Source organism: Blennius ocellaris, assembly GCF_963422515.1.
Source record: "Blennius ocellaris genome assembly, chromosome: 9".
Taxonomy (NCBI): domain Eukaryota; kingdom Metazoa; phylum Chordata; class Actinopteri; order Blenniiformes; family Blenniidae; genus Blennius; species Blennius ocellaris.
In genome coordinates, this window is record NC_137658.1 from 24142132 (window position 1) to 24282077 (window position 139946).

The 139946-nt window shown below is 43.0% G+C and overlaps 4 protein-coding genes across 7 annotated transcripts in view; 2 read left to right on the forward strand and 2 right to left on the reverse strand.

Moving 5' to 3' along the window:
* Nucleotides 1–4368, reverse strand: part of grxcr1a (glutaredoxin and cysteine rich domain containing 1 a) — a gene marked incomplete at both ends in the record, with an annotated part of 5008 nt that extends 640 nt beyond the window's left edge. Inside the window, 3 exons of the mRNA XM_080501788.1 lie at nt 1488–1553; nt 1627–1866; nt 3970–4368. Of these exons, the coding sequence (XP_080357914.1) occupies nt 1488–1553; nt 1627–1866; nt 3970–4368 (705 nt within the window). The remainder of the gene's footprint in view (nt 1–1487; nt 1554–1626; nt 1867–3969) is intronic.
* Nucleotides 4369–14124: 9756 nt separating this feature from the next.
* On the forward strand, nt 14125–121250 carry atp8a1 (ATPase phospholipid transporting 8A1). 4 transcript variants are annotated; one of them, XM_080502544.1, is made up of 37 exons: nt 14125–14446; nt 34264–34378; nt 41989–42088; nt 43475–43573; nt 46554–46599; nt 47105–47145; nt 51071–51144; nt 52459–52528; nt 52633–52760; nt 53352–53463; nt 54117–54288; nt 57290–57417; nt 58453–58530; nt 58639–58727; nt 62802–62846; nt 66891–66963; nt 71677–71782; nt 74044–74126; nt 75738–75787; nt 76117–76186; nt 77647–77731; nt 78821–78960; nt 80432–80570; nt 83689–83753; nt 88873–89045; nt 90139–90322; nt 92176–92286; nt 98178–98252; nt 99511–99633; nt 103949–104027; nt 105562–105623; nt 105864–105920; nt 106180–106287; nt 115854–115942; nt 116253–116345; nt 117626–117717; nt 121079–121250. In XM_080502544.1, the coding sequence occupies exons 1-37, from the start codon at nt 14398–14400 to the stop codon at nt 121174–121176; spliced, it is 3501 nt and encodes a 1166-aa protein (XP_080358670.1). In that variant the 5' UTR covers nt 14125–14397; the 3' UTR covers nt 121177–121250. The 4 variants fall into 4 exon arrangements, with proteins under 4 accessions (XP_080358670.1, XP_080358671.1, XP_080358672.1 ...); XM_080502545.1 differs by having other exon boundaries at nt 54117–54282; XM_080502546.1 differs by lacking the exon at nt 62802–62846.
* A 3914-nt stretch (nt 121251–125164) lies between these two features.
* shisa3 (shisa family member 3) lies at nt 125165–128093 on the reverse strand. The gene is made up of 2 exons (XM_080502693.1): nt 127499–128093; nt 125165–126104 (listed from the first exon to the last, which is right to left on the reverse strand). The coding sequence occupies exons 1-2, from the start codon at nt 127767–127769 to the stop codon at nt 125527–125529; spliced, it is 849 nt and encodes a 282-aa protein (XP_080358819.1). The 5' UTR covers nt 127770–128093; the 3' UTR covers nt 125165–125526.
* A 1411-nt stretch (nt 128094–129504) lies between these two features.
* Nucleotides 129505–138556, forward strand: bend4 (BEN domain containing 4; the record flags this gene model as incomplete). Its single annotated transcript, XM_080501993.1, has 6 exons — nt 129505–129994; nt 134075–134665; nt 136442–136533; nt 136731–136757; nt 136877–137117; nt 138324–138556. Exons 1-6 carry the CDS (start codon nt 129532–129534, stop codon nt 138554–138556), a joined length of 1647 nt encoding a protein of 548 aa, XP_080358119.1. The 5' UTR covers nt 129505–129531.
* Between the last annotated feature and the right edge of the window lie 1390 nt (nt 138557–139946).

A 139946-nucleotide genomic window follows, 5' to 3' on the forward strand; every position in this document is an offset into this window, starting at 1 on the left:
GTACAGAACATAAATAAATGAAGTTATCTGCAATTGTTTTAGAATAAATACATATTAATGAACTGCTCACTCAGAGACACATATGGAGCTTTACCGTTCCGTCTCAGCCCGACTCCACTCACCCTGCTTTTGACGCTTTTCCACGACGTGTTAGTACCAGGTACCAGGTACTTTCCTGGTACATGGTACTTTCTTGGTACCTGGTACCAGACACTTTCCATTTGTTTGTCTTATTTTGACATCAGCTGCTACTAACAACTGGTGGCAGGAGTCACGAGTTAACAGGGGCACCAGTGAAACCGAAACACCGGGCAGCGAAGCACGATTGTAACAATCCACATTTTGTAATAGTTTTAATATATAAATAATATATGCTATTTCATTTATTATTTGAGCTGATGTCCAGTGCATGTTCGCTCTGCATCAGAAGATACAGAATCTGTCGGGGTGACGGGGAAAAGCTCATCCCGCGGTAGTCCTATTGCAATGGAAAACCAACGAAACCGAGCCGAGTCGAGCTGGGCTGAGTAGATACTAGTGGAAAAGCGCTATTTGGGTCATTCTATAACCTTACTTAACAGGCAAGTCGTTACATTGTGGCAAGAACCCGTGTCTCTATTTTCTGAACGCGTATATTTCCTGGTTTTAGTTGTATACTCTGCACATAAGCATGCTACGCTATGAATCAGTCTTGATAATAAGTCTGTTCACCTTTTCCTTTTTCAGAAGAACTTCCACTAACTGTTCTTAGGTCTGAAAGCAATCGTGAATATATACTTGACTGATGCCGGTGGCGAGTGGTGGACTGATTAGTGTATGCATGACCTTTGAGCACGACGCACTTCTTTTTTAATAGCCGGCAGTGGCTTGCATGCATCACTTAAATGTCATCGGACTGTTTTGTATTCACATGTAAGGGTTTTGCCAGCGTGTGTGTGTTGGTGGTGGGAGTGGGGGGTGGGGGGGCTTCTGGACCACAGATTTCAGCCAACGCCTGGGAAAAGGCCAGCACTGGTGTGAGTGACGATACCAGAGTGACTCAGTGTGAAGCAGAAAGAGTTTCTGCAGATTTAGTTTGAGACACGAAGCCTCATGTTGGTGTAGGAATGTGTTTGCAGTAGGCTCCATAGCAAGTCCTTCATTATTGATGCTTGCTTATCGACGTACATGCATTTTTTACATTGCAGTTTGCTCATGTTTTATAGATAACGTCACTAGGGAGGCCACTAAACTGTGCCTGTTTGCATTGTGTTCCTCTGAGCGGCTTGGTGTGAACACAATCTGCTCATTTGTTGCGGTTCCAATCATAGTGTGCTTTAATACTCGATGTGCTTTAACACATCATGTTTTCCAGCAAATCCAAGAGAAGAACCTCTGAATAATTCAACATGTGCATGGGTTGAATGAAGCAGCTGGCTCAACACGGGAAAAATCCTCATTTTGACCGACATCAATTAATCATAATGGGATTTCTGCAGCAGACCAACCTCGATTTTCGTCAGAAGATCTTGCAGCTCTCCGGACTCGTTCATGCCCAGTATTTTCTCAGCACCCTGTAAGACAAGTTCAGCGATGAGCCAAGAGCGCATTACGAAGCCGTTGGCCTCACGGTCATCGAGAACTGACCCCGAGGTAGTGTCCGTCGATGAACACGACGGGCAGCGAAGGAGGCTCCCCGAGGCGTTTGCACCGCTCCTCCAGCTCCTTGCCGTACTCGCTGTCCAGCGCCACGTTCTTCTCCACGAACCTCACCCTGTGGTTCTGGAAGATCTTCCTGACCAGCTCGCAGCGCTCGAAGGTCGTCCGCACCACGCGGAAGCTCGTGGTGTAAATCACAATCCGACCAAACTCCAGGGACAGCTCCGTCTGTGAGGGTGTTTGATGAAGGTTTTTAATACATTCATTGTGGATTACAGTTTGGAGAGAGTAACTGTATAGATGTTGGTTATAGAGCAAAGCCTTTGGTCAGACTCAGTGTCTTCCGTCAGTCTTTTCCTATGAGTCATTTATAGTTTTTCCAATAATAATAGTAATAATAAAAAGACCATTGACTTTGCATTGGCTGCTTTATTATTAAACTGCACTCAACATCAGTACAGTATTACTTTCATCACATGTCAAACCCATTATACAGCTGAGTCATCAGTAAAATACAAGTCAAGGAATGAAGGGTTATTATCTTACTATGAAACACACCTTTCATGTTTTGGTCTCTTCTTCTAACTGTATTCGAAAAAACAACAACAAATAAATTGAAGGTGTCACATTTCACTTTGTTCATTTCTGTTTTCATTGCAGTGCTGTGATTTTTTAACACTTATCTCTGAAACGAAGCAGATTTTTTCAAGTGAGGATCGAACAAGCGACGTTACTGGAGCTGTTTGTGAACAGACTCACTATATAATGATAATAACATATTAGAAAATGCTAACGTGTGTTGTAAGTAATACATGTCAGTAATGCAGGTCATTAATTACTTCTTAACATGTTCAATATGGGTTTTGATACTTTAAATTATGTTCACCATGCGTCCCAGGTGGCCATTCTGAAATAGTGACTGGAACAAAGTTGGGAAATCAGTTTGATTCCGAGAGACTTGATGATGACTTTAGCTGATGACCAGCCTTTTCAATCACAGATGCATGTTACACTTTTTCCTTTTTGGCACGTCAGTGCAAAAACACACCCGCGGCGTCGTAAAATAACACTTTAAGATGTGTTTCATCATAAATCATCCTGAAATGTTGGATTTTCCCCCTGACTTGGATCCGATCCGACTGCTTCACCTTGAGAAGAGTTCACACTGCACCTTAAACAAAAGATTATCTCACATAATCGCGATGAGAGGCTTTATCTCGTCTTCGCCTGATGCCACTTTGCAGTGAGCACTTTCTTAGATATGACCTTCTGGATCACTTTTTGCAGCAGGCTGGGAGTTACCTCAGCATAACAAACAGCGCTTTGTGTGGACATACTAGAAAGCGAAGTGCCGAGAATTCATTAACCTGATTAGTTTCTCCTGAAACACTTAACGAAGTGCATCATTAATCTTTAATTGGTCTGTGACCTTGTCCTCTATTGTCAGCTTTTATCCAAACCACACAGCTACAGTGTACAGGCAGCCTTCTTCCTGTAAGTAGACTTGACATTGATGGCAACCGGTGTTAAAACCATCCAGGTAATGATGGGAAGTGATGCAGCGGCTTGTTAGAAATCAAGGAGGAGTCAATGAGTAACATACTGCATCTGGAGCAGTTTTACATTAATCAACAAAGAAAAATCTGTGAATTGTGAATTTCCTTGGTTCACATTTATTTTACATATTAATTGTAGTTATTTATTATTATTATTATTATTATTATTATTATTATTATTATTATACATGCATGTAAAATGTGGCAAATAGCAAATGCATGCAAGAAGGACTTCAATTCATTCCTTTTTTATGTTTTAAATTGAAATAAAAATCTGCACGATTTGATTGTTTTTATGTGTTTGTTAGTTATACTGATATTATGTTTAGTGTGTATGATTTGATGGAGTTAATTAGTTACCATATCCATATTATTTATACCATATTTTATTTATGTAAAATGTTTGGTCCTGACTTTTGCTTTTGGAAGTGATGGTGACTGAATGTATTTACACCCACATTAACACAATTCAGGTTTTTCTGTATACTGTTTGCATATTTGTACATTTTGTATACATAGCCAGAGATATACTGTTGTTTGTTTCCCCCCTGGTGGTGCATCCCACTAATCCATGACCTTGAGAGGAACCTGGGTTTGAGTCCAGAAATAAAGAGTGCATGGAAAGTTCACAGTGCTACCAAACAGATATTTAATTGATAATGTAATTGAAATATTGACGTAATCTGCACTGTTGAGAGAGTTTTGAACAGTTTTTTTGTTGTTGTTGTTTTTAACTAGTGATTGAGTGAATGGTTTGGCCAGTTGGCTCACTTACACTGTTGGTGGTCGAAATGTTTTCGAAGAGCGTCTGCCCGGCGCTGACTTTGTGTTTGACCCCCCTCACGGTGCCGTTCTTGCTCAGGATGTTGACCCTCTTGGTGGTGAAGGTCCAGTCCTTGGTGGCCCCGGCGTACAGCAGCAGCTCGTCGGGCTCGCTCCCGCTGTCGTCCAGCTCGGAGCCCAGGTACCCGAGCAGGTGCCCGCCGTGCGCGTCCCCGCTGGTGGACGGGGTGCTGGCCCGGTCCGCGTCCGAGCTGCTGGTGCAGTCCGAGTCCAGGGAGTCCGCCGGACCCTCATCTTTGAACATCTCCTTCAGCACGCGGCCGCTGTTGCCCGAGGCCACGCGGAACCTCACGCGCTTCGGCGGCGGCTTGTCGTGCGTCGTGCCCTCCATGGCGCGCGCCGGCCTGCTCCTCGCCTCTCATTCGGGGGTAAAGACGCGGCTCAGACGCGCGGCTCCGGTGTGTTGCACCGTGGATTACTGCCACGATTAACCCCGCGGGTTCTAAAAATGACCGGCGGTCCTGTAAGCCGCGGCCCCGCAGCAGGACGCACGCGGTGAATTATACATGCGTCCCCGCCATGGCAACACAACAAACTCATCACAAAGTAAAAGGATAGTTGTCATTGAATTATTCATCACAACTTTACACAGTTCTCACCAAAAGCTTTGACAGAAGACTTTTAATGGCCTGACCTCATATGCTTTAATCAAACCAACAGGGTTGTCCTCCTCCTGGGATAAGATGACGCTCAGGGAAGTTATGTCACAGCTCCAAACCAACATTCATTATTAAATCTATGGGAATAAAGCTGCTTCACCGCCGCACCATGCAAAACACACAAAAATGTATTATTTTAAAGTGTAAGGCAAGAGCTGTGACTTCAGCCTACTCCAAAACTTAAACTGTAATATCAGAAATGGATTTTAAAGCCCCTGCCTTCAATTATGATGGATTATCATGAATAAATCATGACATCCTTTATGTTGACAGCCTTGACTGGAGTCTGAAAAGGAAATTCAACTTGAAGTGATGTGACCAGGAAGTGCAGATCTCAAGTTATTATGCCCGTTGAGGACATTTGTGTTTGTTTTTCAATGTGAATAAAGGGAAACATTTTGCATTGTGTGTTGACTGGCAATGCTATTCTAGTGTTGTTCTTGTTTTGAAGACTCAATACATTTACAAAGGCTGTTGATTTCCCTTTTCCACTGAGTGAAACTCCATCACATATGAAGGTAAAGAAATTCAAACCACCATTTTAGACCATTTAAACCAGGGATGTCAAACATGCGGCCCGGGGGCCAGAACCGGCCCGCCAGAGCATCTAATCCGGCCCGTCATTTTTTTTTTTTTTTTTTTTTTTTTTTTTTAAGTATAAATATGAAAACTGACAGAGGCTGATCTAAAAACACTAGATCAGCAAAAATGACGTTCAAAACCGCCCTTGGTCAGAATTAATTAATGTAGTCTGTGGAGGTCACATGACACAACACCTTTCACAATAAAGGTGTCCAATTTATGTGAAATGATACTTTAGACACGTAAACTCAAAACAATTTCCAGATGATGACAAATTGTTTTAATCCTGAATAAAAATATGATATCCAGATAGAGGTGACTGAGGGTTCTTTTTTATTTAATAATATCTGATTTCCTTTAATATGTAAATTTCAGAATAGACTGGCAAATTCTTACAGTTACAAAAGGATCAAAAGAAGGAAAGACTTTAACATTTGTCCATATCTGCAGTTTAATATGTTACGTTTGACTTGTTGGGCCTCCAGAGGTCAGGTTAGGGTGGATGTGGCCCCTCAACTAAAATGAGTTTGACACCCCTGATTTAAACCTTGTATTAGTCTATATTTTCTCCCTTTTTGCAGTCGCAATCACACTGTTCTATTGACAGTTGCCATATAAAGTGATCAACCTCGATTGGGAGCGAGTCAGGGTTCAATATCTTCCATAAACACACTCTGATGTGAATGTTTTTTTTTTTTTTTTTTGGGGGGGGGGGTTAATGCAATTGATCCTCCATACACGATTTTGTTTGTATAAAAGATATAGAAGACAAAAAAAAGTAGTAAAGTGAAATTTGTGACTTCCTGACAGTGTCTGGGAGTGCAGGTGTTCATGGGGACCAGACTGTATAATGTGTCACCGTTGTACAATACAGCATCGGGCCCCGGAGACGTCTCACACACACTTTATTTCTGTGTCACAGGTGATGAAGCAGCTCCTCTGTGATGTGACACGTCAGCTGACTGCAGCGACAGCACCACTCTGTCTGAGTGCTACAGTGTGGCCCCTGAGGTAACACACACACACACACACACACACACACACACACACACACACACACACACACACACACACACACACACACACACACACACACACACACACACACACACACACACACACACACACACACAGCATGCCACCACCTGTTCACGTCACCTCATGCTGATCATTAGAGAAAATCCGTCAGGGCAGTGTGAAACTAAGATCTAGTGACGTGTTGAAGCTGCAGTGCTGCCACGAGTGTGACTGTGGTTGCAGGTCATATTGATCCAAAGTGACCCCCACATCTCTTGAAACCACCTCCTATACCCGGAGGACAGCGTGGCGGCTGTGACTGTGTCGGACATTAATGCTGCTCATAAATCCCGCATTCAAGTTACCAGCTGATGACGAGTTAAGTGAGAACTGCCCATTAATGGTTCTCTGTGGAGCTTTTCTTTCTTTGAAAAAAAAAAAAAAAAAAAAGATCATGCTTGGAAAAGGCACCATTTGCCCCCGAAATCTTTCCTGCGCTATACGCTCTGGAAAAACTAGGTCAATTTATAGTGCAGATATTATTCCTCAGCTCATCTTATTGACAAGATTTCTTCCAACATTCAGATTTTTATGACAGCAGTCATTAATGATTAAGCACAAAGAGCTCCAACATCTTAATGATCCCCAAACCATGAATATTGTCAAGGGTGAGTAGTTCAAGATTTGTTGTTTCAGCTTTGCAGTGTCACACAGGGAAATAAAAACTGCTTTCCATAAAATTGATCAAATATGTGTAATATTATATTATATTATATTATATTATATTATATTATATTATATTCTAATATATTATATTATATTATATTATATTATATTATATTATATTATATTATATTATATTATATTATATTATATTATATTATATTATATTATATTATATTATATTATATTATATTATATTATATTATATTATATTATAGCCTCGGTCATGTATGGATTAGAGACTTTGCACTTCACAATTGGCAGTCAGCACATGGATAAAGCTGCTTATGTTTCTCTGCCTGCCAGTTGAAGACACTCTCCCTATAAATGGAAGAAATCGGTCATGGTCTTTACATATTATTTTCATTTTAATTAGTTTTTTCTTATGTTAAAGTGGAGCAGTTTGTCAATCAACACCTTCCCCACATATTTCAGCTGAAAACCTCTTCAGTTGGTGTCGACAACAGCAGAAGCACGACATCAGATGAATTAAGATAAAACAAACATGAAAACATGCTGGCCGTGTTGTTGAGCCTCCTGTAAAGACAGGAAAGGAGGGGACGCGCTTATCTTGAGTTCCGTGAAATGTTCCCACGCCATGTTGAGTCAAGCAGTCATTTTATCTCACTTTAGCACATTTAGACAAGAGAACAGTGTGAGGGTGATCGTCTTTTCAACCTGAAGAGCTTATCTTCGTCTGCTCTGCTCATCAGGAGCACTAATGCAGCAGCCACCTCAACTGCTATAAAAAAAAAAAAGCTATTCGAAAAGATAAATACTTTTTCCGCTCTTTAATTTCTCTGCTGATTGTGGGCTCTGCTATGATTGAACCCCAAGAAGCCCAACGGTGCAGGGTGATAAATGATTTTAATTTTGTGCTGCTTGAATAAACTGATGTGTTCATAGATTGCCTGCATGATTGATGTTTTATTCTTTCATGTAACTGATATGCAGAACATGCTGGAGCTGTTGTGATAGAGCTAATTCTGACTGACACAGAGCTTTACATGAAAATACATAAGAGGACATAAAAAATTTTATCACATTTTTGTTCAAATTTTTATTTATATATCCTTTATCTTCCCTAAAAAAAACAACGTTTTTTTCAAGCGTTTCCTGGCCAAGACAAGCAGCAGCATTAAAGTTCCAGACAAGCCAAGCCCATAAACACATAAAACATATATGAAAAATGTCAATACATTAAAAACATGAAAAAAAATAAAATAAGAGTCTATGTTTCTGTGACTGATGTAGGTCAGAATGTAGGATGGGAGCAGACCTAAAATACACTAATAAGTAAAAACATTCCAGTGATTGAGTCTCTAAACAAATAAAGAAGACCATCCAACAATGTTGTGTCCAACATTTAAAATTGGCGATGCACCTCACAGCTCTTACTAGTAACTTTTATCAGTAACAGACAATTTAACGTGTCTTTACACGGGTTTTACAGAACGAGCTGCTGATGAGCTGTCATGAACATTTGGTCAAATGACTCAGTCTTGACTTGGTGATAAGTTGGCCAAAGAAGCGTCTCACCCTTCCCACTGTCTCCAGATCAGCATCCACAAGGGGGCAGAATGCAATTCAATTACAGCCTAATGTCACTCCGTTCAATTATTCCCTCAAGACCTGTGGGCAAGGAATGAAGAGTGCAGCAGCAGGTCTGAGGGCGACAACCTGCTGCTTGTTTTGAGCCGACAATTGGATGGCAAAACAGTGTGCAGATGTAATGTTAACGTAAACAAAGTTTATATTTAATTTACAAGCTTGTTGTCGCTACAGCTGCGTGTGCACCAAAACCATAGTTTGGCATGAAAGCATTATAAAAGACCAATGATTTCAACTCGAGTTTGTGTAGAACACAGTACATTGACTGAATCAAACCATTTAAATATAGAAACGCTGGTGTCCCATTAAAAACGTTAAGCACTGAAGAATCAAGAGTTTCACAATAGCAGCAAAGGTATCAGTGGATGATATAGCCGATGCTTAATCCTCCATAGTCAATGAGATGCCTTTTTAAAAGCATCTGGGATGGAATCCAGTAAAGCCGTTGCAGGGTTTAAGCTGCATTACTTCTTCCCTCAGTATTTTCCTCCCAGCTGCAAAGTGGCTCAAAGTATTTTCCTGCTGAAGCAAAAAGCCCCCGAGGCAAGAGCTTTCTCACACCAACGTTTATAAGCTGGTTATTAAACCTGGTTCTTGTTCATTATCTCTGAAGGACACTGAAAATTCATCATGGTTTGATGTGACAGGGCTGCTTTTAAAGAAGGTGGATGAGGCATTTCAGGTTTCAAGGGTGAGGCTCGATATTGGCAAATCTCATTCAGGGGTAATCATTTCATATATCAAGGACGAGAATTTTTTTAGAATGTGAAACAAGGATTTAAACTCAGTCACACTTTATTAGCAGACCACCTTTTGTGCAGTTAAATAGGACTCAAATTCCTTTACAGATGATCGGAAAGTGGAAAAAGGGAGAAGAAGACCACAAATTGAAAAACAAAAATGAAAGAGGATGCATTGACTGCTAAGTTAGTAACAGCAAAGAACAAACAACCTTAAAAAGACAAATAACTAAAGCAAAACAATACTTTGATATCGCTTCAATGTTTTTGCTCTCAGATTCTCAGGCAGCCTGCTGCAGCAGCTTGCACCTGAAAAAAAGGTCTCAGTGGTGAGGAGCTGCATCCCACTCATTGTTTCTGTGTTTGTCATCAAACGTGTCTGTGAACTGAGCAAATATCTCACAATTAGTACTTCAATTATTGAACTTTCCCCGGGAGAGATGTCCATTTCTATGTCACTTGTCTCTTGAACATCTTCATCTTGGATTAACCAGTGAACCCTGAGCAAAAAGGAATAGAATAGAATAGAATAGAATAGAATAGAATAGAATAGAATAGAATAGAATAGAATAGAACAGAACAGAATAGAATAGAATAGAATAGAATAGAATAGAACAGAGCAGAATAGAATAGAATAGAATAGAATAGAATAGAATAGAATAGAATAGAATAGAATAGAATAGAATAGAATAGATAGAAATACTTTTTTGATCCCAGAGCAAAATTCTTGATGGTGTTTCTCGGCACATAGAGTAGTAATTTACTATATATATAGAATCAAGTCAGCCGGTTCTAATAGAAATGTACAGCTGGTTGATTCGACCTGGTGGTGCAGTGCTGAGTCGCCTTTCCTCAAAGTGAGAATACTCCTTTTCCATTATGGGCCAGGGACTTTCTGTGTGGATTTCTTTGTGGATCCTTTGGCTCCTCCCCATTTAAAAGACAAGCAAATTAAGCTGATCAGTGATTTTAAAACACCTGTGTGTGTGTGTGTGTGTGTGTGTGTGTGTGTGTGTGTGTGTGTGTGTGTGTGTGTGTGTGTGTGTGTGTGTGTGTGTGTGTGTGTGTGTGTGTGTGTGTGTGTGTGTGTGTGTGTGTGTGCCTCGTGTCTCTTTGTGTTAGCTATGTGATGGACTTGCGACTTGATGGCCGGGGAGATGGATGGATGATAGCAACATTTTCCATTCACACTTTCTCTATAACAGCTGTACTAATTTAGGGTCACGGGGGCTCAAGCTGATTGCAGCTGACACCGAGTGAAAGATGGGCAGGTCGTCAGTCCATCACTTGGCAAGCACAGAGAGACAATCACAAATTCAAACCTACAGGCAATTTAAAGTCACTAATTAACCCAGCAAGCTTGACTTTGGACTCCATGTTCACACGTGAGCATCCAAACGACACACATGCAGCTCCTAGACCAAGAGCTGAACCAATCTCCCGCTGATTAATTCCCAATGTAAGTCATTGTAAGCATTTTAATGGCAGCCTGCCAAAGTGTGTTTACCCAGTGATAGGCTATCAAGGAACAAATGTATTTGAAAAAAATTTAAAAAAATCTTCTGACTGTAAATAAAGCAATTCAAATAGCCATACTGTTTGTAATTGACACAGATTTTGATGGTGGTCGAGATTTGGAGCGATTGGTAAATGAGTCATTGTTTGCACTGGATACGCTATAAAAACCAGTGCAACTCACACGTAATCGAAGAGGCAGGCTTCTTGTCACTGTTGCTTAGCAACCACTGGAGCTACGGAGCCAAATCCCTGTGGTGGCGAGCTGATGTTGAATTCGGAGGAGTGTGGGGGGGGGGGGGGGGGGGGGGGGGGGAGAAAGGAAATCTTTGGGAGAGATGAGACTCCATAGTGGGTGCAAGAGGAGACAAACCTGTTCAGGTGTTCAGTCTCTTATTTTTGGATGCAATGGATCTTGACCTCCTGTGTCTTTCTTGTTCTTGTCGTGTTTTTGTTTTTTTTATCCCCTGCCTTTTTGGGCGCCGAGAATAGGACTGAAAGATGTAAAGAAACAGGAAAACAACACCTTCTGCAGCACCGCTCCCTCACAAAGCCTACTGACTGTTTCCAGGAGCAGAAGCATAATCTCATTTTCCTCTAATCCCATCTGCAGTGAAAACATTTCAATTTTAAAGGGGACTGTGGGTAGAAATAGCAGGAGAGTCTGCTAAACCATCTCAGCCAAAGAGTGTCGGCTCACGTGAGATATGCAAGAGGTCTCTCAGCAGTAAATACACAATCTGTCAGTGGATACAAGCATGCAGGAGGTGAAAACACGCTGGAGAAACGTTCACATCAGACAGCTGTAGCGTGTCTGCAGTTCTCTCAAGCAACTGCAGTGGTGCTGCTGCTGTACAAATGCCGTCTCCAGCGTGATTTGCATTTCAACTGCAGTGGGAATGAGAACACACTTTGATTTACTGTGTGTACGGCAGACAGGCAGCAGCACAGATCACGTTGACGCTGGTTCTTTCTTCTGCGTGCGCGCGCGCGCGCACACACACACACACACACACACACACACACACACACACACACACACACACACACACACACACACACGCACACACACACGCACACACACACGCGCACGCACACGCGTCACAGTTTTTTTTTCATTTATTTATGTGTCCTACATTAGATTACCCTGTGAGAGCAGATTCATGACACACTGACGAGGGATATAAAGGAAACTGTGAGCTTGAGTCACCCCGGATTAGGTCTTCTGCTGAGCTGGTCTCGAGACAATAATCACATAATTGGACAGTGAGTGATAGTTGTGTCTGTTTACACCTGCTCCTGTTGTTGTTGTTGTTGTCATCATTGTGTGGGGGGCTATTGCTGCAAAACCTTTTGACACTTGTAGGTTTCTGCTGGATAGGCTGACCATATTGCAATAGTTTTCAACATAAACACGGTGTCCATTTGATCTATCAATGCATTGGTATTGATTTCCTTCATTTGTTGTTTTGCTTTGGGCAGAAAATCATGGTACAATGACTTAAAAGCCCACGACTCATCACAGGAGGTCATATTTGTGACGCTCAAGAGTCAAGATGCAAGGAAGAGTCTTCTGAAGCCATTGGCAGTTATTACCTGTGGATTTCTCTCTCTCTCAATGAAATTTGTATTATCGCTTCTCAGAAGTTGCTGTTCCTGGTTTGCAAAATGTTTAAATGAGATTTAAAAAAAAACCCACACACACAAGGATCCCACAAAATGAATGTAATATCCATTAATCTTCTTTATCAGTCTATCAAGTTAGGGTTGCAGCTAACATTGGACACAGGATTAACAAAGAGACAGTTAACTATGAAAACATCTACACCTACAGCCAGTTCGGTGTCACAGAAACAAATGAAACGTTCAAATATAATAAATTTAGGCTACAGTCGAGGTTTAATCCCCTTCAGCTGAGTCTCTAGAGTAAATAAAGGAAGATAAAGAAAGGCCACTCAACAAAGGCACATATATAAGCTGACAATGTTTAATTCATGAAGAGACTTAATTGAGTAACACATCACATTTAAAAAAAAAGACTGACTTTGACAGCTGCTATGCAATTGTTTCATCCCAGCGAAGCATGAAGTGGTATTAATAGATTATATTCCTTAGATTATTTACAACAAAAATAACATCTAATGTGGATTTGACATGTTTTCATTGTGTGAACCACTTACAGATAAACAACAACAAATAATAAACAAACAAACAAACAAATAAATAAATAGATATTTTTATTTCTGTCTGATTTTTAAATGACATTTTGGCAATGTAGTCTAAATAATGTATGTATTTATACTTTTATTGTTCCTGTTTTTTTAGACACTTTATAAGCCTAGTTTTTTTTAGCCTTGCGCGAAAAATGTGTACGCAACTATGGGTGTATGTATTAGATGACAATAAAGCATTATCTATCTATCTATCTATCTATCTATCTATCTATCTATCTATCTATCTATCTATCTATCTATCTATCTATCTATCTATCTATCTATCTATCTGTGCATCGATGCAATACAGTCCTAAATAATGCAATATTGCTTGTTCCTGCACTCTTATGATTTACATTAATAGGTAAAAATCGATGGTTATTCCTCCTGCTGTTTATATATGAACGAAACTAAATAAAGACTTGAAAAAAAAGCATAAACTGACGGTTATGAATCTTATCTATAGAGAAATAAATGTGCGTGTTTTGAAAAAACACATTTTTGGACATATTGCTTTCATAAAGAAACTGCGGTTGTATCGCAGTCATTTTAGGATACGGTTTTAGCTAGTTTAGGGATTGAGATCACAATAATAGTTTACAAATATATATTTTTTTACAGTTTATGCAAAAACACGATTAAATTGTAATAGGCCAACTCCCAACCTGTAAACAGCAGCAACCGCAGAGGGGGGAGGCGGGCACAGTCAACAACAATTTACTGGGAGTTTTGTCCGAAAATCAAAATTTTTAAAACGATATACAAAATGATAACAAAATACAACACTTTTCTATTTACACTGCGAATGAACAATATCATAACTGCGGCATCTTTCAGTAAAAAAATCGTGTTAAACATTAATCTATTTTGCTGCGCGGACCCACCCGCTGCGGCTGCAGGTGGTACGGTCCATAATGTGTAGCGGCATTGCCCCCCCCCCACTCTCTTCAGTTTATGGTAAGTCCGTATCAGCTCCTCCCGCCTCGCCGCGCGCGACTGTCGGCTCCGATCCGCCGCGTACCGGGGATGCTGGGGGGTTCCGCGAGGCGCCGGTGCTCATGAGCATGGTCCAGTCACCACCGGGACATGAAAGTTGGTCGCCCCTCGTCCTTGCCTGTCATTCGTAGCGAACGGGCGGCGGTACGGTCTGCGCGAGAGACGCTCCTCCGCTGAATTTCAGCCGTTTCGTGTGAATCGTGTGACGGCGGAGGAGAAGCGGCGGAAGCAGCGGCCACAGGGAGCACAGCCAACCAGCAGCGGCCGCTTGACAGGTGCCGTTGCCCGGCTCTGCAGTGGAGGGATGCCGCCCGTCCAGAGAACCATGTCAGACCTTCGTACCCGGTCGGAGGGTATGTACAATGATTGTTATCCCGTCTTAATGGTTTTTTTTGCAAAACCACACACGCACACACGTTTGTTCGTTAATGCAGGAAGGCCGACCGGCGGCTCTGGAAGTTGCTAGCTAAAGCCGTGTTGTCCGTCGCCCGGTCCGGCGGGACGTGACGGAGCCCCGGCGGCCTGCAAAGTTTTCTCAAGGAGTCTCCATTAAGATTTCCTTGTTTTGCAGTGGGAGTGAGCTTAAAAAACAAACAAAAAAAAAAAGCACGGGATCCGTCTGCTGTCATCTCCACACCTACAGTCAAACAAAAAAAAAAAAAAAAAAAAAAAGGGCTGTCAGTTTACAGAGGAACCCGACACGGGGTGCACCTCACCCGGCTACCCCTGCACCCATCACACCCCCCCCCCCCCCCCTCCTCCTTTTAAACATGCCATCATATCAGGGAGCAAGGCAAGTTCCAGCTTAGTGGCAGAAGCCATGACTGTTCAAGCAATGACGGCCAGTGTCAGGCTCCTGGCATCCATAACAGTGTGGGTCTAATAATACAGCCATTGTAACGTGTCCGGGACCCCCCTACCCCTTCACTGCACCAGTAACTTTCCACTGCCTCCCCGAACCAAGATGCAGACACGAATGCTTTGCATGATGTGAATGCTCATAAGGGAGTCTGTTTGCTTTCAGATTGAACTGTAGCTTTAATAAATGTCGTTTTTTTAAGGCGTGTTTGTTTGTCTGTGAGATTGTCTGCCACTTATTACATACAGATGAATATAGCAATGGCTGCATGTGCACACAGTCCTGCAGCGTGTCTTTGTGAAACACTCACTGCTTTGCCGCTATCACCCTGACCTCCGACCTCTTAGGCCCCCTGAGCAGATTTCATCTGCAGGGACCAATAAGACATCCCAATTATGTTTGGCATCTGCAGCGGTTCCTACCTTTTTGTCACAGTGAATGTAACAGTGCTGTTGTGGTATAATTTCAATGATGTCTAAGCTAATGTCCCCGTTGAGGTGTTGCGTTGAAGTACATAGTTTCCTGTTAAACTGAGGAGCCTGGTCTCTTAAATTTAACGAAATAAAACTTTGCATCATTGGTTCACACATCAGATTCAAGCTCATGCAAACCACAACCAAAAGTAATGCCTTCAGTTTGAACTATAACTGCTTTATAATTCCTGATCCATACAGGCCTTAATTACACAAATGTCCTTGACATACCACAGTATTCATTTGTTTTTGTTTTTTTTTAATTACAATGCAGCATATCTTTTATGTTTTCAATTGTGAATATATTTTCATTACTGAAATGTCTTTGTTTGTGACGAGTGGAGCAGCTGTCTTCATTTCATAAAAAACTTGAAGATTTACATTATATAGATGTTTCGACTGTGTACATCACATGTACACAGTCGAAAAGTTGTGATGCATGTTTTGGAAGTTATGGCATTTAAGCATCTTGACCATACTCTTACATGAGGCATCTCTGCAGTCCAAATGTTCAAGCTGCCTCAATATTAAAAAAACCCACTGTCCAGCCATTTTAGACCTGGATCTTTTAATATGAATTGTTGTTTGAGCGAACAATGTTTACATTGGAGCACTATAGCAGCTAAAAAAAACTAAACCCAAACATTTTAAATAAAGGCAGTGACCTTTACCTTTTCAAAGATAAGCTAACAATATTGATAATATGGGTGATTACTAGGGGTGGATCCGATCCAGGATGCAAACATAATTAAAGGGTAGGAAATGTCCAATCTAACCTGCAGAGATTTCCGATCTGCGAAGCCTCATCGGTGCTTTCCTGTTGCCGAAATGACGCCATAAGTGTTTCCCTGCCGGCTGCTCTGCTCGCTGGCTGGAAACACCACAAAGCAACACATCACTGTGGATGTTTGCAAAGCCCTCGTACAGCGAGGCGGACGCTCTGCAGCCAGATGTCCCCGTTTTGAAAACCCCAGCTCGCCGAGGAGAACAGCGCTGACCACAGCATCAAAACGATGAAAAGCAGCTCCTCTACGCTGTCGCATGCGATTCACACCTCCGTGAAGCTGCGTCCTACTCCACGCTAAACATTGCCGCTTGTACTGTGTACTGCTTCCTTTTCTGTCCTGATACTAACTGTCAGGATACTAACTGTCAGGATACTAACTGTCCTGATATTAACTGTCCTGATACTAACAGTCAGGATACTAACTGTCCTGATACTAACTTTTCTGTCCTGATACTAACCTCAAGTAGTCCTTTGAGAGAACACATGTACATTTGCACATTTCATACTGGCCTGTAGAGAGCAGTTTATTACAGTCTCATATAAAACCAACAATAATGATCATATTAAAGCAAACAGAACTTGCGTATTGGAATGGTATTGGCAGGTATCCACATTCAGGTATCGGGATCAGATCGGAAGTAAAAAACAAAAACATGGATCGCTCCATCCCTAGTGATTATTAAAGATTTTCCATAATTATGGAAGTGACATTCATACTGATTAACCCCCCCCTATTTTTCTTCTTTTTGCTGAGCAAGGTTTCTGTGAAGGTTCTGTCCCACCCAGATGTCTCTTTTGGTAATTGCTTGTTTGAAGGAATGATTGTGGTCCGCTGCAGATGTCGATGCTCTGGTTGAAAGGTGATCCGCATGTTGTAAATGCAAAGCTTTTTTTTGTCGCCCGGCACTCTGCAACAGATACTGCGCTGTTTTGTGCTTCATACTGGCGCATCCCTTAATAATTTAATACTAATATAGGTTCTTCATACAGTTGTTGATCAATGCGGCTGCTGCAGTCACAAGATTGAACGTATGAATTATGCAGTAGCTCCTGCTGTCACCCTCACACAACCTTTTTCAGCGACAGAGGGCAAACAGTTTAGGTTTTCACTTCTCTCAGCGCTGATACTGTAAGTGTGCACTTTTATCCCCGTGATTCGTGGAAAATGACAGTTCCATGCTTGCTTCTCGTACATCTTTGTTAAAGGTGGATTCACCTCCTGGGCTCCCACACCGTTGATGACCTATACTACTGTTCTGCTCCAGCCTCAACTACTTTCCTTTCTCCATGTCTTTAGTATTTTTTCCTCAATCATGCATCTGTTCTGCATGTTTCCTTTTGGCTGTTTACATGGGAGATTAAGCCCCCACCCTTCAGTTTTATATTTTAATCACCACAGTACATCAGGCAGGCTTCCATCTAGAAAGGGCAACCCTCTGCCAGGCTTACCACCTAATCCATCAGCGGCCTGTCCATCAGCTCTCCACGCTGCACACTCCCCAGACTTGGCCACCACGTGCCGCCCCACTCCTTGTCACACTCCTCCACCGTGCTGCGGAAACATCCCATCATCACTGGCAGGCCGGCGCTAAACGTGCTGCCAAAATCATCTTATCTGGGACACTTGGGACTCAGGTGACATCAGCGGCTATCGGCGCCGTGAATGTGCAATTCTGCGGTTGACAGGCATGCGCCTTTTTGACGTGAACTCTTCAGATTCTCACGATGCCGAGGTGACGTCAAATACATTCCAGACCGTCTCGATGGGAGCGTGATTGACCAGATGATCACACGCATTAAGGCCAGACTGATGGCTATAAGCATCCTGTTTGGCATTTTAGCTTGTTTGCTTATCTGCTGATAAGCTCAATCTCCCCTCACAATTGACTTTGAAAAAAGAGATGGGCAGGCAATTCTGTTCTGAAGAGACAAATCAAACTAAAGTCTTGCCTTTTCAGTCGTCTCATTCTCATGTTTTAAGCCCTGATTGTCTGTAAGCTAGTTTAAAGAGTCACAGAGTAGACTTTTAATATTGCTACCTTTCTGTTATTCTCAAGGTTTTTTTCCCTTCCCAGCCATAAGTGAGGAAGGCCGTTTCCCCTGTAGCATTTCAATAACACCAGCTAAACCAGCCTGAATAGCGGGATCAGCACAGACGGGGAGACTGGAGGGAGATAGACTGCTCCCTTCTGAAGAGATCGAGAGCTGCCCATGTGCCTGGCGGATCACTGCCTGATAATAATGTGGCACAAAAGCCCAACACATCACTAAATCCCCTGTCTAGGCCCGCTGGTGTGTCATATCAAGTCCCCTCGGGCCTCTATACTCTGTGCGCCGGCGTGGGACATCTCCACTCCACTATTTTCCACTTCATGTTCTCCCTTCATCACTAACCGGCAGCCAGTCTAATATGTGCTTCTTCAGATATTCAATTTGCCTCACCTCAACGATTCCCCCCCCCCCCCTGTCTGCAAGGCAAATTGGATGTGGCAGGTCAGTATGATGAGGGGAAATGTGAAAACGCTCGTGTGCACGTGTCCTCCGTAGAGACAGATGCGAAGGCGAAGCGGCTTCAGTTCAACGGCTGGAGATGCGCGTGCACGCACACACACAACACACACAACACACACACACACACGTTTATCTTGCATTATTTGTTAAACTGACCTCAGTATGTAGGTCCTAGGGCAGGGGTTGGCAATCTTCAACACTCAAAGAGCCATTTGGACCCGTTTCCCACTGAACAGAACACATTGGAGCTGCACCAACCCGCCCCTCCCCCCTCGCTGGTGAACAGACAGCTTGTCCAGGGGATTTCCGACAACTCGTCCACAACTATTTGTTTTTTTGTTGTTTTTTTTTTTTTTTTGCATTATTGATTTGAAGAATTGGATTTCAAAGTATATTTGACACATTTGGAAGGATTATTAATTGTATTTGACACAAAAAATATAAGATATGAAGTATTTTTTGGCAGCTGCCCAGAGCACAAACTCAGCAGGGGTGCACCGTACACCGGCTCAGATGCAATCTTCACAAATACAGTTTTCAGCTGCGAGGCTCATGCAGTAGCAACGTTGCATGATAAACCTGATTAAGATATGACTGATACAGTCATTAGCGAGCTGGAACATGCATGCGCAACACATGGCAGTGCCGAAGTTTTGGGTGGGCGGAGGGGGGGGTGCGCAAAGAAGACCCTTCATTGCGAGAAACAAAGCTATAGGATGCTATACTAAATATATATGGACATATACTCGGTCTATGAAACGTATATAAAATATCTATTGTACAGGATTTATCTTCTCCCAACAATTCTAAAATCTCATCCATGGACGAGTTGTCCTCTGAGGGTGCTGTCCATGGACGAGTTGTCCTCTGAGGGTGCTGTCCATGGACGAGTTGTCCTACAAATTCTGTCGCTATAAATCGGAGATCAGGGTTTTTAGAAACAGTGTGAGTGGTGCAGCTTTCAATGTCAATCAAGATTATTCATTGTTAAGTGAATAATTGCCGCTCTCTGTGGCAGTGAGCATGAATTGTCGTTCGTCCACTCGTCGCTCTCAATAAGTCCGCAATATTAAAATATCTCATCTGCAATAAGCACTCCCCTTATTGTTCACGTACGACGCTTTGCACACACTGGTTGTTTTGTTGACTGGTTTTATTGGAACACCGGCGCTCCACAGCACCACGGTCTTCTGACGAGGTTCAGACGCTCCTCTCAGTAACAGGAGAGGAGGAGGAGGAGGAGAGGAGGAGCAGATCCAGCGGGAGATGGATGCTGCAGTTCGGATTGAGAACGTTTTCCGCTATCAGAGATAAAGGAAGCTCACAGCTGCCGTGAGCTGTGGCTGCAACTTCCACGTTCACGTCGTTCACAACCCTGCCTGAATTTGACCGTGTTCTCCGTAGTTGGATCGCGCAACATAGTTGGTCTGGGTGCGCTTTGCCCTACTGTATCGCCGTGCTCAGGGATGTGCTGCAGTGGGAGCAAGGCACAAGGAGCCACTGCAGAGGGAGGAAAGAGCGGTGGGTTGTAGACCCCTGTTCTAGGGGGATAAAAAAAAGATATTTGTGGTAGGGGGCAGCTGTGGCTCAGGTGGTAGAGCTGGTCAACAAAGTTAAAGGTTTGGTCATTGACGTCGTTAGGCAAGACACTGACCTCAAATGGAGGGCGAGCGCATTGTTCTGGCATCTGTTTCCATTAATGTATGAAAACATACAAATGTGAGCGATCAAGTAAACAGAATTTGATCTAATGCTAAACTACTTGTACAGTAGTTTATCCAACTGCAAGATTACTCTTGTAGATGAAGAAGCTGACACATGTGGCTTATTGTGAGTGGTTGACCGAGCCCCTGAACTGTCCGTTGGAATTGATTAGATCCTCTGATCTTCAGGTTAGATAATGATCCTCAGCAGTGCTGAACTGACTGGATCTTATTTATGAATCTCTGATAGGCAGCACTACAAATTGGTCTTTGTAGGGAGATAAACCCTTCATACGCTTTAATTTAGAAATCAGATGGACACCAAGTCACTTCTTGCTTCCTCTGATTTATGTAACAAATATATATTAGGATGCTTCATAAGAAGTTGTGGCAGACGTGCCTGCCACCCGCTGGTTCACACACAGCTGCATGGAGTCTGATCGCCAGTTCACCATTCTTTTATTCTTGAATCACCCAAATCACCAAACACACAGTGCACGGCTGCACTGTCCTCTGCCTGTCAACCCTCGTGTCCGGACGGCTCCTCCTTTACAGCCAGAGAGGTAATTGGTACCTGCCTCACCTCTCTGCCACAGAAGTCTTCAACTTTTCATATTTCTTGATGATCAGTAATTTCATGCCGTGTTGTCTTTGTGTGCTGTGACGCACAACAATCTGGAAGAGCAGGAAAACGCATGTGACGGTGTCACAGCGGGGTGATGAGGTCAGACGGAGAGGTGTCGGCAGGCACGCCACAGGAATGATCACACCATCAATGATTGAGAAGAAGAAACTGCTGCTGTCCTTGACCCCCCCCCCCCCCCCCCAAGTGCTGGAGCATTTTATGACACAGATCCTGTCTCGGGAAAGTTTTTGTTCTACGAGGCCACGGTGCCACATCTACAGATCGTTGACCAGTTCTTCAAAGACGCATAATTTTATAAAATACACCAGATGCGTCCAAGTCAATGAAGTTGCAGTACATATTTTAGTTTAGTCGACATAGTAGTTGTGATCCTATAATGCTTGACGTATATTGGTCATTATCTGGTGATGGATGTGTTGACAAGACATGAAGTCCTCATTTTCAGGCCCTTGCAATAAAAGCAGTATGATAGCTGACATAAATAGATGGTCCAATTTGAAGACCGGGGCTGGAATCAATAACAGACGAGAATAGCTTCCACATTGTTGGTTCCTCTCCCAGGCTCGGGGGCATGCGTGTGTTTTTCACATGTGCCACTTACGATGTTTCCATGTATGACGCAGGTGGTGGTTTTTGACTGCTTTTACCGTTGCATCAAGTCTGATAACATCACTTAAACGCTGGCATGGATTAATTGTCATTGCGCAGTCATTTGGACACTGCAGCTATTTTTAGAGAACGTGGCAGAAATTGCTGACCCCCAGTGTTTTGCCCTCATTTTAAATCTCAGTCTTGAGCTTTATTATGGATTACTTGCTGTTTTAGTATGCGCAACAAAATCTCTTGAGCTCATGTGGTAAGACTGAATTATTTATTTATTTATTTATTTAGACCAAACAGAACATCTTCCAAATAAAAAAAACACTATTGCCACTAGTAGATTTTTAACATTTAATTTATTGTAAAGTGTTTGTTTAATTAATTTTACAATAGCATTCATATTTGACCACGCAATAACATGCTTCGTTCCTTTAAAGTTTACACATACTAATGCTGTTGTATTGTTTTGAATAAACATCCCTCAGAAGGAATCTTAGGCCACATCCCCACGAGGCAAAACCATCCGGAGGTTCTCCCAAAAATTTCTGTCCACATCTAAACATGGATCAACACGAGGCTTCAGGGCGTGTAGTACACATGCCAGGCCTTTAGGGGCGCTGGGACTTACCAACCACACCAAAAATGCAGAAGAAGACGGAGCACATAGACATTTAGAAGTAGATTCCTGCTAATAAACTTCTATATAACTCTGAGTTCTATACGTCTGTGGCCCGGCTCCTCCTGCTGCTAGCATCATGTAGCTTCTGCAGCTCCTCCGGAGCTTGTCGTCCCTGATTGTTGTGGTTATTTGGTGACATTGTGGACTGCGGTGGTGGGAGAGGGGGGAGATTTCGTTATCTTTTTTTTAATCACAGATGATCATCTTTGCATTCCAGACCTTGGGGTGTGAACGGCACGAGCCAGGGTTTTATAATTTCCCCATTCTGGGACCCGTATCAAAAAAAAAAAAAAAATGTTTTTGTGCTTCTAAAACACCACCTCGTGTGGATGACAGGCCAAAAACAGCTCGTTTTGGTTAACCGGCACGCTCGTGTGGACGGCCCCTTTCAAAACCTGCCAGACAAGAGACGACGTTGTCATTGTCACACAGCTGAAGTAGTCAACAATTTGCTAGATGCAATTGCATTTGCTTGTTCTTGCAGCTACAAAACTGAATTGACGTGCACCACGAAATGATGCCATTCTTTGAATGCGTTTTCTTGCAAAAAAGACAAATGACGCTTTGTTTTTTTTCATTTAAAAACACTTTTTAATGCAGTTTTCTCTCATTGTCCCACACTCACTGCACTGTAGTCATGGTGTTTTCTGCTGCCCTGTGTATAATGCTGAAACATTATCGTTTTATTGTCCAGAGATTGCAACACAAGTTGCCATATTGAGGAAGAAAGAGGGAAAAACAAACATTGGCATTCTCATGACATTTAGATTCAGGTCACATCTCTTTAAGATACATTTCAATGAAAGCATGTCCATCGCAGCTATATTTGCGGGTGACTGACATTCACAAGGTCTACTTCCTGTTTACAGACGATCGAATTGCACAACATATACCCTTCCTTCTTATCATTCATAAAGTTGCCCACAGTGGGAAGGTCTCTCTCTCCCAGGACGAATGTGGCTGAGCTAAGCTCCGTGATGTCACTGCGAGCCCCAGCTGCTGTGTTGTCCCTGGACTGTCTGTCCCACTGTAGTCCGCCTGAGCCTATGAGGAGCCAGACGGAGCCAAATGGGGTGGGGGGCGGGGGGGGGGATTAAATCTGCAGCTGCCCTGTTGTTGTTGTGAGTGCTGGTTACAGCATTGTGATCTGATAAGCGCCTTATAAATATTGCCGTTGCTTAGGTTGATGAGATATATATTTCCCTCCAGCCCTTCTTCCCATTCACAAATGGTCAGAGATGAGGAGGAGGCTTTCTGCTCTATGATGATGATTCCCATGAATAGTGGCTGCTCTGTCGACTGAAATATTCATCTAAAATATGAAAAAACCCATTTAGCAATCGTTCTTTGGTGGCCAAGAGCAGATAGAAATGTTCACTGGTTTCTGAGACCACAACATCAGGAAGTTAGGAATTGTAACTTCTTGAGGTGGACGGCTTCCTTTTTACTTGTTTACATGATTAGCTTTGCATGCAAACTGCCTCTAGAGCTCTTCTGTATTTTCTGTTCCGTGGAGCAAGTGGCTGCAGTTTTTCTTCACAAAGCTTCTGGACTGTGGTTTGGCAGCAATTCGTTTGCTCGTGTTAGATCAATGTCAGTAGCCCCGAGCTGCCTGCCCCCACCTATCCTGGCATCATTGACTAAATCGTGTGGGAGCAGGGATTTGGCCAGGTCACGTGCTGGCTCATCTACACTTTATTGACCAGCCTACAAGTCTCAGGCTCATTAGTGCCTGTGCTGTACCTCAAGAGTCAGACCGGATGCTGCTTGGACCTATTTCTGAAAGAACAAACGGCTTTTTACCTTTTGATTTACTAGATTTTTATTGGACGCTTGGGAATTGACTGATGGGGCCCTCTGAAGAATTAGTCATGGATCCACTTGAATCCTCTCTGTGCAATCAAAGTCACAGTAGGTGCTGACCAAAAGTAGTTTTAAGATAGAGACAGCATGTGACATGATTTCTTTTATGACTTGTGTTATGAAGCTTTATTTCAGGAAAAGCGTTGATGAGGTAGAATTACTTCTAATATACATTTGGACAATGGTGGTTATTTGTTAGGTTATTGCCAAAATATTCCATTGGGAATTTTTCTGTAACGTACTTCTAAATGCAATAAGCTCTGTATGGCCAGATGTTTTTTTGTGATGTTTAACCCTGTCGCTGAGATGTGGTGCTTGATAATGTGCTTGACTATCGGGTCATTAGCGCTCCTGTCATTGCACCCTAATAGATTAATTTAATTTTGCTGGCAGTGACGGTCATGGCTGCAATCATTTCTCACCCTGACCTGAGTGCCGACATTACCACCCAAGACATGATCAATCTGGGAGAAGTTGCATTCATCTTGAACCTGTTTGTGTACACTAGCATTGTTCCGACATGCAATCGTCCATCTGGAGAAAGGTTTTTATTTTATTTTTTTTGGGAGGGGGGGTCTCTTTGTTTCTCTCTTCCTGGACACAATTCTGAGGCCGACAGGGGAAGACTGGCATGTCTTGGCCATGCTTTTCCAAGGACCACTTTTTTCCCCCCCAGTGGGCACCATGTCTAAAATACATGGCTCCTTCTGGCTATTGTTCCACCCGTCTGTCTGTTGGCTGACACTAGCAATAATCCTGACATCTGGCCTGCTTCCAAACTCATTACGACACTTGGTGGCATTGATCCTTCCTCTTGAGGCTTCCCCTCCAGAGCTCCGTGCCACTGCTCTGCACTCCTACTGAGCTTTATTTGGCTTCTTGTCACTCTTTTTCCTCCTCTATTTCCACACCTCTTTGTATTGTTTTTGTATGGCTGACCTGTGTGGTGGTTCGATTAATAGATGAAAGGTGCTGGTATGAAGTCTAATGCAACGCAGATTAACGATTGCACCCACTGGTTGCAGCCGCCCAGTTTCCCATTCCAGCCATCTTTTATGATGCCAGGGTAGCTGAGCTGTGACATGTCTGTGGTTAATGAAATTAGTGCCGAGGAAATGCACATTGTCCACTTGGGATTATTAAGAGCAGTTCCCACTGAAACATCTGTGGCACAGTACATTATCTAGAGTGGCACAAACTAAGGAAATGAACTGGCTATACTGCGACCAATTGCAGGGCAAGCTGGAGAACAGTTATTTTAAAGATTTTCTCCACCTCTTACACTAAAAGCATTTTGAATTGTGGCATTGACCTGGTGGCCTCTTGGAATACTTACATTTTGCATCCAGTTACAGCAAGGTTGTGCAATGTGCATGAATGTTGAGCACGATTTAGTCGTTTTCTGATCCTAACTCACTGTGATGTTAAATTATGTCCATATGGAATAAAAGAGTTTGGAACAATGTTTCCCTTTCAAGTTCTCAAGCTCTGCTGACTACATTTTAGCTGTCGCACTACTTTGGTCCACAAATCCAATTAAAGTTTTTACATGTAGCCTTTAAGTAGATCAGGTGTGCAAGAATAGTAGCTGTAGGGAAAAAGCTGGCTGGCTTCTGAGGATTTGTGAAAGGCAACTCTTCACTGGCAAAGACTGTGTACTGATTGGTCCCCATCCACATTGGGACCTGCAGTCACAAATTTGGGGTCATGCCTGATCCACTGAAGTCCCGTCCACACGACCCAAAATTATCTTTCTTCTCTTCGGCGTTCTCCAAAAAAGAAATTCTGTCCAAACGTCACTGTGAACACGGCTCAGCACGATGCCTAAGGGCATGTAGTACTTATGCCAGGCCTTTAGGGGCGCTGTGACTCACCAAATACACCAACAATACAGAAAAACTCTAAGGTCTGTGCTTCTGCCCCTCCTGCGAGTATGAGTAGCTTCTGCAGCTCGACCTGGAGCATGTAGTCTACGGTTGTTGTGGTTATTATTGCGTATGGCGGGAGAGGGGGCGATGGCATCATTTTCCACAGTTGTGTGTCATCTTTGCCCACCACACCTCAGAGCAGAGCCGGCGTTTTAAAATGTATCCTCTCTGAAACCCATGTTTAAAAAACAAAAAGTAAACAAAGAAAATACAATGTTTTCGGGCTCCTAAAACGCCATGACATTCTCATCACAGATTCAAACATCACCTTTCAAGATCACTGCAAGACTTTCCATGCTTAAAGAAAACCGTGTGACAGGGCTGGTACTCGCTGACATTGAGTGGAGCTATCTGAATGATGATTAGTATGCCTCTGGGTCGACCCCCCCCCCCCCCCCCCCCCCATCGCAGTCCTAAAGGGTTTTGCCACAGGTGTATAAACAAATGTAGTTATACAATGCACAAGAGATTATAGCTCTTGTTTTAGAAATGGAAAAAAAAAAAAAAAGAATGTTGTGGAAGCTGTGAAAGAGTAAACGGACAGAGTTGTCGAGTCGGTTTTTCTTTATTGTGTCACGCAGCACGACAGTAGACCTGTTGAACATTTCACCCTGTTACATCACCACATATCCTCATTTAACCCCACCTGTCACCGACACACTCACTCCACTCTGAATGAGAGAACCTCCCTCAAGGTGCACCGCCATCTATTCTTTTGAGAGGCAAATGTGAAGACAAACACAAACCACTTTAAAAAAAAAAATATACACTTAACCTAAAATGGTGTATTGTTGAAATGCAGGGGCACTTTGCTGCCGCACACAGAATGGAAGTGGACAGTAGAAGGGTGGTGGTTTATGAGTCACACTGCCATTGGAGCAAACTTGGCCTTCCCACTGTTCGTCCAGCAGTCGGCGCGACACGGAGGTCGTCTGGATGGGAGCCACTGTAATGCAGGGAAGAGAATCTGCGCTTGTGGCTTTCCTGCAGGTCTGGTCATTCAGCAATAACGGGGATCCTGAAGGGCAGCCAAAGATTCTCGAGCAGATGTTACTGATCCTCTTGAACTGCTATTTAGTTTGAAGTGTGAGCGAGTGGCCGTATTTGGATGCCACGGTTCACATGTAAGCAGCCTGGGTTCCCCTGGATGAGCAGGAGGAAGAGCAGGGATGCCCGAGCTTCTTTACTCTCCTTATTGCCACACACCCCAGAGAGGGCGACGAGAGGATTGATGAACTGTGGTTATAAAACTGTGACACTCATTGTGGGGTTGCATTGATTAAATATTTTTAAACCTGCATAGTTATACAATGCACAACGTATCGTTTTCACATTGGTAGTAATACACTGTGCCTTGTTTACTGTATGATCACAGATCAGTCGTGCTATGCTTTATGTGGAGGGCACACTCAAATCCGAGAATGACAGAAGTGCATGCAGTTTGGTGGAAAAAGAAACATTCAAGGTGTCTGTTCTATTCCGGACTGTTTCAGCCCCAGTTTTTCTTTCAATCGACAGGGTGACTTTAGAAAGACATCACTGGATATGGCCATTGTTTGAAACCACAGCCGCATAAGATGCACAGGATGAGACAGATTATTTGTTGTCAGCGTTTATTTGAACTTTGCAAGCAGTCCCCTGTGTCAAAGCTACTAACAGCAGAGAGGAGGTACTGGACCGAGTTAAGCAGAAGCAGCACCAGCTGCAACTGGTGCATTGCAGCACCTGGCCCACCTCAGCGCACTGGCTCCTGCTGCGAAGCCTCATTCAGAGCACAGAGACACAGCATCAATCACAGCAGCTCAAGCCAGCCCTATGGCCTGCTATTTCACACCTTGTGCTGCAGTCCCCTGTTTCAATCTTGTGGTTGCACACATTAATTCCTTGATTGCCCAAGATACTTAAAGATTGAGCTTCTTGACTAACTAAGGATTTCTTCCTTGGTTTTGTCAGAGATCTCTGGCTTCTAAATGATTATCATTGACGTGTCATTATGCAGTCTCTGGGCCTTTGTATTTTGTAGGCTGCCCGCTTCAACCGGTACAACCACAGTCAAACCCTAGTGTGTGATTTCCTGTAATTATTGTTGAGGAAATGTCTTTTTTTTTTCTTTAGGGTGAGAAACTCAGCACTGAAAACATGGGAGTAACGTGCAAGAAGAAGTCAGTTGCCAGTGTGTAGTATTGTGATTCAGTTTATGCTTGTGTCTGACATTGATGCTGGGATTTCTAATATTACAGGTGTTTATAGAAACCCAACGTGCTTTGCTATGTGCAATCAATGTTCTTTCAACTGTAGGTCTTGTTTGTGCCGTTGTCCTGAAATCACCCAGCTAATAATGTGTTGTAGATGCAATATAGCAAAGCTTGCGATGATTTAGCACCGTTGCAGCGAGCGTCCCCATCCTCATCCACTCCGGTCTCAGTGAGGCAGCTTGCCTTGGAGTCAATCTCCTTTCCTTCACCTTTACCCAGTGCTGTTACTCATTGCTTACCACCTGTCGTCCCAGTGTTACCAGGTGAGCTCTTGGCTGCAAATTCACCTTTAATTTAGGATAGAAGAGTCCAAGCCAGGCTACTCTCATTTGCATGTCGGTAATAAAAGTGAACAAGATTGAGCCGCCTTTAATTTGATTTGATATGATGTTTATGTTGATTTGAAAGTGGTGGTGTTAAAAACAAATAGGCGAAAGTGCAATAACCCAGACTCAGCCCTAACTGAGCTTTTTCTAATTGTTTTTTTGTTTTGTTGTTGTTCTAATTTGATGTGCTGGTTAAAGCTGCTGCTTCAACTGCCTGTTAAAACAATTACATTCTCTCAACAAAGAGTCTTATTAAGTACTGTGCAAGAACGTTCATCTAATCACACATTATATAATAATAATAATGCATGGGTTTTATATTGCGATATTTTTCGAGGAGACTCAGAGATGCTTTACTTTGCATTATTCCTTCAATCATCCTGATGGTGGTAAACTACGTATGCTGCCAAACTGCGCCATCGGCCCCTCCGACCACCACCACCCAACTCACTGCCACACTGCATTCACACGGGTAGTTTTGGGTTCAGTGACTTGCCCAAGGACACTTCGGCATGTGGACAGGCAGAGCTGGCAATCGAACCTGCAACCTTCTGGCATATGCAATTCTGGCATGCCTTGTGTCATGAAGAAGGTTGCAGTGGTTGAGAGTACACTTTATTGTGTTTCCTCACCTGGTAGTACCATTCAGTGTGCACAGTGTGGCTACCAACCAGAAAAAGACAATTCTGAAAAACACTTAGAGAGAATTGACAATGGAGACAGAGGTACAACTTTATTAGTGTGAGTAGTCAAGATGTTTTACATTGAAGTGTGGCCGCATGTTGAGGAAAATACTTTCTTTTTTTTTGCTGTACCGACAATGGGATGGACGGCGGAAACCTGACGGTGTGGCATGGACTCTGGTGCAGTGGCTTTCATCCACTCTTGCACTGGACTGCTGTTATCATGTTCACATCCACTGTGCCGCACCCTCCTCAGTCCCAAACTCTACTAGGTCAACATTAAAGCGACATGTGTCTCGTGTACCAATATTCAAGCTTGTGATTCTGTTTTCTAAGTTGACACTTGAGATAATGCCTGTAAGGCTTTTTCATTTAATAGGTTTGTATTTAAGATGAATATTTTTTTGTGATACAAAGTTCTCCTTTACAACCTCCATAGAAAACAAGGACGTCAATTCTTTTCTTTGTATACAGGTATTACTCTTTAATCTCCTCTTATGATGTCTAGCTGCTGTTTTGCCGTCACACTAATCCAATAAGCCACTGATGGTGATCCGACGTCTTGCATAACAGCGTCAAGATAACCAACCCATGTTTCCCCCATTGACCAAAAGCCTAAAGAGGGTGGTTTATTTTTAGCCCGGGAGCACATGCTAAGACGAGAATCTATGAGGAGATGATGTTTGGCAGTCACTCCTCAGTAATTCTCTGCGCAAAGCCAAGTGGATCATTAAAATAACGAGAGCTGTAACTTAAGATTCGGGGTTGCTTTAACTGCAGCGAGAAAGTGCCGGGTGTAAGGTGAGAATAGGAAAGAAAACGAAGAACGGTGAAAGTGTGACTTTGAATACGACGTCAGCCTTGAACTTTGTTTCCTTCTGCCTTCTCGTGACAAGGAAGAAATACCACTGGCACTCGCGGTGTGGGTTGCAACTGGGGCATGTCCCGCAAGGGCTCTGGTGACAGGAGCTCATGACTCTGCGTTTTGTTGTTTTTTGTTGGTGCTACCAGCAGGCAGATCTCCTTCGCTCATGTCACTCTCCGTCTGTGCGTCAGAAAGACACGTCTTTCCATTTTCAAAATCAGCGTCTACTACATGCGTAGTCCTGGAAGCCAGGGCTGCTCGATTATGGAAAGAAATCAGTCACGATTATTTTGGGCAGTATTGAAATCATGATTATTTACACGATTATGTCTTTGAATTTGGAACGGCATTTATTGAACATGTTTAAAAAAAAAAGACTTGTGTTAAATAAATGGAAATATCTTGTAGTGTAGTAGTAAAAAATAAACTTGTACTGCACTCAATCTTCTGAAAACAAGAAATCAATCAAATACAATAAGAGATAGATATACTTCAATAAATAAGCCCAACATAAATACTTTGATAAATTGGTCCAAAATAAAATAAAATGGTGGTGTCGAGCCGATGAACGGGAGTCGGAGGCAAGGAACTCCAAACTTTATTTTCCATTCGAACAGACTTCTCAGAAACGCTTTTCTTTTCTCTCTTTTTTTTCCTCTCATCTCTCCAACGACAAAACTACTTTTGCTCGGAAACCCCGCCTCTCTACAAAATAAAGTTCCCCACAGTAACTGGGTGGATTATGACCTTAACTGGTCACCACAGTGGAGAACTCTATTTTGTAGGTTTCCGGTCGGCAGTATTTTGGTGCAACAGCGTGTGGCGCTGTGCTCTCATGTTGGAGAGAGAGAGAGAGAGAAAAGAAGAGGTACTGAGAAGTGTAGATTAACGGAGCATAAAGTTTGGAGTCCCTTGTGGAACACGCCACCTCCGACTCCCGTTCATCGGCTTTGGGACATAATCATTTTTCTTGAATTCTATGAATTTTGAGATCGTCTGGAGCCGTAATCGTAACCACGATTAAAATGCGATTAATAGCGCAGCCCTACTGGATGCTATACTCCGCTGGCCTTACTCCACAACCCCTAATGCTACTACCACTACACGGTGTGCAAGGCCATTCAGCACACACAGGATCACATGCATGCAACCTGAGACCTGAGGAATACTGTTGACATTGGAGTTTTACAGTGGCCCTCGCTTGGCAGCGTTAACAGCTTTATTCTAGATATATCAATCACAATGAGACGACAAGGAAATGTGAACCTTAGAAGCCCCATCGTTTTCAGGCAGGTTCCTGTTCTCATCTCATGAACAGAATGATCCTCGTCTCGTCCGCCTCTTCGGCAGTTTCAGACGCTGCTGTTTCGAATGGAGTTTTAGTTTGATGGAAGATTAGTTGATCTAATATATCAACTATTAATTGATCAAAGTGTCAGGTGTCTACTTAGCTTTCATGTTGTGCTCAAAGTAATGATTAAATATGTTCTGTAACTGGTGCGCGTGTGTGTGTGTGTGTGTGTGTGTGTGTGTGTGTGTGTGTGTGTGTGTGTGTGTGTGTGTGTGTGTGTGTGTGCTGTAGTCATGCGTCTGTGACATTTTCTACTCTGACTCACTAAAATAATTTGAAAAATGTAGACTGTCTCTAAATGTCTACATTTGGGTTTTGATTATTATACATACTGCAGTTCATGGTATATTAATCATTTTTCAAAATGTATTTACAAAGTCATTTAAAGTGGTGATTATAACCCTCAAAATGCTCTGAAAAGATAGTGTTTTGGTTTTTTTATTACTTGAAATCCAATTAAAGGTTATGATTTGCCATACATGTGTAAGAGAAGATGCACATCGTATTGTGGAAAGCTGAAATGACTGAAAGTCTGTGCAGCTGTTTATTTCTTTTAGTTAACTCCTAAAATATGGTTTTACTTTCACTTTCATGATGAGTGAGCTTGGAAACTGTAAACAGAGGTGGGTCCTTCTTCTATTTGTGGTCTTTTAAAGAAAAAACTTTTTTTTACTTTTCTAGAGCAAATGTTTTAGATATTCCAGCTTATCAAAATGAGAAATGTGTATAAAGCCCCTGCCTGATAACGTTTGTACATTCACTTGACCAACGTACATCTGCATACATTTTTCAAGTCAGTTGCTGTCAAGATGCCAGATGCTTTGTGTATTCACTTCTGCAGTAAGCAGATTTGGGATTCCACTGCAACGACCCCGGACAGCCTTTTTACATGATGCAGCAGCACGCAGGCTCCAGAAGCAAGAGCATGCACGCTTATGTTGGAGCTGAGCTGCAGCAACGCTGTCTGTGTTGAACTTGCATACACTGCTCGTGTGAAATCAACCTGTCTAGTGAGGAAGCAACACTGATCAATTTCATCTGTTGTTTAGCAAATGAAACAGACAGCATGTGGAAAAAAGGTTTGCTGTGTCTCCCAGCGTGGAGGAGATCCCAGGAGACAGGCCAGGACATGTGACTTGTCTTGTAGAACTTTCACTGACGTTGGATCAGCCTGCATTGTGATTCTCCACTTCTATTTTGAGTATGATTCCAAATCCAGACCTCCATGGAACAATCATTTTGATTAACATTGTTATTTTGTTCTCAATCCACTCGAGAATATCTTGAGTAAAGACTTTCTACTGTAGTATTTCATTAATTGAGATCTGGGATGTATTATTTTAGTATTTCCTTTATTTTGTTTGAGCAGTGTGCGTTGCCAGTAGCGGCAGAGCAGGAGGCCCTTTACAGCCAGGAAATAAAAGACAACAAAAAGGAGTTCCATGTATTCTCAACCCACATGCAGAACTGAGCAGGCCTCGGTAGAGTTGATTTAGCCAACACAGCTCCATCCCACTTGGTTGAACTTGGTGGGAGCAGAACCATGCCTCGCTTTTCCAGAAAAGAGATTCTATCCACCCGAGGCGAAGCAGTTCTGAACACAGAAAAGCAATGTATCTTGTTGTTTTATTCATGAGGTCAGAATAAAGTAGAATGAGTAATTGTGAAACAAATGGGTTTTCTACACCATTCTTATGTTAAGTTTAAGTATGAACTAAGGATTTTTTTTTTCTCCAGTTGTTGCTGTCCATCAATGCTTTGCAACAGAATAACATGTCGGAATAATTTACGTCATAAATCTGGTTTGATGAAGCTCTGGGATGGCTTGTATCTCTTGTATGTTGTAGTTATCTGACACCAGAGTGCTGCAGATACGTTCTGTGAGCTCCGGGCAGCAGGATGTCACTGTTGACAGGAAATGTTCCAGCCTTGAACTCTCATTTCCAGCAACAATATATCCTCAAAGTAGTTTGGACATTTTATGGGTGTGTTTTCATCTTCTGTGTTTGGACTACTCCCCGGTTGTGACATGGTTCAGTCTAATGTTGTACTAATATTGAACAAGTATTTCTCTCACTTGGCATCTTATTGTGGAGTAGTAGCAAAATATGTATTCTCAGTGACATGTCATTGGGCAAGCCCTCTTGTACTTTTGAAAGCACCCTCTCTCTGCACTAAGATACTAATTTGGGCATTGTGTTGCCATCAGACGATTGCTCAAGAGGCGATGCATTGTTTAGACTGAACTGATTGCAGCTCTACTTTCGACAGTTCAACTTAAATATCATGCAATTGATCAGAGATGCACTTAAATAAATGTAAATTAAACACACCTTGACTGACACGCTTTTGCAAAGGGAGGATTATTCCTCAGAAATCCTCAAACAAGCTATTCCAGTTGGATTTATGGCGTTTGTAAAAGTTGTATATGAACTGTATGTGTAAGTCATCCAAAGCATCAAGGTCAGCATCGAGTTACTAACTCACCTCTTCCTGACTTCTGTGGGGACTTCTCCTCTCACAGCACCTGAAACACTTCAAACAACCTTTTCATCTTACTTTTGTCTGTGCTCTCAAGGCAGATCAGTTTGTTTTTTTTTCATTTGAAACTTATACAATCTCTTTCCTCGTATGCTTACAGGTTATGAAAAGACAGAGGACACATCAGAAAAGACATCCTTGGCTGACCAAGAAGATGCCCGACTGATATACCTCAACCAGCCGCAGTTCACAAAGTTCTGCTGCAATCGAGTCAGGTAAGTCTTATTTACTGAATGTCATGCATGATGGGAAGTGAACGGATGAGAGGATTCAAGTACCACTTTGAGTGGAACAGGGAAAATCAAAGCAGTATGTCGTAAAGCCTTTGACAGGCTGCCAGTCACAGGACCAACACAAAGACAAGACGGTCACGCACAAGGGTTTTCCCCTCTCAATGAATCTTCTCTGTAATAAATGGAAATTTCATTTAAGACTAGTTGACGAAGCTAAAAGGAGTCGAAATTGTAGGTATTTCAAACATTGTCCTCAACATATTGTGTGTATTACAAACCATTTCAAGCCTCTAATTCAGGGTTGCCAGACACATTTTAATTCAGGGGGTCACAGACAGTACTATTTCATCTGAAGAGGGCCGAAACGGTAAGATAGTGCCAGAATAACCTTTGAATTTAAACTTTTAAGTTTTCCTTTGTTGTGACACAGAGGATATGTGATGAAAATGTCTATATTTTCATCAAAATCAAACGGTTGCTGTCATAAATTTCCACAATCTTAACATAAAGCCAGTTTTGATCAAACCTTCTGCTGCAATATACAGTGAAATGTCTCAAAAGTGTGTTTTTTTGTTGTTCGCTTTTTAAAAAAAAACTAATTTGTCTCGGCCATAGGGTTTTGAGACTAAATCCAGTTTGCTCGCAGTGAGGTAGCTGACTTTCATGGCAGCATCATCAATATCCAAGCTCAGTGTTGTGTCTACTCTTCAGAAATGAGTTTAAAAATTAAAGTCAAAGGCAAAATGTTACTTTGGGGACTGCAATGAATCAACTCATTGCCCTGCAGGTATCAGTATTAGTCCCAAAACAGAAAGATCCAATATATCGCAAAGTGTTGACTCTCCATCCAGTGTTTCCAAGGGCAAAGAAGCTTTTCTCATGCCATTTTTCAGAATGTGATGTTACCTCAGCTGCCACAACATTCACCTCAAGTTGTACTCACTGGAGAACTTTGCTTTTAGTCTTGATATTGTAAACTCGCATGTTTTCTGTGGTTTCTATTGAGACCCAGAACAGAACCTGCCTTGAACCCCGCGTCGACCCTCAGATTCACTGGAATCAAATGTGGAATATAGTCAAATGTGTGCCTGGGAAGATTTTACTAAAAGCAAAATCTGTTTTAAATTGGCATTATGCTGTGAAAAGCATGTGCCAACAATCAATCATGACGAGGGAAAATATGTAGTTGGCAAACTTTGCACTTTTTGGGAAAACACAGCAAAGGAGAAAGTAAATAAGAGGGCGATCTTAAATATAATCTCATATTCAGCTTTCCTAAAATGACTTCTGAAAAGATGCACCACAGTTGAAACCGTACACTGTGCCACTGCAGTGGAGAGAGCTCCAAACTTGCAGCTGTGACAATAACCCCAGACATACGATATTTGATAAATACCCACAAGATTTGGATTACTGCAATCGAGTACATGGCTAGTGCACATATTCCAGACTGGCTTCTTTATCCTGGAGCTCCTTGTGGAGGAGCGTGCTGCTTTTAGCATTAAAGGTCAAGATTGTTGGGTTAGGCCATCCTCTGTCAAGGAATATTACCATTACCATTGCTGCAGCATGAGCAGCCTGAGATATGAATGTGCTCACACACACACGGCCTCAAACTAAACAGGAATAGTAAATGGGGGGGAAACTATGAATTGAGTCTGTGGTGCTTGTTTCTTTCATGCTTTAACATTATAACATGACATATAACAGACAAAAGGTGTGACGAATCTTGCAGGTCTTTCTAAACACTATTTTAAAAGCAGGCTTTTTGAATTTAACCCCCTTTTTTAATTTAGCATTTAATTATCTGACTATTTTATGTACTTCTTATTCTTTTTTCTAAGATAGTTAATGTTTTACCTTAATCTTTTATTTCATTTATGAATTCATTTTATAAGCGCTTATTTATTTATTTTTATTGGTTGATTATTTTTACTTTTTACTTTCTTATCTTTTATTTTCATTTATTGATTCACGTTTTTAGCTCCTATTTCTTTTTCTCCAGCGTCTCCTCACGGGGGCGCTCTTCATCGGGAGTTGAGTCTGGTCTGCCTGCGGGGGGCGTCGTCCTGGGGATCGTTCTGGCCTTGGCGGTGGAGCTCAGCCTGGGGTTCACTGACCGTGGTGGGGGCTCCTGGCCGGCTGGGTGGGAACAGCCCCCCATAGCTGTAGGCTGTGGCTCCTCTGGGTGTGGACGGCCCCCTCGGGTGGTGTTTTCTCTCCTGGATCATCAGTGCCTGGTCATTCTTACATCATTCTTATATGTTTTGTTACGGGCAGTTGGGGTTGGGGTTGGTGGCGTGTGTGTGCGTTTACACATCCTGTAAACAAGAGTGCTTCTGCGAAACCTTAAACACTCAAACAGCCATTTGGACCCGTTTCCCACTGAACAGAACAAAGTGGGAGACCCCCCCCCCAGCCTTGGTCGCTATAATATTATTAAATCGGAGCATATATGCGGGACATGAGTTTTGACCCATGAGGGACAGGTGTGGCATGAAATGTCATCCAGTTGTTGTGTATTTGCACATTATTTAGCGGCCGTCATGTGGTCGTGAACATGAAGCATCGTTCCTCCACACGTAGTGAGGATCGTTGCTCTCAACAAGTCCACAATATTAAACTATCTCGTCTGCCACCAACCCTCCTGTTAACGCTCAAATGCGCCACTTTGCACACGCTGGTTGTTTTGTTGACTGGGTTTATTGGAACATCGGCGCTCCCCAGCACCGCGGCCTTCTGACGGGGTTCAGACGCTCCTCTCAGTAACCAGGGAGGAGGAGACCCAGCGGGAGATGAACGCTGCAGTTTGCATTGAGAAGGTTTTCCGCTGTGTCACAGATAAAGGAAGCTCACTGCAGCTGCTGCAACTTCCACGTTCTTCACACCACTTTTGTTGCATTATGACGTGACGCGTTATGACCCTGCGTCGTTCGCAACCTACATTTAACCACGCTCTGTAGTGGGACCACGCAACATAGTTAGTCTGGGTGCACATTGCTTTACCGTACCGTCACAGTCCGTCCCGCTCAGGGATGTACTGCAGGGGGATCAAAGCTCAGGGAGCAGCAGCAGAAGGATGAAAGAGACGCGGGTTGCAAACCCCAATGCTAAACAATTTCACAAATTGTCACATTTTAGTTGTTCTGGTCAAACTGTTCCACGCATTACAGTCGTAGTAAGGCAGTTGTTATTGGTGTATGGTTGGTTTTGGATCCTTCATATTCTTGCGACTCTTCACAATACTGTAGTTTTAGTGATTCAGGTGTTTATTACTTTGCTATCCACTTTTTGTTGCTGGTCATCTACATCAGCGGTCCCCAACTTTGTTTTGTGCCACGGACCAGTTTAATGTCAGACAATATTTTCATGGACCGGCCTTAAGATGTGGCAATAAATACAACAAAATAAAATTATATGACCAACACAAAAACTGTGATAATTTGTAAATATGATAATAGATAGTAATCCACTGTGTACTTGTATGTCTTTCTACTTACCTTTATGTTATTCTTCTGTCTCCTCACTGGGCCTTTTCCGCTTTGCAAAGAAACTTTCCAAAGACGTCTGTTTTTCATTAATTTTGCTGCTTGTGGGTTTAATATTAACGATAATGTATCACGTGACCGACACAAGCATGAGTCATAGACGGATGTAACAGAGAGAAGTCGGTCATTTTTGAAAATAAGATTGCTCAGACTCGGATAATAAATAAAATGGAAATAATGTAATTATGATGTTATTTATCCGGTACCAAATGACCCACGAACCGGTATTGGTCCGGGGCCCCGGGTTTGGGGACCGCACATCTACATAGCTTTCATAGCGAGATCTTGAGAAACAGCGGTTATCTTTCGAGAACTAATCGCACATCAACCTCTATAAGAAAAATCCATATTTTTCTAATGTGAAGGTAATATATCCACGTTGTGTCGTAGGATTATTGAAAGGACTACTGTGTTTTTCAAGTACACACTGTCAGTAATTTCCTTTTCTTTTGCGTATGTCTGTTATTGTCCTTGTCGTCGTTTTAGTTCCTACTCAGGCCAACCCTCTGCCTCAGACCCTGCAGGTGTCGGCTGTACGCTGCTGTAAAGATGCCATTTGTTCAACAGGATTGGTTGCCGTCTCAAAGTGACCTGTGGAGACTCTTACAGGAGCAGGTCCTGTGACAAATGGCGAATTCAATCTTACAAGCAGACAGAAAACACAGGCTACACTTCTTTTTTTTTCTTCTCCCCTTTGCTTTGACGTGATCTGATTTTCCTTCTGCACCACGGTTCACCATCACACTGTTGTACACACATATTACTTCAGCTGCACACGCGTCCTGTGGTTGTGCTGTTATATGTAAGGGTTGACATGGATTGTTTATTCAGCTGCATCGCTGGCTGACAGATCTGGCTGCAATGTAAAGGTGATTAATCGCTGAGTTGTTGACAGCTTATCCCGTGGCAAATAGGAGTGGCTGCGCAAACCCTTTTATTGCTGAGTGTCCATGAAATGCTGATGTCTCATGTGGAAAGCGAGGGCTGGGTGAGATGTGAATGGAAGCAGACAGACATGGGCTCGGACACGCATTGTCCCTACCTACACACACAAATGACTATAATTATCTTAATTAGTCTCACTCGCCCAACCACGCAACTGCTCTTTTCACTAAGTGGTATTTTTAAACATTCCCTCTTACAACTTCTTGTTGTAAGAGGATGCCGTTATTGAAAACGACAGTAAACTGCATGTGATCCTCGCCATGGAGACGAGGAGATACTGTACACACTGAGCTGCATCGACCATCTCATGCCGAGTAGCAGGAAGGCATTAAAGGCCGATGGTCCAACCAGTGTTCCAGGTTTCCTTGCTGCTGTGTTAACATAATGAACGTGTTGGACATGGGAAAAGACGTCCTTTAAATCTGGAGGCTTTTGATATACAGTATTTTTACAAACCAGAAGATTTCCATTTTTCAAGATGCAATAAAATGTTTCCCTATATATACAGTAAAACCTCTGACGTGGGCACACGCTAAAATCCAAGGCCAGGTGTCCCCTGAAGGCAGGTGTCCTCTCTTTGGACGGACGGGTCACGAGGACAAATTGTAGGACCAGTTGATATTGAACGGACCAAACATCAAATATGTTATGGTTATTTAAAAGTACATAACTGAATCAATACAAGATGTATACAATAGAAATACATATATACACATGTACTGTATATAAGATGTCTACAAGAAAATTATTAAGTAAATTTTAGTTTACTGCTTTCAGGTGGTAATGGTGAGTGCAGCTGGACACCCTTTAATTATGCATAACACTTAGACTGTTAAACCCTACGTGTGTCTGAATATAAGGAGTAAGGAAAGAATTGGGATTGGATATTAACGAGATTAAAGATACATTTATATGAAATTCTTGTTCTATTAGTAAGGATTTAGTAGACTGGTACTACATAAAGAATAAATAAATCTGTCAACAGCTGGATCACACTGTTTATTTATGTTTTCTTTAGTGTATGTGGTCCCTGGCAAACCCTCTGATTTGATATAAAAGTCGAAGACCAATGATAATCCGCAATCAACTGTTACCTTGCCGAGGCTTCGTGCGGGAAGTTATTAAGTGAAGGGATTGAAAGTGTTCTGCCTAAAAGTTCACCCTCCTGAGATCGGAATGACAAGTTGAGTCAGGAACATAAAATATGAGCAGGACCTCCTGGAAAAGATGACAGATGGCCTCTGGCTTTTAGACTAACCTGCATCACAGCTCCCCAGCCACTATATCTTTGCATCTCAAGGGAGCGACTGTGGCGATAACTACACATTAGCACTTAGGTGTTTAATACCCAGAGGGCTCACCCTGCTCTGAATGAGAAAGCACTCATGTTGTTGCTTTGAGTCATGGATGATGTATGGAAATGTATTTAGTAGAAGGCAGAGGTAGTCCATTATCTCCACTCGCAGAAATGAAAAGGAGAAGAGATCACACCGACCGTTGAGTTTTTCTTAAATAAGATATCTTAATGATTCACATCTTCTCCAGGTCAGACAAATATTGAGGACACTGCAAATGATGTGGCGCACAGAGGATTCTTCCTCTCGCTCACATGCTGTTGCTGTTCTACTTGATATTTGCATATCCTTCTTGGTTTTGTTCGGTGGCCTTTAACGATGGGAAACACGGAGCTATTGCTTGTGGGGATGACATGCCTCTGTATGTCCTGTACTGTTTTTTTTTTTGTTCTGCATAGAGAATTATTGGGGGGAAAACAACTGAGAAACCTCAGAAATCTTACTCGGGGCTAGTAAAAAAAACCTGACTATAAAATATGAATTGTTAAAAAAAACAGACCAATATCTATCTATCCCCTGGGTCATTCAGTCTCTTCATAACCATCTTAGTTATTACAAGTTAACCTGGCATTAGGGATTGTTTACTTCACAGAGAATGGAGGAATCAGACCTTTCCTTTCCTGACCCTTTTTCTTTTGCGGCTCTTCACGGAGCTCCAGTGTGAGGCTGCTATCACAGTGTACTGCTGTCAGAACAATGCCAGGCTCCTACTCACCAGCTATCACTCTGTCCCAGATAACTCCACTGTACCATTCAGCCATGATGACAGCTACTTTTTTTTTTTTTTCCTGTACTCAATTCAAGGCTGGTCCACTTTTTTTTTAATGACTTTACATTGTGTTCGAAAATGTGCCACCTATTTCATTGTAACTGGAGTAAAACAGTAGAATAGCTGATGTTGAGCTCCATATGCTCAGTCGCTTTTAAATGAGATGAAGTCCACAGTCAATATTTATAGTGTGTGTGTGTGTGTGTGTGTGTCTGTGTGTGTGTGTGTGTGTGTGTGTGTGTGTGTGTGTGTGTGTGTGTGTGTGTGTGTGTGTGTGTGTGTGTGTGTGTGTGTGTGTGTGTGTGTGTGTGTGTGTGTGTGTGTGTGTGTGTGTGTGTGTGTGTGTGTGTGTGTGTGTGTGTGTGTGTGTGTGTGTGTGTGTGTGTGTGTTAGCTTTTGTATACATGTGAGTAAGCAAAGCCTTGCCAGCAGCTTGGCTTACATCATGCCGTCGAGTATATCTTCTTCCAAAGTGGCTGTTCTGACCGGCCCTTTACTGCAGCCGTAAATCAGGCCGACGGAGGTCTGAGTGTGGGGCTGTTAGGAGCTCCACCCGTTTCAATATACCACCGTCAGCCCCGTCGCAGCACCAGCACCATCGCTCACGTCTGCCAGGAGGCCTTTATGCTCCCTGTGCCAGCTCCCTTCCTTCTCCTAATTGTTCTTTATGATCATTAGATCCACTGGCCTCGGCAGTTCAACACACACACACACACACACACACACACACACACACAAAGGAGAGTGGTTGAGCTGAGGAACAAGAAGGTGGCTCTTGATGAGCATTCTTCTCTTTTTCTTTTGAAATACAGCCTAAACATGATATTGACTTTTCAGTTGTTGTGTCATGAAGTTTCCGTTTATTTATTTATTTATTTTTGTCTGTTACTCCGTCACCACAGTTTGTAACTAACCGGTGTATTTTCTCTTGTCTTTCCACCCGTCTCCCCGTCCGCTGCCTGATCCGGCCCTCAGCACCGCCAAATATAATGTCCTTACCTTCCTCCCGCGATTCCTCTACTCGCAGTTCAGAAGGGCGGCCAACGCCTTCTTTCTCTTCATTGCACTCTTGCAGGTAAGGCTGGTGGTGTTTTTGCTGTGTTATTTAGAAATTACAGTATTAATGTGCAATTGAGTTTGGCATGCCCGAGACACGACTTGCCGAGGTCATGTCTGTAATCTCATATGCACACAGCGACACACATTCAACTCAAGACTTTATATATATCCTGATTATGAATAATGCATACAATACCATGTGTGCCTACTTTAAAAGGAAGCTCCATTCACCTACAGGCTCAGCATGCTAATACTATGCATCACACCAGTCAGAGAAGCATGAAATATGTATTCCTCTGTGGAGGATGACTCTGGATTTTTTCCTTTTATGTTACTCATGCCACTACACTCTACTACAGAAACCGCATTGTGCTTTGAATGTGACGTGGGACACAAATAATGTGATATTTAGAGCCACAAGCAGAAAACTCAAGGTGAGGTGGAGTTCTTCATCTTTAAAGATTGTTGAAATTGGAGTTCCCATCACTGTTTTTGACGTTTTGATTCGGCACAAGTCATTTTTCCACCTTTTGGGAGCATTTCACATGTAAATGCCAACATGAATCCATTTCAAGAGAGTTTAAAACCTCAACCTTTAACTCAAAGAAGTTGACATTTGAATTTCAGGTATTTAAAGCCGACCAGGACAGTTTAACTGAAGGACAAAAAGAAGCCTCCTCCACTTTCTATCTCCACCCGTATTTGTACTGACAGACTATCCCGCATTAATGAGAGCCGAGGATGGGAAAGGCCTCTCTCCAGTGACCTTGAAGTAGCTGCTTTGAAAAGCAGCCAGTGTGAATCTTCATTACCTGCCCTGTCGATGTTGCAACCTTGAATAAAACATCTATGCAGATGAGAGAGATGGGAGATCCATTTTGTTCACGTTTCCTTCCAGCGGTGTACCGGCCTCGCGCACATTGGTAGCATGTCGGGGCCTTGGTTTGGCTTTAATCATGCTGGCATTTGAGTGCTAATTTTGAGAGAGTCAGCAGAGCCAAATAATGAACATTCAGTGGTAATCATAGTATTATTATGGTGCTAAAAGAGTTGTGTGTGCTTGATGTATCTCAGACTTCACATTTACTAAAAGTGAAATGCTGTTTACCAAATGTTGTGGTATGATTCATAGTGTGGAGCCAGACAACCTCAGCTTAGCCTTTGACACTGTAAATAACACCAGCAAGTGGGGAATTGGGAACTGGCTGCCAAGAAAAGGCTTTTCATTCAGCTTGAAAACATTATAGTTCAGCTCAGCACTTTTCTGTTGTGCCATTGTTCTCTTTTCACTGGTTGCTTTCGCACTGATGAAGACTGTTGGAAATGGAAGACACAATGTTCTTGTCCAGACACCTGTTGGGAACATTTGCTCAAACTTTCACTTGTTGCGGTTTCCTTCTAGCAAATTCCGGATGTGTCCCCCACGGGTCGCTGGACCACACTGGTGCCTCTGCTCTTCATCCTCGTGGTGGCTGCTGTGAAAGAGATCATCGAGGATCTGGTAATGCTCGCTCAATGTGTTATTTGGTGCTCCATGTGTCTCACTTTTCTCATGGGTTTTTTTTTTTCCCCAGGAAAAATGCCTGAAAACATGAAAATTGGCTTTATGTTGAGATTGTAGTCATTTTTGCTAGCAATTGTGTGGTTGTGCAAAAAATATAGACATTTTCATCACATCTACTCTGCACAGTGACAAATTACAACTATGGCGTTTAAATTTCAAGGTTATTATGGCACTTGTTTACTGGCAGTATCGATAGAAAAGTCCACAACAGAGGCATGACGGACAGTTTATAATGCTTTGGCATGTACCACATAACATTCTTTCGTTTTATGATTTGTTTTAAGACAAATTTACTGACTATATAATCATCAGATGTAAATAGTTATTTGCAACTTTCAGTATTCTATTGTAGTGCCTTAAAAATGATGTTTTCCTCGATAATCATCACATGTACAACATCAAAACTTGGTCTTGAAAGGCCGTCACCATTTTTTAAAAGGCCAAATTTGCATTTAATTTGAACCTACATCTACTAAATTTCCTATACAGCAGAAAGCACACAGGCCTTATGGTTTAGAGCTTGTATGCCTGTCAGAGTTGTCTTCAGTGGTTGATAAAAGCCCTCCTCATCCAAGTCTATCTTTATAGCACACTTAATCTACAAATAATTTGAGTTCATGAAACAAAAAAAATCTATAATTGTATTTCTTAACAAAGTAGGTCAGGGAGACTTGTTTGAAGTGTAATACCTTAACTAAAATAGATCCCCCCCCCCCCCAGTATGTATAGTGTGCAGGGCTTTTACTGCGCGGCGAGTCCTGAATCAGTGAGGAGGCAGTGATGATGATGATGATGATGATGATGATGTGACCACAGCAAGATATTCCCCAACATATAGACATGGCATCACAGGTCGACGCACATACACACATTCATATTTCAGAGGTCACAGCTGTGGCGACTGCACCCGCGGTACTCGTGCCGTCAATTAACCTAGATAGTGAACGCTCATGTACAAAGGCCGTTAGTGCACACACAAAACACAACTGTTTGCCCCCAGGTGAGCTTGAGCTGTTCACAAGATGCTTCAAAATTGTGTTTACTACACAAGTTGGGTTTTCATATTTTGGACTGTATGAATTCCTTCTTGCGTTGAATTAAAAGACCGTGGCGAGTAATCCATTCACGTCCATGTGAAGTAAGTGAGAGAATGTTGCATTGCACTGTATTGCAGGGACCCTGCAATGCGATCCTCCCTGCGGGTCCCAGTGGACGGTTACTCTATACTATTACCTTCTATCTGGTGCTGAAGGGAACAGCGCAGCACTTTTTTTTCCTCCTGGCCTGTTGTGAAAAAACATGGGAACGGAGTGGTGATGACTCCGTCTTTATTGCTGAAGGTCACCTGCACACACGTCTGTTCCCCGTACTGTGCTGTCCCTCACAAGCTGACCCGATAGGGCAACATCGACCCCTGACTTCATGAATCATGCAATATGGATACACACAGTACAGCACGGACGTTACCTTGTTGCTGGCTGCCTCTGCTCCGGCAGACGGAGGCTTAAATAGAAACGGTATTGGCTAAACTATTTGCTACAAATTGTCACACGGTCTTTTAATAGTGTTGGAGAAAAAAAGAATTCCGCGCGTGTGTTTAACATTCGTAGTATTAGCCGTTCCTTCAAGGGAAAACTACAGTAGCTGCTTTTTGTCTATATTTTTCTCTTCATGGTAGAAGCCCACTACTGCAGGATTCACGCACAACCTCTCCACTGTACTGTGATTACATAAATCATCAAAATACAGCACCTCTCCTTTTCACTTGACTGGAAAACAAGGAGTGAAAGAGGCCGGAACAGCGAAGACGAGAAGGATGAAAGGGAGTGGAAGTAGTGAAGTGCCAGTCAGAAGCAGCTCAGTAAATGGAGGGTTTTCTCCAACCAGACCTAATGGGGTGGGTGAATGAAATAACCCGCGACTCTTGCACAGGGGATGATAAATGAACTTTGTAAAGGTCTTGACCAGCAAACTTTTATTTTCTCTCTCTGAGCATTGTTAAGTTGCTGACAAGGCTGAATCCCTGTGACCTGGCCGGCTTTATTCATTCCGCAGCGTGTTGCGGGGATGATCAAATCAGGTTGAAGACTTATTTGCGTCCTGAAGTTGCCAGCATCAGTCCGAACTTGATCTGGAAGGAGCCTGAAATGATTAGGAGCAGGTCTCCGACTGGACCTGGCCTCTCTCCGCTCATCACGAATAGCCCACGTTGCTTTCTTGGGCCCAGACTTTGAAAGCCACTGATCACTTGCTTACATGAGACGAACACAGCAACACATTATTACTCAGCATGATGCCACTTGACAGACTGTCCCTTGGAATCAGCTGCCGAAGTCACAGTTGACTGCGTGACTGTTCAGCCGACATGGCGAGACGTAATGCTGCTGATTCGGACTTTGATGGGGGTCACACACAGTATAGTGGAGCGAGTTGGAAGACGCAGTGTCTGTGTGGAGACGTGGAGGCTTGTCGCTGATTGTTTTGTTTTTCATGGTCAGTGAACAATCAACATACCAGTAGTTTGGAATATATGTTGACAAATGAATGAAAGGATTAATCAACCAGCATTACATTCGCAGTGACGGTCTCACTTTGCAATTTTCGAGGGTATTTTCTACTTCTTGTAACAAACAGATGCTGTACTGACCTTATCAGGACATGTTAACCTACGAAATCAGCAGCAGCCCTTGTAATCCATGATGCTTTTTAATGTTAACCCTTGTTTTCTTGTAGTAAGCATTAGAAATCCGAGTTTGTCTTGTTTGCTGCACGATTAAACCTATATTTCCATATTTTCCATCATTTTCTTCAATTCTTTATTCTCTAAATTCAAAATGTCAAATGGCATATTGTTCAGGTGCTTTTGAGCGAACGTAAAATATTTGCGCGTAATGTGAATATTTGTTTGCTTTTCCAGAAACGTCACAACGCTGACAATGTGGTCAACAAGAAGGAATGTCAAGGTACTGAAAAGCCTTTCCTTTTTGTTTTATTAGAACGCATACTGCTGGATGTCATTTTGTGGAGCAACGTTGATGTAGAATAAATAGCAATCTATTAAAACATCAATGAATATTCCTCATGATATGGTTCTAAATTCATTTAGATCAAAAGAGCCATTTTCATGCCAAATATTTCACATTTTCAAAATCACCATAACCACAACACTCTTATGAAATCTCGTTTGTTGCCTTCATCGACGGTTTTGACTGGAGGCAGGAGAATGTATCTGACTTGATGAAATAATGAAACTTTTTCTTTAAGTTTTGCATGTATCTTGAGCTGCAAAATCAGAGTTACAACAAATTTGCAGTTGGTTAAATTGTGTGGACGCTCGTTGCAGAAACCGGCCCGACAATGAATCTCTTCTCACAGCTTCTGTTCTTCTTTTCCTCATCCGTCTCTCTCTCTGTCACTTCCTGTTTGTCGTATCGTAACTTCCTGGATCTCTGTTACTGCACTCCGCAGTACTGAGAAATGGTGCCTGGGAGATTGTGCACTGGGAGAAGGTATGTACCCACAATGCATCACTGGCTGTCATTTTATTCTGCTGGAGCAGCAAACATATCATTCATCCCATGACCTTTCACCGCCTCCCGAGCCGTCATCTGGAGAACACACACACACACACACACACACACACACACACACACACACACACACACACACACACACACACACACACACACACACACACACTGCCTCTTCTAGCAAACTAATTAATCCAGTGTTTCCATGTGGCCGGTCATTAGGAGGCTAAGCTGGAGGACAAAGAGTGGCTTCCTCTTCTCCCTCATAATGAAATGTTCTTGTGGCTGGAGCGGTTCAGCTTCAAGCAGAAGGTGTGGAGGGTCATCACCAGGCATCCCAGTGACACAGACGATAGCATGACATTGACTCTGTTCATTAAAAACATACATATTCAACATGTGAATTTTTTCTTTTTTTTTCTTTCCACATTACGCAACATTTTTGGAGAAGTAAATGACTTGCAGACGATGTCGCGTCTGTCTAATGGTGCTTCCATTTCAACTCCCACAGGAACATTTCTGCAACAATTAAAATGGAATTTAATAAGACCAATATGAGATAAATCTGTTTTACAGAGAGTTTTTATTTTTTGAGTCCATGAGCTGAAACGTTACTGAAGATCAACCAAAACCTGTTTCTGTCTTTACCTTGTGACAAAAACATTTGATTTCTGCCTAGAATTGATCTCATGGTGGTGGTGGGTGTCAGGGGCTGCTTACTTTTGTTTAATTCTGTAGTTTTCACCACTTGAAAGGGTTGCTTGCTTCACAAGATACTGGCTGGAATTCACTCAATGACCACTTTGTTTCATTTCTTTTGAAATTCGTCCCGGCCAAACAGGGGAAAAACCTTCAAATACAAACACAAATAGACACTCAAATTGAACTCAAGAATCCAATACTTAAATATTAGACTAACAAAAATTACCCTTCAAATTAAGCAGAAAAAAGGGTAATAAGTAGAAATGTTCCATACTTAAAATACCCCAAATAAATGAAATAAATTGCATCATCTTTTAACTCCCATAAACCAATGTTAAACTTACTTTTAACTTTCCTCTTTGAAAATGCAAGTTAAAAAAAAAAAAAAAAAAAATGTCCTCCTCATTTACATGTTAATATATAACATTTAAATGATTAAAAGATCCCCCAAAAAGTGTCCAGTTCAGTAATTCATGCATTTTGTATATCTTCATCATGCATCTTGTAAAAGCGGCTTCAGTCATAAATTTCTGTTTGTCCTCCTAAGTTACTTAAACCAGAACCAGGCCAGGATGTTTCACTTGTGTTTATAGCAAATATATTGATCATCAGGTGTTTTTTTATCATGTATTTTATACCTTTCCATTTGACTGTGATAATACTTTACCGTTAGTGGCAGGTTCTTTTAGTATTGGGGAGTAATTTGACAACTTTTGAACAGATTCCCTTCATGTTTCTCTCTTTTTAATTTTTATTTTGTGAGGGCATAATACAGTATCCTGCTTACTTTCAGACATGCTGTACTTACATATGTGTACTTCTTCCGCTCACAAGTAACCAACAGTTCTCAAAATACGAAACAAACTATCCATCAGCTTGTCTGACCTGTAAATGTGAATTTCCCAAAACTAATGTAGTTAATTGAGAGGTTAGTGTTAAACATCCCCCTTAATATTTTGTGGAGCTCTGTCCAGAAGGGTTTGCTCACTGGACTCTCCCACTAGATCTGCCAGTGGTTGGCTTCCTGACTTCCACACGGCCTCCAGCACATCGTTTCTCCTGCAGAGAAATTCACCTTCTGTTTTGGTGTAATAGAGAAATGGACAATGCACGTCCACCTAAACTCTGGCCACACATAAGTTAGTGCATTCCCACTGGGATTTGGCAAATGTCAAACCAATCCTCTTCAGATATTAAACGATTGCCCGCCCTCTCCCATTTCTCCTTAACACATCTTGCACAGTAGCACTTTTTAGACAGTAGGCCTTTGTACATTTTAGAGATTACACCCTTATTGGATTTGCCTTATCTTATCCCTGATGTATCGTGTCAGGCCTAAACCCAGGATCATAGGCCCGCCATTGAATTATCTGTCATTTATTTAATTTGTACCCTTCTCTCATCACATCCCATATTTGTAACTGTGCTTTAATCCATGGGTCCTGTACCTTTTCTATTCATCTTCCCAAGTGTTTGTGAGGTAGTGCTGCTTGTATTGGGGGGGTCTACCAGACTTTGATATCCGCCCACCTGGCTTAAAGGGCGAGTTGCACAAATTACCTCGAGGTTTAGTCTGGGCTGCGTAATAATAATCTTTAAAATCAGGCAGTGCCATTCCCCCTGCTCTTTTGGAAGTCGTAGTGTTCTCAATCTAACCTTGGGGTTTTTACCCTTCCCTTCATGTTTCATTTGGATCTTTTGTACATTTTTCAAAATCTTTCGCATGTGTCTTTACGCATGTGTGATCTGAAAGGTTTCTTTTTAGTTGTTTAGACCTGTTTGCCTCGACATATTCTACTTTGGTAATATTTCCATGATTATTCATTGCCCTCTTAATTTATGCTCAAAAGGGAACGTTGTTGCTTTATTTCTGGTTCTGCACTACAACTTATTTTATCCTTGTAATTATCAACAGTTTAGGGTCTTAGAATGTCTGTTTTTTTATCAAATGGTTTATAGTTTCACTCTGCGACGATCTCTTTTCATCAAGATCCCCACACAAATATTAAAAGGAAATCATAACACGCTTTGATCAGCACTTTTTCTTTCCTGCTTTTCCTGATCTCCATCGAGCAGAAGTGGAATTCACTGACCTTGTGGTCTTTGTCGTTCAGGATCACAGTTGTCACGTTATAACCGCTTGAAATCTTACTTTCACCATTAACTAGGAACTAAGAAGTCCAGTTTTCCCATCATCTCACATACATTGTTTTCAAGTGAAAGGTTTTAAAAAATATTTCTCACACCTGAATGATGAGTGTTGGAAACAAGGTTCCACTTGTGTTGCCACAATGCTTTAATATAATTATTAATCTTTCTCTCCTGACAGGCTTATGGATCTTAAAGTTGATGTCTTGTGTTTTGTGGGGTGGTTTAATCGCCAGTTCACAGCACTAACCAGTTTATTTTCACAGGTTGAGGTGGGCGATGTTATTAGAGTAAATGGCAGTGATTTCGTACCTGCGGATGCTGCCATTTTATCATCCAGGTATCGGAGGCCACTCTTCTGCCCGGACTGTGGGGATCTCCTCCCTCCGTTTCCTCTTCCTCCTCTTGCTCTCCGTCAGCTCTTCATGAAGAAGTGATGGTTCCAGGAACTCACCGAGCCATTGTTGTTGAGTTTGGAAGTAGTACTAGTATATAAATATGACATTTAAGTCAATTCACTACCTCTGACGGCAACCATCATTTCTTCAGTTGGGTCTGTGGTCATGTGATTTTTGATTAGATTTGACTGGTCATATCAACATAAACCTCCCTACCTCTTTCACCTTTTCAACGCCCATGTGCACCGGAAGAGTTATTCCTTCTAACGGCAGGTCTTTGCCCTTCCCAAATGTTTTTACTTCAAATTTATTTCATGTTCTCCTCTGATGAAACCAGTGAATATACAGTATTTTATTTCATGATGTTCCTTTTCCTTAACGGCTTTGTGAAGAGGTGAACAGACGACCAACCATTCCTCTGATCAGATCATTGTGCTCTTCTCATCTCCCTGAAACTGAAACAATTCTCTCTCTCCCCTTATTTGTTTGCCGTTTGTCTGTTTGTGTTCTTTTCCCCATTTCTCCCCCCCCCCCCCCCCCCTCTCCACCCTTCCTTTGTTTTCTTCCCCTCTCATCCTCCCCTCCTGCCCTCCCTGCCAACAACTGCCACACTCCCTCTGTCTCGCCCCCTGCTGGTGTGTGGTTGCTAATACCAGGTGGCTGTTGGGGAAGTCGTCAGAGCTGCAAATGGGGACCACCTCCCGGCCGACCTCGTCATTCTGTCGTCCAGGTCAGGAAACCAGCAACATTACCAACAATGCACCGGGGGGGGGGGCAGTGGAGCTCTCCTAACACCATTGACAAATGGTTCATTTTTCACACCGAAGGGGGGGGGGGCGTGATTGTTTTGGAAACAACCAGATATTTCAATGCCATGTCTCTTTCTTATTTGGTTTCTGCTTTTCCTCCATGTCGTCTTTTGGCAGCCGTAATGTGCTGTTTGTATGAGCCACTTTTATTAAGTTTGACTTTGTTTTACCATCTACTTTGCATTGTAGAGTTATTTTAAATGTTTGGCTGAAACTTCTAACACTGCTCAGTTTGACTGTAGTGTTACACCACAGGAGCACGTGCCGCAACTTTTAAATACGTTCTCTTAGGACTGAGTCTATTCTCCATATCCCTGCTCTTGCATGGCTTGTATGGCACTCTGAACGTGTTATAGTTTGCATGCACTCGTAGTCCAAAATGAAAACAAAAACCCACATCTTGGATGTACAGTATTTACTAACTTTCCACAACATGCTGCTGCCACCTGGAGCAGCAGACCTGTAATTCAGTTATTCACAATCACAAGGCAAGAAGTAGAACAGCAATGAATGTCAGCATTCACTTCGTGGCCATCACAGTAGACTTCTGCTCATCTCTCTGCAGTAAAACACTCATTTAATAGTGTCTCGCAGCAGATTCAAAACCTTTCAGTGATTGTGGAAGGGCGTCATTGTCTTCGGTATGAATAATTTACTCCATTAAGAGCAGCGAACCAGCGACCCAGCTCACCTCATCCACCGCACCGGCATGCTGTACAGCTCTCTGTCCTTGTGCCCAGAGTCTGTCAGAACTCTATTGTCTGCTTTGTTTGCTGTGCCTGCTTGCTCCGATCGCCCCACTCTTGATGTTCTCTCTCTCTCTCTCTCTCTCTCTCTCTCTTGCTCTCCCTGCCTTCACTATCGGTGCCTCTGCTGTGTGTTTTAGCTTCACTTGAAAGACAGCTCGGCTCCTTGGGAACACCAAACGAAGATGTTGTGTCCGTCTTTGGGGTGTTTGCTGTACATTAAGTGGGTGACTTCATTAAGGCCCTGGTGTTATTTCGAGGCTTTCTTTGGCTGCCACGAAGCATCTTTGTTCGCTGTTCCCAAGCTGTTGTTCTGTTGTAACACATTCAATTGACCGTGATATTGAGAAGTCACCACTGTGACATAAGTACTTTGCTTGTCACTACACAATAGTATTTAAAACAAGTTTAGACGACATCATCTGGACATGATCTCTCGTAATATTGTTAGACAACTCCCAAGTGTCTTATCTTCTTGCTCCACCACAGTGAACCACAGGGTATGTGCTACATTGAAACATCAAACCTCGATGGAGAAACAAACCTGAAGATACGACAGGTGATTTTTCTCTCATTTTATTATAATTTTTTCTACATTTCCATTATGAATTTCAGTCCACACAATGTTGCACTGCTTTAAAGCTGCTTTAACAACACCTGCAGGGTCTCCAAGTGACAGCAGACATAAAGGAAATTGACAACCTGGTGCGTCTATCCGGGCGGATGGAGTGCGAAAGCCCAAATCGCCATTTGTACGAGTTTGTCGGGAACATCCGCCTGACTGGACACAGGTAGGCGCATTTGCAGAGCCCCACTCCTGGCTCTGTGCCTCTCTTACTAACTCAATAACCCATTAGTCCGGACCAGAGCCAATACCGGAGCATTATGAGGTTTCAGGGAATATTTTATCCTTCTGCTAAATAAAATTAAAGGACCTGCTCCACTGATATTCAATTTCAAACCTGCTTTGCCATTGTGAGGAAAATGCATTGCGTCTGTGTGGCAGCTTTTAGGACGCAGTGGCTTAAACCACAGAGTCAGAGTGTAATACAATATCTTCATATTGACTGAAATGTTATTAATGAGTACTGTGTATTTTGTTCAGTTTTAGCAGGAGGAGGCTGAAGTCATCAATCCCCAAAGGGTCATCTCCATGTTTCTTAGTTCACAGTCCTAATATGATTAGTTTTCATGTTAAATTGTTTATTACTAAAAATGTCACACACATTGTATGTTCTGGTCTCAAATGAACATTTGTAAAGAGCAGATTATAATCTGGAGGCCAGTCTTTCACAGCAGCACATACAATTCGGAACCTCGGTTGATTGTGACGCCTTCATAGGAAAGAACCCTCCTAATGGCGCCGACGCTTCTTGTTGCAGCACAATGCCACTGGGCCCAGACCAGATCCTACTGAGAGGAGCACAGCTGAGAAACACGCAGTGGGTCCATGGCGTGGTTGTCTACACGGGGCATGACACGAAACTCATGCAGGTGAGGCGTGCATGTAGAGCAGCGGTCCCCAACCGTTTTATTTGAGCCACTGACCAGTTTAATATCAGACAATATTTTCACGGACCGGCCTTTAAGGTGCGGCAGATAAATACAACAAAATAAAATGTAATGATAAACGCGAATCCACCGTGTACTTGTATGTTATTCTTCGGTCTCCTCACTTCCCCATTGCTAAGAAACTTTCCAAAGACGTCCGTTTTTTTCCTCATTTTGCTGCTTGTGGGTTTAATCTCAGAGCTAACGTGTCACGTGACGAGACCAGCATCTTGACATGCATCAAGAGTGAGTCATAGATGGCTGTAACACTGAGAGTTCGGCCATTTCTCAAAATCAAACAATGCTCAAACTCGGATAATAAATAAATCGGAACTAATGTAAGTTGTTTCTGTGCGGCCCGGTACCAAAGGACCGTGGCCCGGGAGTCGGGGACCGCTGATGTCGAGCATTTAGTGTATTATTTGCTGGAAAATAATCAGTCTTGAAGTTTCTCAGTAATTATGGCTTTGTCGATATCTTATAAGCGACACAGAGAATTTGTTTACACAAAAGAGTTTTTTTCCTCTTTCACAGACCGCACAAGGAGAACTTGCGGTGTATTGTTCACACAGCTGATTTCTGAATGTTTTCCCCAGAATTCCACACGGCCTCCTCTGAAGCTATCCAATGTGGAGCGAATCACCAACTTTCAGATCCTCGTACTGTTTGGCTGCCTGCTGGCCATCTCTCTGGTCTGCTCCATTGGCCAAACCATCTGGAAGTACCAGTACGGCAATGATGCCTGGTACATGGACCTCAACTGTAAGAGTCTCAACAGGCCCTGCTGCACATCTGATAGCGCATATTTATGTCTCACTTGTCCATATCAGCTTATTTATTTGTCACTTTAAGTTCCTAAATGCTGGTATGTGTTGTGTCGTGTTTTTTGTTTGGTTTTTTTTTTACTTTACGTTGCCTTAGTCAAACTACGTTTCGCATTACAAGTGAAATATGTGGCAATGTGGGAATAATTGAATTCCCTTTTTAAGTGACAAAAGACAGCTGAGACATGCATAAATGTGTTGTGAATGAGTCTGATTGGAAAAAAAAAAAGAAATGGTTGAATATCACTGCGCTGCTGTACTTTTTTGTTCCTTTCTAATGTTCTGTTTGATTTTGTTGTTTTCTTTGTTGTCGTTTTTTTAACAGCTCCAGGTAACAACCATTTAAAAGCCTTGGCCATCCGTGAATGACCCTCCCTTACTAACCCCTTACTGAAGCTCTGCCTTTGCTAAGCAAATGAAGCCCCCTACCCTCGCCCCTATATGGCTGCCCTACTTTGTATGGGCCCATGCCATGGACAAGCACATACCAGGGATCCAACAATAGGTTTTTCCCCTCCAGCTCTTATACTTTCGTCTAGTTATTTTCAGTGCCTGATGCAAACAGTGTTTCACTTTTCCTCCATTTTCTTTTTTTTTCTTTTTTCTTTTTTATTGTGCCACGTTAAACGCTTTGCAGGTCCCGAGCTTCAGACTGTCACTTTTTTTGTCCGCTCTTTTTTTTATATATATATTTTTTTTTTTTTCCCTCTAAGAAATGAATAGCAGCATTTACTTTGACTGCAAGGCAGATGAGGTTGGGCTCAGGTAGCTTTTCATCGCAGGATATGTGTTTATTGCTCGAACACAACATGCGATGTGACCCACGGGACACGAGCTGACATTTTCTAAATGCCTCTGCCGCCCTCTATTCTTGTGTGGATTATTCAAAGGACAGACAGATAGGGGAGGGGAGGGACTAGGCGGGAATTTTTACTTAATTTTTTTTTTTTTTTACAAGCATTTTCAAAACATTATAGGACACTAGTCTTTTTCGAAGCTCAGTATAAATGAAGGCTGCTCATTTTCTGGCTTTTCATGTGTTGTGATGAAGCTCTGAACCTGGTGTGCAAAGTGCTTATCGTGACACTTCAGCCATTACTCTGTACCCTGATAGGCCTGTGTAGGAGAGGTTGTGCCCTGGTCAGTTTAAGCTTGCATTATGACTTACGCTTGTCCTCTTCAAACACTGAAGTATTGGAATTTCTTTTTTTTAAATTTCTTTTTTTTTTTAAATTTAAAATGTTTTATTGTTGTCCACATTGGCATTTCAACCACCCTCTAAAAGACCTGATGTCAAAGCAATGAGGGCAGTGTAAGTTATAAAGCTTCATCTTGAGACTGATTTGACCTTCATGAGGAGTTGTTGAGGCTCTGTCCAGTGCGTATTATTCAACCTGTGACAAAAGAGAGAGGTGGGGATATTGTCATAAACAGCTGATTTACGATCACCACTTTGTTTTCTTTTCTTTTTTTTCACCACGGCAATTACTCCACATTTGGATGGTAAATGTATATGTGACCAGGGGAAACTGTGTGAGGCCACAACACGGCTCACAGGCTTGTACATGCCACAAATGCCGGCGATCATGCACATGAGCTGAATAACAAATTTGACTCTGACCTGTCGCAAAGACAGCCATGCAGTGTAACGGCTAAAGTAGGGTGTTGCTTCCCTCTTACCACTGCCACTTAGTTTTTGTAGGTAGTTGTGTGTTTTCTGCCCACATCCCCGAGGTCCTGCAGAGTATCTCTGCATGTGGCTGCTCTCTTGGCTGACGTGCTGGTAACACTTCTGCTTTTAGCATGGCGTTGGAAGAAGTGTGGCGTTTTTTCTTTGTCACCCTAAATACTGACATGTCATGTGAAAGCAAAGTGAACTTGGAGCGATCACACCATTTAGTCTACCATCACTTTCGTCACATGCCTATATTCACGTTATTGTGGTTTTGCAGTTACGGAGACAACACATCCATTGTAGTTTTGCAACCGTTTGCATGAACTGATTTGACACGTGAACTGCTTCGTGACCCCCAGTAGTTTTAACCTCTCATCAAATAACAGATTCCCTGTTCAACACATTAGGCTAACTACTAGAATCAAGTGAAATGACTTGATGTAGTGATTCTTATTTACAACCGAATTCTTTGGGCGGCATAATCCACCCACTCTTTTCCACTTCTTCTTGGTTGAGAATGTGCTGTGGACTGAATCTCCCTCCTTTTGTCTTGAAAGCATCCAAACTGTCTGTCTTCCCCCCTCACTTCTGAACAAGTACTCCCTCCTTCATGTGTTGTTGTAGCAGTAGCTTCCATTCTGCCACTTCCTTTGTGCCATTCAGTTTATTCTTTTCCGTTCCGTAAATCGTTCTGTCATGGGGAAGGGCTGGCCCTCTCAACCGCAATGCTAAGATCAAGGCTTGGGTTGAGGAAGGTAACATTTGCACCCCCTGCAAGCTGAGGAAAGGTAAATCACACCCCTCCTGTCTTCATGTTTGATGTCAGTGGGGTTACATGTTGATCATTGCCAATTGGCTGGGGCTTTTTGGGACACCAGCATCATTTTGCATAGTGCTTTGTGGAACTCATTGCCTGGATCATGCTGGATGCCAAGGCTGCTGCTGTGACACTAATGACATTTGAGATACTCCAGTCCCAACTCCCTACTTTGATACTTTGGGACATTAAATTGGACTGCTAATCGGTTGAGTTGTATAAGAGGATGAGGTTGGGTGGAAGAAATGGTTAATTCCAGCTAATGCACAATATTAGCCCAAAGCATTCTCTGAATTGGGATAATGTTGATCATTGGCTGGAAGTAGCTTTGGGCATTTTCATTTAACTAACTGATTTTTTGTTTTTGTTTTGTTTGTTTGTTTGTTTTAGAAGCCAACACTGATGACTCTTCTGTGTATCACTTCCCTTTGTTCACAACTTGTCCCCTGATAGATGGCGGGGCAGCAAACTTTGGTCTCAACTTTCTCACCTTCATCATCCTGTTCAACAACCTGATCCCCATCAGCCTACTGGTCACACTGGAGGTTATCAAGTTCATTCAGGCATTTTTCATCAACTGGGTGAGTCAAAGCTGCTGTGGACAGGTGAAATGACCTCTTAAAACAACGTAATTTATTTTAAGTTATGAATTTAAAAAGGACTATTAGGTTTACCTCTGCATTATGTGAACAGCCATTCATCCAATTATGTAATTGGTCCTGAGAGTAGATGATGGATTATTTGCACAGTAAATCGCAGATTGTAATTATTTCTACGTTGTGCACTGGACTGCGTTGAAACTCGTTACAGTCACAACTGTAAAAACCAAATGGCAAGTCTCGTAGACGGATAAAGTGAGTAACTGGTGAGTGGAGATGACATTTATCAGCGCGAGAGTTTCCGAGGTGCTGGTCGAGACCACAGCAAAATACAGAGGTTCTGAGAGGATACATTATGGCTTTTTGATTTGGTACACGTTTTACTCCTAATGCCACTTGAGCAGTTGCTGTTCAGGGCCTTTTAATGACCATAAAACAATCAGACCTGCATTAGCACTTTTATAATTCATGAAATATCTGTTGTATGGAGGAGCAATGATTTCATAACTCATGTCCATTAATGCACAGCTCTTAAGTGGCCCACACATTGATTTTTTTTTTTATTGAAATGTTGTTGTGTATCCTTTTGAAAACATTCTGTTTTGACTTCTGCATCTGTGTGAGAGAGACTAGGGGTCTTTTAGCAGCGAGACCAACCCCATCATCAGATAAACTCATTGGACGAGTTCAGTTTTTTTTCCCCTACTCCCAAAGTTATTTGAGGCCACTTTTATTCATTAAATTTTAAATGAAACCCTCGCAAGTAATTTTTAGCAGCATTCCGGGCAAATCGACCCACAGCTCCTGCTGGATCAGTATTTTCAGACAGGAAAGTGGAGAGTGAAGCGAAGCACCAAATGTTTTTACAATCGATTCGACGTTTGCTTTGAAGAAAACTTCAGTCGCTACCCAATGATTCCTTTTTTTTGTTTATGTTGATCCCTTTGAATTGCTTTTGCTAAAAAAAAAATCGCTGTATACAAATGTGCCATAACGCTCTTCTGTAATTGCTTGAAGGACACTGATATGCTCTACGAGCCGACAAACACTCCCGCCATGGCCCGCACCTCCAACCTGAATGAAGAATTAGGACAGGTACACAACGCTGTGTTGTCCAGATGCTCACCTGAAAGACCTGTCATTCTTCTTCTTCCTCTTCTTCTTCTTGAGCCAGTGTTAATCCGTGCCCCACTCCCTCTGCAGGTAAAGTACATTTTCTCTGACAAGACGGGAACTCTGACCTGCAATGTAATGCAGTTCAAAAAGTGCACCATCGCCGGAGTGGCCTACGGGTATGCTCTGTTTTCTTTTCTCTCTCTCTTTTTCTTTAACCCCATCCCGCTTCCTCTCTCCTCCTCCTCCTCCTCCTCCTCCCCCCCATCCTCTGGTTGCCTCCCTCTTCACCTTCATTAATTGCCGAGTGTGCATCATCGTACATCTGGCGCTCCTCTCTTCTCTCCTCCCTTGCCTTCTCATTAGCAGCTGCATCAGTGCTCCTCTCAACATAAACTATAAATAAAAAGCAGGCAGACGTATTCAAGCAAAAGGCACTTTCCACTCTCCTTCGCAGGCATTCCGTCCACCGTTCGTCACGTCTGCGAGACCCGGCGTCATCGATTAGTGTTTCCTCCGTGCGGTCCAGAGCTTGACTGTGTTCTCACACTGCAGCATCGTGATTAGAAACAGGAATTCAGATACTTATTTCCTTTGCCCCAGTGATATAAAACTCATCCAGTGTAGCATTTCATTAAATCAACTGTTAATGTTTCCCCCTCCCATTTCATTTCTGTCTGTACATAATTAGTCTTAGTAGCAAAACAAGTGGGAGAGCAGTGTCTTCATAGCACCAAAGCAAGTGCAGGCGTGACCGTACAAGATTAATCCCATTAGTTTTTTTAATTGAGAGCATGATTGATGAGGTGCAGACTGAAGGAAAAACCAATGTTTTATCTGGGGTTTTCCATACCCGCTCCTTGTTCGGCCTGTGAGCTCAGTGACGTCACTGGCAGCAGCTCATTCCTCAACAATGAAGCAAAGTTCCATTGTACATGTTGCTAAAGTGATTCCTACAAACTCCTTCTATCTGCCACCGATTCTCAATTACTGAAAATGTGTCATTTTTGGTACGTCATGTTCAGTGCTGCAGACGCTTCTTTTTTCTTCTTCTTGATTTAACTGGGTCAGTACAGGCGGACATCAGAGACGAGCACTCCACCCTCCTGACTGAAGTTAGACAGCAGTCTGTCCTTCCTTCATCCGAGGTGGATTTGCTTTTCTTTGAATCTCTGAAACGAGGCCTCCCTCTTATGCAACTGATAAATATGGATGAGTGTTTCGTAGCATGAGAGTGGATGACAGGTTTTAATGAGGCAAGGCTGTTTTGACGATGCCATCGTTTGACCAGCTCTACTTTTTGGTCTTTCTTTTTGTAATAAGAGTCGTGAGGGCTTACAAGCTAACAGTACAGTACTGTAAAGAGTATTATAAACCGAGACTCTGACAAAGCATAAAAAAGTGGGAATATTTGCTTTTTGTCCTTTGTTTTAACTTTTTTAATTCAAGATGGCACGAAGCTACAGTTTTTCTTTGACAGTTCATGAACGTCAACTTAACAACAGTCAGTATTTCAACCCTATTCAGTTGAGTCTGACAACATTTGACATGAACCTGTTATGCCTTGACATTGTGATTGACATAGAAAAATAAACTATGTCTGTAGGTTATTACAGTGACTCCTGCAGTCCATCTGTACAATTACGCAAGGTTCGCCAGTGTGTCACACATTTGCAATATGCAAAAACACGGTCAAATTGAAGTACTGCCACACATGCAAACTGGTCATAGAAAAAAGGGCACAAGCACTCTCCTCCTCCTCAAGTATGACATTTCTTGACAGTCTGATCAAATCTAAATAAATCCAGGTGCCCTGAGCATAATTCAATTGTATTTGTCATTTTCAATCATAAGTTTGCTCAAGGTTACTATTAATAAAAATGATGGAAATAATCTGTACTCCTGTAATGCATATCTAAAGTACCACGGCCGTTGTTTCTTTAGAAGTTCTCACAATGGTAATACCTTAGCAGTACTGATGAAATCTATGAAACCACATAATAGTGTCATAATATGAAACTCGCTGTTAATCTTGTTGCATTTCCCCAAAAGTGAAACACGCCAGCGTACTTGAATCCGTTGCACACTCTCAAACACAACTTGACTCCTCTCTCTGTCCTCCTTATCGTGGGTGCTTTCAGCTCTCAGCTTGCCTTAGGTTACCCATGAAATATGAATACAAAAGTAGTTCTGAGGCTGTCATTGTCTGATTAAACTTTAAATTCTGCAATTAGCATACTTGAATGATTAATTTTAGCCTTTTAAGCTCAAGAAATAGTTCCTTACGCTGCACAAGGAAGTTGTTGTAATATTGTGCAAAAGGAAAGACTAAATCCAAATGTGAAAACATGATACGTCTTCTACTAATGAATAAACAAGCATATGTTTAGTGCTTAATGTGAACCCCCCCCCTCCCCGATTTCACTGCCCGCATGTGTTCCTCACCACAAATTAAGTGCTGCTGTAATTAATAAAGCCATCCCCAAGGGTGTAGACATTAATTAATTCCACTGGATTGGAGTCCAAATCTGAGGGAGAGACACGGTCTAGGTTATAAAAGCCCCAGGGAAGAAGACTTGAGCAAAAAAAATACAAAAAAAAAGCAAAACAACTTCAAGAAACAATAAATCACCTAAAATGTGTTTAGAATTTTTAAAGCTCAAATGTGCGAAGGTTTCCGACAGAGTGGTGTTGTTTTATGTTGTCTACATACCGACAAAACAGGTTTATGTTCCCGACCGCACAAAAGCGAGCGGCTCAGAGCATCAACCGAACTGAGGCTGAAATCAAATGGAGAGCTGTAATGTTCAGTGGAGCACATCGTCTGCTTGCACACTTAACAGAATCCTGCTCTGCAGTTTCCTCTGCTCAAAACTGAAGCTCCACATGATAGTGATTCCGCTGCGCTGGCAGAGTGCTCTCTGGCCATATTTAGAACCTTACAATGCTTTTTACTTTGCTATACTTGTTAGAATCCATAGAGAGCAAAGACCTGCTTCTGCTGTCATGATCCAATTTTTTGTATTATTATTATTAGAAAGTCCTCTTTTAGAAAAAAAAAAACTTTCAAGATTTTTTTTTTTCCTTCACAAATAAAGCCAGGGGGTGTCAAACATACAATACGTGGGAAAGAAAGCGGCCCACCCAAAGGGCCATTATTGCCTTCAAGAAGACCTTCCCATTATAAAAATGACAGATTTGAAGAAAAAAATGATCAGTAAAAATAGCAGACTTAATGTTGTACTAAAACCCAGAAATGACCGGAGGACAGTAGCTTTATGTGCTATATGTGTATCTATTCAATGCTACTCTCCTACTGCACATCTTTTTTTTTGTTTGGTTTTGTTCTGGTTTTTTTTTTTTAGCGAAAAAGGTACCCGAAATGTAACTTATTAGGACTCCATTAAGCATTTTTTTTTTTATAGTTTTCTCAATAAAATACATCTTGCAATTGCACTAAATATTCATGTTGATAAAGTCATTTATCGTGCATAGCACAATTGTTTTTCATAATGAAAATCCTATCCTTTTTTCAAAAGCTATGTAATCATGTATTATGTGACTGTAATTGCTGGTACATTGTTAGAAATGTACCTGAATTATCAAACAAAGTCTCTTGTCTGAGTGGTCAATGTAGAACAAGCCTAATATTAGATAATGGCTCAAACAATATGTCCTCCCATAATAACTTTTGATTAAAGTAATTAAAGTTATTGCTCTGATTTACCCGTCAACTTTCAGGTTAGGTGTGTGGGTGGTTGTTTTCTACTGACTGGGAAAGAAATCTTCTTTTGGTTCAAACAACACCACTAAAGTTAAAAAAATTATTTGGATTTTATTTTTTTTATATACACAATATTAAGGCAATAAATCAGTTGCAATTTTACAACAGATTATAATGAACTCTAACAAAAGTAATACTTGCTTCTCTGTTTATAGTCTGTGTCCAACAGGCTGCTGTTGATGTTTCCTTCAGCAATAAAGTGAATAAACATCCAACATGTTTTTTCCCCACAATTTGATTGATTGATTGATTTCAAACTGTGACTTTGTAGCGTAGATAATTACAGTACCTCGCGTTATCGCTGCTTCCCACCTATTCCCAACACCCGAGTCTGACTCCCTGCCACATTTAACTCCTCATAAACAACCCCATATTAACTCCAACCCTGCCGAGTGCACGTTCACGCCACATGTTAACCAAAGACTTTTGTCAACAAGCTGCTTTTTGTTCTCTACCTTCGCTTCAACAGTCACGTCCCTGAGCCTGAGGAGGGTAGTTTTACAGAGGACGACTGGTAAGATGATGGGTGTGAAATGATGATGTTTGTTTTGTTTTTGTTTTTTTTGCGCTATTCGCTTTTGTGATGTATCAGTGCTGCCTTGCTTTGTGGAACTCGTGACCTTTGAAGACGACCTCAGTGTGTGTTTGTTTTCTTTTCCTTTGTGCACTCAGTCCTCCTGGGACATTGTGGTATGTGACTGTGGCTGTTGTATAGCTGTATATCTGTTGATGTGAACTTCAAACTGTATATTTGAGGGTGATGCTTCATGAGACTACTGTGGCTTCCTCATCCTAACAGACACGTGTCCATGAGCAGGTTTGTTGGAGGGACGTGTTTCACTGTGGTGTTGTGTTGAGGCTGACGTCGTGCAGCTCATTCTTCTTCGGTATGTTGACATGGAACTAACTCTGGAGGCGGTAGCTACACGAGTACGTGTTCGCTCTGTTTCGCACACAGTTCTGGTCCTTAAATCCATCTGCTCTCGTGTTGAGATCTGCAGTAACAGCATGGGAGAGTCGCATCCATTTTGCATGGGAGATTTGAACCTGTTTGTTAATGCCGATTATGCCAAAAAATGATTAATCTTGCGCCAGCTTTCTTGAAAGCATGTCTCTTCTATTGCCGTTTCTCCTCACTGGAAAACTGGGTTAGATGCTTGGTGCTTATACACAACACAGGTTAGAGACACAGCAGCAGCAGCAGCTGAAATATTGATGAGAAGTATTTTGGTGGTGAATGAAATATTCAAAAGTACAATATGAGTGTCATTTCAATTTTGGTTGTTTTTCAAAACAAGTGTCACGAATCCCAGGTGTGATCCTTTTAGAACTCTGCCGACAGCTCTGCCACAGCTCGGGTACGAGTTAATTTCCTCTCCGTCACTGGAGCAGGACAGCATGTTGTGTCACAGGTTTGATCTGGAGCAGATTCCGGGTTATTGACTGAACAGGCAGTGCTCTTGTTCCCATAGTGACGGGGCCGCTGTGCTGGCAGATACCCAATAACTGAGCATCCTCCTCACCAAGCCTCGCAAATCCACACGGCAGCAGACGGTTCAGAGACTCCTCCCCCAGGAAGGGTTTGAGGGTGTTGATGACACTGGACGTCTGGGATGTCAAACATACAGGCCTGCCAGAGACGTGATAATGCAAAGTTTAAATGTGAGAAAGAACAAGTCACGTCGCTACATTCTATACTTTGTCCACTGTAACAACCAATGAAATAATATATTTTTCTGGATGTAATAAAGCCAGCTATGTATGTCATAAATTGCAAATAGTAATACATTTTAATATTGAAGATTTTGTATCCTAAATGAATGAATATGAAGACTTCACAAAACCAGTAGAAAGGCTTTATTTTCCAGGCAACGCAGTCATATTTATGCATTAGAGACTGCAGTCAGTACTTTTTCAGAGGATGACACTTCAACCATGTAATAACTTATTTCATTAATGGCAAAATGTCACTACAATCGTGATTTAAGCACCATATTATACTACTGGCAGATTGTTACAGTATGGGCTTTATCATAATGAAACTATTGATATTATTGATCGATATTTTCTGATTGGTCGTTGTCGTCCATTTTAAGTGTGACCAGTGGACTCCAGAAAAAGCTGAACATTTCTTGTCAGTGATTTCAGGTTGTTGACAATAGATTTTATGAAAAGTAAAAATCGTGTAGTGTAGTAAAATGAGTTTGACACCCCTGTTATAGATTGTCTATGACAAACATGTTGCGCATGCAGTGTTTTTTCAGAACTTTTCTTCAATCTGCTGTTTTCAAAATGAGGTGTTTTTTGTGTTGTTGCAGTATTTAATGTAAAATTCAATTCTTGGATCTATTCAATTAACGTTGAAGCATTCATCCATCTGATCCGTGTTCCAACCCCTTAGTGAAACAAGGTCTTGGAAGTATGATGAATCTCTTTAACCTCCAGTGCATTGATGCAATTTGAACACAATATTGACACCAGCCCTGCTGTTTAATTGCACAGCTGTCTTCCCCTCCATTAATCCTTCCCCTCCAAACCTCCATTTTCTGTGCAGGAGCTGGAAGTATTACGAGCCAGCTCCCTGGTTGGCTCTCCGAGATCTCAACAGCATGTCCTGTGGGATTAAAAAGACTTACGGTTGCTAATGGCAGCCTCTGTAACGTTTCTATCAAACCCCAGTGCCGTGGACAAAGCTGCAGTCTGCCTGATCTATTGCGCTCTGTTTATCACAGAATCATGAATCGATCCCTGCTGGACAGCCAGCGAGCGCCTGGTGGCCACATACAGAAACCTCTGGCCCCAAGCCACTGTTAAAGGGATTAAAAAGAAAACCAAGACACCTGTTCCTTCTTTCTGTCCAAATTGTGGGTTTTCACCAGTTGAGCATGTTCTTTTGTTATCTACTGAAAAATACACTTTCTTCATATTTCTATGGTATTCAATCATATTGCCTATTGCCGTGCAATGTATTTCTAGTTCGAGTACGAGGGATCAATTTGGATTCCAGTCGTTTATTAGGGTTTGGCTTTGATTAATGGATGAGTAATGTGGTCTCATTTGTCGGCCAGATATTCAGCCTGTCTGCTGTCCCTGTGCAAACTTCCTCCTGCATCATTTTTTTTTTTTCCCAAGCAAAGGGGAGCACCATTTATTATTTATAGAAATGACCAAAGAGAATATTATATATAAACAGGATTGTGCATAAATGTATGAGCATGGATTCTTTGTGCATTGTGAAGTAATAATAATAACGTCCCATTTGAGCACATTTCTTTCTCAGAGGAATGATGGGATTCTGCCAGCTCAGACAGAACCCTGAGCAGTCGCACTGTAAATCATATTGTTGAAGCCCAGGGGAAACCGGAATTTGCATTCTGCCTGCATTGTGGATAATACTTCACTCAACAAATGTCAATACTGTGAGCACACGGCACTCACTGTGCCATGACTAATTTGAGATCCCCTCCGTGGTGCCAGGCTCTGTGCGAGTAACTTTAGATGAGAGCGGAAAGATGAGTTGATCGATCTAAAAACTACAGAAAAAGGTAAAAAAAACGCTTTGTGAGCATTTGATTAAGTACTCCCACACAATGTAATGTAGTTTGGAATGACTCCATTACCTTGCTGTTTTGTGTTGTCGATCAACGCTTGAGTGTATATTGTTTTTTAGAGTGTGTACTTTGTTGGGTGATAAAGCTGTGCTCTGAGTTCATCGGTTAAGCACACACATTTGCTGAAGTCTGTCGCTGTATGAAATTGAGGTTTGAAACATTTACCAAGCTCTCCTCTACACCCTGCAAAGGTGGTGGGGGGGGGGGGGGGGTACCTGCTGTGGACTCTGAAGGCGTGGAAAGCCGTCACTTCAGAGGCTGAGTGGGCAGCTTAGGAGCAAAGTTTGGGCTGTCGGAGGTGTTGCTGTGGTGTTAAAGGTGTATGACCTGTCAACTATTGATGCCAAAAGAATTTTCATTCATGTAAATGAGTCTTGGCTGGATTGCATGTGAGTGTCTAATGAAACCAGAGCCATATTATTAAATGTTTTCAATTAAACGTTGCAAATTTGAATTAACTCAAGGTTGTCAGGTGGCAGTATCCCTTCTGTCATATGTCTATACTTTGCTAATCTGGTTTATTTGGCATACTGTTTGGATTAAAGGAATCATTCATAGATTTGGATTTGTTGGGTATTTTACAGTTTATTTATATATAAATATCTTGTTGGATTTCGTGTTCTGATATGCCTGTCAGGCTGTACAATGATGGTTGATAACATTCCCTTTAAAACTGAAGGAAAATCCATGATTTCACTCAGACTTCAGGGGGCTGGAGGTACATACAGGCAACACACAGTGTCTCTGTGTTGCCATGACACTACAGTTGTCCTTAATTTTATTTGAGTCGGATGACGATATGATCATGATGCAAATGATTTGCTCCTCACTAAGTCTGGCCCCAGTCTCAGGACACTATGTTTTCACTGGACCGTCTTCCGTTCGGGGTTGTTCTGAAGAGCTCCAGTCTGTTCCCTTGTTTTGACTTCTGCATCCCTTCTTTCCAGCCACAGCACACACTCGTCGGACGAGGATGGATTTACTGACCAGAGCTTACTGGAAAACCTCCAAAGTAATCATGTAAGTAATGTCGGGAATCCCCGCTGTCTGCCTGCAGCAACGGCCACTGTTGGGACAAATTAAGCAGGATTCTGAATGGAATTGTGACTTTTACATTATGTCCTTTTTGCCATTTTGCATACACTGTGTTAGCTTCTGTATTGTATCTATTAATAGAAATCCTCCAATTTCATATGACATGCATAATGTTTTTTGGGGGTTTTTTTTAACCAAGAAGCTACAAGTTGTGACAAATTTAAAACCACTATTGTATATTCTCCATGTAAAACGTGATGCCTACGAGATGTACGCACAAGCCGAGCGGGAGACAAACTGCAGAGCACAGCTTCAACAGTTTGATCAATTTGAGAAGGGCTTCATTCGGCCATTTGAGAAACTCTGAAGACCACCAGTGATTGTGGGTCAACGCGATCTTTTCCAAAACACAAACTGCTGAATACACTTGTGTTGTTAAACAGAAGCAGCGACGGCCACCTGTGGTCATGTTGGAGCGTGATGGATTGGCTGTTTGAGTCACTCAGCTGCCGCCCCATGTGGGGGAGGCAGAATGTCACATTTAATTACATACAGTAGTGGCGCCCAGGGAAAGCAGTAATCCCACTGTGATATTTGCTCTGTTATGACAGCAGAATCTCTCCACACATTGAGTCGCTCCCAGATTTGCTTCAGCTTCATATTGATATCATCTCGCCCACTGCTAATTATGCCGCAGAAACAAACTGCTGTTTTGAAACCACAATCTCAAGGCTAATGCTCTGCTGATGGTGGTTGTCTCTTAACATTGTAGCACTAATGTGAATCATAGTATTATCATTCTCTTCGTGGTTTTTTTTTTTTTTTTTCCTCATATAAATTGACTTCCTTTGATTTCCTGGTGTCAAGATGGTGGCAGCAGCTTAGCACCTTAATGGACTGTACTGGTAGGTGTATTTTACCGCTTGGTACTCTCAATGTGCTTTCCATGGTCAGTCACATTTGCACACAACGGTACATTGCCCAAGGATATATGGATGGCGCAAGATCAAGGATCAGACCTGCTCTCCCAGCTGAGCCGCAGCTGCCCTTTTAAATCCTTTAAGTTGCAGGTTGGGGCCTCCATGTATCAAGGAGTCCTGGATTCCAATGACCCTGTTGCCAGTTCACCTCTTTTTCCTCCATGGGAAACCTTGAACAGACACCGACCACTTAATAGTGCGACAGCTGCTGCAGTTTGGGAGAATATCTCACTGTCGTCTTGTCGTCATAACGTGAGCCTTGTAAAATACAAAATGGTCAGTTGCTGATGATTATAACTCCCCACTTACAGGTGCTATAATCAGAAGTTTTATATATATAATCAGAAGGTTTATATCTATATATATTTTCACTTCACCTGTCAGAATTCATAATACTACGGCTAATCAGTATATTAAGAAATGCTTTTCAGTCAAGTCCTGATTTCCTCGCATCATGAACTCTTGTGACGATAAGGATGCACCTCCTGACTACCCTGATCATTACCCACAGTTCTGCATGGCTGCTGGCTGTTTGTAGGCGTAATGTTGATACTCTGTTGAAGGGGACGGCATTCTAGAGAAGAGGGGAACTAATAGTGCTGACAAAAATAAACATCCCCTCCAGCGCTTTTCATGTTCTCTTGAGTCACTGGACACGTTCTCTGCCTTGCAGAGCTGCAGCGTGTGTTTATTTTTTGCTCGCACGCCCGGGTTCTCCGTCCCGTCGCCCCCCCGACCCGTCTGCGCTTTCCACACTGGCCACGTCTGAAGTGATGAGCGTCTGTCACTGCCGCCGCGACACAGGTTGCCCAGCAGTCGGTGTGGGTGTGATCGCTGGCACAGGATTAACTGTCACATCTAATTGTGCCATCAGAGCAAAGTTCGAAGAGCCTGTCAAGGGTCCCACCACCCTGAAATATCTCACACACACGTTTGTGCTTCTATTACTTTGACAGCTCTCAATAACTCAGCCCTCATGGCAAAAGTATATTTAGACATGAAGTGGTCACATTCTGAGCACTTTAATATCTCATCATCAAAAGTCTACTTTGTTTTAAAGCCCACAAATCAACCCCCCCCCCCCCCCCCTCAAAAAAACAAAAGTTGAAAAATCCCAACTGAAAGATACATTTTATTTTCGGTATATACTGTAATATTTTGCATAATAAAGCCCCTGCGAGAGACAAATTGTTTCAGTATTAAGTATGAAAGTCTCCTTCAATTTGGATTTTGTAAAATGTTCAGAAAACCGCTACAAGATATTAAATAAGTTTTCTTAAATGTACAGTATGACCATTTACAAAGACCGAGACAGCAGAAACAAACATATCTTCCACTATTCAGTTACTCGGAATAACAATATCTGAGAGGGATTAATAAAACTGTGGTTTCCACCATAGCAGTGTCTCTGTTCTGTCTAGGTCTTTCTGTGTGGGATGTGTCTGTGTATTCCAGGTTCCCCCATAATCCAAATTCCAATTTATGACCGTTGGGACTCATCCAGGGTGTTCTCTACCATGGCCTATTGAAAGTGCAGTACCTTGTACAATAAACGACAACAACAAGAAATGAACTGGCCTAAAGCACAGCAGTTGACACACAATATCCTGTGTTTTAAATTTGTGAAAGCAGATGTCATCTACGAGTGGTCGTTGGCTGGTTTGCTTCTTGGCTTCATACAATGACTGCAGGCCTTTGTTTGCTTGTCTTGTCATCATCGGGCCGGATTGGCAGGGTGAAAACAGCGTGCAGATGCCAAACGAGGAGCTGCGCTCTTTAAATCTGCTCACAAGTACATTTAACGGTGGCCTATATGTAATCTTAGCCATAAAAACACTAAATCAGACCTTTTAAAAAAAAAAAGTGAGAGTGTGGTAGTTTAAAACAATTACTCGCTGTCAGGGTGTATACCTGAAGAACACACACACACACACACACACACTGACACGTCCTTCAGAGGATACCTGTCATCACGGACCAGATTAGCATGCTGCTTGGATACACAGGGACTCTCGCAGCCACCTGGACTGTAATAGACTCTGTGTATTTTAATTTACAAAAGGCCCTCTGATTTTATCCTCCTCCATTCATCATTTGCTCCTTTGTTCCTCGGTCCTCTCATCGTAGTTTCCACGGCCGACGGAAAGAACAGATTTGAAGGCACCGTGAGAAAGAAAGCACAGGTTTCTGTTTGAGTCGGGGAGTGACAGGCTTTTTTTGAGTCATTCTTTTTATAGCAGTGACTCCTTGTAAAACCTTAAGAATATTTCAAAAGGCAGATAAATATATCTCTTAGACCTGCTGTGTATTTTCAGAATTACTACAGCCTGAGTGCTGTTGGTGCTGCATTATTCAGTCCTGTTGTTGACCTGGAGGCGATATCTTGGCCTCAGCTGTGGTCCGTGACTACAAGCTGGTGGTCCTCCAGCCTCAGACAGGAGCCCCAGCAGATGCCTGTCTGCCTCGACCCCACGGCAAGTTAGTCATACTGTTCCTCTCATTAAAGACAAAAGCCCTCAGAATATAGGTTAGGCTGGGGTTTTTTTTTCTCCTCCTTTTTCTTAACTAAACCACAGTTTATGTTGGCCGGAAAAGCACAATGGCTGTCAGCTGCTGACGAGGAAGCCGATTGGCTCGTGACCAGCTGTCATTTGCCTGGCCAAACTTGAGTGGTGAGAACTGAAGCCAGATGAATTTCAGAGAGTGACACACCTCGGGCTGGCTGAGGATCAACACGGAGAGCTAATGACTGTTTAGATACCATTATGCTTAAATGTTATAGCTACAATGAATCATTAGGCTCCAGTGTGGTTGTTACAACGTGCTGTCGTATCCACAAAGGACTGCAGTCATGTCACGGCAATCTTCTTAAGTTTGGAATTCAATTCAATGTGTTCCATTGTGTGTCACTATATGGGAGCAGAAAACCCGCGCAGGATGAACATGTAACCTCCAGACAGAAAGGCCACTGCCTGGCCTCTACCCAAAGTAATGTTTGTGATTCCTCAATCAGTAATGAGGGACAGAAAAGAAAACTGATTTTTAGAAAAAAAACCTCAAAAGGAATCAAATGATCACAAATTACTTTTGAAGAATACCAGCCTGGGCTCTGATGCAAAACATTGTTCGCTGTTTCTTTATTGGTACCTTTTTATGTTTTGTTTTTGCAGTGGACTGTCAATATAATTGAAATGATGATGAAAGTTAAATTACGACCTCAAGCACTGTGGGCTTTTCTGAAGTCATAGCGGTGCAGTAACAATCATTTGTCTTTTTTTATTGGTCGGAAAGGTCTTCACATTTTATTCATCATTTTCTTTTGAGTGGTGTCGACAACATCAATGCATTCAAATAAAAAGCCTTTTCGGGGACATCATGGCTTTACAATGGCAGTTAATGGACTAAAAGAACCAAGACGGTCAATTGACTGCAAACATTGAGTAATCAAAGGCTTCTACATTCTAAACAACCCTTATTCAAATACATTTTCTTTAAAAGTGTCTACAAACCAGGTATTTGTATTGATTTCTGCAGCAGGTCACGTGTGCCGTACATCTGTCACACAAGAATGTGTTTCCACTCTGCCCTTGCTCTCCCTCTCTCTCTCTCTCTCGCTCTCTTTTTACAGTGTCGTCAAGGTCTTCCTATTTATTGTGCTTCTGTTACATGTTTTATTAAAGAACATTAAAAGTCACGTTGCCCTCTCCTCTCCATGTAGCCTACAGCTGCTGTTATCCTGGAGTTCATGACCATGATGGCCATCTGTCACACTGCAGTCCCCGAGCGCATGGATGGGAAAATCACCTACCAGGCAGCATCTCCAGGTGCCTCACACCCTCTAGTAGATTAAAGCCTCCGGGTATAAATCATGCTGTGCTGGTATTAAACCAGTGACACGACTGTTCCCACATTGCAGTTCGGGAACGTTGTCATTCTGTAGCGACTAAGTAACCTAGACCAAAGTGGTGCTTTCTATTTGTTTATTCTTAAAAGAAGTGTTTCTCTTTCCAATACTTGGAAACGTATTTTTAGGTATAAAGGCACATGATATGCAGGTTTGGCTTTGAACAACTTGTGTACACCTGAAGCAGAAGAAATGATAATGTTGCCCGTTCCAGTCAAAGGAAATGACAACGCTGGAGATAATTTCACCTACGAAATACAGATCTATAAGTTAAAGGGTAATCCGAATAATTGATTTATTTATTAGTTGCATGTTACCTATCGGAGTCCATGGAGGTGAGATATGATCCTCCACGAGTCCTGGTTCATAAATAATGTTGATAAAGGTCATAAAAGCATCATGAAGTCCGAGTTTATTGTGAAGACATACAGCACAGGGGTTAATCTTTTCTGTTGTCACATTATTAACTTGTCTTATCAAGAGATTGCGTTGTGGCTTTTTAGTGTACAAATCACAATTACAGTCTCTGAGGTACACAGTTCAAAGTTATTTCACAATTGTGCACACGTACCCTGCACAATGTTCGCACGTCCATAATTCTGCCAACTCGCACGTAAATTGAGACTGCAGTGGCACAGTGCGAGCTCTCATCTCTAACTGCACCTAGAAATAGACCAGACTTGGCTCCTGCAACAGTTGTTGGCCTTTTTGTGGAATAACGGTCAAATTTGCAGAAACGGCGACTTTCTTTGCTCGTACATGACGGTCGGCGGCCTTTCTTTGTAATTCCAAACTGCTGCCGCACTGTGGGTCCAAAGGTGAAGGTCTGAAAGTGCTGATGTGACACTGCTGGTGCTGCAGCTCTGACTTGACCTGGGCGCCGGTGCTTTGCATTGTGATCCTCTGTGCCCAGTTGTAGTTTTTTGAATTTTCTATCGAGTGACCATTGTGCCCCGGTACATAAAGATGCACCTCCACTGCCTTGAGGCACAAGTATTTTACAAAATGCATTCTATATGATCAGAAGAGCAGTAGAGGGAATTATGCCCTTTAACATGATTTTCCAACTCTAACAAATGACCCTGTCACACTCTAACACAAAACAAATTAAATAGATCTATTTATTTTTTTCCCTTGTATTTTAAAATCATGCTTCACATCCATGTTCATTTATAATGGTTGAGTCTAAGCAGATTTAATGAAAGTAAAGGGGCATTCAAGACAGCTCAGTAAGCACCAGCCCTGTGGTGAACGTGGGAACAATTTATATCTCTTGTAAAACTAAAAAGTAAAGCCTCTGTTTTTTTCTAAGTCACTTTGACATCCGCAATATAAAGAACATTAGACTGCAAGTAAATGTGAGGCATTGTAATTGTGATGTAATTGCTGTAAGAACAGAAGATTGCTCTTTAATTCAAAATGAAAACAACAAATGTTTACATTATTTGTATATGAACTTTTTAATAGGGCACTCATACAAATAACAAATTCTTTATCGGGGGTTTCAAACATTTCGCCAGCGGCACAAAGCTGGCGTGCCAGGGTTACTTTCCAGCCCTCGGAAGACTTTTGCAAAGTGTATCGACACGATTCAATGCGAACATTTCCCTGTCTCATTGTTCAGCGTCACGATTTAACCGTGTGTTATATGATTGTCATCAAAGAACACACTTTATTTTGTAAGAACCCAGAAGACCACCTTAACTCGCACTACGGGCAATATAGGGTTAAGAAATTGTGTTTGTGCTTTAAATAAATGCTTATAAATATAATCAGAAAGCAGCAGTGACAGTGTATTTCATCTTTGTTCTTATTCTGGAGAGACGTGACTTATTTTGCTTCATTGCTTAGAACAATCATAGTCCCATGATGCTCTGGGGTTTGAAGCTGCGAGGGGAACGGCTGAAAACAGTTAAGTGAACTGTAAAAAACAAGCAGAGAGCTTCTTTTTTTTTTTTTTTTCTCGCCCTGCAGCAACCGCATTATAGGTTACCTGGCTGCAGCTTTCAGTCACTGCTCTCATTCTGCAAATGTGTCAAAACAAAGCAGGTTTGTATAGCAGACGCAAATGTGGCTCCTATCTGAAATGCCAGGTTTTTAGGATTCATATAAACCGAGAGTCTCTCAGCCGTGTGTCCAGCAGGTCGAGTCCCCTGTAACATTTGTGTCTCTGCTTCACAGACGAGGGGGCTTTGGTGAGAGCAGCACGGAATCTGGGCTTCGTGTTTTCAGGCAGAACTCCCGACAGCGTCATTGTGGAAATGGTACGTCTGATGAGATACTAATGAAATGCTTGCAAGCTGTTGCACTGATTGATGGGACCCATTTAATCTGTCTGACTTGACATGACGATGGTGTCACATGACCTCGAATGAGACGTTTACAACCGCGCTCAGACATTTAAAGATATGAGCTACTGATGATGCAAACAATAATAATGTGATTTGAGGTACTTTCATGAAAATAATCTGCACTTTATCCCTCAATTTGAAAACTTGACCTTTCTAAAAGTACATTTATTAAATTAATTATGGTTGAAGATGCAATTGTGAGTCTTAACATTGGAGTCATGGCAGTGTGGCCTCATACCAGGAGGAGCCTGGGACCTTTCGGTTTGAACTTTGCATGTTCTATCCTGGGGATGCATTGGTTTTCTCCGTGCACTCCATTTTTATTCCACAGGCCAAAAGATGTGTTGAAGATTAATTTGGTGACTCTTGTGGACAGTGTGTCCTCCACTTGTTGTGTTCAGACCAACACTTAATAACTGTCTGGTAATGGGGGGGGGACTAGACTCCACTCATTCCAAGTTTCAGATGTAATCTTGCTGTTCATCACCAACGCTGCTTTAAAAGGAAAAATATGTTCTTTATCAAATACATACGTTTATTTTAAAATGCATTAAACAATGTATGGGACTTTTTATTCATTTTACTTACCATTAAAACTTGCAAAATGGACAAATGGGAGCGTCCATCAGCTTCAGGCCTTAAAAACCTATTGAAACGTGCTTGTTTGATTCCAATAAAGGGAATATCATGAAATATGGTTTTGAAATCTACTTTAATTGCTCATAACTGACTATCAGAGGATCAGTGGAGATCACAGGAAATGATCACACCTCATCTGTATTGTTCAACACTAATCCCTGTAAAGCTACACACTTTTGCAGTGCATCAGTCGTTTAAGAAATTGATCAGAAAGACAAGTTATCATGTGTTAATATTCAAGGTATAGAGGTCCTCGCACATCAGCTGTGTGCATTAAATTCAGTAATTAATGCTTTTTATATTTTTCACATTTTCCACAGCTGACATAAAAGAAAAAAAAATATATATATATATATAAGTATGCTGTTTGTATTCATGTGGAGCACAGCAATGGAACATATTGCACACCACATCTGCTGTGATTCTCCTCTGAGCCAAGGCACCATGTCCTCCCTCAGCTCAGGTCACCCATCCTGCTGTTTCCTTAATTGGCTAACCTGATGATTGCACTTTAAGACGCTGAAGAGGAAAGGCCAGAACCATCCCCCCCTCCCCCCCCTTCCTGGTCAGAACACCTTGTCTCCTTGACAGTCGTCCAATTTCTTTATCTTCATTAGACCCTTCAAAGCTCTCAGCATCTACTTAATCACTCCGTCTTGTACCTTGCTGTCTCTACAATTAAGGGCGCTAATTGAATTTTACCTTGTTATTCTGTCTCCATCAGCTCAATGCAGGCAACTGATAAACACATTTAAAGTGCAATTATAGCTGATTGGCGGAGGGTTGCGGGATTGGCTGGTGCTATTTACAATAACCCCCTTGTAAAAGACTGAGGCTGAGGCGTCTCCTTTGTGGATTGTTAACTTGCATGTCTCTTTGATTTAGCTGGGAGCGGAAGAAAAGTACGAACTGCTTCACGTACTGGAGTTCACAAGGTAATTCTTCTAAGATTGTTGTTTACTAAGTGTACATTAGTGCAGTAAATCCTTCCCTGCATGGATCAAGGGTGTCCATAAAAATAGCATTTGCTGTTTGCTCCTTAAACAACTCGTTATAGCCTCATTATTCTCGCGTGATTTGCACCAACTAATGCTGTGATTAAAGTGTGATCTGTTGCTTCCCCTTCTGATTTCTCATTTTCTGCAGTCGTGTGCTCATACAGTATGTGGCAATTTGCTGTAACACCTTGTAATGTGAAATCTCTCACTCGCTTTCACCCTTTCTTTTCTTGCCCCTCTCGCTCTCACTGCTTTTTGTCTCCTAGCGTGAGGAAGAGGATGTCAGTCATCATGCGCACCCCATCTGGGAAGATCCGCCTTTACTGCAAAGGAGCTGTAAGTGTCTGTCTCTCTCCATGGCAACGCATGACAGTCTCTCTCACACACACACACACACACACACACACACACACACACACACGCACACACTGCCCCAGTTGCCTCTTGCTCGTGTGTGGAAATCTTTTCCGGGCGCAGCAGGATAAACCATTTCACATATTCACACACACACCAACAGGCACTCACGTTTGTATTAATACAAAGGAACACAGCTTGCAGCTCTTCCAGACAAGCTTCATTTCAATACACTTGAACAACCTGCTGCCATAAATCCCGCTATTAAAATTGTATTAACGTTGCTTGACCGTTTGAAAACCTTCAGGTAGACTTGTTTATTATTGAAGTTGTAGTTTGCAGTAGTGTTGAAGTGATGGGTTGTTTCCCAGATGTATAGTTTCACGCAGCGAGCCATCCAGTCATTTTTCGGAAAAGACAATAGCGGACGTGTTTCTCAAAGCCGATGAAAAGGAGCTATTACAACTTTTTTAACAGAGCAAGAAAGTATATTGGATGCATCACCCAAAATGTCAAAGAGAAAAGAAAATATAAGACTTTTAAGAAGTGAAATCTACATGTCACAATGTCGTGTTTCATAATCCAGAATGCATTTGAATGCACCATTTAAGGTTTATCTCTATCAATTATATATGTTTTTCATTTTTTTTGCACTTATTAAACTGCCATATGCTTCTGCTGCTGTGGCTTTAATTCCTTTAATCTCCCTTATTGTAGTATGATATAGAAATGTATATATTAGACTTATTAAACAAGGCCCTGGCTGTGCACGCTTATTAAGTGTTTAACTTGAGATACGTATTTCTGTGTTTTCATTTACCAGACGAGCAGACGAGATTTATATAAAACACAACATTTCTTAATATAGGATTGTAGCTTCGAATCATAATTCTATTTTCGTTCGTGTATGATCATTTAGCAATACAAATATTTGATTTGGTCATCTTACAAAAAGGTCTTTATACGGAATGGATCTGCTTCCACGGCATCATATTGTCCTTCGTGTGTCCACCGTAGTCGACAAGGACAAGAACAAACGTGGGCTGTAAATAGGGCCTTTTGGGTATTTGTGCTGTATATCAGTAGAATATTAATTTGGTTATCTCCTTCACCACTAACTGTCTTTAAATCTTAGCAACGTCACATTTCAATTTGAAATATCTGTATATATGTCGTCAAGAATTGCACAATCCCAGCCTTGATGAAGTTGGACTTCAAGACGATTAAATGGATGAATCTTACACATTACAACATGATTATAGGGTTCACCTACATTAGTCACGTGTTAATTCAGTTTATTTGACCAGTTTCTAAGAAGTTGCTGTGTAGAAACACAAAAGATGGAATCATGAGGACCGGATCCAGCTCCTGAATCCCACGAGCAGCTTCCTTTTCCTTCCGTCCCGGGTGTCGGTAACCAGTGAGTGTTGCTTTCCCCTCAGGACACCGTGATCTACGACCGTCTGGCAGACAGCTCCAGGTACAAAGAGATCACATTGAAGCACCTGGAGCAGTTTGCAACTGAAGGTGAGTGGACAAATGGCGCCCCCTGTCTGGCAGAAACGGAAGCGTCTTTTCAGGACGTCTCTCCAGTGCAAAGCCAATTTATTTCGACTCATAATCACCACGTCATCCTCGACTGAAGCAGCAGAAATACGTTTTTGTTCCCTCCGAGCCTCTCCTCCAGTACCAAGAGTAAATCTCAGTGTGACGATTTGGCAGTAATAATAACTGGAAGAGGCGGTGAACCTGAAGAAAACCGCACCACACACACTTTTCGTCCATTTGTGTCAATACTGCCCCCTTGTGGCACATTAGCAGAACGATGTCAACAGCAGTACTGTATGGAGGTTAAATATAGTACATTGTGAAGCTGTTCAGTCACTTTCTCCTTCAAGTTGTGTGACAATATGGGATGTTTACACTTTAAGCATTTTACAAAAGGACCCAGATATTATTTTTCTGGACGCGTTTTCTGCTCAAAATACATTTCTGAATAAATTATCCTCTGTATAGACATCAGACAGGTATTATTAAAACCCTGTCAAAAGAAACATCAGTTGTTACAAAGTATATGCATTTAGACTACACTTGCTCTATTTAAATGCACGGTCGTTATATCATCTCTGGCATTAAACAAAACGGTTAAAAAGAGATCAGTTTTAACTTGTCTTTTTTTCAATGTCTTTTGTTTATTTGCTGTAACAACGGCTCTTGGCAATAAAACCTGTTTATCCACATTCAATTAGTACAACATTAATAAGGATTCCCATGTCAACTGATTAACCCCTGGCAGACAAAGTTACACAGATTTCCACCGTGACAACTTAGGAATGTGTTATGATTTAATGAAGAAATAACCTTTCCTTTTTATCAGATTTATCGTCAAGAAGGAAAACAAATGATTCACTTAAACTGTTCACAAATAAAGAATATAATGACTGGACTTTTGAAAATGATATATAAATCCTCAATATTCATGCCAGCATTAGAAAATTAAAAAAGGAGGGTTTCTACTGTGTAGGTGTGTTTAAGTGACACTCACCAGAGTTCTTAAATGTTGAACAGTGAACAATCACGACAGTCTGAGGTGAGATCTGTGCTGCTGTGTTCCAGGGCTGCGCACGCTGTGCTTCGCAGTGGCAGACATCAGTGAGTCGTCCTATCAGCAGTGGCAGGAGATCCACCACAGAGCCGGCACCTCCCTGCAAAACAGAGCCCTCAAACTGGAGGAGAGCTACGAACTGATAGAAAAGGTTTGATCATCCACAGAGTCGGATCGCATCTGTGGGCTTGTGTGTCAGACAGCCTTTCTTCTGTTAACATGTCAAATGTAATAGAACTCATGTATTTGAAGCACCTTTTCAGAGAAATTAGATCTCACATGAGCTGAATATATATTGACCAGTTTAAAGCTGTGAGGTGTTTTGTGTGACAGTTCCATGCTCCCCAGCAGCAGCAGGCGGAGAAGGTTTACTGGGAGCCGGGTCTGTGTGGCGTTCGTCAAACACAGGAAGCCACTGTTGTAAATCAGGCACTGGGCATGTTTCTCTGTGGCTCCTCCCGGCTGGCCGAAACAAATGGAGACGATCGATCTTGAAATAAACATAAAAGCTTTCAGAGAGGAACCTGTAACGTGCGCTGCTTAATGAGCGGTGTGGCACTGCGGCTGTGAGGGGTTTGAGCATCGCTGCCACTCGGGGGACCACCCATATTTAAAACTGCACGCAGTGATGCCACATGGGGGCACACTGGAGTCATAATGGAATTGTGAAGCCATACATTATCCAGAGGAGTCCCTCAAATCATCTCTTATGATCTATTATGGAGTTTATAAGAAAATGTGGAGTCATTTAAATGAGTTGCGTCATTGATTAATTGAATCTGCCATTAATGTCACATTTTACTATTGTGATGCTAATTTCCCTTACGTCTTGCCCTCTATTACATATAGATATATAGATATATTTCTATTACTTTCACTGTATAGGGTTATTTATTGTAATTTATTGTAATGCTTGACATGTTTTGAACTTCTCATGTGGTGATGCCCCATAGTAAGTCAGTGTCAGTAAGGGCCTTATTGTTCAAAGCTTAAATTGAATGTTACTGTGCCTTACCAAGCCTTAATTACTGGTAACTAGACAAAATTGTCCCAGAAGACAATTAGGATCTGCGCACCTGGCGTTACGCGGCCGCATGAAAAATGCACTCTGATATCATAATTCACAACAAGTGCCCTCGTCAATAAAGTCATCATGTTTGTCCCCAGGCAGTGATCAGAAAGCAGAGAGCTCAGACGTCCAGCCAGCAGCACACAGAGCATTTCCTCCGTCTCCCCTCTATCCCTGCGCCTTTTCAAATCCAGGGCCTTGTGATGGGCTCATGCGAACCCACAAGCAGCCCCTCAGAGCCACACAGCTTCCTGGGAAAAATACCAACCGTATTTTGTGGGTGTGTTTGTGTGGGAAAGATCCTTTCCATGGATGCACACACAAATACTCTCTCTCAGGGCCACAGCAACTGATCCAAAACCCCCTTAAGCTCGCGGTGGATTTTTTGTGGGTGATCAACAAGAGCAGCTGATGAGGAGAGAAAAACACCACTGACTGAGTGACACAATCCTGGCTCAGATGCTTGTCTGACACATGACATTTTAAAGGCCTTCCTCTGTTATGATCCTTACACGCAGGCCTTCCTCCCCCCCCTCCCTGACTTTTCTTATAGAACCTGCAGCTCCTGGGGGCCACGGCGATAGAGGACAAGCTTCAGGATAAAGTACCCGAGACCATTGAGACTCTAATGAAGGCTGACATCAAGATCTGGATCCTGACTGGGGACAAACAGGAAACAGCCATCAATATTGGTGAGCGTCCACAGAGGACTGTGGGGTCTTTCACCTGTGTGTTACGCAGATATTTATTGGACGTATAGCATGTAAAGTTTCATGGTGGTTAATCTCTCATAGGATTGGTTTTCATACCAAATATGGTGCAATTTCTAACTTGTACTTTTTTTTTTTTAACAATGAATGATGTATGCAGCTGTACTGTTTTATTGAAGTGGACCGAGTATTCCCTTTCACATTGAATTATTGTTCGTCTCAATTCAAATAGAGCTTGGTTTAGTTCTTGTTCAGGGTCCTTCTGTGTGTGTGTGTGTGTGTGTGTGTGTGTGTGTGTGTGTGTGTGTGTGTGTGTGTGTGTGTGTGTGTGTGTGTGTGTGTGTGTGTGTGTGTGTGTGTGTGTGTGTGTGTGTGTGTGTGTGTGTGTGTGTGTGTGTGTGTGTGTGTGTGTGTGTGTGTGTGTGTGCGTGTGTAAAACTCCCTGAAAAATAGTCCCAATCATTTGTGTTGTTAGAGCTGGAAAAATTGCAATTTGTGCTGCATTGCTAAAAAAATGTCTCCAGGGATTATTAAAGTGATTCTGAGGTTTTAGAGATAGAACTAGTTTCTTATGAGATGATGACGTCACTCAGACCCTCACATTGTCCTAATTGAACAATACTTTGTACTGTTTCCTTTTCTGACCTTCTACTAACCTCAAGTTGTCTTTTGAGAGAAAACATACATACATCTGTACATTTCATACCAACAGGAGTTTATTACAGCCTCATATAAAATCAACAATAATGATAATAATAATATTAAAGCAAACACAGCTCTAGTATCGTATCGGCAGATCCAAATTCGATTATCGGGATCGGCTCAGAAGTGACAAAACATGGATCGGTGCTTCCCTCGTCTGTACTGTGATTAAACCTGCCAGACGGTCCCCGCCGCTGCAGTCAGACCTGCCATGTCATTCTTCACGCAGCAAGCCAACGTGCTGACAAGCTGAATGTGTCGTTGTCATACATATCCAGAAGAGGCATCTGTCGCAGAATGCCAAATGATGTATGGGCACGCTGCAATGACAGGAAATAAACAACATGCATATGTCCACCAGCAGAAAGCTCTCACACATCCAGCTGTGCTGGAGGCTCCAGCCCTGCAGATGTTATCAGGAAGGTGACGCAGGCTGAACGATTTAATTTTCCCAATAGCTTCAATTTGCTCGGTTTCATACGAGTGTAAATGCCACAGATGGATCAGCCTTGCATCTAACTTGACACATGATTGAGGTACATGGATCAAAGTTACCTTCATTTGTGGCCACAGTGACCACTGGAGCCCCGCTGAATCAGCCCTTTGTGCCCACTGGGCCCAGATGTGAAGGATCCCTGCAGATGCTCATGCTGACTGAAATATTTTACAGGTCCGCTTTTTGAGGAAGTTGCTTTTTGAAAGCGACGCTCAATATTAACTTTATTTATTTATTTTCTTTATTATTTTCATTGAAAGATGATCTCCATCACTGAGGTTAAAGGTGCATATTTGACTAATTTGGACTAATGAAGTCAGTCCAACACATTTTTTTTTCATTTTTACTCTTTGAAGTTTCAGAAACCACTCAAATGCAACTTTTGTCACAGAAAGTGTAAAGTAGACCCTGTTGAGTTTATGAATCCCCCCCACCCAAAATTAAATATCCAGCCATTGTTTTAGTTTGTGTGTGAGCCTGAACCAGCCTGACCTAATGTTAAGTACCTGCTCTGAAGCCATGTGTCTGGCTGCCCGAGGAAAGAGCAATGTTTGCTCTGGGACATGCTCCATGAGCTGCTGCTTGTGCCGAGCTGCGTGTAGGTAATGCACAACAGAGGCCAGAACTCAGTGAAAGGAAACATTGCTCACTTCACTAATGCTGTGAAATGTTTGGGCATCATCCCCTTAAGCAGGAGTAAACACAAATGTTACCAGACTTCACATTGCTTCGACCTACCACTGTACTGTTTTGCTTATTAGGCCTCTTAATTCTGCACTCTGTTGCTCTTGAAGCGACGTCCCACGTTATTGTGGCATGAGTGACGGTAATAGACATTCCTGAAGCCCCACAGGAGCAGGGTTTAGTTCATCTGAGTTGAAGAAAGTCCAAGAATTTAACTTTGGTGAAATAATAACATTTAGAAAAAAGAAAAATAAAAGCAGTCAAATGAGCTGAAGGCAAACCCATTAAGCGGAAGGGCTGTGGCAGGAATTAACAAGGGGGAAGGGAACAGAGACAGTGTTGAGATGGGGAGACATTTTCCACACATTGGCAGATTTCTGGACATTTGCACCTTTGCACTTAAGAAAACAATCCGGCAGACCCCAGACCCTGTTTGGTTTTGACTCTGGAGGTGAGACTTACTCATTTCCTCTGCATGTGTGTGAGTGTGTGTGTGTGAGTGAGTGAGTGTGTGTGTGTGTGTACACGGTGCATAATCTTATCTCAGTTTCACTCACAGAAAATGCCACCCATGTACTCACTGAGTCTGCAGTCGCCTCCTCTAAGAGACGAAAATCTCCTTCCAGACAGAAGCAAAGTGTTGAAGCCCACAAATATTCATGTGGTCGTGCCACAGATGGCAGCCTTTCCAGGCAGTCGAAAGCTTTAAACTGAAGGCTTCAGTCTTGGTTCATGAAACATTTGCGTTTTCACCCAATGGGAGGCTCGCTGCACCACCTTGCTGGTGACCCTGAGCATCTGTCCCAGCCAAGACCTGCGGGGAACGCTCCCCAGAGAGCCATGCCGGGTAACTCAGGGTTGTAACTGCCTATTAAAACAGGAAACTGACAAAGTCTTGTAAACCAAACTCATTAGTCATGTCCTGAGACACTACCTCTGAGCAGTAACATTTTAATTGCTACACCTTACCGTGTTGGTTGTTTAGATTTTTTTTTCCTCTTTTATTCCTTGAAGAAATGTGTGCTTGTGTCTTTTGTCAGCTGTCACTGACCTGAGTGGACTCTTGAAACTAAAATAAACACGGTTTTAATGGAGAAGTTAAACAGCAGTTAAGCTTGTAAACATCTTCTTTAGACCTACATGCTTACATTGCAGTCTTTTCACTTTCTTCCTGTGAAAACTAACGTTTTGATCGCCTGTTTGTCTGTTTTACTGCAGGACATTCCTGCAAACTACTGACCAAGAACATGGGAATGCTCGTGATAAATGAAGACACTTTAGATGTAAGTGTGCACATTTGTACTTCACAAATCATCAAACTCCACAGGTTTTATTTTTTCAGTCTCAGCATCATTCCTTCTTTTGTCATCCAGTTCATGCAATTGCTGTTTTTCTAAACATTAGAACACATGTGCAAGTTTGTCATTTAACTGAAGAATGCCCTTTATATCAAAATTCTGGCAGGTTTTAGTCACTTCTATAACAATGTACAGCATTACTAATATACACTTACATGGAGCTACAGGTACAGCTGTGCACAGTTTAAAGCAGGGGGGTGTCAGAAATGCGGCCCCGGGCCAACACCCCTGGCTGGGAGCAGCTCCTCAGGAATACTTCAGCATATTTCTCTCAAGAATGAAATATATAACGTGAGAACATCCTCACTCAGTCCCAATGAAAAAGCTGTCCGTAAGCAGAATGGATGAGGCGACAGGGAGCCTTCCGTCTAAAACCACATTTCCCCAAATCTACATTCAACATCTTCAAGACTCCCAGCAGAGAAGTCTGATGACCCCCCCCCCCCCCCCCCCCCCCCCCCCCCCCCCCGACAGGAGAGCCTTGTCTGTTGTTTCTGCAACTGAAAAGGCCAAATCCCTGCACTACTAGCAGAGCAAAAGCTGGGCTGAGGACTGGAGGAGAAACTCTGTTGTGTTTCAATGTGTTGAACCAGAAGGGTGGAGGTGGTGAGAAAAAAAGTGGATTTGGGGGGTTTGGAGGCGATGACGGACGGCCTTCACTCTGTCAGCCAGTCGTTACGCATGATGAATGGAGTCGAGTTGGAAACTTGGGCACGGTGCATTCATAAAGCACACGGACCGGCACTTTGAACTGTCAGGTCCCATTGTGGTGTGGTTGAGCAGATGCTTACATAAGGCAGTTTGTTAAAACACAAGAACAGACACTTCTCCACCACCACTGAACCAGGCCTCAGTCTGACTGCTCTCGTGCTGCGAAGCAGAGTCACTGGAGCATGTCTTCACTATTTGCTCTGCTTCAAGACTGTTATTAAAAGTTCACAAGAGTTATTGACATCTCGTATACTGACTCACATTCGAACAAAAACTTCTGAAGTGGGAAATAAAGCTTTATATCAATGTTTCCCTACAACACCAAACCAAGAGGGACGGTATACCACCGGAGGCCAGTTCTCCTATAGAGTACATCGTCCTTGACAAAGACGAGAGCAAAAACAAAGAAAATTATGCGTTTGTGCTGTTTTTGAAACAACCGTGATCGTCTGCAAACCAGTGACTGAATTGCTGCTGAACTGGTGATTTTTTATTCCCCACGGGGAGGAATAAAGTATGTATCCATCTTTCTTCTTCCACGTTTTTCAGGCTGAGAAGTAACTCATTCATCCAATGTCAAGAAGCAGTGAATCAGGCCCTCCGTCCAAAGATCAGGAGTTTTATCTTCGTTTTTTTTCTGAGAAAATACAAAAACATGCACTGTCGGCACATCTTACATGACGCTAATAATGCCTGCTGGATTCATTGACGTAGGTCACTCGCATAATACGATGATGAAGCGAGTCACTTATAGCAGTGAGGACCTGGAGAGAGGGGGTACACACTGGCTTGTGTGAATGACCTGCCTACATTGAGAAAATAACAGCTTTTTAAAAGAAAAAGTGTGACTGTGTCTTATTTATACAGCACGCGCAAATATGCGGGTTTCATAACTTATTGAAAATAGACGTCAAATAGATTTACAAAGTGTTGAGCGACTCGCTAACTTTTTAAACGTTGCTTTTTTTTGTTCATGACACTTTTCATCAAACAAAACCGTCAAACTTGTTGAAAACGTCATGAGCTGTAAAAGTGAATGAGCATGTATATGTTTTTCCTCTTGTTTAACACCTGCCGTCACGCCCAGAAACCACCCACCCCGTTGGAAGGCAGTCAACAGTCGCACTATGACGTCAAGTCATCCATGTTCTGTACCAAGTCAGGGTCTCGGGCTGCTGGAGCCAATCCCAGCTCACAATGGGTGAAGGCAGGGGGCGCTATGGGCAGATGACCAGTCCATCACAGGGTAAACAAAAGGGGGGAAACTTGAGTACCCGTTAGGGCGCGTTTCCACCGCGCTAAAAGTGCAGGGACATTACGGAGCCGTACGGCAAAGCATAACTGGAGCCAAATCTGGTTCCACTGCAGAAAGTCGGTTCAAAAGTAGGCGGGGCTGAGAGATCCGCAGATATTTTTTGCAGACTGACCTGAGGTTCATAGACTTTGTCCAAAAAAACCGTGGTTTTCAACAACAATAAACCTTTCAGGTGTGTTATTGTCACTTTTTGTGAACTTGGTGTTCCTGGTCAGAAATGACCAGGACTACAAATGAATACAGGTAATTGGTTTAAAAAGTGACTTTAGGTACATCTTGACTTGACAGATAAACACACGCACGCACACACACACTCACAGCTGTGTATTTATTTGGATAATGTTTCATATTCAGTTTTATCACCACAATAGTGGGGAGAGAATCCAGAAAACTCAGTGAAGATGGATCAGAAGTGACACGAGGAAGAGCTGCAGTCTGTGTGCACCAAGAGATGTTAAAACAAGCATGTCCTCTCAAAAATGGAATCCAACCTTTGACCAGTATGAGCACATTGTTGCATGCTTCTTGCAAATATGAGGGGAAAAAATACATCACTGCAGTGCGAGTTAATGCACTCCACCAAGTTGATGGCCTGAACATTGTGATATTCCAGTTTTAATATATTAAGACATTTATATTGATATGGGACCTTCTCAAGTGCAGTTTTGGGAACATTTCCTTTATACACCAATAAAATATCTGCCACCACTTTTGACCAGGAACACAACAGGCCATACTTTATGGACTTTATGGAAAATTGAGATGGTTTTAAAACAAATACCCTTATTACCAATGTTAATACAACAAGGAGTTATATGTATTTTTTACACTATTTGTCATAAGAATTTTTTCCCCCCAACATTGAACACAACACAACAGGAGGGTGTATTGGTCCTCACACTTCTGAAGTAGAACATCCCGTTTTGGTGCCCCAAGTCAAGACAGATGATGACGTTACACGTATACAAATGTCCAGATTCCACATCATGAGTGTCATGTCCTGTTGGCTGTATCACTCAAGAGTCTATATCAACAAAAGAGCTCAGTCTGTATGGGAAGCTCTTGTAGATTTCTGAATGGACGCCACACACTCACCCCCGAAACTAAACACTAGCTAGTCACATTGGCTAAACTGGTCATTATAGCCATAACAAAGAGGCTTTAGGAAGAGACATGCAGCATTAGTGCTAAAATTCCGCGGCGGAAATTACGGGGTTAATGGCCGTTCTACTCAAGGATATGGTAAACTTTGCTTATCAGTGTGTGTGTGTGTGTGAGATTAATAGATTGCGCCCTGAACAAAGTGAATTCTTTCTCATACTTATAGTATGCCAGCTTTTAAACAGGCACTGAAACTGAGATGTAATCTTAAAGCTCTCTCTGGTTGCTGGGATGGAGGAGCTGGAGTTGAATATAGATATCACAAGCTGTGGACACACACACACACACACACACACACACACACACTGCCCACCACTCACCATATCGTGGCGTTTTGGAGAGCCTGTCAGAGATGGCTAAGTCCTCACAGCTGCTCTCTTCTTGTATCCTCTTGCTTGGTTTCTCTCCTCTGTTAATCCATCATCTCTTTCTGTGCGTGTCTCTCACTCCCCGTCTCTTGCTTTGTGAAACGTAAAGCCTCTTTCTCCAAATATTTCCTTTAAGCTGGGGTTTCAGAGTTTTGTTATGCCAAGCGAACAGTGCGCGGTCCCCCTGGTACAATATGACTGCTTTGACATATCTGACCTCGGCACTGGGCCGGACCCCTCCCGGGCTCAGCCCTGGTAATGGCCTTCATTTTATTTAATGATTTCAGCTGTTTGGGCATCTGCTTGACAAGCAGCAGTCAATCTCTTTTTTATTAATTTAATAATTCTTTGTGTGTCGCGACACTTCATATATTTACGAGACGCAGACAAAATCGATGTGTTAACTAACATACGACACAAATAATAGCCGCGTACAGAAGTCTATTAGCTGATGACTTCACCATCTGTGATGAATATGATTGAATAAAGCGTAAAATGATGATCTCACCAGTAAATCCATCCATTCAGCACACATGGACTAGTTAATCTTCTCGTAAGTCTGATATTTATATAATTTCGCCATCACTCATCGTTGTGGCTGTGTATACTGAAAAAACAAACGTGATCCATTCGCCAAACTCATCTGCACTATCACCCCATAGTCAGGACTGCAGCGCAATGAATACTGGACTCGTGATAAATAAATATGTGAAATATGAAGCACAGCTGCTCTGCAGAAGTGATCTGCCAACTTTACCCTGGTGTCGGTGGAAAACATTAATATAATGTATTAGGACTGTAAAATCTGAGTATATGTTCATAATTTGTGCATTGTTAATAGATAAAAATGTCATTGTGGAGTCATTTGATATTGCAGTGCAGTATATATTCAAGCTGCGATGCAAATCTGTTTGACCGTTGTTGGATGCTGTGTCATTTTCAAATTTTAGCAGATATTTAATGTTGCAAAATGAATATTTAGTGTGCTCTCTACCACAGATCCCACAGTAATGAAATGAAAACATTCAATCCAGTTCACATTTATCAGGAATTATACCATCATAACTCAGCAACTGGAGTTTAGTGTTCTGAGCTCTCACGAGGGGAAAAGAACTGATATGTATTACTTCTAATATATTGCTGTTGAAACCCACAATATATTTTCATATCTTTCACATTGTGTCATCGCAGTTTGATTTATTATCCATGAGAAATACAATTTTACTTCACAAACATGATCAATGTGTGCTACATAGACACGTGTACACACTCAATCATTTATCGTAAGAACAGATGGCATTTTTATAATAGCTTTTTCAACATTTTCTGAATTAGCCATAATTGGTTTTTGAATGCCAATCCAGTCGAGGAAAACAAATGTTATCTAGCAAGAGTGCACACATTTCCTCCGACGAACACAGTGGTTTTGAAAAGATTCAACTAATTGCATCAACTAATGCACGTTGACGTAATGTTCCTCATTATGCAGGCAACAAGGGAGACGCTCAGTCACCACTGTGGAATGCTGGGAGATGCCCTCTACAAGGAAAACGACTTTGCTCTCATTATTGATGGGAAGACTCTCAAGTACGCCCTCACGTTTGGCGTGCGGCAGTACTTCCTCGACCTCGCCCTGTCCTGTAAAGCTGTCATATGCTGCAGGTAAGATTTAGAAAGAATACATGACAACAACCCGCCACACAATTTAAAAAACAAGATGTGCTCACAGGACTAATATTAACAAACACAACAGTGGACAATTTTGAGAATAGTGGAGCCCAAGTTGAGGTTGCTTGTTCTGCGCAACCAAACCTTAAACTCCACGTCGACGCGTTTGCCCAAAATATGAACCAAATGAAATGAAGAACCTTGCAGTCAAACTACAAAGTGCTACTTCTTTGCCACGAAGGTCATTCACTGGTTTTCATTTGGCAGCACCTTAAAAAGTGTGATAGTCATAAATTTGAATGGAAACGTTGAACATTATGAAGGTACACTGTTGACCTGCCCAGGCCACATAAATAATAGGAAGTACTTAAGTACTCAAGTAGCCATGACGAGGTTTGGGGCCACAACTCGGCACCAGCTTTTCAGAACAACAGCAAACCTTTAGGTGCCACACTGTTACTCTGTGCACTGTCAGGTTTTTTTTTTGTTTTTTTTATTCTATTTATTCTGCCCCCCCCCCCACCTCTACCTGCCTTTGACTTGTGCACACTCTGTGGGCACTGAGATACTCCGGGAGATGAATGAGGCCCCTGAAACCACGGTGAACATAAACATGAACCGCTTCACAGCTAAAGACAGACATGCAGTTTACTACATCATCTCCAGGGACCTTTTTTTTTTTTGAAGGCATATCTGAGTGCACCAAGAGAAGTAGCTGGGTTTGCTTACAAGCCTGGCTCTGACCATCTTTACTGTCTTGTTATGTGTGTGATCATTTTATGTTATCCAAACACATCAGTTCAGTTTCTTTTCTCAGCTTTTCTACTCCACCAATAACAGGGTTTTTCACATTTTCTTGCGTTTAAGTCATTTATATAATTGATGTTGGGAAATTTCTGCACACCTCCGCATCTGTGGGTTTCACACTCTTGTCTCCATTTGCAGCCTCACATGAAAAGTTATTCTGCATTTCATTTGTTTATACAAGTATCTGTTGTAAGTTCCCGCTTAACTTTACAGCGTCAGATCTTTTATTTCATTGAATAATTTGTGGTGGGATGTTGATTAATGTTTGTCCCTTTTCTAGAGTGTCCCCTCTTCAAAAGTCCGAGGTGGTGGAGATGGTGAAGAAGCAGGTGAAGGTGATCACACTGGCCATCGGCGACGGCGCTAACGACGTAGGAATGATCCAGACGGCTCATGTCGGTGTGGGAATCTCAGGAAACGAAGGTCTCCAGGCTGCAAACTCCTCGGACTACTCCATTGCTCAGGTCGGCGTGATGGCGAGGGCTCAGCCGGAGCATTGAACCACAACAGTTTTGATGAAAACACGAATAGTCAAACTTTATTGGTTGTTATTCATATTAGGATTCGTGTATGAAGATTAGTGTGGTGAAGAATAATAAATAAAAACTGCATCTTTCAAGGATGCTCAAAAAATACACATTTGAAGCTAATTAATCGGATAACAATTAAGTAAATCAAATTAAAAATAGCTACCAGAAAAAGCACACAAAAAGACTCCATCACCAAGTTCAAAGACTTTTACAGTATTAAATGCTGATCGTAACATCCTTACTCTGGATTTGCGAGTGTCTTTAATTTGGCACCAATGCAGATTTTCATGCCTTGCCCTATAAAACGTAGCTTCCACAGATTCACCTGCCACCATTTTCTCCAATGTAACACGCGTTACCGATAGCTCGTTGCTTTGTTCTGCCTCACAATGGGTCAGGAGTCTTGAAGGGCTTCAGCTCACGCGGTGAAGTAGCAACACCTGTAAAACAGGGATCGGGCGACACCTTATCCCCCAATAACCGTGTAGAAGCACATTGTGCTACTTAAATACTTAATCACATTGTAGTAACCAGTTTGTCTGCAACTTTACATCGATATGTGACACCTGTTTGCAACTAAAGCCGTGTGGTATCATGGCTCTGCTTCTCAGTCCGCTGCTCTGTGCTCTGTACATTATGGTAGTGTTTCAGCCAAAGGGCATGAGAGTTTGGAAAACCTTGTAGCCGAGGACGAGAGAGTGCGCTCTCTGTGCCATACTGTGCAATTACTATTGGGGGAGACTTAGGTTTTTCCGTAAGTGCTCGCTTTAGTCCACATGACATATCCACATTATGCGTCATTCAGGGACAGATGGCCTCTTATAATCCATTTAGCTTGTGTCCCAGCATCAAATTAAATTACACTTGCAGGCTTCCACTGATTCTTTCCATATATTAAAGGTAATGGTACTTTTCTAACTGTAATTTGCTGGCTGCAGACTGAAATCAATCCTTGAAGGTTGTGTACAATTTTCCCCCCTGTTGCAGTACATGCTTTACATGGATATCCGGTAGTGTCAGAGGAGCCGCTCGCTGCTGTGCTGTTGTTTGGCAGCTGGTTTCTAAGGCTTAATACTTGGAAATGGTCAGTTTTGTGTTAAAGCTCAGAGGAGAGCCGAAGAGGAAAGAGGCATCGAGCTGAGTAACCTCTGCTGTCCGTCTGTCATCAGCTCCTCTCCGTGTGAACTGATGTTTGATCCAGACGTTGGAGGGGTCACACAAACTGTGCTTTTATTTCGCCCAGGAGTACCGCGGCGAAGCTGAAAGACGAGCAGGCCTCAAAAATAAACAAAGCTGTGTTCCTGCCCGAAGCTGAACTTTAATCCTACCCCACTGGCCCCTTCCGCTCAAGTTGTATGGGCATTTTTCAAAACTTCCTTTGTGAGATGGCATCATAATGCTCTGAATCGCTTCCATCACCATTGCAGTGTTATCACATCAATCTGTCTAAAAATACCCTAAATGATGTTGCAATTATGAATCCATTTAAATATTATACTTGCCCCTCAGAGACCAACTAACTTCAGCAACTCAAAGCTCAGTGTCACAGTCTTTGACCCCACAGTGCTGGAATGTGTTAGCTTGAGTTGTAGCCACAATGGATCATCAGTTCTTTAGCTCTGTGCGTGGCAGTGACAAAAAACTTTCTTTAATCTTGACCATCCTGTAACTGCGTTACTGTTCCGACACTGACCTCTGATTGTGAGGAGCCATTGGGCGCTCCGCTGTACAAAGGCCTCTGCTGTCCATTCATCTTCTCGTTTTCCTCCATTTACTTCCCTTCACAGTTCAAATACTTGAAAAATCTGCTGCTCGTTCACGGAGCCTGGAATTACAACCGTGTGGCCAAGTGTATCCTGTACTGCTTCTATAAGAACATTGTCCTGTACATCATTGAGGTGAGTCTCACACTGTGGTCCTCAACACTCAAATTCACCTGTTCAATTCGAATTCATTTTGACACTGCTCCATTTATTAAAGATTCTGAATTGCAGTTTCCATGTTTGCATTTCTGTCGATTGACCTTCGCAAACACAGTAGGAATGCCTGAATGTCATGATGGTTCATCACTGACTTCAACAGCTGCTCACTGCAATCAGCTGTGTTGAAGCAGGGAAACATGGAAAACCTGCAGGGCTCGGCCTTCCAGGGCCTGAGTTTGACACCCCTGAATTAGCAAAAGCCAAATGAAGCCAGAGTATTGTGACAAACGCAGGGCGTTCACGGGGAGAACCCGCCTAGCCGAACAGCTTCACCACAGAATCGATGCATCTTGCTGGGGAAAAGAGTGATAACCAGTGCTCCTGCTGAGAACAGATAAATTGTCCATGAGTAATTACAAGATGTTATCATCACATTTGTCTTTGTTTCTGTCTCAGTTTTATTTGCTGGGAAACTCCATGTTACTGAGCCATTTGATCCCACTGGAACATATTTAATTGAAGTTTAAGTCCATTTGGATGATAATTATTCAGACGGCATCAAAGATTTTGTCATTTTTCTGTAAATAATGAATAAAAATCGTTTGGATTAAGGATATCGATAGCATCAATTCAAAGACGCTTTCATCTGTATGCTAGAGGATGGATTCTCCTTTCATTGTATGTTTCCCCCAGTGTGGGTCACTTTGTGTGCGGTGGGTCTGATGGCGTTTGACAGATACCAGACCCAGTGCAGATTGCAGTCTCAGAGCTATAACCAAGGGTGACCAGACAGGTTAAGTGCTTCCTATCAGCGGCAGCTTTATCACTGGCAGTGCTCCGATGTTTTGATCTACAGGCGCTGCACTTGTCTGATGAAAGTAGGGACTTAAGCTTTGAATCTGCTCGAAAACTCCAAATCAGATACTGCCAAGTGATGAGCGTTTCTCTCCCGGCACGCTACAGATCACGAGGTTTTAACGAGGTGCTGCGGAGCTTTGAATATTTGAAGCCATGGAGTTATACAAAGTAGATATGCACTGGTTTGCAAACAAAATGCATATGAATTTCTCGACTTATTAGGAGTTGACCACATTTGTCATCAATCAATGGTGCTCCACATTTCTGACATTATTTAAGAATGTCCAAGTTGATAATGATCTGAAAAGTTGCAACACTTCATGAGGATAAAGCTCTACATCAAGATGGAGGCACAGCGTTTTTACAGGGATTGTTTTAATGTGGACAAGACAATCGCGTACAGTAAAACCGAAGGATCAGGAAGCAAAAAACTACGTACCAGTAATTGTAGTTTCCGTCGGTCTCAACAATCATGTTACCTGATGATATTCAATGTAGACGACAGGCAAATGATTGTTTCAGTGTCTTTGCTCAAGAAAGGATGCAGTTCAAGAGGTTGTTCCTCAGCCAAGCTTTGAGAGTAAGTGATCAGCTGCACGTTTTTAAAATAGCATCACTGCATCACCTTGCAGTAGAAACATGAGCCCTTTAAACTTGTCTTGTCTGTGACACTTGACCTCTGATCCCCCTTTTTTCATAGTTGTTCTGGTTTATATGCCATGAAAAATCAGTAGGCTACCTTCTACATTCCAGCGTGTCTGCCTGTGACGCACTGCGGCCTGAAGTCGAAGAGCGCCATTGGTCTCTTTCCACACTTTAGATGTGGTTATAAATTCATAGCAAACAGTTCAATTGTGTTTCCCTTTTCCAGATATGGTAAAATCCGAGTTACATATGCAGATTAACAGTAAAATTCAATTTGATGCTAATTTAATTCTCATCTGGCAAAACCATTTGACATTTCAGCTTTCCTCGGCTTTTCCCAGGGAATTGAATTACTCTTGTTTGCCTGTTTTAAACCGTAGGTATTCTTTATTGTTCTTTCTTTTCTTTCCCTCGTTTTGACGTATTGGTCCATTAAACATAACAACTTCTAATTCCTATGGTCATTTGCTTCAAGATGGCACCGTTTGTTACATTTATTGTCATCCCTCATTTGAATTTTAAATAAGCCTGAGCTCATAATCATATACAAGTCTGGTCAAAATCCTTCACAGCATCTGGTTTTTTTTTGTTCAGTCCCACCGCAGCTTCTATTTGAAACATGCCAGGTCCCTTTTCAAAGGCCTTTTTCAACAACTGGAACATAACATCTCTAGTTGTGTCTGCAGGGTGAGCCTCTTTCTAGCTCACCTTTTGTTGCACACTGAAAACATAACTCCCCTCCTACCCTGTGCTTCACTCCTTCAGGGGACTGAGTGAGATAATAGGACATTTCTTTACTGTTTGGCTGCTTCAGTATTTCAAATGACCCTGTTTTGTAAGACCCTGACATCTAACACACCAGCAACCCTGGGCTATGAGTAAAAAGCTGCATTTGTTGCAATAATAGGTTTACTTTTGAGTGTGCATGTTTTTCTCCTCCACTCTCAAGGTACCTTGCAGAAGAGAATTGCGGATTTTGTGGAGAATTTGAACTTTTTGTTCGCAGCACCATTGTCCCGTACAGTGTCTGTTACAATTTGAATGCCTTCACTGGGAGACTGTATTTAAGCCTCTTTTCGTCTCCCTGGCTTCCACCGAGTCTCTGCTTCCTTATAAGAGACAGAGTAGGATGGTGGAGGATTCTTGGGCTATTGTGAAAGACGTGAATGTGAGCGCAACTCAGTCTGGAGCTCTTGTGGCAGTGCAGCATGTTTAGAACCTCACTGAGGCTTAATTGTGAGTCACAATGTGAGGCTGTCACTCCAGTGGCTGATTGACTGGCAGATGGAACTCCTTCACAGTATTTCTTTTAGTGTCTTTGATCCTTTTTTATTGTAGTTTTTGTAGTTCCTTTTTTTTTTTTAATCATTTAGAGAGCAGTTCAAGCACGGTCAGGCTCAAAAGCATGACGTTATATGTTACTGAAAATTAACAGCTGTAATTAAATCCGTGTTTTGAAGCAATCGTGCCCAGTTGCTTAATGAACTTCAAGAACAACGTTGGACATTTATAACTTTGAGACGGCTACCAATTAGCCTGAAAACTAACGAGAAGCCTCACAAAGAATGGAATTCAGACACATCAAAGCTAAGAGACCTTTCTAAAGGAAGCCATAGCAACTTGCTTCAACAGGGCGATCCAGCTGGCCACTCAGGTTTGATTGACACATTGCCAAGGTGCTACAGAAGGGGCTGATGGACAAGTGGCATTTATGAGGCAATTACATGAAAGCTCATTCACTGGAGCTCAGCATAGTCAAAGATGGTTCAGAGTAGCAGAGCAACGCCCGCCAACGAGCACTGAATTAAACCACATGCCACGTCTGGTGTTGTGAGCCAGCGTCTGTTTGCTGCGCCACATATTTCCAGCATATTTATCAGCTTTGTATTTGTCCCTCTGTGTTCTTTGCAAGCTTAGTGTAGAAATGCCATTTGTGATTCTGCCGTGCTCGGCTTCAGAGAATCCGGGCTCACATTGTTGGGGACAAATGTCACACCCCCCCCAACCCCCAAGCCACTTCTAGACAATAGAGCAAAGCTGCAGAGTACCCCTGGAATCAATGATTTTTCATTTGCTGATGAATATGCAAGTCTTCTTATCGGCTCGCCCCAGCTTCAATTCTCCCTTTTTTTGAGCTCCCGCTTTTCTTCCATCACTGTTTTTCACGATGTGCAGTGGGGGAGAGAGGCCAGCCACACCCCTCCACTGAGTGGTACTCAATGAGGAGAAGAAAAGGGGAAGAAAAATCCTGCCTGGTACTTCCCCTAATGAGCAAATCAATGCATCTGTCCCTCAAGAGACGGAACGAGTGAGAAAGAGAGAGGAGCTATTGGAACCCAAAAGACCAGGCCAAAACACTCACACAGAAGCAGTTACCACATGCTATGAATAGGAGCCTTTTTTTAACTTAGCACAACAATATATCGGCCCAGAGCCTCACATTGAGCAGAGCTTTAATTAATTCAGCAGTTTGACCTACTCGCTAGCCTCTCGTTACCGTTGCTTGAACCACACTAATGGCTGAACCTGCCTCATGGCTTGGACTTCATCGTCACATAACCCTGAGCAACAGCATCTCAATTTATTTCAAAAAAAAATCCTAAAGTATTCCTGTATTGCCAGAAGATGTACTGCAGATTTGCCTGAACATCCCTCGCTTAAAAATAGATCCTCTGATATGATGGAACCAAAAAAAAAACCAACCCATGGATAAAATGCACCTGATGGACGCGAAGGTGGGATCTGAGTTGTGTGGGTGTGGCGGAAAAAGAGGAGGGAAGGGCCAGGACGATCTGGGGGCCTTGCACAGAAACTGGGACTCAGTGCACCCCACCACTCCTTTATGAGGAGAATGAACAGTGGGGGTGGTGGCGTTTGTTTTCGTGCAGACACTTACACCATTCAATGGGAAAGACCAGGCGGCAGACTGGTATTGGTGGTGTAGACAGTGGCGGCAGTGGGTGGGGCCCTCCAAGAATTTGTAGCAGTTCATGCTTTCATAATGAAGTTAAATGAAGCGAGGAAATGCTTGGTTGGCCATGGCCAAAACACAGCACCCCTGATGTTCCCTTGACAGGTTTAGCATCAGCAAGAGGCCGTCCTGCACCACAGAGCGTCAAACAGCTGACTCTGTGAGGTGAAGCTTCTGATCCACACCAGGGAAACCATTTTTAAGTGCTATAGTTAGCTTTGCCTCATCGATAAATCTACTTTATGATGTGCGCACAATTTCCAACTATTTGCATGCGGAGGTCTTCTTGCTAACTCCTTCAAAATACGTTGCCCCCGTCCTGCTCTCAGAGGCCACGTTAGTGTAGATAAGTATGGCTAATCAACAGATTGATAAGCCTCCTTTCCGTCCGGCAGATGGTTTAAATTACCTCTGTCTCCCTTTCGTGCCACAATATATCAAAGTCCCCATCATTCAGAGACCCGCAGGCCTGACTCTGGCCCTACGGCTAACCTCATCTGTCACCCACACGTCAACAGGTAGATCAGAGGGAAACAGCTGCTAAGATGTATGTTTGAAGGGAATCCTGTGATGAATCCGGAGCGTAATTTGCATCGCGGAGGTGGTATATTCAGGTCCTGGCTTTCCCACCGCCATTCATTGGCTTGTTTTGGTCCTTCTGCCCTCTTTAATTAGAACATTTCACAAAGCTAAACCAATGACCATTTGATCACACGTTATCACGTCACAAAATCCTATACGAAGGCATCATCTAATGTTTTTTCTTGATTTCGAACATGCAAACATGAAAAGGAAGAAAGGAAAACAAACATTTAGATGTCTAAAACAAATGCAAAAGAAACTACACAATCCACTAAATCTGCATTTGCATGAACCAAAATGAGTAGGAAGGAGTAAAAAAACGTATTTTCTCCTACTTCTCAAACCTACTTTTTTCTTTATTGATATTAACGTCTTTGTTTCTGCTCTCCCAGAACAACTTTCAGCAAAATGAATCCCCCTTGGAGCAATTTTAAAGATAAACCAGCAAGAGCCGTTCTCGTTTATGTTTCATAGGAAGAATGTTGTGTAGACACCATTTTTTATAGTGCTTTGTCATCATAGTCCACTCAACCTCACTATGAGTAATAGAAAACATGTACTGAAAAGGCAAGTAGAAAGACGGCTGAAATGTGGTTGTGTTTTCATGAACATCTTCATGTTTGAGTCATTGAAAAAGTGCCTTTTTGATTAAATTGACAGTATTGGAAAAGAAAGATGTGTGTTCGAGACACTGAGGAGTGTTTGTCATCAAAATTTGCCCCGAAATTATACATGTGGTACAACTATGTCAAGAAATCGCTCCTTGGGTGTCTTGATGTGACTTCTCTGTTGTGTGTGTCTTTTCTTTTAGATCTGGTTTGCTTTCGTTAATGGATTTTCCGGTCAAATTCTGTTTGAGCGCTGGTGCATCGGCTTGTACAACGTGGTGAGTACTTTACTCCTTCACTCTTTTGTCCTCTCTGAAGAGGAACTCTACTGTTCCAATGTTGCCCCAAAACTATTCTCTCCATTGCGTGATTATGTCATCCATGTCCTGAAAATGTTCTTCTTTATTTATGGCCTCTTGTCAGGTCCATATTCCCTCTGTGCCCTAAACTATGTGCTGAATGCGAAAGAGCAACAGCTTTTCTTGCCCCAAAGAGTGCAGTTAGTGGAGCTGCTCTGTTTGTATGATAAAAAGAAGAGGAAGACTGGAGCAGCAAGTGTGCTGGCAGCCGATGTCGGGAATCCCACAGGGCACTATAATGGGACCACTCCTAATGAACTCATATTTCATATCTGTCATGAGTGAAGTTGAAGAAAAAAAGGTGCATCTGTGGTCTGATCTTTAGCACCAAGCTACGAAGACCACAGATGTAACTTTACACTGTTTATTAAAAAGAACTGCACTTCCATCAGCAAAGATGAATGAGAGATGTGTGAAGTGAAGCTTTCCGCACACTCTTGATTGGCCTCAAGTGGAAGTGATTTATGAGAGGGCCAAACTGTGGAGTATTTCCACAAACGAGCTCTTCGCATTAGTTTCATAATAAAGCCACATAAATTAGGCGCTAAACTATCTCTCCTGGGTGGTGGGAGCCGGTCTCTGGTCTTTTACATTATCTGAAGGCTGACGGCATTCCTCTGCCTCAGTGGGAGTCTTGTCAGAGGCAGTGGGCTAAATCCGCCCCTCAATGGAGATCTTCCTGGGCTCGGCTCTGAATAAGAAAGGAGTCCAGTGGACCATGTCCTGTGGCCCGCTGGCCCTGCGGACGGAGGCCTGCACACTCGCACTCCAGATGGGCCTGCAGGGAACTCTCACCAACGGAGCCCCTCAGCCACACAATACCATCACTGCTCTCCGAGCAGCTGTTACACACGACATTACTACACTGCCAAGAAATTACACTTCAGCCAGACCTGAATACCTGCTTCTTAGTCAAGAAAGTCGCAGATGTTCATTGAGATGGGTTTTGCATATGAACACAGAGGTGAAGCATGACAAATCAAAATAACAAACCCCAGAGGATTTTGAGGTCAGTGCTCTTCTATTGATGTGAACTTGAGAGCGAAGCAAGCGGAGAACAGAATGAAGCAAATTCCTCAACCAGTTTAACACATGGCGGTTTTAGTGACAAATGATTCAAGGGCAGATCTTTTAATGGAGTAACCGTTGTTTTTTTGTCTGTTAATCTTTGATGCAGATCTTCACTGCTTTGCCACCTCTGACTCTGGGAATATTCGAGCGCTCCTGCAGGAAAGAAAATATGCTGAAGTACCCAGAACTCTACAAAACATCCCAGAATGCAATGGGTTTTAACACTAAGGTAACTCGAGCATCTACGTATCGACGTACGTAAACGTGCTGCTTCACAATTTCATTTCCCCACGATCACACAAATGTTTTGTGTGACAAAGGTTTTTTTAATCCTCACCTTTGTATTTTTTTATATATATATATATATTTATGGTCTTGCTCTATTGTTCACTTCACCCTTTATTGTGTGTTTTACGTTCACGTCAAGAAGAAGGAAGTGTATAAATTCTGCTCTTTTCACGTTCTAATTCCGGAGCATACTTACTGATAGCGGTTTCCTTTGACAAGTATGGAGTACTATAAAAACATCTATGTCAGTATCATCTATCATTATTTTTATTTTTTATTTTTTTAATGATGCCTGTATTCATAATTGTTTTCATACTGTATTCAGTTTGTTAAATTCCATCCAGGTATACCACAATATTCTACTAAGTGTAGTATTCGAGCTGTTGCATGCGGATACACTCCACTCACTATTCAGCTGCTCCCCCATATGAAGTGGTCATAAGTTCCAGCTCTGACAACCACCCGAGGTCAGGTTAAGCGGAGGAGACGTTTCTGTTGTGTTGCTCTGAGGGTCTCATGTGTCTCCCGTCTCGGAGGCCTGGCAGCTGTATTTAGTGGGTTTCCAGTCACAGCCAACGTTGGCCTGGCTTGACCTGTCCTGTTGGCTTTCCAGTGCTGCTAATAAAGTCGTCTCCTCCTTTCTCCATGCCGGGCCACAGACTCCTGGACCCTCCTCACAGGCGTGGTGACCTGGTTAGTGCCACATGGAGGTGGATTAGAGGCAGATTGGCCATGGTGGTCGGGGGCAGTCGAGGTCAGATGGGTTGGGGGATGCAGCAGAAAGAATCGTAGCAAGGCAGGGGGGAGATTAGAAGTGTGCTGTCATTGTGCCATGTCATTTGTTACGGGGGGAAAAACGTGTTCTCAAAGCAACGCTATCGGGTCACATTTAACACTCGGGGACCAGACAGGCTTTATTATTTGATGCTTTATGCCACAATCTGTCTGACTTAAACAGGTGTCTGTTTAAGTCAAAGAAGCCGTTTCAAGACTGAATGAGTCGTTCAAGTAGTACCTGTTGTACTGGATGGGATAGTGGCATTTACTCCCTCTGGTCTGTGGAGCCCCCTGCTTCATTATTACTGCAGGGTGCAAAACAATTGATCTTTCTGGCAGCTGAGCTGACAAAACCTATCAAAAGCAGAGCGGTAAACTCTGACATGTTGAGAGTGAAACCGTATGCAAATAACTCACATGCAGTCCTAAGTTTTGTTTGCTTTACTGTCTTTTTTGTTATTACCTGGTCCATAGACAGTAAATAACTTTAGGTGAAGGGTTTGAAACACCTGGAATTTTAGATTTTTTTTTTTGCATGCATGGCATAAATATGGCATAAGAACTTTTAGTAAAGTAATAAAGCTTTATTTTTGAATGAGTTCCAAAACTCGGTCTTGAAGGTCTGAACACAGATTCTATTCAAGACACCTCATGGCAGTGTAGATTAAAATAAATGACCACACAGCTTCTGTTGAATCCTTTAATATTTCTGTTGTTGTGGGGGTGGATTCCTTTCATCACCTTATTTTGTTTGCCAAAAAGGGATCACCCAAATATGTGTCTGATCGTTAGACGCAAACGAACTTCCATTTGTTTGGGCCAAATTTTCCAAGTCCCACAAATGATGACTCGGCCAGGTCAGCAGGCTGTTTTTGCTGGCTTGTCCACTCTTTTCCCGAGATATTTTCCTTGCAGCTGGCCTGAGGCGAGAAGAGAAAATCCAGCAGGAATTTGGCCCCTCGAAGCCGCTCTTTCTGCACGCCTGGCTCTTTTGTACACAACAGATACTGTCTTTGTGAATTAAAGCTGTTTGTGTTGAGGTGCGAGAAGGGAGAGACCGGGGGCATTAAAAGTGAATGAGCGACCGAGCTGAAGCCACGCCTCCGGTTTTTAATTACATATTCGGGACACTCGAGCCGCCCTAATAAAGCCACGTTTCTCTTCAAGTGGCTGCAGTGATTTCTGCAGTTTACCAGCAACTGTCACCTCTTATAAAGCACCTTTTCCAGTCTTCCACTCCCTCTTCTCTCTGCTCGCCCTGCTCGGTCAAATAGAAACAGGAAGGTGTGGGCAGCTCTGGAAATATTTGGCTCGATATTAATTACTTGCTTTCATGCATTTCACTTTTTTCTTTCTTTCTGTTTTTTTATTAAATTTTTTTTAAAATTTGCAATTAGGGCTTTCACAAAGGGCCGAATCTTTACCAGACAGACTGATGCATTCATGGGGAGAGGATCCTCAGCAGCTCGCTGGGACACATGAGAAGGACAGAACGCCGGGTGGCTGTAGGGGTAAACAGCAGGATCTCACTGTGACAAACGACTCTGAACATTTATTGATTTGATTAACATTCATTATTGCAAAGAGGAAAGGAGCTGGTCTGCACCCCACGGTGTTTGTGGTGGCAGAGTGGCGCAGGAGGCTGATGGAGAGCTCAGCCTGTCAGTGGGAGGCTAATTGGGATAAACATGTGATTGTTGCATTAGTGATGATTTAATACGCGTTTGACCACTGAGACAGAGGAGTGGGGAGGAGGTTTGCTTTTGGCCACCCCTCTTTCACTGTATTGGGTTTTGTGTACACAGCGGGAGGGTGAGGTAATCTGTGTGTGTGCGCGTGTGTGTGTGTGTGTGTGTGTGTGTGTGTGTGTGTGTGTGTGTGTGTGTGTGTGTGTGTGTGTGTGTGTGTGTGTGTGTGTGTGTGTGTGTGTGTGTGTGTGTGTGTGTGTGTGTGTGGGGGGGGGGGTTATTGGACTTGGTTGTTGGTTGGAGATGTTGTGCCATTGAGGCAGGTTGTAAAGGCTTTAAACCAAAGTCTGTGTTAAAACAGGTCTTTTTTTAATTCACTGTACCCCGCTCTGCCTCACCCGGCTCTTGTTTCACCTTCTTTCTCACACCCTTTCCTGGCACAAAATCTGGCACCAGCCCCCACTGGTAATTGTTGTTCCAAAATGACTCGAGCCTCTTCTCAGGATGTCTAATTTGTCTCAAATAAAGCGTGTTGAATGTGTTACTGACAGCTCTGCAGAAGTTGGTAGAAAAAGGTGTGTGTTTAAGAAACTTACTTGTCGTCTGCCAAGAGCTGATGATTAAAAAGAAACCAAAGATTTAAATGTGCTGGGGGGGCTTTTTTTTTATGTTGTTTTTTTTAATCCGCGCCAGATTTGACAGATTTCCGTCTTTCAAAGTGAACACCATCGTCTGGGTTAGTACAGTAGAAGGGGCACAAATGAGGAAGGTTTTTTTTTTGCAGACTAGATTTCACGGCTGTTTCATGCTACATCGCCCATTAGTGTTTCGTTTGGCTGTGGCGTTGCCTAATAAAGTAAATTTGAAACAACACAGTTTTAGAGTGGGAGTATTGATTTAAATGGCTTATCCAAAGTGGGAGACGTGCATGCAGACTGCGGTCCACACTGCAATGTTCCAGGCCCTTAATAATTACAGAGAAAATAGTTTAATCTCTGTCAAGCCTGTCAGTCTCCGTGTGTGTGTTTCTGAACTGATTTTCATGAAAAAAAAAAAGTTAACTCATGTAATTTATTACTACAGTAGTTAAAATTCTCAAATGAAAGGGCCGAAGCTTACTGACATGTAAAGAGATTAATGTCTCATCGGCAGCACATACAATGATGCCGTACGATGTTCTGAATATGAAGTGAACCGCGTGCACTTTTCTCTTTCAATCTTCCAGTTTCTCTCATTTTGTTTCGTTAAAATAAACTCCCGTCAAGAGAAAAACAACAAGTTAAAACCTGCACACTGATATTGTCCGCCTGCTTTTCACTTCTGGTCCACACACTCGGCAGCCTCCCTCTCCCCCATAACACACACAGAGGATATACAGCGTGTCTGTCAGCGGGGTGGCTATTCAGCCAGGAGGCCCCGACAAAACCACCACTTAGCCTAGCGCTGGGCTGGCACAAAGAGCCCGGGTCAGGGGTCAGTTGGAAAGCTGAAGCTCCCCACACCCTTTTCACATGCTTTTTTTTTTTTTTTCCTCTCCCCCTCTCTGTCTCTCACTCTCTCCTCCTGGAATCTCCTGCCGCCCACAAACCCCCTCCTCCTCCTTCTGCCTCCTTTGCCTCCATCCTTCTTGCCTCTCTCTCTCTCTCTCTCTCTCTCTCTCTCTCTCTCTCTCTCTCTCTCTCTCTCTCTCTCTCTCTCTCTCTCTCTCTCTCTCTCTCTCTCTCTCTCTCTCTCTCTCTCTCTCTCTCTCTCTCTCTCTCTCTCTCTCTCTTTTTTTTTGTTTTTTTGCAGGTCTTCTGGGCCCATTGTCTGAACGGCCTCTTCCACTCCGTCATCCTCTTCTGGTTCCCCCTTAAAGCCTTCCAGCATGGTAAGTAGCTCCCAGGGACTCCTCCACAGCTCTCAGTGGACTCGCAGGATAAAGAGGGAGGACAGTCAAACTCACATACTTTGTCTTAATTACTTCTCTCTTCAACCGTCCAGTCATGAATTGCAAACATGTGTGTGCCCCAGTGTGAGCGACACTAGCAAGCCCATGCTTGTGCAGACGCAGAAAAACAACTTTTGCGTGTCGTTTTTAAGAACCTCTCCTCTTTTTCGTAAATCATTCAGATGTCCACCGCCTTTTAATCCCAACAGACAACTGGCAGTTTTTTCTCTGCACATGATTTCAAATGTAGCGTACAAAATCGTCATTGATCCGTGTAGGATTGGCTGCATGTTTTTGCACATTAAGATGCGAGGTTCGTGCGTGTGTGTTGGAGTGAGCGCGCGCCCGGAGAATAGGGATCTTTGAGGCGGTAAGTCTTGGTTGGCCAGAGTTGTGGACCACACAAGCTTGGGCCTGCTTTCTCAAACAAAGGCGCCAAACCTCTTCACTCTGACTGACAGGCTGTCAGCAAAGAGAACATGTGACCAGCCGGAAGTAAAAAAGAAAACGGAGCCTCTCTTTCTCTCGTCGCTGGCAGTCGCACTCCGATGATACTCGCAGTCCAAAACCCATTTATCTATAGGATTTTTCATTGTATCGATTATGTGAGCTCCAAACAAAGTGTTGGGTTCACTTCAGTGTCGCTATGATTTCAGTTTGTCTGGGAAAACAAAGAACAACATTTGTGGCGCGTTAGTGAAGCTGGAAACTTCTCAACAAAGTTGTGGGTGTACGCACGTCAACAATAACATAACCAACCCGTGTAAGCAGCACAGACATGAAATCACGCCTGTGTGCTCATTCCATGATCCTATTTTCATTCAGTGTCCTTCTTTTGAAGTGAGCAAATACTGAAAGTGAGACTAATGAAGACTATTTTCATTTAACCGTCATAAACGAGTTGTTGTTGTTTTTTTTAAATGGCAACTTTAACAAATCTTTCTTTCCCATTTAATCAAGTCCTTTATTTTTTTTGTCAACAACAATTGACTTGACTTGACTGATATACATGCAAAAATACTGCCATGTTGACTTTCATTCACTTTACACTTCAGAGTAAATAACATTCAAGTGTATTTTCCACACTCTTCAGTTGGAACTTTTTCAGTTACTCTTGAAGGCACCATCTGCTCTTTCCCCAGCAAAAAAATAAAAAATAAAATCATCCAGACAGTTTCACTTTGGGCCATGCCAATACTCAATTCTCGTGATGAATTTTTATACAAACTCTATTTCCTAATCGTTGCGAAAGAATTGACCTCCCAGCCTCTCTTGATTGATGATAGCAGAAGCAACATTCGACTCTGACTTTCACTTCGAGTTCCCTGTTCCACTCCAAGCACTTTACAGCACAGTTCCCACTGAGAAGGACTCAGAGTAATATCCTATGTGCACTGTGTGAAACCCTGAGAGCTTGGACAAAAGAACATGAGCAACAACCCCAAATGCCTCCTGTTGTTGATTCCCTTCACAGATACAGTTTTTGGCAACGGAAGAACTCCAGACTATCTCCTCTTGGGCAACATGGTTTACACAGTAAGTGCACCAATCTTCCTGACAGGCTGTTTTTGTTGTGCTAAAAGAGTTCATGTGTCTGAGCCAAGCATGATCCAATTTCTGTGAATAAACACCAGTTTTCTTTTGCCTTTCATTCGGTCTGCCGGTCATTCCCACTCTTGTGTTACACTGTGTATCACATTCCTTACCCATATTCAGATGTGTTTGATGCGTTGCTCATGACCAGCTTCAGTGACGGTGTGATTTATGTCTCTGCAGTTTGTGGTCATCACAGTTTGTCTTAAAGCCGGCCTTGAAACGTCTTCATGGACAATGGTAAGTTGACAGCTGTCCTCTGTGCTGCGAGCAATTGGTTGTCCCAGTTCAGTTTCTCCATTTTTCTGAGACGACTGATACTTCATTTTCTTATCCTGAAATCTCTACTGTTTGATCTTGAGGGCTCCTAACTGTGAAATTACATGTACAGTAAAGTTTGCAAGTGATCAGAAGACACTTAAAGGCTTCATTATACGTCTTTTTAAAGAGGACTTCTAAAGTTTTCTGTAAATGAACTGTATTCTGATTCCTCCAACAGTTCAGTCACATCGCCATCTGGGGAAGCATCGGCCTGTGGGTGGTGTTTTTCATCATCTACTCCTCTCTGTGGCCCCTCATTCCTCTGGCACCCGACATGTCAGGCGAGGTAAACATACATGATGGCATGTTCTCGTACACACGCACACGCTCACATCAACAGCCCCCCCCCCCCATTACTAAAAGAAACTGCTGATACAATCATCTATCACTGACAGACTGGTAGCACCTTGCAATTCGTTTTCTTCACACTGGTGTTTATGGGAAAATCTCTGAGTTAAATTGGGCACAAGTCTTTGTAAGTAGGACCAGAGGAGTGTAAACTGTCAGACCTCTGGCTTGTGTTGTGTAATGACTTAATTGGGCTAATTTGCCCAATGTTTGTGTTACATTTCCCTCCCTCGGCTGTGAGTATCCACAGGTGACACTGAAACAGTGAGGCAGTCTGAAAGCTAAGCAAAGAGAGCTGGGGGTGACTAATGCGCTGAAAAAATAGCCCGCCATCGCAGGATTAGAAATTTACTTCAAAATGCCCATGGAGGTTCATTACATTTTTAAAAACCGAGCAAAATAAACAAATAGGCCCTTTAAGGTATTGTGCTGACTCTTTTTTTAAAATTCTTTCAGAAGCTGTTATTTACATGTGAATGTAACTAATGTCTCTTTGGACCGCCACATGTGGCCAATAGGAAGCTATTAAACAGGTGACATCTCTCAGTGCATTCCGGGGACGAGACCAAGGCATCTTTTCATAGCAGAACAAGAACTCAGCAGGGAAGCGTTCAAAGAAAAAGGCTGGCATTACACAGCCTGCTGCTGAGGAAAATAACCTCTCAGAGCAAATATTGTCTTTGCAGGGTTGCTGTGCAAACAGATCAGTTCAAGCTGTAGTTTCATCGCCTCTTTAAAATGGAAATATTCCTAAAAAAACAAAAAAGCCTTTCAAACATGGCTGTTCACTTGCAAACAAGGAATGGGCTCAACCACTCAAAGTGTCTGCCTTCATGTCTTTGAAGTACCTGAGAAAGCCTGGATATTTGTAGAAAACAGACACTGTGATCTAACATACCGGCCACTGCTTCTCTGTTCTTCCCAGTTCAGATGAAGTTGAACTCAAATTATTTCTTATATAACAGGAAAGATGGTCCATTAGCCAACATCATAGGCGTTTTCGGACCAGAGGAGCTTTTCCGTTTTGTAGGAAGCCTTGGCTCGTAAGCCTTTTATTATATGTTTACACGGCTTTGGCTGAAGTTTAGCATCATTACTTCCAACATGTTGTGATATTGTATGCCAGTAACATAATTACCTACCGGCTCCTCTGAAGCTCTTTCAGTAACACAGTGTGAGTTGTTCGTTTATTAGCTGAGAACACTGTACCATAAAGCCAACACTTCTGTCAGGCTTTTAATTGGCACCTCCCAATGCGGAGAAATATCCAGACAAGCCTCTCCAAACTATGGTAATAGAATATTACCGTATAATCGGGATTGCGATTTCTCCGCCAGACGATCTCAAAATTCATAGAATCGAGGAGAAGTGATCACCACAAAGTATTTATGTTGGACTTACTTATTGAAGTATATCTGTTTCTTATAGTATTTTATTTATTTCTTGTTTTCAAAAGATTAAGAGCAGTACAACAGTTTATTTTTTACTACTACATTACGTTATATTTTTATATCTTTGATAAGAGTCTTTTTTTTAAACATGTTCAATCAATGCTTTTCCAAACTCTAAGAACATAATCGTGATTTCAATATTTCCCAAAATAATCGCGATCATGATTTATTTGATTTTTTTCCATACTGAAGCAGCCCCACAGCCTGGGATCACACTTAACCCTCCAAGATAATGCAGTGAGTCCACCTTCAGTGTGGAGGATGGAGTGAACCTGCTTGCAGTCGTGGCCTCGAACCACGTAAACGCTTGTATCGGCTGAGGTCCACTGTTTGTGCCGGAGTGACCGACACAACTGTTGGCTGACAGAGAAGGTGTGGCTAAAAGGTGCTGCTCATCCCACAAATACATGTTCCCTACAATGGGAAGAATGAGACTTTCCAATGTTATACGGCTGATTGTCGAGGTGCATCTTTACCAAAAACATTATTTACCAAATAGGAACAGGCGTACTTTTTGTGTGTAATTTATGTAAACTGCTTTTCGTCCAATTTTCAGTGAGATGTCCGTCATTTTCGTTCTGTTGGCCAAGTAGATGATTATATTTTTTGCAGCTGGGGGGGGAGAAAAAAAAACCAGCAAGATTTTTGTAGATTATCACATCAACTTGTATGTTTTGTTGCCATCTGACAGAATTTTCCGACTGTTTTATTCTGGAGTCTTTTTGCCTTGCTGCTCATATGTGCATGACACGATAAATAACATAACTAGCTGCACATGCTCAGAAAAGCTCTCTCTTCTAAACTCTGAGACACACACACACACACACACACACACACACACACACACACACACACACACACACACACACACACACACACACACTCAGGCGAGAGGTGTATTAGCTTTATCCTCTCCTCTGTCTGTGAAGCCGGGTGCTTTCATCCATGCCCTGCAGCACTTGACTGCAGACAGTAATGGTGTCCTGTGGGTAGTTGGTAACTCTATGCCCAGCTCTAACTCAGGGATGCCAGCACATCATCAAACAGGGACACATCTCTCTGAAACCCGAGAAGGCATCAGAGACAAAAACAAAAATCTCTACTTCCAAGACCTTGTAGCCTCTGAAGAGCCGGATTACTCCCAACCCTGATGTAGCCCCGCATATTTCACCCTGCCTCCCCAAAGTGTGCTTGAATCTTCCGTGCTCCCCGTCTTTCCATCTATTTTCTTTTCCTCCCAGCTTTTTTTCCCTCCTCTTCGCTTGCCCCCGCCCAACCTCTGCCCGTCGAACCACTGCCCGAGGCCCCACAGCATAACAGACACCAGTGCTCCCTTCTCCTCCTGTTTCTGCTCTCACTCCTTACCCAGCTCGCCGCCTTCAACAAGAGATGTTGAGCAGCGCCGGGCTTCATGTGGACGCATTCATCAATGTCAGGCAGAATACTTTTTGGACGATTGACAGGGCAGGTGCAAGGATCCAGTCGCAAAACACTCCGAAACAGCTGGCCTGCTTTTTCAAAAGGCGCTCTCGGGACTGGCCGGATCCCCAACCGCACATCTCGTCCCATTTTCACCTCACAAAAGTCTGACACAAATATCAAAAGAACATGTCAGATTATTCTGCCCCGGCAGTGTAATCTGCCACACTAAGAGGCTTAGCCGCACCTCAGGAGACGTCTCATGCGCGCTCTGTCACACTGACCTGCCGCCTGCTGCCTCTGCTATCAGCTCAGCCGTCTCCTTCCTCTCAACCCACTCTTCACACACACGCCTTTGCTATTTTTCAGTTTCTGATGCAAGCTGCAGCAAAGCACTTCTCACTCTGTCAGGCTCAAGTGCTTGTCATCAGCATGTGGATTTTACACCCAGCGAGTGCTCGTCGGGTTCTTTCACAGTTCCTGCTCGGCGATAAGAAACCTTTTTTTTTTTCCTCCGAAAGGAATCCGTGTACTTAATGCTCCATGCCAGGAATAAATACTTCCATGTTTATGTCCTCATCTCAGATATTGATCAGAATGACGAGACATGCATGGAAATGTAGTTTCACCTAAACTGAACAGTTAAAATTGTGATTTAACAATACAATCTTTTGGGCTGTGGAGACGATCCTCACACACACACAGGGGAAAACATGGAAACTCCACACAGAATGTCCCCAAGTCGACATCATCGCACAGCATTTTAACAAGATTGAACAATTTCAAGACTTGATTGATCAGATTTATGAGGGGAAAAGCGAGTGCTCCTGCTACTTTTTAGTTAAACTTTAGTTAAACTCTTTATATGACCGTGTGTTTTGACATTACTGAAAAGTTCCTGTTAGAAATGTGTGCCATGCCGGTGAATCCTATTTGTGAATTCATCCTGAGCAAGTCCATCAGACCAGGTTTAATTTCTCCTGCTTTCTGGCAGTGTGTTGATTTTTCTTCATATCAAAACTGATCAAGTCATTTTGATTATGATGAATCCTGTCAGTGGCGACTGGTTGTGAATCGACTGGTTCAACCCTGCCGTGCATAAAAGGTGCTGCTATTGACTTTGTATTTTTATTCCGTTATTGTTGACTGTTTTCCAAAGTTTTTTCAGTGGTTTTACACATTTCCATACTTTGAGCCGTGACACTGGTGTCTGTATATTTCTCCAAGAAAGTTGAAACTTGCTTGAGGGAGGTTATCCATCATCTCTGTTTAGTTTCCAGTTAAATGTGTTTGTTATTGTTTGCATCATACCTGCAAGTGCATCTGAAATGTGATAGTTAGCTGGCAAATACACTGTTTTCCGCAAGAATCCTGCCAGTGAAAGATGCTTATAGGGAGGATTTTGTACTTATGAGAGTCTTTACAAACTCTATTATACCAGCTCTGAAACTGACATTTTAACAAAAACAAGACTTTTATTTGCTTTGTTGTTCAATTTGATTTCATTGATTGATTTTTTTGGTTTGTTTGTTTGTTCTATTGAAGACTGCCTGACACTGGTATTTAAAATGATTTTACTTGGATTATCATTCAGATCGTTTTGCAGCGTTACAAGTTGTATTTCCTTTGTTTAACTCTGCCGTGGCTCATGGTTGAACTCCAGCACGTCACAAGGTCAGCGTACTGACTGGGAAGAAGTTTAACCTGCTGGACACACTCTGTAAATCTCACCGACGTTGTTTTAAAACCGTGAAGTGTTTTGCAAGTGAGCGATGAATTCAAACTGAAGCGCTCATTGTTTCCGCACTGACCTTTTCTTTGTCGCAATTATTGGCTTACCTGTTCCTGCAAATTTGCCTCGTCTTGCTAAAGCTCGTCCTCTTTCTCAGTTTTTTTCTTGACATTTTTCTTCGCCACAGTCTTCATCCCCAGCCGACTGATTGTTCAGAAGTGTTTGGCAGACGTTTATTCATAACAAGGTTTACCTTAATGTAGCTGCACACACAAAAAATGCTGTTAGGAATCGAAGCCTGGTTTTGCCAAATGTGTAATTTCACCTTTAATTTCCCTTCTCGACATGAAACTAACACGCACAGTGTCGTCTGGTTAAGCCAGTTGGGCAAAGCATCTTCAGAAAAAGTGCTTGACAAAGAAGCTCAGTGTTCTTCAGGGACTCTGTGGACAGTAGCGACTCCAGGATGTTAACAGCTGCCAGAGCATTGTGAAGTTGGCTTCGCTCTTCAGTCTTGCTTGCATAAACCTATAGCGTGCGTTGGGTTTGCGGAATGAATAGTGAAGTCGCGAATGTCCTCATCTCACATTTACCATCACAGTGGCAGGCTTTACCAGAATGCAAGCTGCAGAGACTCTCGGAGGCTTTCTGAGGCCCGATCAGTCAGGTGCCACATTCTGCTGATGAAGTCTTCCTGGAAGAGGAAGCATTAAAACCCAACATTTGAGAGTCTGGCAGCAATATTCCCCTTGAAGTTTTCTTCCAAACATAACAGGTTTACGGCACTTAATAAAGATGTGCCCTGAAACAGTGTAGAAATGGCTGGACATGGGTGAGTTTCTTCTTTCCTTAAAATGCCACACAGATACAGTGAACTTTCAATGCACAGCCTCCATCTTAAGTCTGGACCACTGAACAGCTTTCCTGAGTAAAATGCTGCGTATTGGAATGCTTCTCCATTCACACTTGGTGAGAAATTGAAAAAGCAACTTTAAATGAAAAAAGCAGTTCCTTTGAAGCATCCATGACATCAATTGTGTTTGGATTCTGTGTGACCTGAGATGCTGGTTCGTATTGAGGAGTTCTTCTCCCCGGAAGAACTCACGAGCATTGTTCAGTCTTGTGCTGATCAACAGTTTTAAACAGCGACGCACAACTTTTTGAGGGGAAAAGAAGCAAGCAAGAGAGAGTCGAGCAGTAAACATGAGTATAGTTACTGCAGATGATGTATTGTCATTTATAATCCCTGTGAGGAAGCCGGTAAACAAACACATAATGTATGTTCAACCTCAGTGATGAACTCAGAATATTTACACAGTTCGTTTTTCCAGTTCAGTTGTTATTTTTAAAAGACACTGCATGTCAGAGAGCCTGCAAGACTTTCTTCTTTTTTCTCATTAAAAAACCAAAGATCGCATAGGAAATATTCAGTGAAAATATTTTGACGCATGTGTTTATCTTTTAGTAATAATAATTTTACTGAAGCACAATGGCGCCACGGCTGCTGCGTCTCAAAGATTGATCACAATCCAATTTGTAACTTATCAATACATTATATTTTCATTTTGGTGAATGTGACACATGAGCGGTCGTCTCACAATCGGAAGGCTGCCAGATCAATTCCCATCTCCACCTGTCCACACGTCGAAGCGTCCTTGAGCAAGACACTGAATCCCAAATGACTCCCAGTGGAGGGATGAGGTTCCCTGCATGGCATTAGTGTGTCATTGTGTTTAGAAATGTTTGAAAAGAGAATCACAGTCACCATGAAGTATTCTGGTACTTGGAAAATCTTGTGGTATGATGTGATAATAAAGATATGAGTACTACTTAAAGTATTCCGAAATTGAAACGTGACAAGATTTGAAAAATGTTTTATTGTCGCATAATTTGTCTGAAAAAATATGTCCTGATATAAGTTCTGCATTATAAACAGTTTATTGATCTGGCTTTATACTTTCACATATCCCTGTTCTTTATAGATGTATTTACCACTGAAATGCTCTGGCCTCAGCTTTGTCCAAATAATGGTCATCCTTCCAATTTTATCATCAATGTTGAAATAAAATTCCTCAGCGATGGTAAATATTCAGTTATTGTGACCACTAACCACCACGCCATCACCTCATTTACTTGGTAGAAGTATTTAGTTGACTTGCGTCCGAATAGTCTCTCCTATCTCCTTTCCTATCCACTTTTCCCTAAACCCCCGGAAGTGTTTAAGTGAAGAAACGTTGGAATTCTCTATAAGCTAAGGAAAGGACTCAAAGCTTCCTATAACCTCCTTTAGCCTGGGAAACACTGAGGCTTCCTTTAACAAAGGAGACCCACAATTCCTTGCGGTGACAACGTTTAAAGGGACCCACTCATCCGAGCGTTCAGGGAAACTGACGGTGACTGAAAAGGTCCTGCGAGTTCCCAGTGCAATAATAGAACTTGAGCAACTTTAAATAATCTGAAACCCAGATCCCAACTGTGGATGTTATGCGGAGGTTGTAAAACAAACGATGTTAGGTAAAGTTTTTGTGCAGCCTATTCTCAGTTTGATTGGTTATTTATTCACCTGGAGCCTCTTTTCCTTTGATTTACATCCAAACCTGGTGATATTAGAGATTAAATCAGCGGGTAGCGGCACAAGGGGAAGTGTTAGAAATGTGATCTTTCTAGTCCATTTTCGGAAATTATTCATTTTTTCACCAAGGCTGACGTCATTAGGTGTGTGTGTGTGTGTGTGTGTGTGTGTGTGTGTGTGTGTGTGTGTGTGTGTGTGTGTGTGTGTGTGTGTGTGTGTGTGTGTGTGTGTGTGTGTGTGTGTGTGTGTGTGTGTGTGTGTGTGTGTGTGTGTGTGTGTGGCCATGAGGGGGTCACGGCCTGTCAAAACACACCCCTCCACGCCGGCGGACTCTACCGTCTGTCCAGCCAGACAAGTTTATTAGTTTGTCCTAAAAATACAGCGGCGCTCGGCACCCCCCCCCCCCCCCCCCCCCCGCCCCGTCCAGCTCCCGGGGGCCCCCTGGTATGAAACACTGCTCGCATCCACCAACACCGCTTGGCCCCGCTCGGAGCCACGGAGCCGCTCCAGATGCCTGAGGACAAACATTTGTTATTTGGTACGGGACTAAACGCTGACGTCAAATTGAAGAAACGACAATAAATGAGTGTCGATTCACTCTGTTGGTGTTTTGCAGTTTCTATAACTTTGACCTAATGATCGGTTAAGTGAGCAGCATTTTTATGGGATTTTATGAGAAACTTGTATCAAACCTTTATACTTGTAGGCCAGTGGTCTGTAGGAGACATATAAATATTGTTCATACATGGAGCTTGTGAAAGACTGAAATGGTTTGTTTTTCAAGCTGTTTGACTTTGATTTAATATGCTGAGCATACATCCCGAGTTTATTTTCAAAAGACTCTCAAGACAGCTTAAACAGCGCCATTAAAATGCATGATACACTGAATGAAAACGAAAATAATTAAACTGGCTCCCTACAAAAAATTAAACGCCTCGATATTTCCACCGGGGCTGCGTCATTTTAAAATTGACATGAAATTATCCTTCGCTTCAGTGTAATGTATTTTCATGCCGCAGATGACACATAGAAGCTTTATTCATTCGTTTCTCATCTCAAACTGTAAGGGGGGGGGGGGGAAAGCCATTTTTGATTTCCTGTCGTTTGGGATTTCCCCTCGCTTGCCTTGTTTTGTCAGACCTCACAGTCAATTTACAGGTAATGGCCAACAGATTAGCTAATTAGACCGAAGCCGAGTGCTTTGATAGTCGTGACACTGATCTGTGCGTGTGCCTTCCAAGGGTCACGCTACAGGAAGGACATCGTCCAGGGGCCCCGCGTTAAAGAAGTGGCACACCACAGTGTGAGGAGTGTGAGTTTTTGCACTTTGACATGTAATGACAGATCGTTTCAGTGCAGCGCTGCCAAAGCAAACACTGAGCTCCGACGCTTCGCCCCCACCGAGACGATGGAGTGTCTCTCCGCCGCTCCGAACCCGGAACAAGCCTCATCGCTCATGAGGTCGGAGCGAACATTTGTTATTTACTGCGTTGAAATCAAACAGCGCTTTGTTACGTAAAGGAGGCGTGTGACAGCAGAGTAAAACATCTCAGTCTGAACTTTAAGTCAACTCCGCAATGACAAAATGTCAGACTTATTTTATGGTCTTTGTGTCTCTGTGTGGGGAAACAGCAGTAGGCTTTTATAGTATTGACGTATTTAGGACAGCATTTAATCAAGACCAGAATGTAGACATTGGCTCCTAATATACAGTGTACACTATATCAGGCAGGTACCGACTGATTGTACTGGACCCGGAACAAAACACTCCTCATCTTTGTCTTTCGTGAGTTTTAAGTGCAATGTTTTCTGTTTCACGTCTCTGAAATCTAATATCAAACTTAAATACTGGTAACACTGGTAGTTACGCTCTCTTGCACCTCGTCAACACTCACTCACACTGAGCGACTGCTGCGATGAAGGTCTCATGAGAGGGCTCTCGGATGACGACCCTCCGTGTCCCGCGATGAAGTGACAGGAAGTCTCAACACGCTGCGCCGCCGAGCCGCTGCCCTTTGAAAGAGATACCGCTGTCTAAACACATCGCAGGTACTTCCTCTGCCCCGGAGGAGCCAGCAGTAGAGCAGCTCCAAACACTAACATGGTATCGTTTAGGCATGGTGGATTTACTCGCCATGACAACATTATTTGGAGCCATTTTCTCTCTCTGTTTCCACAATGAGAGCGTTTGTTTTGGGCTGGTTTTGTTTAGTGTTTGGTGCCTCGGAGGACGGCTGCTCTTGTCAGGTGGTTCTTCTCTTTAGGAGCTCTTCTTTTTATCTCTTCAGTGGTTGAACTCTGCTGTGTGTGTGTGTGTGTGTGTGAGACAGGCAGACATGATGTTCTCGTCGGGAATCTTCTGGACGGGCCTGGTCTTCATCCCCATCACCTCGCTGGTCTTTGACGTGGCCTACAAAGTGTGAGTCCTCTCTCCACTCTCTTTGCTCGCCGTCTGTCCGCCACACACCAGATACAGGAAATTCCTACAGAATCTCTCCTATCTGCAAGACAAATTCCTACAAGAGCTTTTCGCTCTTAACTTCTGGCATCTTCCCTCTGCGAGTCCTACACTGCCCCGGGTCCGGGGAGCTCCGGCAGATTCACGGTGTCGGGACGATTTATGAAGCCAGAAGTTTTACCGTCTCAGTGGCCGACTCGCCCTGTCAGGTTATGGAGGTTTTGTCACGTCACGATATCTAACGCATGATTCCGTTTTGGTCAATTCGCAGTGTGAAGAAGGCGTGTTTCAAGACCCTGGTGGATGAGGTTCAGGAGCTTGAGGCTTTATCCAAAGACCCTGGAGCAGTGGTGCACGGGAAGAGGTACACTTTTACATTCCTTCACTACGGCTGTGTTGTGATGTGATGTTCAGTCCCTGTGCCTCCGTTTCTTTTCCATCTATGTGAAGCACAAAATGTGCAGGACACCAAGAAGCCGGTGTACTTTTATTTAATTTTATATTTACTCAATGTAAAATTGAAGTTTCTCCTTAAGCTTCTATCTGATGATTCACTTGTTTGCATTGCTTGCAAATGAGTTCAGTCACATTGAAAACCGTCACTGAGCTTTTCATTTCTTCTTTAAAAATGTTGTGAGATAAAACCTGTCCAGTCATGCATAGTTCAGTGTGGAGGGGAAACTCCTCCATGAATGGACACGGTCTGATTTGCTCACATGGCTCGCGTTAACACGACGGCCAAACGACAAATTCATATTGACTCTGAGTATCATGTCTCTCAAATTGATCACGGCTGCACCGTTCAGTCTTTTTTTTTTCTTCTGTCTTCCACAACATGTGAACTATTCTCTCAACGTCAAAATGGAGGGAGATTTACGCATGTCCCTCTAAATCCATCAAACGTCTCAAATCCTGGAGGCCCCGCTGCCAGCTGTATTCCTATGTGGAAGAGAAAAAGCTCAAAATTGCTGCTAAATTGCAGACGTTTGACTGTAATATCAGCAATCATGTCACAAGATTGCTTGTGTCTGAAATGCTGCACGTCTCATTTTATTGCAGCAGTCATCCTATAATATAAGCCATCCATTATTAAAAAAAAAAGAAAAAAGATCTACGTTAGCTGATGCAGGTCGACTCGGCTCTGTGGAGTCAAAGGCCTGCAGGAGTGTGTGTGTGTGTGTGTGTGTGTGTGTGTGTGTGTGTGTGTGTGTGTGTGTGTGTGTGTGTGTGTGTGTGTGTGTGTGTGTGTGTGTGTGTGTGTGTGTGTGTGTGTGTGTGTGCAACATGGAGTCCATCAGTGTGAGATCTTCCACTGGCTGAAAGTGATCCTGTTTCCTGGCTGCAGTCCCAGACTCAGCAGGCTACACACACACACACACACACACACACATGCATTAGCTTGACATGAATGCACCTTGGTCGTCCCCTCACCCTCTCCTCCCTCTGCGTCACCCCGGGTCTCTCTCTCTCCTGACTCCATACAGCAGCAGGTAGAGATGTTGACACGTCGGTGCTCTGACAGCCTTGATGTATGAGTCATTAAATCTGCCTGTGGTGTCGCTAACACACTACATGTTTCTGTGTGTGTGTGTGTGTCTGTGTGTGTGTGTGTGTGTGTGTGTGTCTGTGTGTGTCTGTGTGTAGTTTGACAGAGAGAGCTCAGCTCCTGAAGAACGTCTTCAAGAAGAGCACAGTCAGTCTGTACCGCTCCGAATCCATGCAGCAGAACCTGCTCCGTGAGTCACTCAATCTGTCTGTCTGTCTGTCTTTCTCTTTCTTAGTTTTCTCCTTCCTTCCCTCCCTCTTTGTCTCTCTCTCTCTCTCTTTCATCAGCAGGGAGCGACACTTTGCTGATCTCACTTATTTCTTTTCCATAGAAGCTCTTTAGTTCGTCACATTTCGTTCTGCCAGCAGCTCCCAGAATTCCTCGTGTCCTGATCTGTATATCAATCAGACAAAATACTCCGAATTTCAGGCAGTTAGTTTCAAGCTGAGGGAGTTTAAAAAAATTTATTATTTTTTTTTTTTTAACCAGAATCATCACATTGCAGCTGTTAAATTGAAGTGTTCATGTCGGTTATTTAACATCTGGTTCACTGACAGCGTTCGATTGAATCCAAGACACGGAGCCACTCAAACAACGGCAGCGATGTTGTAATCTTGAGTTTCCTTCACGCTGCACTCAGCTGATGCAGGATCAGCGGCTCTCAGGACGTCTCATCAACCGGCGGAGGCCCAGCGAGTCTCGCTCAGTATGAGAGCTGCAGTTATTTCTGGGCTGGAGCTGAAAACTAAAGCCCCGGTCACAACCCACCCTGCGTGTTTTTAGTCCCTACGTTGTTTAGCGGAGGCCACGGCCGCCATGTTTTTCTGGAAACGTGGGGAGCGAGCGGCGAGAGCAGGGAGGGAGTACGTCAATGTGAGGTGTAAGTACGTGTCCCGTACGCCACGCCGGGCCGTGAGCGCTTGCTGCATCGTACGTTGAGCAAGTGGTCAGTGAGTTGTAGGTGTTTACAACATGAGATCTCAGTGTGATTACCTCGTTGTCCTCTGGAGGCCGTACTTATACGTACTGCTGTCCTTGCTCACTTAGAAGACTTAATATAATCAGTGAATTATTTGTAACATTTCAGTGACCGAGGATAAATAGTGATTTATTTATTACACACAGACACGATTTAAAACCGCAGAGGGGGAAGTGGGAAAAAAAAAAAAAAGCAGTCATTACATTTCCAAGTAAATACGACATAGTCCAGAGCAACTTATGTGTTGTTTTCACTTTCATGATGCAATGAATAAATTTGTAGGAATGACTTTTGATGAAGCTGCATTTAACAGCATATAAAATATTGGTATAATGTGTAAAATCTGATTCCAGAATTAGATCAAAATAAACTAAACTTATGAAATAACCAAATTCTTCCATATCTGAGTTATGGTGTGGAAATATGGGGAAATAATACGTTGATGATGATTATAAAAGTGAACTAACGAAGGGTGAACGGACAACTCCTCCTCGGATGTTTTGGGGAGAAAATAAATCCTGTACAATGTAGTTTTACATATTATGTATTATGTATTTGTTTCTCATGAAGAATGGTCTTCTTTGAGCACAGGACCCCCCCCCCCCCCCCCCCCCCAAAAGAAATAAACTGGTCATAAACGTTCGACTATCAGTCATATTTAAATCATGTCTTTACAACTTTACAGAGACACTTTGAAATCCAGTCCTTCAAACCAAGTAAAAATCATGTAACGTCGCTCTGAGCCCTGCAAACCCGGGATGTCCCACAGTTTATCGAGAACCTGAACGCATCACTCCAAGTCATCTTTAAGCTGCGTTTTAACTTTACGGCTTATTTGCTTTCAGAAACCATTCATCCTGGGCCACTGAAATGTTACATATAATTCACTTAACAACATACTTTTTTATTTTTTTACTTCCCTGCTGTGATTTTAAACTAAGTTTAAAATGTAAAAGCCTCACGGAGTCAGTGCGCTGCCTGCTCAATGGCTGTAGAAGGCAGGCGTCACCCGTAGTGGAGGTGAATCCGCAGCCCGAACACAACCAAAGTTTCTCCTGCATGACGATGACTACGGCGTGTCTGCGGGCTCCCAATGTGTACGGAGGCGGTACTTACCTCCTACGGATCCCCACATTTTGATCACGTTGTTGCAGGGAGACAGCGTTCACTTGCAAGTACGTCGCTTTAAACACTCCTCACTGGAGTGAACACTGACCAGGGCAACCGCTATTCAAACCCCCCCGACAGCCATAAATCTCATTTGAATGGACCTTTCTTTTTCATCAGAATTCCATCTTTTCAGTGATTTTTCTCAGCATGTGTTTTGGTTTGTGTTTTATGTTTTTATCTGTTTTTTCTGTCTTTTGTCTGATCAGTTTATTTTGTTATTTTGTTTGTCTCATAGGTGGGGATGAGACCGTTGTTGTGTGATTCCTTTTTTTTTCTTTTATATTTCATTACTCAAACCTCAGCTCCTTAGCTTCTCCAGCCCCTCTGTAGTTCTGTGTAGCCGCCGTCCTCCCTCCCTCCCCCCTCCCTCCCTCCCTCCCTCCCTCCCCCCCTCCCCCCCTCCCTCCCCCCCCCCCTCCCTCCCTCCCTCCCTCCCTACTGCTGACTTCCTGTCCTCCCCCCGTGTGCCTCGGTGCTTCCTGAGCGCAGCTCGGTTCGACCCGATAACCATCAAATGATGAAATGTTGCGCTGTTATTCCCCCACAATGCACTCGTCTCAGCCGGGTCCTTTGAACTTGCCCGCTGGCCTCCAGGTACTGAGCCAGTCATTTGACACCTGAAGGTGAGTTCAGGGGTCAAAGGTCAGGGGAGACGCTGTAGAAAAGTGTAGGCGATAGATTTTAGAGCAGCTTTTGTTGGACAGGCTGGGGGAGTCATCCTTACACTTTTTGTTTGTTTCAATGACGTGATTTTATCGAACAGAATGGTTGGAAATGTGCTTATTTTCTCTTTCTTCAGGTTAAATGATGAGCGTTTTGTTTAAAATATATATTTATATATGCTGTACTTGTAAAGCTATACCACAGAAAGTTACGATTTCTTTGAAACTTGTTTCTGTCTACAGACATTTATAATTGTCAATTCAGCTCCACGTAAAGACTCTCAGCAGGGTCTGTCTTTGAACCTTTGAACAAAAACTGAGCTGACGTTTGATTCTTATTTACCTCAGATGAGACTCCATCACTCCGTAGTTTAGTAGAAATTCCTCTCAGTTCATTACTTACATTACTAAGTGCTGTTATCTCTTCGCAAGTCTAATTTGGAGCAGCACTGCGTAACCTTCTGTACAGATGTGACTTATACAGGTTTACACTTCTCATACATAAACAACAACTCAGCTGTAACTTTATTTTTCTGTCTTTAGTGGAACTGCTTTGTGTTCTGTTTTCTTTGGCCACATTTATCTCAGTGAGCAGCTTTGAATTGTGACCTTCATGTGACGACTAAACCCCTTCATTTTAGTTTATTTCAATTTATTCATTTTGAAGTAGTTTTTTAAATTTTCAACCTTTAAAATCAATGACCTGCCATGGAGTTTCAATCGCTTCCTTTCCTTTCCAGACGGCTACGCCTTCTCTCAGGACGAGAACGGAGTGGTGTCTCAGTCCGAAGTCATCAGAGCGTACGACACCACCAAGCAGAGGACCAACGAGTGGTGAGCCGCCGGCCAGTCCGGAGCCGCAGCAGCCGCTTCCACGCGGCGCCGGCTCGTTCCTCCAGCAGCCGGGAGGGTTTACGGACATGAAACAGACAGGGGGGGGGGGGGGGGGACGTTGTGTCGTCTTTGAAAAAAGGGAGAAGTCATTTAAAACAAAAAAAAAGAAGAAGAAACAAAAAAAAAAAAAAAAACCCCACAAGGAACAAAACAAAACCGTGTTCACTAAATCAGTTGTGGTTGTGTGTCCAGCAGACATGATGAGCACTGTGCTTTCCTCGCCGTCTGAAGTTCTTCACTGTTCTCGCTCAGTTTGTCGCACTGAAAGTTTCCTTCCTGTTGATTGAGGAAGCCTTTAGCACTGAGCCAAAACGCCTGAAAAAACACAAAACAACAAAAAAAAAATCAAATAGAATCATCTTATTGTATCAAAATGTTAAACACTGTTAAGGTAAAAACACTGGACAGTAAGTAGCCGTAGAGGATTCCAACTTGTGAGATTGCCAAAGAGCAGTCGTGTATACAATCGTCCAAGTACTCGTGAATTCGGAAAACATTGAACCAAATGTGATTAAACTCCTGCGTGTATTCCAGCACTCAACAGGCCACTTCGGAGCAGATGTTTGTAATATTATCATTTTCTTTTTGCACTCAAAGAAGCATCTATTGTGTAAAGCCTTACATTTGCTCATGCCTTTGTCTTTCTTCATCTCTTTTAAAACAATTAATTTTAAGTATTTAGAGATCGTGCCTGGGTTTTTCTTTCTTTTTTTTTTTTTTTTTTTTCAACCTTTTTGGTTTCGGCTTTTAAAGGAGTCGCCTGCTGCAGCCGACACTCGTCCTTTTCCACCGTTTCTACAGCATAAGTATTGCTCTCTCCACTCGTACAGTTGCATTCCACACATCACTCCTGTTTCAACAATCACAACGGTGCCTAAGTACAACTTTTCCCTCTTAGAAGAAGAAGAAGAAAAAGATAGCCAAGCGTAGTGAAGCCAGTTAGCTTACACCAGTGCTACACACCAACACACACTTACTGAAGACAACGTCACTGTCTGCCACCACAGTGTTGCACTGCTGCAATGTGAAAACTGCAGAAGTTTAAACGACGATTGGTCCTGCGGCCTCTGACGGTCTCCTTCAAGCTCACACTGGCAGTAGTGTTTCCCTTAAAATGGAGATTTTGTCCTTCTAACATAAGTGCCATTAGCTTAAGGGAGAGAAAATATTAGCCAGGAATCTCCACAGTATGGAAACTACTTTGTCTCTATAGTTATTTTGTGGATTTGTATTTTTATATTGGAGATGTATGAATTTTGCATTTGACTGGCTTTGTAATGACTCGTCTGTAACTTTTAAGTTTTTCTTTTTTGTTTGTCTGTTTGTTTGTTTTTTTCTTCCTCTGATAAACTGGCAGGATAGATGTGACGAGAAAACAGAGCTTTCTTAAATGTCTTGTTATTATTCACATTAATATTGTTACAGCTTGATTTATTTATAATTGACTTCTTAATGTCTGTGGGAATGCTTTCTTCTCCCTATGGGAGATCCGATTTCTGATGGTTTGAATGTGTGTGTTTGTCGGTTTATTGCCTGCATGTGCATGTGCTGTGCGTATGGGGAAAGTGTGTGTGTGCGCGCGTATGAGTATGTGTGTGTGTGAGTATGTGTGTGTGTGTGTGTGTTTATGCTTGCTCCAGTTTTCTGTCTGCACGACTCCAGGTATAGCTATGGTGTATTACTGTGTGCTGCTGCATGGCCGGTACGGGAGCGTGGGAGAGCCGCTGTCCGGTGTGACCCTCGGCCTGGACTGTGGCGTTCTGCTCGCTTCCACAGGAGATGTTGCACAATGCACTCGATGTACCTTTTCCAGTTGTGGATTTCTGGTATTATCTGGTCTCGGTATATGATTTCTTCTCTTGAGTGTACATGTCTGTAACTTGTTTTCTTCACGCGGTGTACCTCTGCTTCACGGGAAAGCTCTTTTGTGTTTTGTTTTGTTTGTTTTGGTTTTTTTTCCACTTTTCACGCTGGTGTCTCGCGTGAAAACTCTGATTGGTTGTCAACTTCGTCGAAAAATTTCCAAACAGCTGAATGTGAATGTCGTCCCTGTGGAAGGCTTGGACTGTTGCTTTCTTTCTCCAGAAAACATAAAAACACACGTCGTCTGTGAAGGTCGTCGGCTGCATGAATGGAAAACACAAACTGTTCTCTGAAGTGTTAACTGTACTACTTTGATTCTCCCTCCAGTGTTGATCACTTTACAAAAGAGGAAAAAAAAAATTGCACCTTTAACCTTTCTTTTTTCAATATTTGTTTCTTTTTCTGTCATTCTGTTCAATGATTGTTCTGCATGTTGGGACTGCAAACTTCTAAGTGTCGTCTTTTACTGCCATGAAGGACTACTGAATTAAACTTTACAATCATCAAGGAACATTGTGAACCGGCAACTTGATTTGTTTCCCATGTAGATGAAGGAGGGGGCAGAAAAAGTAAACGGAAAAAGGCAGGGACAACATTGCGACTGCTAACAGGACAAACACATGAATAACAATATATTCGGTCCGTATGTGTTATGATTGTGGAGTTCAGTCCAATTTCTGCTTTTGGGATCCGACCCAGTCTGTTCCCGTTGACTCACTTTAACGTGAAGTCATTTGTTTATAAAGTCAGCCAAGAGGCTTTTCCTTGTATAGAATTTTTACATTTAATCGGCGCGATCGAGCTATTAACAGAAAACGTCAGCGTTTCAAATTGTTCAGTACTTCATTGCCACTGACTGCACGTTCTCACATGTGATAAGAGGAACAACACCGAGTCAATTATTCCAGAATTGACTCAAAAGAGTTTAAAATATTTCTGCCCTGTGTGATTTGGTTACAGGTGGTGGCTGCAGATGCAATTTCTCGCTCCAACAAACACTTGCTAAGAAGCAGAGGAGCCTGTGATTGTATCTGATTACAGCCAAATAAAGAAGTCACTTCAAACTGCTGCGACATGGAGCAGGTCTCCACTGGGGGGGAGATCCTAATCTTAAAAGGATTTCCTGGTTAAATAAAGGTGAATTGAAAAGTGAAAAGCAGCAGGCGTATGTTTACGCCTCTTACCCTGTGACTACTTAGAACAAAAAGTAAAAGCCAAACACAAAATGTTAAGTTTTTGCAAAAATCTAATTTGAGGTTGTTTTTTTGACGTCCTTATCACAAAAGATTTATTTTCTTGAACCGACTTTCCAAAAGTTTAAGACCAAAAAAGAAGAAGCAGAGCGTGATTCAGTACGTGGAGTTATAGCCCGGATCATTACCTTTAAGGATGACTTGGAGAAGAAGCTGGAAACTGTTTTTCTTTCTTTAAATCTTGGCGAAGACGTAAAGACTCCAACCCGCCTGGATGATTTAGAAGTGTCTCTAATCAGTGTGGAACGCGATACTGACGTTCAGTCTGACAGTCTAAACAGCACCTGAGCAAGTGAAGGCATCTGCAGGGGAATTAAATCAGCCCGGCGTTCTGTTTTAGCGAAGCCGACTGCAGACGCCGCTGCATGTGAGCATCCTCGTAGCGAACGGCCTCACGGGACTCCCGACGGGGCCAAGTCCATTTCACAGTCAGGTAGCCTTAAAAACAAGAGCCGGCTTTGTTTGGGACCCTGCCATACCTGCCGGGCTGCAACCTAAACCTCTATTTCTGGGCCCAGTTGTTTTTGACACTGTGACCATGCCACGCTCATTGAACACTGACAATGACTGATCTCAGCGCTGCATTCCTGCGGGGAAGTCTGGCGCAGGAATGAGCGACAGGTAGAGCTGCTGTACCCCCCCCCCCCCCCCCCCCCCCCCGCCTGACTGATGATCAAACATCATTTGGTTTGAATGTCATTTAATAAACTTTACATATATCAGTGCACGCAGGTTACTGACATTATTTGCTGTAAATTAAGGAACCAATACAAAGACGAAGACGTATGTACAAAATGTCATAAGTTCACATTTTCTCCCAAACATGTTCCAAGTCTCCTTCGATTGTCTAAAAAAAACCAAACAAACAAAAAAAAACCCCACCATGCCCTCGTTTGCACCGTCTCATACACTTGGCAGTCCAGGTTTTTACCACATCCACTTTGGAAAACACTGGCGAGGTCTGTTAATAGTGTAAAAGTGCATTTAATCCCGGGTGTTGCTCCTCCTCTCCTCTCAGGTGTGTCGATGTTGCAGAGCAAAGCTCATCAGGCTCCGGCCCTGCTTCCATTCAGCCCCGTCAAACCTCCAGCTGTGCTGCCGCGTGTCCGTCCTCACCAGCTCGTTCCCTTCAGTCCGAATAGCTGCTAATCCCTCAATGCCTCCCGCTGAGGGTTCTGTCAGCTCTGTCCGAAGTCGGCGAAGCCCTTGGCCGCCGCGAAGGCGTCGGGCTGCAGGGGGAAGAAGTACTGCTGGGGCAGGAGGAAGCCGGCGCTCTGGGGCGGGTGGTGGGAGGGCTGATGGAGCTGCAGCTGCGCGTGGGTGGAGGCGTGCTGCAGGCCGCCCGCCATGGCTGCCGCCGGGGACGTGTAGGGTGGAGGAGGAGGAGGGGGCAGAGTCTGCGGGGTCTGGCTGGGAGCGGAAGCCGGCGAGGAGACGGTGGCGGACACCAGGCAGCCGTGCTGCTGCTGCTGACCGCCCAGGGAAAACCTCCGCATGGAGCTGCCCCCGCCAGCCGAGCTGGAGCTGGTGGTGGCGGTGCTGGACTGTCTGGACGGGGTGCGGAGGCTCGGCGGGGCGGTGGTGAGGATCATGGGGATGGTCTCGCCCTGGCAGCTGCGCAGCGAGAAGCGGATGGGCGGCTGCGTCGGCTGCTTGGGCCGCAGGCAGGTGCAGCAGTAGACGGCCACCAGCGAGCCCACCACCACGAAGGCCACGAAAATACTTCCCACCATCAGGAAGGGCACGTAGATTGGCTCTGGGGTGGGACGAAACGACAGTGAGGACATTAGACTCAACATCATGTCACTTTCAAGGACCGTACATGCCATGAAGAAGGACATTCAAAGTCAATTCATTGTTAGAATTGTTGCAGTTTAACTGTTTAATGTGTTCACAAACACAGAACTTGTCGTTTTTAAACGCATTACAAAGTGCTTATAAATTCCACGCACAAGGATAAAGTAGAGCCTTACTTGTTTCTCACTGTGAACCACAGCGAGAGCAGTTGTTTATATTGGATATAATTGTAATACTAAACATTTCAAATCACCTCATTGATTTTAAATCCTTTGAACAGAACGGAGACGCATTCCTGCTGCAAACACAAACATCTCCAGTTTCACCTCATGAAGCTCCTTTACACTCGGGAGGAAATCTACCAGTGGTTATTTATTTTCACAGGGAGAAAAATAGGAAATTCTGAGCGTGCTGCTCATTAAGTTCAACGCTTATGAGCTTATCTATTCAGGAAATTGAAAGAAAACTGATAACACCTCTTGGGTTAAAGTAGGCCATTATTAAAACCTTCACAACCACCCGTGGGTTAAAGAAGCCACATAAATGAGCTGCTTTCTTGTGATGTTGTCATTACTTGTGCTTGAAAATTAGCGAGCTGTCAAAGCAGAGTGTGCTTTCTATTTGGCAGCACAATAGGCCTGCTTGTGCCGTTTTGACTCCTGGAAAACATTCCTGCACTGTAATCCGGCTCAGCAACATCCACTTTCCAACTGATTTCTACCTAAAAAATAATTTGACAAGGAGAGCCGAGTGATTGACGGGGCCAGATTGTCAAACACTAGTCAGGGTTTTAAATGTGGAGCTGTGATCAAATGAAGCCACGAGGGCAGAGATGAAGGAAATCCGTTATAACGTTCTATTAATATTTAGGTTCCTGTTGAACACTGCCAAAAATATCCATGCTTATAAAAATTATTAATGCAAAATAAAATTTATTTTTAACCAGACGAAAATTGATTAAACCAAGCCAGGAAGGTCGTATTATTTCTGGAGGAGAAACATTCGCTGAAGTTTGAGCCACAAACTTTAAATTAAAAAAATGTAAAACAGTAATAACGTACGGTAATTGAAATCTCTTTATCTGAAAGGATTGTAGAAAACCAGCTGAAGTGCGCTTGAGCAAAACACTGAAAACTAAGCCTGCAGTTGTGTCTTGATTGTTCAAGTGACCTCTGACCTCTTGCTGGACGTTCCGTCAGAACCGACACAGAACGTGACGAGCGCTCCCGTCGGATGAACTGTCAAGTGTTCTTGTTACAAATTGACGTTAACCAAGCGACCAGGGCAAACAATACAACATTCTACAAGTGGATCTACGCGACCACAGAAAGTTTGAAAACTCCTGGGACTCACGCGCTGCGAACTCGGTGTTGTCCACCTCCCGGTCGTTGGTGCAGCCGCCTTGGTCCAGCCGCGCGTCCGCGGCCGCGCAGCAGTAGCGCAGAGCGCACGAGCCGCAGCACACGGTGGCGTCCAGCGTGTCGAAGTCCTCCGGACACTGGAAGCCCTCGTGGTAATTCCCATTCGCGTCCAGCCAGCCGTGGCAGTACTCTCCCTGGGCGTCCGAGATCCGCAGATTGCAGGTCAGATATCCGAGCAGCAGGCAGCAGAAGAGGCGCGCCATCCCGACGAGCCGCCGCAGCTCCCGGACAACCGGGAGACTCTCGCTCAGAGCGGGCTACAGGCTCGGCATGTGGGGGGTGACTTTACCCAAAATAAACCCCAGAAACTCGGATCCGAACATGTGAAGCTATGTGACCGTCATCTCCCCCCGCTGTGAGCCGACGCTGGGTGTTTCATTGATCCCGCTCCGGTTTGTCCAAACTAACGCGTCCAGTCTCTCTGAACAGTCTCATCACTGGACGTCTGTCCCCGAAACGGAAGTTTTTGAAAAAGCAAAATACCGCAAAGTTTTGCACCGGTTTCCTCTTAAAACTCTTTCATGCTGCGCGTGTGTCCGAGCGTCGCTGAAGTTGTGCGTCCTCCCGCAGAGCTGCAGGTTTTTATGGGCTGCGGACGCGCGCACGTCCCCCCCAAAAAAAATAAAATAAGTGAACGTGTGCGAGCACGCCGTGCCCCGGCGCTGCAGGGAGGCAAATATTCACTGACGAAAGTATTCAAATACCACGTTTACTCCCCTTTCCTGTAAACACAAATCAGCTGGTGGATATAAAACTCTGCAACATTATGTAATCGTTGTTTCTCTATCACTTCGACAACAAGATAACATCCATCCATCTATAGCATGTGTAAATATATTTTTATTTACAAGATCAAAAGAGTATAAAATTATTTTTTTTAGTTTAAAAAATCCCAGTGAAAGAAGCAATACATAGAACATAGAACAAAAAAAACAAGAAGCGTTTTCTTTCTTTTTGACTTTTAAAATGTAGTTTTGTCAACATATCTCGCTCTTCGTGTTTAGAACTTTAACAGGTTCTGACGTCCGTGACTACAGACGGATTGTTCACCTGAACGTGTGTTTTTTTTTCCCATCCCACTGAGGTGAAACCAGCGACCAGACCGTCCTGTTGGGGCCGCCGAGGAGGAGACGTGTGCCACACGGTCATTCAGCGGGTCTGAGTCTCCAAGACGCTCCAGTGTGTCCAACCTAATGATGCGGCGCCCCCGTGTGGCGCGGCAAACTTTCCGAGCCACGGACTGGTGGACAACTGATTCCTGCCTCCACCAGAAGACCTCAGGTACTGAAATCACAGTTCCGAGGCAGTTTCCCCCCCGTTTGGATTAAGTTTGGTTTTAAATGTCAGTGGCGGCGTTTGGATCACTTGAAGTTAAAATGCCGTGATGAATATGTTGTCTTTCATTGATAGGTATTAATTTTTCTTCTTTAAAAAAAAATTTCTTATGCAAAGGTAAAAAACAATCCCACACACATGTTCTTGTTGTTTGGTTTTGCTCCAGGTGCGCGTAAACATTGTCCATCTTTTGCGCTCATCTGCTCCATTGACGCTTTTGAGTTCGGGAGCAAAATGGCCTCTGCCTTTTCTTTTGTGGGAGTTTTTTTCTTTTCCTTTTTTTTAATTTCCAGATTGTACAGTTGCCACAGCGCCCCGTTGTTCTCACTGAGGATGTTGGCTACAAAGGAGGCAGGCAGTGGCGCACAAGTCCCGCCTGCGTCTCCCCTCGGAGGAGTCTCACTGCCGGAGCTGCGGGCTGGGGATTGGAGCGGCGACTTGTCAGTGAATTAGCCCACCCTCCCCACGGCGTGTGGAGGGGGGGAGGAGGGAGGGAGGGGAGGGGGGGGGATCCGAGCCAGACAGTGACGATCTGATCCCCCTCACTCATCAGCTGTCTGTCACACCAGCACGCCGCGACGCGCAGCCTTCCGCCGCGCGGTGACACCTGGTCCGGGGGGGAGGAGGACGATGGAGGGGGAGATGCAGCCCGCAGACGAAGGGCCCTGCGCCTCGAAGATGTGCCGACAACAACGGGGTCCCTACAGCACCCTGAAGCCCTTCCAGAGCAGGCGCTCCGCGGGCAAGTCGCGCTTCGACTGGTCCGCGGTGGTGGAGGTGCCGCTGCTCGGCGACCAGCATCACTTCACCTTCCATCCCGAGCAGCCGCATCATTTCCAGCCGCACCGTCACCACCAGCAGCGGCTGCAGCTGCTCCGCCAGGGCAGCGTGGCGACCAGCAGCAGCAGCAGCAGCAGCCAGCAGCCGCAGCAGCGGTTCCCATGTGAGGCCAGGCCCAGCAGCAGGGTCCCGACATCCACCTCGGCGGCGGCGGCGGGCAGCGGCGCACCGGCAGCATCCGCCGGTACCCAGCCCGGTGGCGGCGGAGCGGAGCCCCGGTTATCCCCGGATTGCACGTACGGGATCAGCACAGGTGGGTCACAAACTTATTCCGAGTGAGTGAGGAGAGTCCGTTCAGTCTCTCTTTACGGTGTGGTTTTGTGCGTCGTGATACTTTTTTCCGAGTCAATTTTCTGTTTCGTTTTATTTTATTTTCGAGCTGTCCCCCAAGGCACTAAACTTAAATGATAAGCCTGCACCTCTTTTGTTTTCTCCACATCACCTGAGCTTTGTGTTTTGTTCCCGTTTCTTCCCCCCTTGTTTTCCTCCTCCTGTCAGCAGTGATTGATTTGCTCTTGTAATGAGAGCAGTCCTGATTCAATCTCCAGTGTGCATGTGCTAGAAATTACACTGGGTAATTGTCTGTCTTCGTCTGTGTGTTTTACTTGTGTGTCCTCCTCTTGCATGTGTTTGTGTGTATAAAAATAATAATAATAACAACAACACATTGTTCCCTCTGCTCAGTGTTTCTCCTCAGCTGGTTCATTACAGGGCTGTACGGGAGGAAATGTGTTCCCCCATGTGGAGGGCGGGTCCATGGGAACCAACATTAGGATGAAAGCAATGAACCTTAATTCAGGCAGTTGCGAAATTAAATATTAGGCATCTCATCCTTTAATCAGATATTAATCTCTTTATCACCGCTGGCAGCCAGGCTCCATGCTGCTGCTGGTTATTGTTGCTTCACAGACGATCAAGAGCTCAGGTTGCACTGGAGTTCTGCCTCACCTGATACACAAATACAGATACATAAGTGAGTGGCTACATGTGTGCATCATGTGAACTACAAAAAAATGAGATGTATTTATTTCAATTGAATCTGCAAAGAAAAAAAGCATTCAATGTTGACCCTACCTTTTGCCATGAAGTGTGGCATGCATGTGATGCAGATGTTACTGATGAAATAATCACACTAAACTATATTTCATCAGCTCCAGTGAATATCATGAGATGCATCATCCAATCCCAGAGAAACGTGCCGGGCATCAGGGCTGATAATGACACATCAAAGTGCTTTTATCTGCAAAATGGGAACAACTTAATGTTCCTCTCATTGGCTGGGGGGGTGAGGTGGGGGGGGGGGGGGGGGCACAACTCGATGTCCTTTCTTATTGAGAGAATCACCAGAGACCGTGGGACTCTGCAATCAGTTCAGCACACAATAACACAAATTGCATTGAAAAGCCTTTCCCAAAGAGTTGTGATTAAAATAAATGGGTCTCATAAATTTGCCTCTGCCGACTGTGTTGTTTTAATGAAATTTTATGAGGCTCTCAGCTCACAGAGCTGCTGAGAGAGGAGGCGAGGGGGTGGGGGTGGGCAGAGGGGAGGAGTGTGAAGGGCGAATGATATCAGATACATCTCGGCGGTAAACAGAGACAGTACTCATATAAATAAATGCGACACATCTGCGCCAGCTGATAGACACGTCTGAGCGAGTGGCAACGCAGCAATGGCGGCCCAGAACTCATTTTGTCTGTGTGTGTGTGTGTGTGTGTGTGTGTGAGTGTGTGGTGTGATGTGTGTGTGTGTGTGTGTGTGTGTGTTGTGGTGTGTGTGTGTTGTGTGTTGTGTGTGTGTGTGTGTGTGTGTGTGTGTGTGCTGTGTGTGTGTGTGTGTGCGTGTGTGTGTGTGTGAGGCCACTGGACTCATAATCATTACATGGAGTGTGTGTGAGTTCATCTCATTGAGACGTGCCCAGACTACCAGCCAAAAGAGACGGCGAGGTTTGTTTGTGGACAATGGCTCCTGTGCCGACTCTCTGTGCTCGGCTGGGTTTGGTCTCAGCAGATACTGTGACTTTGGAATTTATCGACATCTGAATATATCAGCATAATCAAGGCGGGGGTGGTCTGAAGGCAGGGGCCTACTGTAAAGGAAAGCTTCCTCAATACAAACATGAGTAAGAAAACTGTGTAAAAATGAAACATGCTGCACGAGATTCATCAGTGGTCATAAGAAAGGAGCTTTGTTTGAGTCCTTCTCTATTAAAGTTTAACTTTAAGATGCTTCACACAGGCAAAAAGAAAAGAAAAATTCCACCAAAAATGTGACTTTGACAGTCGTCATATAAAGTTATTAGTTAATCTGCAGATTAGATTTAAAGTAAAGAACACTCAATAAAACCAGGCATCACTAAGGATTAAACCATTTTCATCTTTGGTGGTAAAGGGAAGTTTGGAGTTTTGAGCTGTTTCAAGTATTTTTTCCTCTCACTACTGAAAGTCTCATCTGTTGGATTCCTGGTGCGTTCACAGGAAGTTACTGGAAGCTCCCACCTCCAAGTTGGAAGCAGTCAGAAACAGCTGACAAGTTCAATTTCCACATAATCTGCAAAAAAAACAACCAACAACACACAAATTAATGTTGCTTTTCTCACTTGTAAGCTCACATAACGAGTGAAATTATGATTGGCCTGCCAATATTATCCATGCTCTTCACTTCTACTCATTTATAATGACAGCTTATTGTGACTGGTCCCATTTCACACCAGCAGCACTGCCGTCACTGTATATGTATGAAAAAATGTAGATTCAGAGGTATGATCCCCACTGGAAGAACTCCTACTTACCATTTGCACACTGGTAAACACATAGTGAGGAGCTTCAATAAGAAAGGACTGGTGTCACTGATGCATTAGAGATGTTTAACACCAACGACTCAGCATTTTAAACTGGAGACAAAGCAACACAAAACCCAGCAGCCAACAAGTCGGTCAATGAAACGTCTTTTCATTACATATTTTATGAGAATATATCAGAATATTTAAACAGCTCAGAAAACAATACAAATCTTTGAAAAGAGGAATCAGCAGTGGTCTCCAACCTTTATGACCAAAAGAGCAGTTTTTGTCACTTTCCATCAAAATCTCATTTTAACTGGAGCCGCAAAACAAGTTTTACCCTTTTTTTAATGAACGAACATAAGCCACGTAAAGGTTTTAATTACTGCTTGGATGAAACATTTCATCACATTTTAAGCCGTTTTCGTGCATCATTTTAGTTTCAACTTTCTTCTTCAGCATTTGTTTTAGACAATCTTGACATTCTAGCAGTTTTAACCATTTTGGCTCTTAAAGAAGTTTCAAGTGGTTTTTTTCCCAGCTTTTAAACTTTTTTCTTTCATAAATCCTAGTTTGTCCCCGTCTTTTGGTATTTCCCCCCGTTGTAAACGTCCCAGTTGTGCCTTTTTAATAACCTTTTTTTTAGTCTGGAGTTGAAAGCGATTTTGAAAGTGACCATGTGTCATTTTCAAACATGAAGATAAAATATTTATTTCAGTAGAATTTTGTGAAAGGTTCACGGAGCCACTACAGAAGGACTAAAGAGCCACACGAGGCTCCAGAGCAGCAGGTTGCAGGGTCTATCAACGTGACGGAGAATGACTGCTTCTGCTTTGGTCCATTTTTCTGATTATGTTGTTGAAAGCTTTCAGCTCATTGATTCAGAAATCTGAATGCATTTTCACTGAGTTGTTATGAAGTGGTCTGGCTTTGAGACTCAGTCAAATGACTAAATGACCAGCGAAGATGGAAATATAAAAATTTTTGGGTGAATTAGCTGCATTTTGATCAATATGAAAACTTCAGCATTTCCAACAGACTCTGATGTTTCATGCACCAGCATGAAATAAACATGAGCTATGTGTAGATAGCAAAATGTGTTTGGGTTTGAAAAAGAGGACAGAAGAAGTATGTCTGCTGCTAAAGCTTCACCTGAGTGAAGGATCTTTGTTCTCGGTGTTTCTGAGTTGGGAATAATCTTGACTTTTGCAGCCACCAAAGCAAACATTATCCCCAAGTTTGGATGCTGTGAAAAGATCCCTTTAGGACTTTTCACCTGTTGACTTAAAAGTTTCTGTAGAAACGGAACAAATTGAAGCTGCTAATGAGAATGAATTACACCCTGAGATGAGATGTTTTGTCCACTGATTAGAGGCTGATATCTTATGAATGGGCCTCATATTGAATGTTTTGTCAGCTGCTGCTTTCAAGGTTAAGAAAGAACTTTTCTGAAAAGTAAGTCCAAGGAAAACAAGGGAAATGAGTTTATTAATGCCTGACCTGGAGAGTTTCCGGCCTCCTGATACCTCTCCTGTCCCTCCTTTGTTGTAGAAAACCGCTTCATCCTGGACGCCTTTGCTCAGCAGTGCAGTCGAGTCCTCAGCCTGCTCAACAATGGCCGCCTCCTGGAGCCACCCTCCACCTCATTTACCTCCACCATCAAGCTGGAGGACGTGCCGGGGGACTCTCAGACTCCCCAGTGCTCCTCCCAGGGAAAGTCCAAGTCTGAAGAGAGCTCCCCCGCCACGGACGCCGAGGAGGAGGCGCCACAAAGCCATTTGCACCAACAGCAAACCTCTGCAGTTCTCCGCATCTTCACAGACTCCCTCCAGAACTATCTGCTCTCAGGGCCTCGGAGGCAGCGGCAGCATCTGGAGCAGCAACATCTGGCCGCCGACGACGAGCAGTGTCCGTCGGCAGAGCCCGCCTCGGGGCTGTCCCCTCCACGACACAGTCTGGGGGGCTGGGGTTCCCCGACGCCGTCGGAGTCGTACGGCCACCCGTCGTCCACGCTGCCCGAGGAGGAGGAGGAGGAGGAGGAGGAAGAGAGCTGCTGTCCACGCTGCCTGGAGCTGGAGCAGGAGGTGTTGTCTCTGCAGCAGGAGAACGAGGAGCTGCGCAACAAGCTGGAGAATGTCCCAGGTGGAGTAATATCACACACGGCGATGCTCAGGTTCAAAACAAAGAGGTGACACGTTCAGCCTACAGCTGGGCCGTCGCGCACTTCTCAAGTGGATTGAGACGCGTCGGCTCAGAACTCCCCGAATGATTCCTGCTGTTATGAAGGAGAGTCGTGTGAGGGAAATGTGACATCTGGGAAGCCTAAAGCGCATCCATCCATCCATCCATCCATCCATCCATCCATCCATCCATCCATCCATCCATCCATCCATCCATCCATCACGCAGGTCACACAATCACACATGATTATTCTAACAAGCATGTCTCTGTACACAGTCCACTCAGGAAGCCCCCAAAACCTTTAAAGGTGTCATATTATGCAGAATTCAATGCAATTCAAATTTATTTTCATAGCACCACATGCAACCCAGTCATTTCTAGGGGTTTTTAATAGAGAGAAATACAACCGATCCACATGAGCGACGGTAGAAAGGAAAATCTCCCTCTAACAGGAAGAAACCTGCAGAACCAGGCTCAGAGGAGAGCACAGACAGACAGATTGGGATAAGAAACAGACACTGGTTCAGGTAGGGGGTAGGGAATTTCACTTTCTAATGGTTTTCCAACAGCAAAAATCGTCTTCAAACCTGGAATGACGCCCCAGAAGTGAAGAGAGTGTGTCCTCTCTCTCTCTCTGGCTTGTTCCAGGTTTTAAAACGTGTGTTGCTCCAAGCAGCCAATCAGAAATCAAACCCTATATAGTGTCATCGGGGGTTTAGCCAATCACAATCAAGGTAGGCTCCTCCCCTTTGACTCCACCCACAATCAGGCAGCTCTGCTCTGGCACATGGAACCACGAGAGGAAGTGCTTCCTCCTCTTCCCAAGATGGGCATGCGTGGGCGGAGCCAGTCCAGCTCACACAGACACAGCAGATTCTGAATGCAGCTCCTAGGATCCAATATTCTAATGGAGGAAAATCAAGAAAAAGCTGGATTTGGTGCAATAAACTTTGAATCAAATATTTTTTTTGTACACGGCAAAATGCCCAGAGTTGAATGAACTCCCACAGTGTTTATTTGAGGCCCGTCAGTTAATTCAATACTCTGCGCTTTTTGCTGTGTACCAACCAGACCACGTGAAAGTGTTGAAAAGCTGGATAATATGACCCCTTTAGTATTTGCTCCTTATCCACAAACAATGCAAAATTCTGTGTGTTTTTCATCAGATTTACCAAACAAAAGTATAAAAAGAAACCAAAGCCAGTTAATTTAAATGTCTAATGTATCACACAAACCCCTCTGGAGTGACAAACACAGCCTTCATGCACAAAAACAACTGTGAATGTTCACGCCCACAGGACTATTAGCTAAATTATTAGGCAGTTTGATGCATAAAGCACATTTTTCAGTGATTTTCAAAAAGAGTGATGGTTCATTTCCGTTTCCTCCTGCTGTCTGAATGCTTTCGTTTTTCTTAAGAGCTTCTATTTTTGCAAACGTTCAAGCTCACTCCAAAGCTTTCTGAGCTCCCCAGTGTCACACTAACCTAATTTCCACAACAGCAGCTTATTTTAACCGCGTATGAAATTCCACACACAGCGCTGCGCTTCGATCTGATCTCATAATTACCGAAACGTCGGAGGCAGAATGATCTTTTCAAGGTGGGAGGAAAGTGTTTCGAGGCTATTACTGTTTAATCACACACCAGACGGATTGTTTCATTGCTTTTGTGTGCCGCTTTCAATTCTGCCCCCGTGTCTTTATCCCTGGTCACTTTGAGCTTGTGTTTGTGTGCAGTTCCCTGTCAAAACGTTCTTGACTACTTCAAGACTGTTCTTGAGTTTCACAACCAGCTGGTCCAGCCTCTCCCGGAGGAGCAGCTCACTGAGGTAAGGAACCAGCCCCCCCCCCCCCCCCCCACCCTCCATTATTCAATGCTATTTAAAGCACGCTTTATCTTTTGCATATTTTAAGGTGTAAAAATCACCAAATTAGATGCATCATGCCTCGGAAATGTCTTCACGGTGATAATTATGCAATCAAGTGGTGTGAAAGTATGTAATTAAAATATGAGTCTATTATACAGGAAGAAGAACGGCAGACAATATTTGAGGTTTGTGTCTTGATTTATGGTTTTTAAGTGCAACACCTTTACAGAGAGCATGCAAGTTCAAATCAGGGGTGCGTGTTTTTAAACAGCTATTTCGCCGCCGTCCCCGCTCCCCCCCGCAGGGCAGCAAGCAGCTCCTGGAGAACTACCCTCTCTTCATCACGAACAAGCAGTGGGACGAGGCCGTCAACTCCTCCAAGAAAGACGGCAGGCGGCTGCTGCGCTACCTGATCCGCTACGTCTTCACCACAGACGAGCTCAAGTTCTCCTGCGGTTTGGGCAAAAGGAAGCGTTCAGTCCACTCAGGAGATCCGGGCCTGGAGAGGCGACCTCTCAACCCCGTCAAAGTCAGCTGCCTCAGAGGTGAGCGCCCTGAACGCCCTGAACGTCACGCTTTCCTCACCTGCCTGGAATGTTATGTGAGCTTCACTCAAAGTTTTCTTCAGGAACCTCTTGCAACGTCGTCCCTATATGTTGTTTGAATGACGACGTGTCGTCCTCGTGAGTGTGTCCCACCTCTCTGGGTAGCAGGGATCTACTGTGACACTGTGGAGTACGACGACGGGAAGGCTTGACGGCAGAATTACTGCAAGAATATTCACATGTCGGAGCAGACGTGGAATATCTCAAAACTTTAAAGTCACAACAAAATCTCAGCAGATCAGAGTCATTTTTATTGTTTTCTCTTTCTGATTTCTTTAAAAATGGTTCCTAACCTGGAGTCTCGGGTCGCAACAACCACAGGGGGGCGCAATGTTTGGTCTGCTCTTTTAACTGTCAAAATTATATTTGTAGGTGAAAAAAAACCACTATCCCAAATCTATAAAAGACCTGTTATTAGCTTGTAATAAAAGGTTGTTTAAGTAGTAACTAAAATATTGATGAAAGTACATATGGACCCTAAAATACGACTTAATTAGACTTTTACAGAAGACGACCCAACAATCCTATGTAAGGTGGTAAAACCTAAACCTTGAGCAGATTAACTAGAAAATGGTCAAAACTTTGAGTATGAAAGTTTAAAGCCTGATCTGAATAATAGAGACTGTGTTCGTCTACCAAATAAAAACAGGGAACTATTTTCACTTCAGAAGATGCTTTTAGGTCAAAACTCAATTTTCTGCTCTGATTTCAGAACATTTAAGGAACTTCCAATAAGACAACCACCTCACACTTATGTTAGGGGAATAAGCAAAATATTTTATTTATTATATAAAAAACATTAAATAGTCAGAAAAAACTTTTTTTTAGCTCTTAATTAAATTTTTACGAGACTGATATTCAAACATTTCACAAAGTTAAAACGCTGAGGGTATTACTCACTGCAATACTGGTGTCCAGTGTGAAAGTCAAATTCCCCTAAAAAAAAAAAAAGAAACAAAACAAACTGATATGGTATTTTGGACTGAAAAATCTCCTTTCAAAGTGAGGAAATCTTTCAATCTCCCCTCAAACCATAAGGTTATTTTTCATTTTATTATACAGTTGTTTTTTTTTTTTATCCAGATGTTGCAGTTTATATAAAAGTCCAGATTCTGAATTAAAAGTTTCATGTCACACTCTTGGCAGAGTTTATCCGGATGCACTGTGCCTCAAACCCCGACTGGTGGATGCCTTCGGAGGAGCAGATCAACAAAGTGTTCAGCGACGCGGTGGGCCACGCTCGCCAGGGCCGGGCGGTGGGCACGTTCCTGAGCAGCAGCGGCAGCAGCACCAGCAGCCTCTACACGGACGCCTTCGAGTGGCAGCTGTCGCAGGACGATGTGCCTCTGAAGGGCTGCCAGAACGGCCAGTCGGATTGAGGCGCGCGGAGAGAAACACTGCGAAATGCTTGAAATGTAGCTGTACAACAACAACATATCCCAAAACACCGACCTTATCCTGTCACTGTACACAGTGAAGAAAACATTCCAGAGGTTTATCACAGAACTATACCGACTGTCCTCTTTTCTGATAGTTTTATAGCTTTGATTGCCATTTTTATACCTAAAGTTTAGTCTGTTCCAAAAGTCTTGACTCGTTCAATTTCACACAGTTTGAGTCTTCCATATGCTCCTCTTTCTATGGGTTCCTGCTGTGTCACCACGTGTGAAACGTTTGTTTTGTGTTTCCATCACGACCACAATCACAGACTTTTATCCATCTGTGGCTCTGCAACTTGTTCCTCCTGAAAAAAAGTAGCACCGACATGTTTTGTTTTGCCACGGGTGAAGCACCTTTACTTCTACAGGAGTGCCTCGGAGAAAAGTCTCGTTTACCTGTCGTTCTCTGCGCGTTCAAATCGTTTTGAATCATTTAGGATGTGTCCTGTTTTATATTTCTCTTGAGAAGAGAAAGGGTATTGAAATGGACCTTCTTTCGGTCCAATCCGGCCAATTCCCAAAGCACTTGAGGAAATAATAACATTAAAAGCGGCACACATAAACCCTGGCCAGGTTTTACACTAACTGCTGTTTGATTTGTGGCACAAGTGTCCCTCCTCTTTAACTTTACATAACAACTGGTACATAACTGGCTGGAATTCACAGAAAGTGACCCGAGGTCTGTGCCAGTGTTATGATGCAGATTCTGTATAATTGATGCTTCAATATCATTGCGTCGGGGAGAGATAAATAATAAAACGACCCATTTCATGGAGTCACGGGAGTGCAGGCGTGTTCCTTCAATGCTCTTAATAATCCTGCTGATGTCAGCACGTATTAAATCTTGTAGTTGAAGGTGGCTTCCACATAGTAATGCCTTAAATCTGTTTGAAAACCAACTGAAAGTGTTGAAGGTGTGTAGTTTCTGCCTCAAACTAAAGTGGTTTTCTATAAATTCTTGTCAAGGTGAATAATAAAAAGGAGCGTTTTTCCTTTACTGAACTCTCATTTGCACTTTCAGGTGTCTCAAGAGACACTCCTGCGCTGAGCTGAATCATTTCTTTTTTGTTTAGCTTTACTTTGAATGGTCGTTCCGTATCTCCACTCCATGGTTTCCTGCGTTCTGAATGTACCACTTGTATCGGGATGGGTTGGCCACGTCGACAGTGCTGTGTAAATGTGTAATATAAAGTAGAGTTATTGTGCGAGGTGTCTCCCTCTTTTACGAAGCCAAGTAGAAAAGTGCCACAGAAACCTTAAAGCAGTGGGATTCTGTCGTTGTGTTGCTGTTCTGAATGTGAGCGTTGGTTTGTATTTACTCCTTTACCCT

Excerpts from the sequence above, each read along its gene's own strand:
- atp8a1 (XM_080502544.1), top strand. The coding sequence starts at position 14,398 with ATGCCGCCCGTCCAGAGAACCATGTCAGACCTTCGTACCCGGTCGGAG. Across the intron at positions 14,447-34,263 it reads CCTTCGTACCCGGTCGGAGG|GTTATGAAAAGACAGAGGAC; the intron begins GTATGTACAATG and ends GTATGCTTACAG. Across the intron at positions 34,379-41,988 it reads TTCTGCTGCAATCGAGTCAG|CACCGCCAAATATAATGTCC; the intron begins GTAAGTCTTATT and ends TCCGGCCCTCAG.
- shisa3 (XM_080502693.1), bottom strand. The coding sequence starts at position 127,769 with ATGGCGCGCCTCTTCTGCTGCCTGCTGCTCGGATATCTGACCTGCAAT. Across the intron at positions 126,105-127,498 it reads CAACACCGAGTTCGCAGCGC|AGCCAATCTACGTGCCCTTC; the intron begins GTGAGTCCCAGG and ends GTCCCACCCCAG.